Source organism: Podarcis filfolensis, assembly GCF_964270895.1.
Source record: "Podarcis filfolensis genome assembly, chromosome: 9".
NCBI classification, from domain to species: Eukaryota; Metazoa; Chordata; class Lepidosauria; order Squamata; family Lacertidae; genus Podarcis; species Podarcis filfolensis.
The window spans coordinates 40709386-40853564 of NC_139610.1; the positions used below are offsets into that span (position 1 = coordinate 40709386).

The following is a 144179-nucleotide window of genomic DNA, read 5'->3' on the forward strand; positions in this document are numbered from 1 at the left end:
TGTATGAGCTCTCATTCTATGTCAGAAAACATCACATGAAAATGATTGGTTTTAATTATATGGACAAAACTACAAATCAATTCTATTAAAAATATGGTATCGGGATGCTTACTACACAAGTCGTAATAGTTTGGGGAAAGATGGATTTGCTACAAGACTCCAAAAGTGGCTTCACAGCACACGTCTTTCTCTGAGACCGATAATATATTAATCACCCCCACGCTATGTTTTCAGATGCAGGAATGACTCTCAGGCGCACTCCTGTGTCATTAAATCGTAATGTGTAAAGCACTCCTGAGCTGGAAAGTTAGACTAGTATCACAAGTGTTGAAACTTCATACTTACTATGATCAAGATTCTTATTTTTATTTTGCTGCCAAAGACAGAAATGAAGATTGTGTCATGTGAAATGTGAAGATGTGGCACTGGTAGCTTTGTTCACATTGTGGCTTAGTCAGTGTGCAGCTTTGTATAACTATGAGTGTACCGCAAAGAGAATTTACTTGGTTTCACTACTCGTCAAGTGCACCTTACTGGTGTGTGTGCCTAATTTTGCCAGCAATTGCCAAAACAACTTTTATTCTTTATTTATCCTTCCCTTCCCCTATCCTCCTTCTCCACCCCACTTCATTCTCATCTCCAACGATCTTTCCACTTGTATTTCTGCTCCCCAATGTTTTATTTACATTGTATCACTGAGCACTCGAAGGGACCTTATGTTTCATGACTAGCCCCCTTTTCAAAGCTCCAGGCTCAAACAGAATAACTTAGTATTAGATGACCTTTTGCACTGATTTTTCAGTCAAAGCTTAGGCTAGAGACTGCCAAAAGCAGTCTGTGTATCAGAGCTCTTCTCATTATGTAGTACAGTTTCTGCAGTGCAGAAGGTGGTATTCAGAAACATAACCTCTGGTTTTCATTTAACAGTGATAAGGAGGAAATCGAAGGATTATTTAGTTGTAGTTATCTGAAAGATATGCACTGTCATTTGCAAAACATTGCAGCAAAGCTTGCTCAGATTGTGTGTGCATTTCTAGTGTACACAACCTAACAGACATAGGCAGAAATTCCTGATTGAACAGGTGCTGTATCGCATATCATACAGTTTTATAAAAAGCTGACAAAAGCCTAAGATTATATATCTGGGACTAAGCACCATTGATCAAATTTCTGAGGATACATGCAGAGGAATGCACTTCTAACCAGAGCAAATTGGTTCTTTATTGGCTTAATGATCCTATGCATGAGTACTCAGAAAAAGTCCTCATGTATTCCGTCTGGAGTCCTGTGCCCTGTTGACTTGGCTAAGTGCCACTAAGCACAGTAGGGGGTTACTTTTTAGTAAGCACACATTGAATTGGGTGCACATCATGCAACTATTTTTAAAAGGAAAGGCCCCATTATAACTGACAGAATCATGTGTACCTTTGAAACAACGTCTGTATTTGGTAACATAAATAGCAGCTGAAGGGATATTTCAGCTGTTTGGGGACAATGGGGAGGGTGGGTGAGAATGAAAAGTTTGACTCTTTCTCTCCCTGCCTCAATCCTGATTAAAAATGGTCTCACAGAAGCTCCTGTTTTCATTTCAAGGGAAGCTTCCATTGGTGCTGAATTGTAGAAGAGTTGGGGCAGACAAGAGGGAGTTACTTATTCACACAGCACGTGGGTAAACACAGAATTCATGGCTAGAAGGTATAACAATGTCCACCAACTTAGGCTACCAGTCATGAAAGCCGCATGCTGCCTCCAGCATAAGGGGCAACATGCCTCTGATTACTGGGGGACAACGGTGAGAGAGAGAGCCGTTGTTCTCTTGTCTTGTTTGGCATGTGGTTAGTCACTGTGGGTGGATCAGTGCTAGACTAGGCAGTGGGGGCTCTTTTATGTTTAGACTGGGTGGTATGAGCATATGGCAGTTCCATGGCCCCCAGTCCATTTCCGGTCCCAAGTCCAATACTGGTTTTGACATTTCCAAGACCTTCACAGCGTGGGACCCGAGTATCTGAAGTATCTTGTGCTTCCACATGCATCTACCTGGACCTTTTGGGTGCTGTCCCCACTGTCTGAGATGTGGTGGGTGGCTGTTGGGGAAAGGGTCTTCTCAGTGGTGACCTCCCCACAGTTGTGGAATACACTCCCCAGAGAAGCTCACCTTCTCAAGCTCCTTGATATTTCATCAGCAGGCTAAAGTCTTCCTTTTTTTCCTGTGCCTTTTAATGTGCTCCATCTCAAACTTAACCAGTTTTATCTTTGCTGCACAATTTTTATATACTTTATTGTTGACTTGCCCTGCTATGTTGTATGGATTTGCTTTATTCAATCTAATCAGGCAGTAGTTACCAGGGGGCAGATAACCAAACCTATCCCCATCTAGGTACAGTGAGGGGAAAAGTATTTGATCCCCTGCTTAATTAGCCCATTTGCCCCCTGACGAAGAAATGACCAGTCCATAATTTTAATGGTAGGTTTATTGTAGCTGTGAGAGACAGAATAGCAACAGGAAAACCCCCAGAAACCCAGAAGACAAAAGTCAGAGATTGATGTACATTATAATGAGTGAAATAAGTATTTGATCCCTTTGCAAAAGATGACTTAGTACTTGGCAATTACAGAGGTCGGACGTTTCTTGTAGGTGGCCACCAGGTTTGCATACATCTCAGGAGGTATTTTGTCCCACTCCTCTTTGCAGATAGATCCTCTCCAAGTCAGTAAGATTTCGAGGCTGATGTGTAGCTACTCAAACCTTCCGCTCCCTCCACAGATTTTCAATGGGATTAAGGTCTGGAGACTGGCTAGGCCACTCCAGGAGCTTAATGTGCTTCTTCCTGAGCCACTCCTTTGTTGCCTTGGCCGTGTGTTTTGGGTCATTGTCATGCTGGAATACCCATCCTCGATCCATTTTCAATGCCCTGGCTGAGGGAAGAAAGTGCTCACCCAAGATTTGATGATACATGGTCCCATCCATTGTTCCTTCAATGCGGTGAAGGTGTCCTGTCCCCTTAGCAGAAAAATACCCCCAAAGCATAATATGTCCCCCTCCATGTTTGACAGTGGGGATGGTGTTCTTGGGGTCGTAGGCAGCATTCCTCCTCCTTCAAACATAGCGAATTGAGTTGATGCCAAAGAGCTTGATTTTGGTCTCATCTGACCACAACACTTTCACCCACTTCTTCTCTGGGTCATTCAGATGTGCATTGGCAAACTGCAGACGGGCCTGTACATGTGCTGTCTTGAGCTTGGGGACCTTGCAGGCTCTGCAAGATCTCAGTCCTTCACGGCGTAGTGTGTTGCCAACTGTTTTCATGGTGACTATGGTCCCAGCTGCCCTGAGATCATTGACAAGTTACCCCCGTGTAGTTCTGGGCTGCTTCATCACCATTCTCATGATTATTGCAACTCCACGAGATGAGATCTTGAATGGAGTCCCAGACTGAGGGAGGTTGACAGTTATTTTGTGTTTCTTCCATTTGCGAATTATTGTACCAACTGTTGTCACCTTTTCACCAAGCTGCTTGCAGCCCAGTCCAGCGTTGTGCAGGTCTACAGTCTTGTCCCTGACATCCTTGGACAGCTGTTTGGTCTTGGTCATAGTGGCTACTTTGGAATCTGCTGGATTCATTGCTTCTGTCAACAGGTGTCTTTTGTACAGGTACTGTAATGAGCTGGGATTACAGGTAAGACCTCTCCCTTACAGCAGGTGCTTCTAATCTCAGCTCGTTACATACAGTGAAGATACCAGGTAGCCTGACATCTGGCTGGTTGATAGGGGATCAAATACTTATTTCACTCATTATAATGCACATCAATTTCTGACTTTTGTCTTCTGGGTTTCTGGGGTTTTTCCTGTTGTTATTCTGTCTCTCACAGCTACAATAAACCTACCATTTAAATTATGGACTGGTCATTTCTTCGTCGGGGGGCAAACGGGCAAATTTAGCAGGGGATCAAATACTTTCCCCCCTCACTGTAAGGCCTATAGCAGATGCATCAGCCTAAGCTGGTAAAAGGTTCTCTGTGCCATGGAGGAACCATGTGCCTCCAGTGATGGTGGATCAAAGAGCATGACCAGACTATATACCTGGTTCCTTGGGGCAAGGGTGGCTAACCTGTGGTCCTCCAGATGTTGTTGGACTCCAACTCCCATCAGCCACAATTACCATGGCCGGCAGTCAGACATAATGAGAATTATAGTCCAAGATTATCTGGAGGGCCACAGAACAGCCACTTTTGCTTTAGGAAGAATGTGACCCCACTGTAGAACTAGTTGAACATCACTCACCTGGGCAAAACAGCCACCTGTTAATAGCATCTTCATCTTGTCTGGATCGAGCTTCACTCTACTGACCTTCATCCAGTTCATTAATACACCCAACCACAGATTTATCACTGATAAATCACAGATTACATGCCCATTTTTTGTATATTTACAGGCTTACATCCCTCCCAACCATGGATTTCAACAGCCTGGTTTTCACATATGGCACACCAGGACCGTATGAATATGACGGCTCCTAGAGAAGAGCATGCAGCCTCTTTACTGCTCTCTGATCTTTTTCATTCCCACAAGACCTGGTTAGCAAGGAAAGAGCTTAACCACGACTGGATTTGGATGACACAGTAAGCCAAATCTGCTCCAGAACCTATTTGTGTCCCCTGTTCTTTGCTTGTGTGTTTGGAAATAAAACATATATTGCAAGAGTCCAGTTCTCTGCCATCCAAAGGAAACTAAACCCTGTGGCAATGTCCCTAAACTTCTCACCACTCAGGAAAGTGAGTCTGTAATGCTATACACTGATTACTTGTAGAGATTGGTGTGGAGGGGGGTGGAAACACTGATTCCCCTGTGAAGACAACAGAAAGGTACTATTAATTGTAATTGGGATGGCAGCTTTGTTCTCGGGGACATAAAACTAAACTGGTAAATCAAAGGAAAATATACTCTGACAATTTAAACAGAGAGCTCTGATGATCTCAGTGTAGCACTGCAACTTTCAGTTTCATGTTGAAGGCTTTGATACATGCCTACACTTGCTTTAAAAAAACAATAATTTCAGAACAGGTCTGTGAGTGATCAGCAACCAGTCATGGGAGAATCCACATAACAGGAAGTTTAGAAAAGTGTGGACTGGAAGGAGAATGAGAAGAGTCTCTTCTTTTTCAAGAAAATGGCATTCTTTGTGCTTCTGACAGCTTCACTAACACCGGGGGTGGGGGTGGGGAGTCTTCAAGACTTGTTTTCTATTGTTTGGGATGATGTATGGAGCCCAAAGAACACAGCTTCACATTTGTTAGACAGTGGTGAAATGATCAAAAACTTGTTTTGACTGGTAAACTGAGCACACATAGAAAGGAAGTTACAAAGCAAACACTTCAACACCAAGGTCTCACTTTTACAGTGTCTGCATGTGAGGAGATGGTTATGTGCTTTTTGCACAGGGTGGAAAATACTTTTTTTATTTCATACCTGTGAAGTAAAAGTATAGAATGTAAAGAACACTTTTGTAACTTCCTGGTACGGAATAGGAAATAAGCATGGCAATGCCGAAAAACACTGAGTTTGTGATAGATATAATATAGTGGGCCCAACTTGACAGTGTGTGTGTCCCTAAAAAGAATGCTTTGGGATTCTTGTGTGTGCAGGTTGACACATTTGGCCTTTTGGAAAGCAGGAAGTGTGTCACAAAATGGCCTCTGTGGTGGCATGGTCAATCACAAAATGGCAAGAAGGTAAAAGTTTGATCTAGTAAATAAAAAATGAATATTGTGAATGAGCATGATTTTCACATGCAATTTCCCCTGCCCCAAACCACAATCAAATTAAAGTTTCAACCAGTGCAGCGACCCCAGGCGCTGTTCTGTAGGGGGCGCCACAAGAATGCTGCGCAAGAGGCAGGGACGCCAAATTTTAGCATCACACAGGATGCCACTGGGACCTGAGAGCCCCACATCCACCACTGCTCCAACCTCCTTCCTTCGTCCACTCACTACTGATCTTGGGGACACTCCAGTTTCAGAACAGTGTGAGATTCTCCCACACATAGTAGGATATTCTATATCTTGCACCAATGAATCCACTGTTAAGTTATGTTGGGGTGGGAGCCTCCATTTGAGAAAGGCCACGGTTAGTTCAAACTATCCTGGAAACGGAAAAGAAAGTTAACTTGCAAGCATCTAATTTGAAGTTTTGGCACTTTGAAACTATGCTTCATGGCTGTACTTTGTAGTAGCATGACACAGGGAAATCACTTCTAAATGTGTTCACATAGCATAGGCAATGCCAAGATCTACCTCTATCTAATTTGTTATTTATGAAACATGGGGGCACAAGGAATCCAAGAGCAATAAATAAATGTAATGCTAATACAGGAGAATGCTTACAGGGCAGCTTTGAGTTAGGGCTGTACACTGGAGCCCAGTGAAAGGAGAACCAGGCTGCTGTGGGCCATCTAGGCATATAATAATGTAAAGCTGTCATCTGCTATGTTAATATAACCAAAGATGTGGTCGCAATCTTACGCGAAAAGAGGCGGTCACCAGCTGTTGTTCCTGAACAAACAGAGGAAAATAAAAACAGGGAACATTAGGACATGCGGTGACAAGATTGTATAAAATTAAAAGACTCTTTAACACACAAACACACACCCAGCCCCTGCCCCCCCCCCACAAAAAAGATCAGGGGCTGAAGGCAGGGAAGGCAGGAAATGTACTGTAGGCTGTAATAATTGCAGGCTGCCCAGGGAAAAGGCATCAAGGCCAGAGCAGCCACGGTTCCATGCAAGCACATCCTCTAATTATTGAAAAACCTGTGTAGAGTCTCAATGTTAATCAGTCTCTGAGAGACTTCAGCTTTATATGGTTAGTGCAGATTTATGGCATTTTTCTTTTCTGGTTATTAAAACTGATATTTCACAAGGAAGGATCTTTCTCCAGACAACTGTTAAAATGCAAAGTTTCAGTCATAAAAGAAAACTGCAGGATTATTCTGAGACTATTCCACAGAGAAACCAAACAAGGAGGATAAAACACATCAAAAGGCGAGCAGGGTAGGATAAGAAAAGAGACAAAAAATTAAGTGAAGACTCAACAGTTGGCCGATAGATTCCAGAGGTTAGAGCATAATTAATTTCAGTGCATGTTGCAATTACAGAAATAAACACAGCATCCATAAACACAGCATGATCTATGCATAATTATTAGCAGGCAGAAACAAATTGCGCTGCTTGTATGAACATGCAACCGAAGAGTGTCGCATTGTTGAGCAAGTCACACTAATAAAAGTGTGGATTTTGAAAGTGATGTCACACAGCCAAACTTTGCTAGACTTGCTACTGTTAATGCAGCTAATCCCATTAATTATGTAATTTGGGTGAAAAAACATAGAAGCTGTCTTATGCTGAATTAGACAACTGGTCCATCTAGCTTAGTATTGTCTACACTGACTGGTAGCTGCTGTCTTCAATTCCAGACAAGGGATATTTTCAGCCATACCTGTAAGTACTAGGAATTGAACATAGTACATTCTGCATGCAAAGCAGATGCTCTACCATTGAGCTAGAGCCCTATTGGGTGGGTGTGGATATTATAGCAGCCTCTTGTGGGTTATTCCTTTGTTACTCTGGTAGCCCAGAACAACTGGCATTTCTCCTCAATTGGGAGCTGATGACAAGAGATGACCTCCTGGGACTCTGCCATTTTGCCATCAAGCCTCCTGCCAACCTCACTTATCCCCACCTAAGGTCTGAAGGTAGGAACCTGCTGAACATACATTGGCTCCCCCTGTTGATTTAGAACCCTAAGTTTACAGGGTGCTAAATCATGCAGGGAGCCCATAGAGCGAGCAGGGACCCTGCTCCAGACCTTTAGTACCAATATATGGATGACCTGAGAGTCGATAAGCTGAAACCTGCTAAGGTAAGCACCGCAGTTCCTAGGTCCAGATTTTGCCTGTTGTAGATGGGGTAACACTCTCTCTGAAGGAAGGGGTATGCAGCTCAGTGATGCTCTTACAAATATCTTTGTCCATAGAGAGCAAAACGAAAAATGCATAGTAGAGAATGCATTGTTGTTGTTGTTGTTTAGACGTTTAGTCGTGTCCGAGTCTTCGTGACCCCATGGACCAGAGCACACCAGGCACTCCTGTCTTCCACTGCCTCCCGCAGTTTGGTCAAATTCATACTGGTAGCTTCGAGAACACTGTCCAACCATCTCATCCTCCGTTGTCCCCTTCTCCTTGTGCCCTCAATCTTTCCCAATATCAAGGTCTTTTCCAGGGAGTCTTCTCTTCTCATGAGGTGGCCAAAGTATTGGAGCCTCAGCTTCAGGATCTGTCCTTCCAGTGAGCACTCAGGGCTGATTTCCTTAAGAATGGGTAGGTTTGATCTTCTTGCAGTCCATGGGACTCTCAAGAGTCTCCTCCAGCACCATAATTCAAATGCATAGCAGAGAACTTTTCAGGTCCATTTCAGGTCCATTTATCCTATGCAACTACATACAAATAGATTTCTGGTCTCTTTGTAACACAGCATCCTGCAAAGACATCTGCACAATGAGACACGAAAGATGGTTGGCAACATGCCACTTTTATGTCCACTCTTGACCAGGTGGACTGATTCACAGGTGGTCCTGAGCAGCCAACCACAGGAACTTCACACAGCCCGGAAAATAGAAATAATACCTTTTGGGGGCTAGAGGATGAATTGATTCAGTTGTCAACAGCAGGGAGATAGGGGTTGTCAAAGTGTTAATTACCACTCCCTACAACTAGAAAAGGGACGCGGGTGGCACTGTGAGTTAAACCACAGAGCCTAGGAATTGCCGATCAGAAGGTCGGCGGTTCGAATCCCCATGACCGGGTAAGCTCCCGTTGCTCGGTCCCTGCTCCTGCCAACCTAGCAGTTCGAAAGCACGTCAAAGTGCAAGTAGATAAATAGGTACCGCTCTGGTGGGAAGGTAAACGGTGTTTCCGTGCGCTGCTCTGGTTGGCCAGAAGCGGCTTAGTCATGCTGGCCACATGACCCGGAAGCTGTACGCTGGCTCCCTCAGCAAATAAAGCGAGATGAGCGCCACAACCCCAGAGTCGGCCACGACTGGACCTAATGGTCAGGGGCCCCTTTACCTTACAACTAGAAAATCTGGTAATCATAAAGGGACAGGTTAGGGCAAAGCAGAACCGCGTCACATCCCTGACTGTCAGTCTTCAAAAAGGAACAGAATAAAACTAAACAAGGTAAGGTTGCTCTACTTCTCATTACAAAATGACAGTCAATGGATAAACTCTGTTCCTGTTCCTTGGCAATGGAACCTTGGTTTCAAATCCCAGCTGAGCCAGATAGAATTGATTCAAACCTTGGATTGGCCTGGGGTTTGGGGTTTTTTTGAACATACTGGAATTCTGCTCCCATCTGCATTCATACAAAAGTTATGCAGTGTGCAAGCTGGGAGGGTGGTCAGAATTGTTGTCCCTGAGAACAGATACTGAAGTTTTAAACTGGCCATATGAATGCTCAAACCAAGAAGTCTAGCAAGGGTAAAAAGCTGCCCAACATGAAAACCGATGTAGACTTTCGACAAGGCCCTGTATTGTCAGTAAAACAAGGATCACCATGTTCTATCCCACAGAATTATTACAGATGAATGATGTTGTAAATGCATTTGATGAACTATAAAGGGCCGTAGAGATATGTCATAAAGGCAATAATTTTATAAATCAGAATTAAGAAGTGATAATATAGCAATGAATAACTCCCCCCTCCACAACTCAGTTCTGAGATTTCAAAGCTTCTACAGTGTATTGCTTCCAAAGGAGTCAGCAGGATTATGGGATAAAGGATATATGCTCTGAAGCAAGTGCGCTGTCCCTTCCTTAGCCCAGTGGCAGAAGATAAAAGTCATAGCACTATTATCTCTCTCTCTCTCTCTCTCTCTCTCTGAATTGGCACAATGATCCTCTCCTGTATGCCAAAGCACAGCCACTATTTTGCCAGCTTCAGCAGTTCAACTGTTTTTATTTTGTTTCAGTTTTTTATTATGTGGTAATTTAGATGTAGCTATTGAAGTTTCTACAGTTTGTGTTAGAAAATTCTCAGTAATCCCCCAGAGTTTTGTATCTTGTTTTCAAGTCCTTCCCTTGTTTTTATCAGTTGTCATCTATTGTGCTTGAGTATTTTACTCTTGGGCATTTCAATTATATATGAATGTGAGTGCTTCACAGCAGCTAGTTTTCATTTGCCATCTAAGTATCTTTGTACATGAATGGAGCAACCTACATTTAACTTCAGAAGCACTCATGTAAGTCTTTTGTATTCAGGGCTGTGTGTGTGCGCGCATGCATGTGCCTTGCTGGCTCTGGTTTGCTTGCTTTTATTTGATGGTTTCTGGTTGATTCTTGCAGTGTTCTTCAAAAACAACATTTTAAACCCCCTTTTTAAAATGCACTCCCCTTTAAAACAAAAAAAAACCTCATCACCTCCATCCCGATGCCTACAGCAGTGGCCAGTCATAAATTTTTGAACAGTTCCATTTGCATGCGGGGGGGGGGGGGGGCTAGGCCCGGAGTTAACCCATTCATAAAAACACAGGTCCCATGTGGATCTCCACACTGAGGGGCCTGTCTGAAAAATCACCTCACAGTGGGAAAACAATGTATGAGCTTTTCAGCAAGTGGAACAGAAAAGAAAAAAGTGGGACTATGCGCATGCTGTTAAAAGCTTCGGTGCTCAATTTTCAATGCAATCCATGGATAGCACTTTGACCCCTTTACATTCAGCCTAGAAACTGTCGCATCTGAAGAAATAGGAAAGAAAAGATGGTTGCATAAATCAAAAAATATAGGGGGCAAAAAAATCCAAACAGCATCTTTTCTGAATTTAGGGACTCAGGGACCAGGCTGGGAGCTCTGATTTTTATATTTATGGGCCTTTCTGAGTGACAGCAGTTAGAGCGAATAGGCCCAAACCCGTTAACAGACTGATTTATTTCCTATTTCTTTGGAAGTCTATTGTCACATTCTCCTAGCAAAACCTTCAAGGTAAGTGTCTGTTGCTTCTGCCAGGCTCTATATAATCTTCCCATAGCAACTTTGTGGGCTTTCCTTCTGGTTGTCACTATTCTCTTCTCCCTCCACCTTCTTTGAGAGCTTCTAACATCTATAGGATTCTCCTGTCTGTTCTCTGAAAATTTCCTGCCTCTTTTGCCACATTTCCTCCCTGCAGACTGTTGGTGACCACTTTACTGGCATCATTGAGACACGGGATGCTGTGGTGAAGTAAACAGCACTTCTGTCTGTGCACATGGAGAGATGCAAAATTCCCAGTAGCGAAAGCAGTATACAGTGGTACCTCAGGTTAAGAACTTAATTCATTCCAGAGGTCCATTCTTAACCTGAAACTGTTCTTTACCTGAGGTACCACTTTAGCTAATGGGGCCTCCCGTTGCTGCCGCGGCCGCGCCATCACCGCATGATTTCTGTTCTCATCCTGAGGTAAAGTTCTTAACCCGAGGTACTATTTCTGAGTTAGCAGAGCCTGTAACCTGAAGCATCTGTAACCCGAGGTACCACTGTACTAACTCTGAACATAGGTCATGATGGTTATTCAGCCAAAATAGGGCTACTGAAAAATAAAAGGCAGATACCGGCACGTCTGGTAGAACAAAAAATGTTGTTGTTGTTGTTTTGGAGGACTGAGTATAATTAGTGTGTATGGAATATTAAGTATGTTGAGGTGAGGGGAAAATGGAAACTGGAGTAAGTAGAGAAATGGAATCATAGAGTTGGAAGGGACCTCAAGGGTGATCTAGTCCAACTCCCTGCAATGCAGGAATCTCAACACACAGTCCCCCATCCCATTTGAAACCATGCCAGACCCTGCTTAGCTTAAAAATGTGCTAACAGTTTTATTGCTGCACCTCTAGGTGTAGTAACCTGTAAGAAGGCATAACTGACTTGCACATTGAACTGGAACACTCCACACTCCCAACATTTTGTTGCTAGTCTTACTTTCTTAGTTTGAAATAATTAAGCAACTCAAGGAGTCTGAGCGGTCACAGTTAAAAATCACAATCAAATGTGCATTACCTTTAGTCCGTCTGAAGTCAAGTTAGAAATATATTCCTCATATCAAAGATCTGCGATTTATAGGTGAGAACTGAAAGAGTTTAAATTAATCAAGACAAATCTTTTATGGTTACATCCATCTAATATCACACCTGTGCTACATTACCTCTGAGTATATGAAAGGGCTTGTTAATCGTTTACCTATATCTTTTTTTAAATGAGGGAAGCTTTTTGAAGTCACGTGCTAATCCACGATCTGACTGACAGTGGTGATAATTGGGGAAATAACATGAATAACTGACTAAATAAATACAAGTCAAAAAGCATGAAAAAATACATGACTGACAAAAACAACAACAGGAAATCCATGGAGGGGGATGCTGTCCTCAATCCTGATAAAATACAAATTGAGCTTAAGATGTGTAATTATTGGTTAAACTATGTTTAATGAAAAGTAAAGACCTTTGTACTCCTGAATGGATAATTTATGTGCCACTTTATTGTCTCCCAAGGTTTAATTAAATGTTTGCCTCGTGGCTAATCAGCTACAATTAATAAGAGAGGCTTATATTCATGTCACTTATAGGGAATGTTGAAATGCTCTATTAGAATTTCACTAACTAATTTGTTGATGGCCCAGAAAAATAGAAACTATTTTCCCTCAGAGCCTTAGTCATAAGAGTAGGCAAAATAAAATGCCAGGACTAAGCAGGTACAGCAATCCTATACCTACATTGCCCTGAGACTGGAGATGCTCCTCAGTTACACCAGCGGAATGACTGCTGAATCCAATGCATGTTCCGCCCAGAAAGGGAGGAGAAAAATGCAATGGGAAAATACAATGGTGGGCTGGAAAATGGCAGACACACCCACAACATTCCCACCAGTTTCCCCTACCCCTGCATGAGGTGCACTGTCCTCACATTTTCATCTGCTGGGAGGAGTTTGGTGTTTTTGAACTAACATCAGTGCCCACCAATCAGGGACTGTGCTAGTGGCAATGCTTGCTTGTTCTGCTGCTGGCCAAGGGGGAGTCTTTCTCCCAGTTTGCATGAAATGGAGTGTGAAATAGATCTGGGACAGTGGCTGTAAAGAGCAAAGGGTGGCATAGATTGTGTAAGCACTAACATGTTTGTAGCACAAAAATGTAGTTTTTCCTCATCTTCAACATGCTGCTTTCAATCAAGGCATACTTTGCTCCCTCCATTGCATCCTCATTGTGCTGTTCGGAAGAGCTTTTCCAGGTAGTGCAGGGCCTTTTGTAGTCTGGATTGAAGGAGGTGGCAGAACCGATAGTAGCTCACTGTCACTTGTCTATGCAGCATTTTGAGGATAAATTGGTAGCATCCACTTGGACGTTGACTCCGCAGGTGTTGATTCAGTGGATGAATCTCAATGAGTGTCCAGAGCACTGTCTAGTCCTGTTGTGTTGGTTGAGTTTCGGTTGTTCAGACTTGAAGATGTGGACAAGGTGCTTGGATCAGTCCTGGTAACCACTTGTGTTCTGGACTCCTGTCCCTCTTGGCTTATAAAAACTAGCAGAGAGGTGATTAATGCCTCCTTGTGAGAGGGAGTGGTCCCTGCTTGCCTGAAGAAGGCAGTGGTCCCTGCTTGCTTGAAGGCAGTGGTAAAACCACTCCTTAAGAAGCCCTCCCTGGATTTGGAAAAGATGCTGGTGACACATAGCTCTACTTCTCCTTTACATCTGCAGGTGTGGCAGCGGATGTGCTGGACCCTTGTCTTGCCTTGGTAATGGGCTGGATGAGAGCCAACAAACTGAAGCTCAGTCTAGATAAGACTGAGGCACTGGTAGTGGTGGTTCCGCAGGGCCAGATAAAGAGACCTAGAGAGGGTCACATTTGGCTCCTGGGCCTGAAGTTCCCTACCCCTGTCCTAAGACTACCCCCTCAACCACACACTGCATTCTAGCCCCACATCTCTTCTTCCCCAAAAGGAGTCTCATAATTTCCTTCCCTGTCTCTTCACTTGCCCTTCTCCATATTTTTACTTTTATTTCATTATCTTTAACCAAGGTGAAACATAGATACAAGGAATCATTCCTTGAATCAATCCTTATGAAGCCTGATTGCTATTATTTTCCTTCAAAAAACCCAAAAAGAACCCCCTCAAGAACGACATAGAAAAAAATGTATCTCACCCTATGTTTTGATTATGTTTCACTCATTCATAAAGGAGACCTTCACGTTCATTTGCCTGAGGCTATGAAGAACTCAAGGTCTTTCATACTCAAGAAGGAAAAGGTAACAGCTACTGTTCTAGAGAAAACCCTTGATGCTTGGATTCCTCATTTTATTTATTTTACAAGATTTATATACCGCTTGATTATAATACAAGACCTCAAACAACTGCTGGTCTGTGACCATAATAATAAACTGATTGATTGACCTCAGTTTACAAAAAGGTGTTTATGCAGCATTCCCGTCATAATTCAATCCAGCCGTGTTGTGGCCAATATATGTGCAAACTACCAGTGTTTAAAAACAAATCTTTTGCTGATAACCTGTAGCTGAAAGGAACATAAGCAGTAAGTTTAGCATTTAGATTGCAATATTTTAATACTGCTACATGCAACTCCCAATCTCTGCCAAGCAGTAAGAAGATTCCAGGGGGTTCTGGGCACTGACCCAGAGTTGTGTTTCCTTCTGGAGAATTAGGCACAGCAGAGACTGCCGTGTTTTTATGAAATACGGTTTATTTACACATATTTACAACCTGCGCCTAGATGGAGAGAGTTTCCAGCATTCACATCACAAGAGAGTCCTTTGTCACCCTGCTAAGAGCAGCCAGCTCGAATCCATAAGCAGATGAATCAGCCATGCTGCCTGCACCCTGTGGTGATGGCTTCTTCTTCAGCCCCGTGTGGCTGTCTGCCCATTTCCTGCTTCTTCCTAGCACCAGTTGCAGAAACAACTCCTCCTCTTCCGCTTATAGCTTCACCCATTGTCACCCAGGCAACCTCCGTTTTCCAAGCCTATTGCAAAGCAACCACATTTTTTTCAAGGCCCACTGTAACCCTGGCAACCCTTGCTTTTCCCAGACTCAATAATCTTCCTTTGATGTGTTCAGGACTGGTCATCAGCACCTTTGTACTCCTTAACAGCTTCCCCCCAGGCGATGCCCTGGTCTGGAAAAGAAGCTTAGTCCACAGGGATCTATAGGGAGGCAGGGCACCTAGAAAACCAGGGGAATTCAGATACCCAGAAATCCATAACAATACTAATGTGAGTTCATATGTGTATGCAGATGTGGAGTCTAAGACAGTAACTAGCATGTGAAATGTATTCCTCCAATTTCCATATATCTTTTGACCACTTTATTCCCCAAAATCTATCTGCATAGGATGAATTCTATTCTGATAAACTGCTTCAAGCAAGTATTCTCTTCTTTACTAGCAGAACAATATACTCCCTCTGCTGAATATATTATCCCCTCCCGCACCTTAAAACCCTGCATTACAAAGGAATTGTCTTTCAAAATAAAAGATATTATTTATCTTATATTTAAAAAAATGTAACTGCTTCATCAGAAGATGAATATAATATTTAAAAACCTTAAAGACATATTAAGAACATAAAACTTAAGGAATGGAGGAGGCAGTTCTAACTAAATATCACACATCTTTTTTGGATCATTATAAATGTACAGAACTAGGCAAATTTCAAGTTGCTCAGTGAATTGTCTACACAAATCCAATCCTCGAGCCAAATAAAGAGCATTGGCAATGGAATTACTCCTGTGGCTTTTGCATATAATGTTATCGATTTATCCATCTAATAACACCTACCACTAGCATCCTAATCTGTAGATCAATTTCCCTTTCCATGGAGCCAACCATCTTTAAAACCACATTATTGTATGTTGTATGATGGTTAGGTAAAGATATGCATTATAGTAGATTTTAAAAATCTTTCTGGAATTAAGGATTCTTAGTACTGGAACTGTGAATTTAAAACTTAGTACCATTACTGTAAAATTATGTAGTTTCACAATTTTTAGTTCAACATGTAAGTTCATGGATCACTATTTTTGTAACGGTTATATTTACTCTCTATGTATCCACTATTAGCGAACCCTGGAATATTAATATTTCTTTTGCTCATTGTCTAAAGACACACTTTACATGAATTAAATCTGCAGGAAAAAAGAGTTTTCTTCAGTTTTGAATTCCAGACCTTCAAATGGCATGAAAAGAAGCTGCTTGAGAAAACAATTTAACATACCTAGTACTTCTATTCAGATTCTTTTTACTTTAAATTGATTTTTCCTCTAAGTAACCATAAACAAGCTCTGAGCACTTTCTCACTGCCAACAGCACAATCCTAACCATGACTACTCAGAACTATGTCCCAGTGAGGAACGCGGGTGGCACTGTAGTCTAAACCACTGAGCCTCTTGGGCTTGCCAGTCGGAAGGTCAGCAGTTTGAATCTGTGCAACGGTGGTGAGCTCCCGTTGCTCTGTCCCAGCTTCTGCCAACCTAGCAGTTTGAAAGCACACCAGTGCAAGTAGAAAAATAGGTACTGCTGTGGTAGGAAGGTAAATGGCATTTCCCTGCACTCTGGCTTCCGTCACTGCATTCCGTTATGCCAGAAGCTGTTTAGTCATGTTGGCCACATGACCCAGAAAGCTGTCTGTGGACAAACACTGGCTCCCTCAGCCTGAAAAGCGACATGAGCGCTGCACCCCATAGTCACCTTTGATAGGACTTAAGTGTCCAGGGGTCCTTTACCTTTTTTACCTTATGTCTCAGTGAATGAAATTGGGCTTACTCCCTGGTAGGGACCATTTGCCATTAAGTACTTGATTTATCTTTATACATGGCACAGCTAACACCAAGCCTTAAATACGTTTAGAGGAGCTTACGCTCTGGTAAATATGTTTTAGGACAACAGTGGATGGCCTTCCAGCTGTTGATGGACTCCAACTCCCATCACATCCAGCTGGCACTGTCAATGGTTAGGGATGGAGGAAGGTGTAGTCCAACATCTTCAGGAGGACCACAGGTTACCCCATCCTTCCTTTCTATAGAAAGACTAAATGAAATAAAAGTTTTGGCTTTTTAGCCACTAATGACAAGAAACATGATGCTAACCCATATTAATGAAAAGCAAGACTGGAGATTCCGTTAGTGATTTCTTTATAGAAAGCCTGTTTGATCTTCATTGGCACCCACTGTCTCCATCACGTTTTTTCAAACAGAGTTAAACAAAAGAAACACATGACACAGAGACAATTCTGACGATGGTTCTACAGAAACTATGTCTATCATGAGAAAGAAGAGACAGATTACTTTAGTAGGTAGGGTGTTGTTTATACAAATGTAAATGGGCTGTCTTGGTAATCAGTCAAAAGAAAACCAGCATGTTTAGTGTGGGGGGGAGGAGTGTTTGATTGAAATCTCTGTCTTCATAACTTTTAAGGCAATCATAGGAGATTAAACATTGTTATATAGGGGTTTGTAAAGTTAGTATGCTCCTAGGGCAGGCACCCCCAAACTCAGCCCTCCAGATGTTTTGGGACTACAACTCCCATCATCCCATCATCCCTAGCTAACAGGACCAGTGGTCAGGGATGATGGGAGTTGTAGTCCTAAAACATCTGGAGGGCTGAGTTTGGGGGTGCCTGTTCTAGGGATATGTAGCAGAGTGAGGTGAGACAGAAATGTCAGAGAGGGGAAACCTAGAACCTTGGCATACACACAACTGTACAAAAAGGAGAAGGCTGTGGTCAATGCTGTTTTCCTTAACTTGCCCATGTGGGCACTGAGCAACTGCTCTCCATATGTCAGTCAAAACACCAGCCTTTTGCAGCTACAAAACACATTCTGAAATTTGCGAGGGAGAAAGATTGCTTGGGAACTAGACTGATATGATAAACTGAAAGATACCCATGATTGTAATATCATATTAACATTATTTCTAGACAAGAAAGGAAGTTATATGTTAAAAGATTTCTAGAGTTCTTTTATGAAATAAAAACAGACAGCTCATACCACACAACCTATGATTAATTCACATGGGCAGCTGAATCTGAAGCATATTTACTCAAAAGAAAATCCTGTGGAGCTCAGTGAGACTTATTTTCTCATATGAGTGTCACCACCAACGCAAGGCCTGCCAGGGCGCTGCTGCCAACCTCACAGGCTGCTACGAGGCCTGCCACGCTACCAATGGCAGGAGTGCAGGCCAAAGTTGCCTGCTTACCAAGAAAATGTAACCGGCAGTCCCTTCCAGCACCTGGGTTGGGATGCTGAAAAAAGTAAAAAAGTAACCCAACAGGATTTTTCACTCACATGCCCATAACAGACTGGCAGCTATTTTGACTCTTGCAGCGACCGATAGAATAGCAAAGGGCAAACTGTGAAAAATAATAACAATAATAATAATTTTATTATTTATACCCTGCCTATCTGGCTGGGTATCCCCAGCCACTCTCCATGAAAAAGACTCCATGAATCGAAAGTGGAGACGAAAGATGCACTTTCCCCCGTTTATTTGTTTGTTTTGTAGCGCAAGGAAATCTTTCAATTAAAACCAGTTTTTCTAAATGAATGAATGAATGAACAGCGAAGGGAGCCACTGCAAGACGTCAGCCGGCCACTAGCAGGAGGCCGGATCCCTCCTCTTCCCCCAAGCCAGGCCGAGGGCGGGAGGGCGCGCCTGGGAGGCGGGGGCGGAACACTTTCCCTGGCGCCGCCCCGTTGCCATGGTGACGGCTAGGCGTCTTTCCCTGCCCGAGTCCGTAAGGCCTACAAGTAAGCGGTGCCCACTGGGGGGTAGACCCGGTCTTCACTTTCCCTTCCCCGGGGGCTGGGTTGAACGCCGTTATTCATGCTGGGAGGGCAGGCGCGGAGAGAGAGAGAGAGAGAGAGAGAGAGAGAGAGAGAGAGAGAGAGAGAGATTGAAAGAAAAAGAAAAGCAACAGGTTGCGCTGGTGGTGGAGAGAGCGCCGTCTCCCCCAGCCTTTGTATAGCATTGCTCTAGCTGCAGGTGCTGAGCCCTCCGTCTCGCATCCAGCGGAGCGCAGAGAGAGGGGCTGTCCTCTCTGCGTGTGCCCGGCTACTGGGGGCTTCTTTCACACGTGCATAGAATTGGGCTGAACGCGCCCGCGCAGAGAGGCGCCTCGCCCTTTCCCCACCTGTATGGGGCTTTTTCTTCGGGGGGGGAGGGAGTTGCGCGCTTTTGTGTCTGGATCCTATAGTGTAGAGTCAGCCCACGTTTCTCCTTTCTCCTTCAGTTCCGGGTTGAGGCGAGTGGGGCGAAGTTGGAGGTGATGGGCAAAGGGGAATAATGGAGAAGATGGCGAGGGGGGCGACGAAGATCCGAGATCAATGGGGTCTTCTCTCTCTCCCCACCCCACCCCATTGCGGGCTGTGTGTGCAGAGACTCTGCTGTGCCGTCCGGTGTTCAAATAAATCGCTCCTGATCCCCGATAACGATTAGTTGCATCCTTGGGATTTGGGAACCGAGAAGCGCAAAGCTGGAAAGCAAAAGGTGCTTTCAGGCGCTCCAGAGCTAAAACTGCTGGCGCGCGGAAGCGCAGCGGAGAATATATATATAAATGTAATCGGGCGTATTTTAGCTCTGGAAGAATCATTTTGCAGTTGTCAGTAATGCTTCACTTTAATAGGTGTTGACCCTCTAAAATGTACAACACAGCAGCGCAAGATCTCGGACGCCCTGCGAGAAACCTTTGGTGGGGGGGACGCAGTGGAAAAGCAGTTTCTCTCGCTAACTGAACAGCAAGACCCTCGTCAGATTCGTGTAGCTGTCCATTCTTTTTAAAAGCAAGCGAATGCAATATTTCAGAAGTCCTTCCAAGGCTGCATTTCTGTATTCATCATGCTGGTTAGAGGTGGAGTGGTTATTTTGCTGCCACAGTAGTCTGAAGCGATTTGAAATGTGGTTCATTAAAAAGGATTTGCCTTAAGTAAGTCAATAGGCAGGGAAACTCTAATTCAATATTTATTTAAGGGCCAAAATAAGCGTACAAGCCCACAGCCAACAGTTAGACTGACTTATGGCCACTGAAATCAATGCGCTTGAGCACGCCTAGCTCTGTGATGGATTTAGGCATAATTATAAGTTACTGCCATATTTTAAGTTAGGATATACAAATGTTACACAAAGAATGGGTGGGGATATATCTGTTACTTTTGCGGGAGGATATAGATAGTATTCAAGGTTTTACTGAATAGTAGCAAAGGGAAATTGTAAATGCCAATAAGAGATTTTAGGAACACAGTCTTGTCAACCCTTCACCAATCACGAAAAGGCTTGTCTTGAACCTTTCCAAGTGTAGGCAAGAGAAAGGATCCCAGGCAATCGAAATAATCACAGAAAGCAAGAACTGTCCCTTTGAAACTGCTTCTTTTGGGTGGCATGCCCTGCACTTTAGCACTAATCCTTTCAAGAGCAATAGTGTAATATCTCTAGCTGATTAAGAACACTGTGAAATTGCTTTTGATGTAGGAATTCTTCTCTAATTAGGCCAGTTTGGACAATTCACCCCCAAACCTCTCAAAGAAGGGTTTTTTAAAGTGGCTAGCCCTTTGTTAAAATGACATTCTGTTGCTTTTATGTAGTAACTTTACAGTTCTAGAAGGATTCTCCCTGCTTCGGAACGTTACATTATGGCAAGATATGTGTATGTAGATCCTCAGCTTTTTACACAATAACTTTAAGTAGATACAGTTTATTACTTGATGAGGTGTAGGTTTTCTGCATTTCATAGTGAACTCCTGGATTATTTTTCTTTCAAGATGATTGCATTAACATTTCCCTGCACGTATTTTTTGCTTGCTGTTGCACACTATCCCCGTCCCATCTATTATATAAGCCACTGCTTGTAGCTATTCTAGAACTGGATTGGGGTAGTACAATTATAGCTCAAGCATCAGTTTTTGTGAGTTTGCTGCAGGTGCATTTGAAAAGGCCTTCAGCAACAGACAGGGCCAAACTAGATGTTATGCTAACACATTTGCAATCCTAGCCCCACATTTGCCAAGATAGCAGGGCTGGGAAAGGGTTGGCAGAGGGGTGCGGTGTTTATATCTTCCTATACCCATTTATAATCCACTGCAAATACCCTCATAGACTTTTTTCTTCCCCTTATGGGGGGTGGCTAACTTTGTTGCAGTGTGGGGCAAAAAGCTGCCTGAAGGCATAGAAGAATGATTGGGTGATTAAATTAGGACTTTGGCTAATTAAACAATCCATGTATTTTTAAACTCTGTGTGTGTGTGTGTGTGTGTGTGTGTGTGTTTGTTGCTGTGCTCTGTATTTTTGTATTTTTATATTGTAAGCTGCCTTGGATGAAGGACAGCACTGAAATTTAATCAGTCAATCAATCAATAGCCATTCTGCCCTGCTAATCCCTGCAACTCTTCTGGAATTAAGATGGAAAATGTGCTTCTTTTGTAACAATTTGGGTGACAAAAGCAACACTCTGTGTATGTGGTAATGTGTATTGGCTACCCACAAGGAAGAAGTTTGCCAGCTTTTTTTTTTTTTTGGATAAGATATGTTTCATTGTCTTGTAGGAAGGGATTTATTCAGACTGTGAATAGATAAGATGGTTATTTTTCAGGAATATATAAATCAGGTGGTAATTTTTCAGAAATAATTTTAACATTCTGAACATTTGGTAGTTCCTTCCAGAATTTGCCACTCATATTAAAATTAGCATAGTGTATGGAAGTTGGGTGACTCGATCCAAATGCAGCAGAAATGGTGGTCCAGGTTTGCAGCATACACCGAGAAAGCTTTAACAAATTTATTGCATCACAAGCATTTAGGAAATGTGCACATGATTATGCTGCAAACGTTATTACACATCTATTCAGTAGTCAGTCCCATTGAAATCAGTGGGTTTACTCACATGTCACTGTGTACAGGATTAGAGTCTTACAGTATCTATCTACTTATCTGTCTAAACTAGTTCCCAAGTAAAGGTAAAGGTAAAGGTAAAGGGACCCCTGACCATTAGGTCCAGTCGTGGCCGACTCTGGGATGCGGCGCTCATCTCGCTTTATTGGCCGAGGGAGCTGGCGTACAGCTTCTGGGTCATGTGGCCAGCATGACTAAGCTGCTTCTGGCGAACCAGAGCAGCGTGCGGAAACACTGTTTACCTTCCCGCCAGAGTGATACCTATTTATCTACTTGCACTTTGACGTGCTTTGGAACTGCTAGGTTGGCAGGAGCAGGGACCGAGCAACAGGAGCTCATCCCGTCGTGGGGATTCGAACTGCCGACCTTCTGATCGGCAAGTCCTAGGCTCTGTAGTTTAGCCCACAGCGCTACCCATGTCACACTATTCATGTGACCAAGAAACAACCCAGATTCAATTTGATTCACCAATGCTAGGGGCAGAAGGAGTTTGAGTAGTTTAGCTCCTGGCCCTGTGGTGTACTCCTTTACTTTTCCTGACATATTGAATATTCAATTCCCATCCAATCCTGTGGGGTCAGATAAAGTGCTGCACTTGAGTGTGCTTCTAGTGAAGGCAAACCTGCTCTTAGCTCTCAATGACAGCGATTGTGGCAGGGAGTGTAGTGTATGCACAGAATATGCAAAGACACACTGCAGTCCCCTAGTAGCCTTGCAGTGTATAATCCCCACCCCTGTGGTGCCTGCCATGAGGGGCACTTTGCTAACATTTAACAATTTATCAATTTCTTTGTCTGATACGTGTTTAAAGTGCATTTCTTTCTTTCTTTAGGTATCCTAAAAGAAAAAGCACAGTACTGCCCATCATTAAGCTGTAAGAGTTTATCATCTTTGGTTTATTATTCATACAGTTTGAATAATCTCTGTTCTGATTTCTGAGATGTTTATGACACTCAAGTAGCAGCTCTTGGCATGGGTGTAGCCAGGGGGGCAAGGAGGGGCAGCTACCCCCCAATCAGTAAAAATCAATAAAAAATACATAGTTAACTGAGGTTCTCTCCTCCCCCGCAACAAAAATCCTGGCTACGCCCATGGCTCTTGGTTATGTGGCAAACTGCTCATATGCAGTCGCTTATTAGCTGGATGGGGAAGTGTTCACAAGTCACGGCAAACTTCTAATTTTGACATTTGCAGTGCCATGAGTAAAAAAACATGGTGAACTGATAGACGCAAATGTTTCAGTATATGTTGCCATATGGAGTGAATTAAAGTGAACACTGTGTGGTAACTACCCCATAGCCTTGCTTCTGATGTCATTGATGAAAATACTCTGCTTTCAGTTTTATTATGATTTCAAAAAAGGTATTCTAGCCACGAACCACTGATACATCTAAAGATGGCATTGTGTACTTGTTGGTCATAGTATTCACAGACTCACTAATGTGCAGAAATAAATTGCTGTTATTTTTATTTTGCAGTAAAATGGTTTCGAGTGGTATTCTGGGTAATACTTCCTCATATTACAACTTTGTGTGTTTTATATGTTTTATTTTTTTTCTTTAAGAAAATGTATACATCTTTTGATTATAATAAAATCTCTAAGTGGTTTACAAGAAATATTAAAATTATCAGTAAAAATTAACAGTAAAACAGATGAAAACCTGTCAACATCTATTATTCGGTTTGTTTTGTAAGCTGCCTTTGTAAGCCTGAATGGCAGCATATAAATCTCTTAAATAAGTAAATGAGATTTTATTTGGCTTCATTAAGCACTGTTCGACTTTTCAGTGACAATGTACTGTCACTCTTCTTCACCTGCTGCTGGCCTGTCAATCTGCATTTTAAGCTGAACCTGAATACATCCCCTAAGAAGTTTTTTATTTACTTTGTTTGCACATTCTCATGGCAATTATCCTGTCAAATGGAGTTTTCCCTAAGAAAAAGACCTGATTTATATACATTATTCTGTGTCTTGATTAGTAATGGGCAAGCTTTCTTTCACGTACTTTGGAATGGGCTCAATTCAGATCAGCCCCTTTAAGTTTTAGGTCTAATCACACACTTGGTGATATAACTAGGAACACAATGAGGATTGGAGGCCTCTATGTACCCAGTCTCATAATGATTGCCATTCCCTGCTGCCTCTTTCACTTTTTCCAAATCTTTCTGGGAGGTAGCATGCAATCAGAGGTGGTTTTAGGGCAGTGCAACTGGTTCCGCCACACTGAGTACCAAACCTAGAGAGCAACAGGGCACCACAACTATGATGTAGTGAATTGAGCAGAATGGAAGGCGAGAGGTGGGAAGCGAATTTTAGCTTCACACAGGTCACCACTGAAATTTGGAAGACCAAAGTCCGTTCCTGATGCAGTTGTTGCTTCTGCTGCCTTGATTAAATCCTGGAACACTCCAGCAATCACATCACGCTTGCCAGAATCACTGGGATTTTAGTGGAACCTGCAATTTTCCAGGAATCTTGAGATACACAATGCTGTTACATGGCCTAACAAAGTCCCTTTTAATCACTGACCCCAGATAGGTTTCAGCAAAACAAGGGAAGTGAGTGGCTTTGGTTGCGGGAAGGGCTGGTGCTGGAGCAAAATTGGGTTAATTATGAACTGAACCCAATCTCTAGATATGTTTGCCCTTCATTTGTAATTTATTCAGAAGGTCCAAATGGAAGAAGTTCGCATTCAAAAGACTCTGCAGTTCTGAATTGGGGATTATCATTAGTCTTGATCTCACAACAGCAGAGGTTCATTAGTGCTCTGTTACTTATTTTTACTTTTTAACTACTATCAGCTATTCCGTACTTGTAAAGCAAACTAAATTTCCTTGGAATAACATATCTCTAACAATTGGAGAACCTTCTCTCCATTTTTACAATGCTGTGTTTCTGGCTCCATTAAAAGTTTGTGCCTTGAGGCCTGCCAGCAGGGCTTACAATATCTACATTAAACCAAATTTAAGAGTAAGGGTGCTCCTGCTGCTAACATTCTCAGATCATAGACTTGCAAAATGAAGGAACTGGCAGCTGTAACTTTAATGGTGGGAAGTGTAAGCTGAGTACGTGGGGAAAAGAACACAGTGCTCTATGTGACAAAAAAGTCCTATTAGCATTTATGAACTTCAAAATGACAAGCTAGACTGCTCTGTCTAATGGCTTTTTGTTGTTGTTCTGCTTAAAAGAAATAAAGCTTGTGCACATATAAGACTAATTGTGGTATTAAGTTCCTATCATTATGTTGTCATTATAACATGTTAGTGTTCCATAAGCAATGTTCTTATAGCTACTGAAATGTAAGGCTGTTAAAATAAGTACTTGTTGGGTCATTATTTAAAATTGGGGTTTCATTCTAGTATACAGGAGTAGGAAATTTGTTGCAAATGTTCCGTTAAAAAGAAAAACAGTAAAACTGAATATTACAAAAATAGCTATGTTTATGTTTTCCCTGTTCAACATGAGGTCTAGTAGTATGATCACAATATTCTATGTATTAATTTCCCACCTGCTCCATTATAAAACATAGATTTGTCTCATGCCTACATGATGATAAGAGAGCAGTTTTATTGCAAGCACTGTTTTCGGGCCAGAGAATATAACCAAATCTAATATTTCAATCTACAAATACTTGGAATGTTCTTGAAATCTCTGTTTTTATAAAAACAAAAACACAAAAAAAACCAACTTCTCTGTGCTTTCATTGTTACTTTTATGCACTCCCAATATTCTTGGAAGTTTTGCATCCCTACTTAAAATATGGTTTTGGGATAACATCTCTTCATTGCTGCTCTTACTCCAAGTTGATTTCAAATTGGTGTGTGCTATGAGGGGTCTCTGTTTATTATGATGGGTATCTAATGAGTCAATTTCACAGTGACTAAAAGCTCTGCTGATATCTCAGATATCTCTGAAGGAAACCTCTGAACGACTAGTATAGTTTACACCGAACAACACACCTGTAATGAATGTCTAAGAAAAGTGAAAACTATGTGACATGAATTTCTGACAATATTCTGTATTCATTTATTTAGTTCAAGATGAATATATTCCTTCCTGTGCCAGTGCGAACCCCCAAAGCGCATCCAAGTAAGGAAGAGATGAGATGCCCATCACCAGAACTTGCAAGGTGTGTGTTTCTTGTATTTGTTTGTTTATTATTTCTCAGTTAAGTGTACCACTCTTTAAAGCTAAAGTACTAAAGGAGCACATTGAGGTACAGGCCAGCTATGAGAAAGAGTCAGACCTGTGCACTAATTGATTCTGAGAGGACTGTATGCAGTCAATTAATGTGTAATTAGAGTGTTTTAAAACTTTACGTCTCCCTCCCCTTTCTGCTGATGACCAAGTCACAATAAAAGTCATACTGTGCGCCTTGTGATAGAAGTACAAAATAGTGGAGCTGAAATTAAGATGGAGAGGCATTTTTAATATTTATGGATTCTCAATAGCAGCTGTTTTTGTAAGTAAATGGGCAGGTGCTCTAGGTATAAAAAATACAGAAGCCCAGGTCCTCTGGGGCCAGTTTGCATTTTCTGTATATCAAGGTGGTTATTGAGCAGGTGGGGATATACACTAAGTCGAAAGCCCTTTCTTTCTTTGGCTTTGGATTTGGGGCTGGTTGCTTACAAGTTTTGTCAGGGACACTGTTCAACCAAATAGTGTGAGATCAATGAAAGTTTCGAAACTTCATGCAAACCTACATGTCAATACAGTGGTACTTCAGTTTAAGAACAGCCCTGTTTACGAACTGTTCGGTTTACGAACTCCGCAACCAGAAGTAGTGTCGCGGTTTGCGAACTTTACCTCAGTCTAAGAACGGAATCCGAACGGTGGAAGGGCACCGGCGCCGGGAGGCCTCATTAGGGAAAGCGCACCTCAGTTTAAGAACGATTTTGGTTTAAGAATGGACTTCCGGAACAGATTAAGTTCATAAACCAAGGTACCACTGCATTATTTTTAATTACAATATTATTAAATTGTATTAATGTACTGCATTACATGTTCTGCATGTTTAATTACCGACAGCTTGTTGATCTGTACACTGTTGTAAAGCAAATGCAAATCATACACCTACAACCTGAGATTCCCCATTATTTATAGTAATAAAATTGTCCATCCTTTTGAACTGTGAAAATATTAGTAAAGCCTTTCTGCAAGTCACCCAGTGAGTGTCATGGCTGACTCAGGATTTGAACTTTACAAGTATATAACCACATTTTGTTATTTTATCATAAGATTTGTTATTGTTCTGCTAAGGTACTGTGTTACTTTATTTAGTTTTGTAAGTTTATTTAAACAGCTGTGTATTTAAGAGAATAGTATTTTATTTTAGCGAAAATAGCATGCATATTGCATAACAAGCAGGAGGAAATGCAAAATGGTTGCAGAGGCTTTCTTGTTTTTGTTTTAGCAAATATTGATGACATCTAATCTGGCATTCTCAAATTTAAAATGAGAAATGGTTTTGTAAATATGGATGCTTTTAGGCTGCAGTCCTATACATACCTGGGAGTAAGCTTCATTGAATACAGCGAAACCTGCTTCTGACTATTCATGCATAGGATTGCACTATGAGGGTGGTATCTATCCAAAAATTCCTCCCCAACTTTCTATGGACTATTTCTCCTCCTCCTTCTCCCTGCACCTTCCTAAGAGCCTGTTTGGGGGGGGATAGGTGAGGGCACAGGGGCCTGGAGGAGAGAGGAAATCACCCAAACCAGTCTTCCTCTGCTTTAGGTTGACAGGTGCCATCCATCAGCAGAGGGGACAGCACTGGATACCACCCACAGTCTCTAAAGTTTCTTACCAATTCACTATATTCCCCCCCGCTCAGGAAGCTACATTTGAATTTTTTTTCTGAATTGAAAGCATTATTTGACTTAGTTCCCTGAGTTTGAAGTAATGAATGCATTAGGTCTCAGTTGTGCTCAAATGTTACATCTTATCAAAATGTTACTAGGATTTTGTGAACTGCCATCAGTTGGCTTTATCTGAAGCAGTTCGTTACTGGGTTATGCCCTGACATTTTCACATGGGTTAGATAGAACTCTGTGCTAATATTTCAAAACATTTGTGATTAAACCTGATTTTCAAAAAATAACAGAGAAATCCTCCTCAAAAGGAAATTCCATTGAATTTAGTGAGGATTACTCCCTGGTAACCTCCTGCCAACCTAGCAGTTCGAAAGCATGTCAAAGTGCAAGTAGATAAATAGGTACCACTCTGGCGGGAAGGTAAATGGTGTTTCCGTGCGCTGCTCTGGTTCGCCAGAAGCGGCTTAGTCATGCTGGCCACATGAACCGGAAGCTGTATGCCGGCTCCCTTGGCCAATAAAGCGAGATGAGCGCCGCAACCCCAGAGTCGGCCACGACTGGACCTAATGGTCAGGGGTCCCTTTACCTTTACCTTACTCCCTGGTAAATAGGGATTAAGATTTCAGTCTAAATGTATCTTGCCCAACTCAAATAATGCTCATTGTGGTCATTGCACTTGAGAGAGAAGATGCACATTTACTTTCCAATCACTGCAAAACATGGAGTCCAATAAGGTTTATTATTTATGTACTAAAAGTGAAAGTCATGAATAAAAGGAGCCTTTCGCTAAAGCTAAGTGTACTTTTCTACAAAATAAAGGTCTGAATTAGCTGCAGACCAGAAAGGTAAAATGATACTTGTACATGTTGATAGTATGTGTTTGATAAAATACTTTGTCAATATTTTAATATTTATCTGTCTTTGCTTGGCAAAGGTTAATACATAATACATGTAGCAGATTTTGATGTTAAGTCACCTCACTGTTCTTTAAATTTTTTTTATTTAAATTTAGGATGCATTTGATCAAAGGCAAAGATGCCATAGATCGTTATTTGGCCAAGCATATCAAAGGATTGTCAAAACAAGAGGCTGCTGCGTAAGTAAGGTCTTTCTGAGGCATTTTTATACTGAAAGTTTATTGTTTTCTTTCTTTCTAGTCTTATTCATTGAAATCTAAAGTTCCTCAGGCAATTTTCTGAGGAACATGGCATTTAAAAATTAAAACTGATATTAAATAATTATGTTTCACTGCTACTTATCTTGCATATATCAAAGCATTCAGTTCAATGCTTGTGTTAATTCACCGATTTACCAAAGTAGATTTGCAGCATTTAATTGTTTGTCAGTAATTAAAACGTATTTTTCTTCCTTGATTTTTGTAAAGCCTCTCACTTAAGGCTGAAGTTTTACTTTCTGAAATATACTGTTGTGATTTGCAGTACTTAACTCTATAATGTTCCCTGGTTCTCTAAAACCCACTGTCCAAAATCAGCCTGGGGGGAAGTGCTGTTTCCCACACAGTTTACACAGCAGAATCACCGCTGCTTCTACATAGTGTTTAAAAATAGTTGTATGCATAGCAGCATTTTGATGTACGTCATTATCCCAACTTTTGCCCTTGTTTTGTCTGTGACCCTGAAATTAACGTCGTAATTCAGGAATTACTACCTTAGGGTTCAGTAGTGTAGTTGCAGGCAGAGTTTGCCTTTGACTTGCAAAAGAGCATTTTATTGAAGTCTAAATGTGATTCCTTTTCAAGGGTACATACCTGGAGGAGTTACTGTCTGATCATCTCCATTCTCCCCCTCTAGAACATTCTTTATTTCATGTAACAGTACCCTTCATTCTTATTGTGCAAGCTCATTCACCATAGGTATCCAATCAGCAGCTTTCTCATTAAAGCAAGACAGGTAAAAAAAGACTAACATTTGAAAGTGAGAGAACTATTTAAAAATACTTGCTCGGGGCAGCCCATCATATGACTTCATGCTGAAGGCCCATTCAATTTTTGATTCCTTGCTGCTGGGATCTGTTTAGGATTTCTGTGAAATCCAGTGTAAGAACCTGAATTCATGTGTCTGTGATTTTTGCAGACGTCAGCTTCCCTGAGTCCATCTGTAAGTGTGGCACTCTGGCCCCTTTTCTCTCTCCTGTCCCTTTTTCTAGTGATGAAACCTCTGAATCACTGCCACATTATTCACTTCGGTCATGCTTCAGATTGGAGGACACAGGACAGAGAATCTCCGTAATTTGGAAAAATAATTGCTTTATAACATGTGTTGATAAATCACTAAAGCTGCAATTGCACTGCAAATGGTACCAAAGTGCAAGAGTAAATTCTGGACTGCACAGTAACATTCTTCCTTTCCCTTTATATTATTATGTGCTATTGCAAGTTCAAAAATGAGATTGTTTCAAAACAATTAACAGCAGGCACTGTTAAAATATTACTTTTGGAGAAAAGAGTTGAAATATGACATTAGAGATTACTCGTTGGAAAACACACCCAAAGTCTCCTTGTGCACAGTTGTGCTGTTCATTTAAATCTAACCAAAATAAAGATCAAATGTAGAATATTAAAGTAGACTAAGAAGTGCTGATAAATTATCCTAAAAGCAACAGGCCAGAGCATTGTCCCTCTAGTTGCAATAAAGGAAAGAAATCATATTTCCTACCACATATACCATTGGTGCTCACTCTGTTTAGCTTTAGATGCCTATTAAAAACCCTTACTGACATTCTGAAAACTTTAAATATTTCACAATTAACAAAATGCAGTACAGGTATAGAAACATAAATTAAATTGGTACCTGAGTACAGCAGACAGAGATAGGATCCCTTAATGAAATAAAATGTAATTTCAGGGATACTAAATTTTGCTAACTGTGTCCATAAGGTTTGGTACAGTTGAGAAATACCTGCTGAATGTGCCTTTGTTTTAGTGTTCTATATATCTTCAGTAGAAGTAGAAGAGTGAAAGACTGCTTATACTCAAACAATTACAATTCCACATTTGGGTAGGAAAGTCAAGTCAGCTTTCTTATAAAAGGCACATAGTACAGTATGGTGAGTACATTAGAGCAGCTTCCTAATGTAGTGTTATGAAATCAAGCATTTTTTAAAAAATAGGGTTCTATCCAACTGAGCTGCTCACTGGTGTTAAAATTTCTGTCAGAAGAATGAGGAGAGAAACTATTTTCAATGATTTCCCCTTCCCACTCTTCATCCCCACATGCCCTCCCTAAATCTGCTGCAGAGGAGAAAAGTGCGTGAGATATGAGGTAGGTTGGTCGGTATGGATTGCCAAGGCACAGTTCACATATTACCTAGATACATGGGTTCTGCATTCTACCAGGCAAGGGAGAAATCCTCTCAGGGTTATGAATCTTCTGCCACTGCATGGAGAACCCTGATTCTGAACTGGGACTTAAGCATTAGATGCTTATTCAAGTTGGCTCAGCTGATATATATAACTCCCTGACTTGAAATAATCAATTTGCATCACTTCTGTTCGGCCTCTCCTACTGCACCTAGCCCACTCAACCCCTTGCTTACCCCATTACTTTTCTTCACCTTCCATTACCTGCACATCTCGCCAGTGTATCTGTACAGATATAACATGTTAGGGATGGCAGAAGGTAGATCTGTGGTTGGGGTGATCTTCCAGTAGTTCAGCAAGGGTTTCTGACTGTCAGCTGGCTAACAATAGCAGCAACTAACATTGTCCGCTCCCCCTAAAAAATAATTGTTGGCTGAAAAAGGAGACTAGGGGAAACCTGAAACAGATTTAACTTGTTTGCTTGGCTGAGTAAGTGCTCAAAAGGCCCCCTTTTTTAATATATCCAACTGAGTTCTAGTTCTTTTGCACCTGGTTACAGTTGCTAGACATCAGAGTTCTAGGAAAGAAAAATATATACCTAAACACCTCTGTCCCATACTTTTGGGGATGGGATATTGTCACTACAATCCTAAACACACAAGGAAATACTTGCAACTGAATACACTGAAACTTTCTATTGTGTAAACATTCACAGGATTGTACTGTGTCTCACCTTCTTTAATGTCTGTGCCAGACAACTTTTAAAGCATTTATAAAAAGATAATTTAAAAGCCCTGCAGATCCCAAAATGGAGCTATGCATAATCAGTTTCAACTCATCTTTGTCACCATCCTTATTTGTATATATGAAGCCTTAGAAATTAAGAACCTTTGTGTGTAAAGCAGTTGCTGGAAGATCTAATATAACTTTTTCTTGATATACTTTTAAATCTTGCTGCTTGAGAAAGACTAGCTTATTAGCATTTTATTTGAGTTGATAGAATATTTTTTCCTAATGGAAAAAATTAATATTTGAAGATCGCTTTCAAATCTCCTCTCATTCTCCTCTTTACCAGACTAAACATACCTAATTCCCACAACCATTCCTCATAAGACTTGGTCATCTTGGTGGCCCTCTTCTCTGCCCACATTACAGCTTGTCAATATCCTTCTTAAATTGTGGTGCCCAGAATTGGGCACAGTACTCTAGGTATGGTCTGACCAAGGCAAAATAGAGCAGTACTAGAACTTCAGGACACTAGACTTTGGTAGATGCAGCCTAGAAAACCCTAGCCTTTCTAGGCTGCATCACATTATTTTCTCATATTAAGCTTGTGGTCTACTAAAACCCCAAGATCCTTTTTACATGTACTAATGGCAAGCAAGGTGCTCCCATCTTATATTTGTGCAGATGGTTCTTCCTGCCTAAGTGTAGAACCTTATATTTGTCCCTGTTGAAATTCGTTTTGTTAGTTTGGGCCCAGTTCTCCAATCTTTTCAGGTCCTCTTGAATCCTGATTCTGTCTTCAGCGGCATTGGCTACCCCTCCCACTTTGGTGTCATCTGAAAACTTGATGAGCATCCCTTCAATAGCTTCATCCATGCCATTTATAAAGATGCTGAACAACAACAGAAGGGACAGAACCCTACACCACCCCACTTGCCACTTTCCCCCAGGATGACCAAGAACCATTAGTGAGCACTCTTTGGGTTTGGTCAGTCAGCTACAAACCCACCTAACAATTATCTCATCCTGTTCGCATTTTACCAGCTTCTCTACTAAAGTATCATAGGCGACTATGTCAAAAGCCTTACTGAAATCAAGATACAGTATGTCCACAGCATTCTCCTGAGCCACCAAGCTTGTAACTGAGCATGTTTGGTTCTCATTCAACTGTATTGGGATTTCTCTCTCTATATAAAAAAAGTACTTATGCAAACATACTTATCCTAAGCCTTCATTGCTTCCTTCTTGTGGAAGTTTGGTGGGGGTTCCATTTTGGCTACATAAGGCTCCACAGTTGGATAATGTATTCACTATCAGTATATAGTTAATTCAGAATTAAAATTTGTTTACCTTCTAAACTCCCCACTGATATGATGCTGTCCAAGAGAAAAAATAATATATGTTATAGACAGTATTATAAGACACAGATTTGATGTTTTTTAATAACACTGACATTTTTAATTTTGTTTCAATGTGTATTCCTCTTTTGTCTAAATAATTCCTAATAATCTTGCATGTTGTGACCAAAATTTTATGTTTTTATGAAGCAATACTCTCTTAGAATTATATTCTCTTCGAAAGAGAGGAGGGAAGTGAGTCTTTTATTCATATCAGTGGTCTCTCCACACTTTGATTTGATCTGATATATATGGTGTAACTAGAGAAAGACGAAATAATAGGAATGCAAGGGAAATGAATAGTTTACCGTTCATGAAAAAGCTGCCCTACACATTTGGAAGAGTTTTCTTGGAAAGGTTAAAAAGTTCTAATCAACTTCTGTACATTATGTAGAAGTTCCATTTTCTAAACTCTGCAAAAGAAAGTTTCATATTTAATGGGAAATCATGAATAATTCCATTTATTATCTACTTCCTCCTTTCAAAGACATGATCTGGATAAAAGGCGGGGTGAATAATTTCAAAAAATACAATACATTTTTAATGGGAAGGTGCAAACTACAGATTCTCATGACTATTAGCAAGTGTAGAGGAAACAGAATTTTACTTGCAAAAACTCATCAGATTCTTGCAAAGATAAAATACAAGACATTATTTAATAGAGAAGAACGCTGTGAACTGAAGTTAACTTTGTGTAACTTGTTTTTGCCGAGTTTAGTCCTATTGTTTTCTAAACCTTTCTTTTATCAATAGTTCAACAATATTTAATAGGAAATATAGGGCAAAAGTAAGCAACTGTGTTTTATTTGTGATGTGCACAGAGATACTATGAAAATATTCAGAATGTAAAATGATACAAAATGACAAGTGGGAATTTCATTGTCCTAGAATTTATAGTGAAGCTTCTTTCTGAACTCCGTCAGGCTCTGTCTCTCTGTCTCTGTCTCTCTGTCTCTGTCTCTCTCTCTCTCTCTCTCTCTCTCTCACACACACACACACACACACCGCAATTAACTACAGTGGTACCTCGGGTTAAGTACTTAATTTGTTCCAGAGGTACATACTTAACCTGAAACTGTTCTTAACCTGAAGCACCACTTTAGCTAATGGGGCCTCCTACTGCTGCTGCTGCTGCTGCGCCGCCGCTGCCGGAGCACGATTTCTGTTCTCATCCTGAAGCAAAGTTCTTAACCTGAAGCACTATTTCTGGGTTAGCGGAATCTGTAACCTAAAGCGTCTGTAACCCGAGGTACCACTGTAATTGTGTGTGTGTGTGTGTGTGTGTGTGTGTGTGTGTGTAAGTACACACACACACACACACACAGAGAACACACTGAAAACCAAACATGAATTGTCATTTTGATGTGCTGCATATGTATTGCCTAACTTTTTTCTTTCAATGTTCCCGTTATGAAGCAGAGAGAGTCTAGTAGTGTTTGAAAGACAGTGGTCTTGTTCAGAAGTAATGAAAAGCTATGCTTATGAAAATTAGCATGCATAAGCCTTGGGCTTTTATGCTCCCCCTCTCCTCCCTCCCTCTATGCATGAAAAGAGTTGTTAAGACAAATCAGTTTGTTGAGTTTGGACTTGATGGAGAACTATTTTGAGTGTTAAAAAGCGAAAGCTTTCAGTGCGTTTTTTCCTTGCATGCTAAGGGGTATGTAAGCCAATGCTGGCGCAGGCTTGTTCTGTGAACAACAATGCATGGTTTGTCATTTCATCTGAACTCAGCCAATGAAAGAAAGCCACAAGCAATTAAGGTACTATTCCTGATGTGGTGTTTTTTAACCTTTCAAGATGCCTTCACCCCGGTATGGTTCCCCTTTAGCATATACATAGCCCAACAAGACAACAATGAGAATCCACCAACAGCATACAAATCAGTCTGGCTAACCTGATCCAAAAATACACACACACACACACACACACACACACACACACACACACCTCACTACAGCCAACCAAAGACAACCAATCACATCCTAGGCCACCCCCAACCTCTCTCACCACCAAGGAAATACAACAAGTGAATAATAGTAAGAGAACCCACCCAAGTGACGCTGACACAAACCCCCACACATACACTGAGTAGATGAATTGAAGCATAACCACCCAACCCCACACCACTCCCCACTCCCAATCTTTTCTTCCTAACCTAACACTGCATGCAACACTGATGTCTCACAACAAATGAAACTGATCTGTAGACAACACAACTTGAAAAAAGAGACAATGCATGTATTTTTGTAAACTAAGAAATCTTTAATGAAATATATTTTTAAAAATAAATAATTGAAAGGTCAATTTGGCTCCCTACATCTGAATGTATTTGGAATATACTGCTTGTTAGGACACTTGCTTTTGTTCAAAGGGATGATCCAGTATGAAATGGCTTCCTTAAAATTTATAAGCAAATTCTATTCTTCACTACCTTAAGTGAAACTGTGGGTTTCTTTGACACTTCATGTGTTAAATTAACATAGCTTAACTACAAAGATGTTATTAGCAGTGACTGCTGTTCCGAATTGGTCACTGTTCTTGTATATCTTTGGCCTTTTTATAGAAATGTTACAGACTCAGTGTTACACCTTGTTTTATGTTTAACTCCTTCTGTAGGTACTTTGATTTCTCTCTGTTCGTCATCTAATGATAACACGTCATGCAACAGAAATAAACTCTCAAGCCCACAAAGATTATGCTACACAAAAATTCAGTCTTTTGGGTGCCTCAGGAATCTTTTTGTTTTTCTTTTGTTAAGTTACTTTGCATTAATAAAATATGATGCGTTCCTTTATTAAGTGAACATATTTAAACTTCAGAAACATGTATTTCTCACATCAGCAAACAGAAGTAAAAAAGAAGTTGATTTTTGTGGAGAATAGCATTTCCTCCCAGTGTTGATAAATAAATAATACTTTCCCCCAGTATTTCAAATTGAATTGGCGTAATGTTGGAATACTCTAATACAATCTGTTTCTTATGTTTTAATAGCACGATCCTATCCATGTCTGTTCACAAGTAAGACCCATTAAATTCAATTGAGTTTACTCCCAAGTAGGTGGGTATTGGTTTTCAGCCTACTTATCCCAATTCCAAAGGATTCTACTGTAGTTGGAATTAAGTTTTTTTTTGTTACTGCTGGGGCTTTCATTCGCATAATGAAAAACTGACAGATAAACAGGTTTCAAAACAGAAGTTTCAATTTACCTGTGTTAGCAAATGATACATTCATTAATTTGCAGTCATTTCATCTGTGACTTATTTAGGATGGTTACAGCTGATTGGTTCTTCTTTCCCTGCATTACTAAATTGAGATGCATATATTTACAGATTAAAGACATTTTACTGACATATACATCTTCAAACATATTCCTGACATCCAAATGGTTAATTTAGTACAAACATCATTGTCCTTCTCCTGTAAAGGGGAATTTATAAAAAAATAAACAAATTAAAAGAACAAGGGTAAAGCAATGTAAAAGGATCAGAATTTGTTTTATAGTAAAATATTCAGAATTACAACAGAAACAGTTGGAATTATGCCATTTATAATTACTTAATTTCTTTTTAATCCAATAATGTACAGCTCTTTTACAATAATATCCCTTGAAGTGTGGCTGAACTGCATGACTACTAAAAGTGGCATAGAATTTATGAGACTGAAACTGGATACTCATATTCAGAAAAATATCTCTCTGTTTAATTGTTCTATTATGAAAATATCCAACAGTGTTTGGAAGTTAAAACAACGTTATCAAAAGATTGTATATGCTCACTATAAAACCTTCTAAGTTTATTGAACAGTCTTTTGTAAAAGAAATTAAGCAATATAAAAAAGTATATTATAGTGCTATAAATAAAGCTTGCAATGGCTCATTGGTTATTTGGTTTTAATTAAATTTGTTTCAGAAATCACTAAGACCTTGAGGCCACTTAAAGCTTGCAGGTGCCCGTTACAGTTACCTGGGGGCTGCTTAAGGTAGAAGTGCAGGTTGCAGCAACAAGAGCTATATTTTTATGAGAGTTCTGGGGCTAAAAACATATCCAGGTTTCTCCAGTAAGCAACCACTGAAGGAAACAACAAGAAGTCATAAGTATTTTATTTCACTCTTACAAAGAAAGGATCCTCCCTTTTTAACAACTTGATCTCAGTTTCGTCTTCTGTCATTTAGTCACAGTTGTCAGGGTCTCGTAAGATAACTTATTCAGGACCCAAGATGGTTGATTCGAAAGAACCTACTCAGTAGCTTATTCAGGCAGATGCCTCACGGAGGGCAATTAAAAGCACCTGCTGGAAGAAAGAAAGGTCCACTTTATCAGAAATTAGAAACTTGCATGCTGGAGCACATCAGTTTTCAAGGGAGAGCCAAATGGCAGAGATCAATTCATCTTCTAGTAGCCTCATTTGTATCCTCTACTGCTAGCTTCCTCCTTCATTTTTTGGGGCCAGCCTTTTGAAGCCCCAGGCTCCATCTTCTAGTCCCAAAGTGGTCTGTTTGGTAGAGAATGTTCTCTGAAATGTGTAGAGCTCTTGCATGGGTATGGCTTTCTGCCCTTTAGAATAGGGAGGCTCATCAGCTGAAAATTACTCCTTGGCCATGGTTAGGTCTGAGCTCTTCTTTCCATCATCAATTTGGGTAGTTTTGAGGCTCACAATCAGGCAGCATTGCATAATCCTCTGGCCTTGTGGTAAGTAATAAAAAAAGGAAAAGAAAAATCTTTGGGTCCCCAGAAATCTTTCCCTGAACCCTTTACTCAAAAGCTAGTCTTTCTGCATAATAATAAATGTTATGCAGTTAACTTTAGCCAGCTAAATAGGGAAGAACAAATATGTAGATATGCTTCAAATGACAAGCTTCTAGTAGTAGTTTGAAATCGTCCCGGGGAGTCAAAACATCCCATTAGGCTATAAAAATTATATGAATGTGTATTACAAGATTTGTCTTAAAGTCTCACTGCAGTGTCCTAATTTAGAAATAGTTAAGGAGTTCTTATGTTATTATTTTGGGAGTATTGATCAATATAGTGTCGCATAGTTTCAGCAAACGGTCACGTCATAAGCTTGTGTTGACGTTGAGATCAGTGGGAAAACTCTCACTGATGCTCTGAATGTGAATTACACACAATGCACTTTGTATTTACTTTTGTTCACCAATGCTATATTGTGCTGGGTATTACAGTACTTGAATAACCAGATTTAACTGCAATATTGCTAAATTTCCAGCAGATGCCCCCAGAGGCCATTCTACCTATTGAAACAGTGTTTTTAAACACCAATACGTTTGAATTTCATTTCTTCATAGAACAATGCAGTGCTGATTAGAATTTTCTAATTGGAACAAATGGCATGGTTATAACAAAATCTTTGCCATTTCAAAATCAGCTCTGATAAGCAGCATAAGAAATAAAACAGATGTTCAAAACTATGTTTTAGAAGTAAGAATCTCACTTGTAAATACACCATGTCAATAGGTTTCTTTGCATTTGGTGGCTATCTGTACTTCCTCCCTGTAAAAGCCAGAATATTCCAAGTATGAATAGATTTTTGGGCTATATATGAGTAATTTCCCTTCTAGCTATATTTGATGGTATAGGTATAATACAGGATCATTGTCACTTGGTTAAATCGTATCAATAAAAACCATGGGGACAATTTATTTTATTAAATTGTCAAATTAGAGACAATACAAGTTTTTTTTTAAATCTCATGTTCTGAGCTACCCATTAATTGGCTGATCAATTGCTCCATCAGGAAGTTGGCTTATGCTTTATTGCGTACCCTATACAGCCCACCCAGAAAGAAGAGAGAGATCATCCAGAGACAGAAATGGCACTGAGTAATATTTGTCCCCAAAATTCCAAAAAAAGATAAAGATAAAGAGCAGCCTATAGTCCCTTTACTTTTATTCTAAGCTTTTTGAACACCTGATCCTTTTTCAGTGTCTGCCTTTCCTTTCTTCAGAATCCTCTTTTAATTCCTTCCAGCCTGGTTTCTCCTCACATCACCCTGTTGAAATTATTTTCACCTCAAGGAAGCTTCTGCCCAGCTGTTTATTATGGACTTGGTACTGATCATGCTTCCATGTTTTTCACACTGTCCACATGATGTCGTCATCCTCAAATTGCATTACAAATCAGCAACATGGCTGGGTAACATCATGGGCTATGCAGAAAGCCTTTGTGTACTAATCCATTGCTGAGAATAGATCGTATGTCTGGGAAGGGGGAAGGTAAACAAACAGGCTGTCTTTCTGCTGACAGATTCAATAGGGGTCTTTTGCTGGCATCTGTTTTCATCATGGAAATAGGCATGTTCTACGGAATCACCTCTGCCCCTGAAATATAAAAAGTTTCTGTTTTGCCAATTGTGACATATCCTGGTAATATTTGTTCTTATGCATTTTCTGAGACACACCTGTGTGCGTACCCACAACATAAAAAGATAGAGCAGGGCAGGAGTAATTAAGGGGAGAAACAAAAAACCCCACACCCAGAATATTTTTCATTAAGCTCTCCTCCTCTGGTGTGGATGGGAAGTGATGGAATAGAAATGAATATAATGAGTGAAAAAACAAGTGTGTTTGGACATTTGCATATCAAATGTGTTAGAACTGCCCCTTTCCACAATAACACCTCTGTGTCAAAGCACCCTAATTTCCAATAACCTTCTCTTAGCTAAATATTAGGTTATTCTGTCCTCCTTGTCTGATTTTTTTGAAAAGGTAAAGGTACCCCTGCCCGTACGGGCCAGTCTTGACAGACTCTAGGGTTGTGCGCTCATCTCACTCTAGAGGCCGGGAGCCAGCGCTGTCCGCAGACACTTCCGGGTCACGTGGCCAGCGTGACGAAGCTGCTCTGGCGAACCGGCACCAGAGCAGCACACGGAAACGCCATTTACCTTCCTGCTATAAAGCGGTACCTATTTATTTATTTGCACTTAAGGGTGCTTTCGAACTGCTAGGTGGGCAGGAGCTGGGACCGAATGACGGGAGCTCACCCCGCCGCGGGGATTCGAACCGCCTACCATGCGATCGGCAAGTCCTAGGCGCTGAGGTTTTACCCACAGCGCCACCCGCGTCCCTTTTTGATTTTTTTGATATTGTACTACTAATATTGTACTCTTTTCCTTGCTTTAGATTTTAAGCATCCTGTTTTTGCTAGATTTGTCTTCTTTTTCTTTTCTTATTGTTTCTGTTAATAGTACTTTTAAAATCCCTTTCTCTTTGGAGTTCCATGAGGCTCTTTCTTAGGTCTTTCTTAGGTGTTAATTTGACTTCCCTTGTTTGTTCTTTTAACACAGACATATATAGAGAGAGAGTTTTATTCTACTGAGCTACAACTATATATTAAATCTTCCTTCTTTTTTTGTTTAGCTAATAATCTGTGGCTGTTTTATTATTTTCCTCATTAATATTTTCTTGTTTTTTGAATTTATCCAAAAGTGGAGTCTTAGTTTTGCATCTGTAGGGATTTCTACTGGTCAAGAAGAGGAAGAACCTGAAGGAACCATTTTTCCTCAGTCTCCTGTTCCCAATAATATTTCTTGTCTATGTCCTCAGATACACCTCTCCAGAGGCTCCCTTATCTCTGGGGGCTCCATCTTCACTACTATACCAATCCTAGAGGCCACAAAGGACTTCTAGGGAGGTCTCTGGTCTAAGCTCTATTTAGATCAGTGCTCACTTAAAAGGGCCATGCTCTAACTTCTGCAGCATGAACCTTCAGCGGACCCTTTTAAGTGAACGTTGATCCAAGGAAGAGCCTAAGACATACACCTTCAATAATATTTCAGTCTTCAGTAAGCTGCAGACCAGTTCTGGAGCCAGCATTCTGGCCTTCTTAGTCTTGTTCTGCCTCCTATTCTCAGTGTAGTGCCTCCGGTCTTGACATATTTAAATTACAAAATCCACACTGTTGCCTTTCTACCATGCAAGCTCTGTAACCCATGAATGGCTGGGGCTACATGTATTGTACAACTTTACTTCCACCGTCTGGTAATTGGCCATGTCACCATTGCTAGGAGAGCACACCTGGTCAAGCCAGAATGTCATATGTTATCTCTTATTTGTCCCTTTTTAATTTACTTATTTCTTACCTGCCGACAGTGTTAGCTATGGGTTAGGTAGAGTGCGGTAGAGATAGAGTTAGGTAGAGTTAGGTAGATCAGTCAGCTGATGCTAAGGAGCAGGATGGTATTGGAAGATAGGCCTTTGCCAGCCATATGGCCTGCTCTGTGTCCCTAAGCTAGCTTGCTATCAAGTGTCACCAGTAAGTAAGATTCAGCTGCCGACCTAGCTTGCTTGTGTATGTGGAAGGGGAAGAAGCATCAAATGCCTTGGGCCAGCCCTGTGCCTTTTTGCATGATATTACATCACTTTCCCTTTAAACTGTTGTGATGTATTTTATTCTGCTAGGTCTTTTCTTTAGTTTTCTGAAGTTTCTTACTCTTTTCCTCTGTCTCTGTGTCCAGTAGACTATAAACTTTTGCAGACAGGGCTTGTCTTCAATTTTATTTGTTGTACAGTGTTTTTTTAAAGTACTTCGCTAATGTTTGTTGTTGTGTATAGGCTTCTGGTTTCAGTAGTAAAAATGCAGTTACCATTGTCCTTGAAGAACTTGTTTATAAAGCGATGCAAAGATCTTCTTGCTTTCTTTAACAACATTACTAGTTAGTAAATAGCAGTGCTCTGTTCTGAAATTTACTTTGTATATAAAACCACATACTAACCATTAGGGACTGTTATCAAGGTCTACTGCTTATATTAAAATATGATCAGAGCAATGCTTTTAAGCAAAATCTGTTTCCATGCATGTTTCAATAACAGGAACAAGTAAAACTGCATGTTTCTAATGTTCAAGTGTATTTTAACGATACAATATTGAAGGGCAGCACTTTCTGTAAAATTGGAATTAACTGAACTTTTAATCAAAAAATCAACAATTAATATTCTACAGTTGGTTTGATGTAACATGAAAATGGCCTTACTATAGCAGAGTAATATGCCTTGAAATATGTGCCATCTCTTGATAGTGTTTAATTATACATGTTTTAATATGAATATCTGTTCCATGTTTATTATTAGAATAACTTTGATATACATTCTTCATTGTATCTCTGTGGATATGTCATTTGGTTTTAAAATTAGGTGGAAATTATGAAACTTCTGTGTTACTAAATTAGTCCCAGCTGAAGACGGATATTGAACACAGGCAAATAATATGTAAGGAGTCTAGTTCTAACAAATACTATGTCAGACATTTTAAACCAAACCACCATAACCTCCAGCAAAACTATTTAACATATACATTGTTTTGACATGCAGTATATGCTTAGTTTCCCCCACTGCTCCCTGTTTTAAGTAAACTCTGAGCTTGTGTTCTAGTGAACAAATGCCGCAACGTTTGGGTAAGATCCCCCCCCCCCCCGTAGGTTAAGTCAGTTGACCTTCATGGCTGATTTCAATTGCAGAACACTGTTATATTTGTAATGCAGTTCTAGTAGAAATAGTATTAAACGCCTACTGCGGCTTCCCTCTGTTGAAGATGCATGGGCATTTACCAAGAAAAAAAAATGAGTTGATGAAAGGAACACTTGTCACATTTTAATCACTGGTGTATACTGATTGCGTGTGCGTGTAAGTAATATCTGTGTGTGTATCTTGATCTCTTTCAGTGGAAGTAGATAATTCACATTTAAAGAATTAAAACTGGCCTTTTTTAAATTCCCAGTTACCGGAATTCATACAAGAAGAACATCTGCATAGACATGCTGCGACAGGGTTATCACAAGTCTTTCGCCGAGCTCTTTACTCTGATAGAGCACTGGAATGCCTTGAGGGAGGCTGCAGGGCCTGGGTCAGCCATATGGCTGGAGAAGTCCCTAGCGGAGCAGCCTGATAAGCTGGATCAGCTTCATCACTTCCTGACCAGGGCTGAGGCAGCCCTACGATCAGGTAAATAGAGGAATTCTGGGTAATGGAGCAGCAATGTGTGCCTGAGGGGAGATTCCAAATTGTTTCATGTATGAATTTGAAACATTACTGGGCTTTAGCACATTTCAGCCTTAGTCAACTGTATTTATAGAATAAATTGTGGGTAACACTGAATTATCAGTCTTACAGTTAAATACTCAGGTGACAAAATGAGGAGTCATTTCTCTCTCTCTCTCTCTCTCTCTCTCTCTGTGTGTGTGTGTGTGTGTGTGTGTGTAAAGATGTCACCAGGATCCCACTGATAGAATTAACTAACATCTCAATTACAATCGCTCTAGTGTTTTCCCTACTGTTTAGTTTTATGTATTGATTTTTAAAATTAAGTACTTGCTATTGTATGTTTTTATCTAGCAATTAAAGTCAGTTTGGTCTAAAATGGAAGACCCAGACTGTTCTGTGCATGATATTTTCCTACAAATTCCAGGCCAAAGTTATTTTCTTTGTGTTTAGGAATGGGACCATGACTGTTAATATTCTTTGATAAAGAATGTATCCATGTATCAGTTGTTGAATTCCTCTGATTGAAATTGTTGTGTTGAATATGGTCCTTCTAGGCTGCAGTCTCGTATCCACTTAACACACCAATTTCATTGTGAAAGTAATTTCACTTTGTTAGTGGTGAAGCGTTGCAGCCATAAGACATAGATTTCTGAGGAAAGGCCTCAGGACATGCATCAAGGGCATTAGTAGGTAGGAGAGGAAAGGACTTTGCATCTGATGGGGTCAGGGTGCAACAGGATTGGCTGTTTTGGAATGCATGGAATGGTGATCTTATATCCAGACTGCAGGTGGAAATGAGGTTGAAGGAAGAGGCAGGACCTAAATATGGTATGGTGCCACAAAGAGTTTTCCATATTAGTTAATGGAGAATGCTGGGCACACTGTGTATAAGAATAGGGGCTGTGGTCCATTTAGATAATGTGGAAACAGGCAAAATTGCAGCAGCAAGAAAAGGCTGGTATGAATCAGAGTGAAGGGGAGCATTTAATACTACATTTCATAGGATATGCTATCAAGTTTTAGATATTGTAGTGCAAAATGCTTGCAAGCAACTTGTTTGACATGTACTCCTCTGATGTGCTTAGTAGACATACAAACAGGGCTAGTTCGTACAGAGTCATCCTCAGTAAATCTTCCTGAGTGCAGAGTTCAATATTATTTTACACAATATTGAAGTCCTAGTTTGATATCCCTATATGTGATTTTCTCCAAATGGTTAGGAAGATGCTGACTGTATTATTTTAATGGCTCAGTCTGTCATGTTGGGAGCTAGGACTGGTTTGCAGGCCAGCCTAGGCCTAATCCGTAATGTAATGACCACCTTTTCCTCCATCATGCACCCTTCCCACAAGTCTATGAGTTGCTGGTTATTCCCAGGTGCAACCTGGTTTACCCAATATGGCCTATGAAATATACTCAGAGTCGCAAAGTGATTTCATGCTCTTTATTCAGCTCATAGTGGTGAGGAGGAATGAATGAATGTCCCCTCAAAGTATCTGCTTTATATACATTATTTACACAATGGGCTGCACATGATTGGCTAATTCCGGAATTCTACTGTAAGCCAATCAGGTTGTGGATTCACTTCTATCTGGAGCATGATTGGGTGGTTCCTGCCAACCAATCATACTGCTGCATTGTTCTAGGACCAATCAGACTGCTGCATTCTTAATCATATTGTTCTAGGACCAATCAGACTGCTGCCTTTTGGATCCTATTGTTCTAGGACCAATCAGACTGCTGCAGTTTGGATCCTATTCAACTCAGTACATAACAGCCTAAACTATACAACTGCTGAACTGTGAACTCTTTAATCTGTCTACCTTCTCAGAAGCCTTCATTTTACTCACAAGGTTCATCACTTCTGTAATGTTTCAGTTTTAGGCTTTCTGTTGTTAGCTTGAGGTTTAATTCAGAAATGGACGGACAGAAACTAAAATGACAGCTTAGAAAATTTGCAGGAAAATGAACAATTTTAGATTGTGCTTATGTTCATCACATGTTGAAGACTGGCTATGTGGAAGACAAAACTTTTGTTTTCTAGAAAGTGGACTAACCCATGCTAATAGCATACTGTGATCGACAAAATTTTGTTTTGAACCCAAAGCATGCTGAAATATAATGTGGGCAATTATCTGGGAGAGCAGTACTGTCTCTTTTTTTATACCTGTCTGTGCAGCAGTCTAAACAATGTAAAGAGACAGGCTAAAATAAAAAAATTGCTCTGCTTTATTCATATGACTCCAGCACATTTGGCCAGTTTGTGTCCAAAACAATTATACTGAAACGGTTATCTTTGTGCACGACTTATTCTTATTCACTGAAAGGAGAGACACTTGAGGGTCACATTAAAGTTCATTCAATCAGGGCTGCAACAGTAACAATAGTCAGCCTCAGGTCACTTCCATCTCTTGAGAATTGTAGGGTACTTACCTCAAGTTATTTGCATAATTTTACAGAACTCTGCAGCTTTGATATTCAGTAACAAAGAGCAGTTAAAGCTATCCTGTCGTATGTATTACTTTATTCCAATTAGCAGTCACTCCATTTTTTTTCTTTGCTCTTTTTGATCTGTTTACATGGGATGTACTTTATGATACCATTTAATAGGTTTATTGCTATTTGCATTCGTATCTGCTGACACATATCACATTAAAATGCAGCTGGGTGACTCTGAGGACTGGAAATGCAATATTGAATGTAACACACGTGTGTTTGTGTGTGTCTGTGTGTGTGTGTGTGTGTGTCTGTGTTGCACTGCCTCCGAAGTGGACATGGCAGGCTTGTCTTTAGAGCTAGAAGAAGACAATAGCCTCCTTGCCCTTTTGCTCTTTTCTCCCTCATACAGTACTTCTTAAGGAGACAGCATGAGCATGTAATTTCATTTTCTCAAACTAGTTTCAGAGAATAAGCACTCTTCCAAGCAGTGACACTAAGGTAGATGGGAAACTCACATTACTTCAGGAGGGCCTCTAGGAAGGCAAGAAATAGCTGCTGCAGACCATTCCATTCACCCAGTAAAGGAAGACCACAATAAGCTTGACCAAGAGAGGCAAGGGAATCAGTCAAGTGAAGATTGAGTCCTGAATGCCAATGAAAAGGTGCATTTGAATGGGGGAGATTTGCTCCAATAAGTACTGTAAACAATAACATTCTGCCAGAGCAGTATGATTTTCTCATGATACCACCAGATATTCCTGCACAAAATATACTGAGCTACAATGTGATTATTTATATGCATACCTTAAAGCTGTGTGCAGGGTGGAGTATAATAATCATGGCAGAACTGGTTTTTATTAGTTGTGCTTCACAGGGAAACTGAGATATGAAAGCTAGGAGCTAAATGTCACCTTAAACCTAGGTTATGGTCGCTGCAACAGAACGTCTAGGCACTCTTTCGTATAACAAGAATACAAAGATGAAAATGAATGGATTGCAGCTAAAATCGTATATTCATTTTTCACATGGTCTAGTCCTCATCTGAAGACTACAAAAAAGAAGGCCGCACTTCCTGTGCCCGCCCCCCTAATATTCTTATGAGGGTCCCTTCTCCAGTCCTCAGAGAGTGGCAGAAAAAGGTCCTCCTGTCGTCCCAGCAGTGGCCGTTTTAATCTGAAATCTTAGGCACAGTACTGCTCCCAGAGCTCAGAAGCTGCTCACATTAATGAAATTCCCTGTCGCAAAATGTGCCTAGAACAATGGGAGTTTGGGACGCTGTGGGGCGGATGGGCTATACTATAGAAATTTACTTCATTGTGCCACATAAATTCATGCTGCTATCAGAGAATATTAGGTTCATGACGAGGAAGCAATCTAGCCAAAGTGTAGAAGAGATTGTGTTGAAATTGGTATTTCAGAACAAATTCAGTTCTTGTGTTTCTATTTCAAATGCACATCTATTTGATAACATTTGATTTCCTTTAAAAATATTATTATTATTATTATTATTATTATTATTATTATTATTATTACCTGCCTTTCACCAGCAGGTCCCAGAGCAGGTTGCAGCAATTTCAACTTCAGCATTAAAAACAGTTAAAACAAATTACAGGCAATGACCGTTTTGCGCAGGGATTACGTTCCTGACCCTCATGCAGGTTGGCAGGGTTCGCATAAGCCTGCTGTACCCTGTTATGCCCCATTACGCTTCCACCCCTGTCTAATTCCCTTTTCCAGCCCCTTCCGGGTTGCAGTGATGCGCACGCATGTTGTCGCACACAAATTGAATGTGTGCAAAACTGTTGTTGCTTGTACAGTAGCAGGAATGAGGTGGGTCCTGAAAACCCACATCTCAGATGTCAAAGGCCATGGGTAAAGAGGTGCCTTTCCAACATCTTCTGAAAGCCAAATGGTGAAGGTGTCAGACACACCTGTGTATAGAGGGCATTCCACAGCTTCTCTATATCCTCAGGCAGCAATATTTGAAATTGATCCAGTACAGATGGAACAGACAGTGTATTCTGAACATAAGAGAAACATTATGCTTCTCTGCAGGGTTGATCTTGATGGGAGGCTGAATGACCCTGGAAAGGAGATCTGGCTCCAGTTGCAATTGTGTTTGCCAGTGTGATACTTATATTTTTCCCTATAAGTGTAGATGGCTGCTGTTAAGGCATGTATTTAAGGGCAATGTTAGGCTTTGAACTTCACCAGCTTCCTGACCTTTGTGATCCCAATTTCTTGGGGAGAGAGGTTCTGGCCCATCTCCTTCTAGCTCAGGGGTATGTGTGAACTTTTAACAAGCATATGATCTACGTAAATACTGCCCAGAAGGGATAGAGTCCAATGAGATCCATAGAAAGAAATTCAAAGTCTTGAATCTTGCACATTTGTTTTTAAACTTAACATTAAGAAAGTAAGCATAGAGTATATTTTATAATATCTTAAGATTTAATTACTTTCTTTTCACTGAAGAATTCTATGATGAGGTGTATTGTAACCAGCTGAATTTGGCCTATTGCTTCAACAAACCAGAAGACAGATGGCTAAGGAATTACTTCTATGAACAATGCTACAAAACTGCTCAGCTGATTAAAATAGATGGCGGAAGAAGAGAAGCTGAAGCACATTCAAATATGGGCCTTGTGTATGAGGAGCAAGGTAAGGAAACAGAGAATATAATTGATTGCATTGAAAATTATTGGCAAGGTCCCTAAAAATCTGTATGTGAGCAATAAGGTTGTGAAGTGTAGGATGTGGCATCTGATGCAGAATCTAGCAGTTTGGGTATATTTGTTTTCACATGCTTTCTGAGGGAACATGAAAATTTGATGATCTTTGCTGAAGTGACAAAACCATCAAAATAGCATAAATTCTAGTGACCAATAGTTAGGACTGTGTGCAGATGATGACTCAATGAACTGTTTGGTAAACACCAATTTTGTTTCTAAATTTTGTTCTTAACAGCCGTGGAATCTACAGATGCAATTACTAAGTACCATTGCCCTTTATACAAATCCAGAGTTCACATTTTCTTGTGTTGATTAGTGTGTGGCAATATTGCACATATTTCTGCTGCGTTATGGCTAAAGAATTCTTTATAATGGCAAAAGCTGATGCAGACTTGATTTTTGTCGGTTTCATTTTTTAACTGTTTCACCTTTCAGAGATCAAAAATGAAGTTACTTTCAGAAAATGATATAAAAATTAATATCTTCAAAGACTCTTGCTAAGTGGGACTCTCTACCCTTATTAACCCACTGCCTAAACTCTGTTTAATGCATGGTATGAGAAAGATAATTTAATATTTAAATGTATTTACGGCAACATTGCATGATATGCTAAAAAATGATACACTCCAAAGGTCATAATGAAAACTTGTTCAGAAGAAGGCCACAGAGGTTTTCAGACACCTCCCATTTACTGAAAAATAGCAGTGGTGTTCAGTCTGTTCTGATTGGAAGAAGCACCAAACCTGTTTTTAATAACATTTTATTTTCACAGGAAAGTGAAGCATTGTGAAATAGAAGTAGGAAAATTCTGATTTGCTCTGAGGGAGTAATTTGTGGCTGGAGCATCTGTAGGATTCCTTCACTTAATAAAAGCTAAAGGAATTCAGCTACAAGACTTAACTGTAGGAAATGATTGAAGGAATGTGAATTATTGCATTCCATATAGATTACGCCTTTCAGTACACTTTTCTTTGCAATAGTCTACATAACAGTGGGATCTGTTTATTTCAGCATGGAATTCCTTTAGATGTTAGTGCCCTTTCACAGAATAAAAATGCCAAAAGAACAGACAGTATATTAGCAATATAAATAGTAGCAACACTTTAAAACAAATAATATTGCAGGCCAGATACTTCACACAGCAGTGAAAAGCCAGAAATGAGGGGTGAGGCAAGCATCTCTAGGGAGAGAATTTCACAGTCTAGGATGGCCACAGGAAAGGTTTCCTTTCTCATTCCTGTTAACCTCAACTAAAAAATGCAATAGTAGCCTATTAAGAAAAATTAATGATTGGGCAGATTTATACGGATACAAGCAGTCTTGTAATTATCTCTTACTAAGCCATTTAGGATGTCTTTAGATTGAGCCCAGAAACAAACCAGAAGTCAGTGGTAGCTATTTTAACAAGTGTGTGTGTGATTTTAATGAAAAGCCTTATTCTGCGCCAGCTATAGTTTCTGGACACATTTCAGAGGTAGCCTCATATTCACAGTACCTTGCATTAGTCTGGTCAGGATGTGTAACTAAGACATGGATCACCATGGCCAAATTTGACATCTCTAATGAGCATAGCTAGCCCTTCAACCTAGTCTCAACTGACACCTAAACATAAGGTTCGAGCCTGAGTCAAAATTACAAACCAGAGTCTTAAAGAGGACTGCAATTCCATCCAGACTTTGTATTCTCATATCAGTAACTCTGTCTTGCTTGGAATAGTCTTCAGTTAATTCACCTATTGACAGCAAAGTGTACCTATTGACAGCCAAGAAATTACTGTAATATTTTGTAGAGAAATATTGTGTGCCAATGTAATGCACTTCCAAATTTATATTCTGACAATGTTTTAAATGTTTTAATTCTGTATATGCTTGTGTGGTAGGAAGTCCCACTGAACTCAGTGGAACTTACAAATAGGCCTAGGATTTTGCTGTTAGGGTGGCAACCCTTCATTGAAGCCTATTTTAGAATTACATTTTCACTTTGGAAAGTTGTTACCAGTCTTCCACCAAAATGCAGTGACCCAATTCATGCGTAACACTGAGCTGAACCATGGCTCAGCATGAACATGTGAGCTCCCAGAGGGAAGACTGCAGCTGTTTTGCTCCTTCTGCTGCATTGCTGTGAGCAAAGAAATGGGTTGACCTGGTGCATCACCGAAACCTGGGCTCCTGATTTGTTTCACTGCAGGCAAAGCATGAATAGTTAGCAATAGAACAAACCTTGGCTACAGCTTGAGGTTTGTCTATTGTGAGTCAAACCACTAGCCCGGGTTCAGATAATACTCTAGGCCAGGCTTCCTCAACCTTGGCCCTCCAGATGTTTTTGACCTACAACTCCCATGATCCCTAGCTAGCAGGACCAGTGGTCAGGGATGATGGGAATTGTAGTCTCAAAACATCTGGAGGGCCGAAGTTGAGGAAGCCTGCTCTAGACCAAATCACAGTTTAGCTCACAGTGTCACAGCAGTAGCTGGACCAGAGGAACAGCAAAGCAGGCATGATTTCTTCTCTGGGAGTCCATGCGCTCGCACATCCGAGCTAAGCCACGGTTTAGCTTCATGTTATGTGCGAACCAGGTCAGCAATAGTTTCATAGTTCTAGTTGCATTAAAAATTAAAACCATTTTCATTAGCCTATGAAGTTTGACTTGAGAGGTCAATGTGAGAGTTTCTGCAGTATGTTAATGTGGAATGTCTTTGGAGACTGGTACAATTCCCTGCCATTCCATGACCAGAGGGAAGCACCCATAAATCCAGAATGACAAGTCTGAAGAGCAGACTGATGGAAATACTTATTGGATAATTCAGTTCATCTCTATGCAAGCACAGGGTTTTGCTTCCCGTACAAAGATTGTAATCTTATTACACTGAAATAATATATTGCTATAGGTATTGAACTGACAGTTATTAGCTTGAATTGATTCCACATTGATTATTTGTATCTTCAATTTAAATGAATAGGATGATGAAATCTACAAATAGGCCTGGTTTGTATGTATGATATGTATGCTGATGAACAAAAGTCATACACTATTGTTGTTAACTATGGTAAAAATGCATACATGCATGCAGCTGAACTATAGTGGAAATTGGAACAAATTGAAAGGATTTGTCATGCTGCATTTACTTATACTGTACTACTGTTTGGCTTTTTGTTACAACTATATATTTATGTTTTAATATTAGGGAGGGGGAAAACAAGAACAAATCTCCCTTTTTATAAGACTTGGTGTAAACATTTCTTAAACAAATAATTTAGATGCAAGCAAGTACAGCTGAATTAGCCCTGTATGAATGCCTTTTCAGCATTCTGGCTAACACACATTTTTAGTAGTATTTTGTAACTGTAGTATTTTGTAATTATTTTTGTTTTCATAATTTTTAACTTACTTTCAAAAATCCTAGAAATATAGGAAAACTGTAGCAGTTTTAATGATGAAGCTTTTTCATTATAGCTTCTATCGTTTTAAGTTTAATATCTTAGACATCTGACATGCAGTCAAAGGTTTAGCTAATCAGTTCAGTTCGATTTATTGTTTTTAACGAGTAGCCATTACACACACAAAAATAAGAAGAAGAATACTGCTGATAATAGTGGTTTACATTTCTAATTAGTTCTAATTGATACATGAACCCTATCATCCTCTGATCACCACTTTGGGCTCCCTAGCCCACAATCTCAAAAGTTTGCCTTGTGTTCACCAACTCCATTGATGCTGCTGTTCCAGAGCTTCTTCCGCACTTACCTCATACATGAGCATTTCCTTCAACCTCGTTTTCTCACTGGCCATCAACTTATACATGGTACAAGTTGTCCCACTTTTCTTCAAGGCTTATATTCCCCCCCCCCACTTCCTGCTTCTAAGGAAGTAAAATTCTGTGCTGTGTGTATGTGGAAATCTTTGCTTGGCGTGCCTCTGCTTTTTAGCAAGGAAGTGAAAAGTGGAAACCTATGATCAACAGGGACAGCCTAGACAGGGGAAGGCAGAGACTATTTATGTACTAAATGTATAGGCCACTCTTCAGCGCAAGACTCTCATGACGGTATACAATAAAAGGAATAAAATCATCCAATAAAACAGTATATGAAATCAATACAAATCACGAATTGGCCGAGGACAAGTAAATTTGGTTGACAGGGCTTTGCTTTGATGAGCCAACTAATTTTGGGAGGCATTCCCTTGTCGTTTCTCTTAACGAAACAGGGCAAGGTAAAATGAAAAAGGAAGCTGTTGGGATTTTTTACCACACCACTAGTATACACTTTCATATTCCTCAGTTCTTTGCATGGTGACAGCAGTTGCCCTGCCGTCAGTGGAAAGGAAGACAGAAGGGAAGGAATAGGGGCAGCTTGTGTGTATGTGTGTTGATGGGGAGCTGCTCCATTCATCTCTACGGCTTCTGGAATAAGCATAGCCACTTCTTGCCTTTCTGAAAGTTTGGAGTCCACGTTACAGGCATTCATGGCAACGAAGTGTTTTTCTTTTCGCTGGAAGCCCAGGTGGCCTCGGCCTCCTCCTCAAGAGCCATCTTCTTGAGCCTTTCCCCCCACACCTCTCTTAAGGGTCATTTCTTCCTTCCAGCCATCTGTTGTTGCTCCCACACACCCCAGCTTCTCTCTGAAGTGAGGCAAAATAAGCTGAAGTGAAATCAGTAACAGCACTGCAGATAGGAAAAGATAATAAAACTCTAAATGGGCCTGCTGTCTAGCTGTCCTGCACTGTAACACAGCCTCCTCCTTCCTGAATATTCCCTGTCATGGAGACTCCTCATTGTCATAGGTATAATACAATACAGTGGTACCTCGGGTTAAGAACTAAATTCATTCCGGAGGTCTGTTCTTAACCTGAAACAGTTCTTAACCTGAGGGTACCACTTTAGCTAATGGGGCCTCCCGCCGCCACCACCGCATGATTTCTGTTCTCATCCTGAAGCAAAGTTCTTAACCCGAGGTACTATTTCTGGGTTAGCGGAGTCTGTAACCTGAAGCGTCTGTAACCTGAAGCATCTGTAACCCAAGGTACCACTGTACCAATATCAAATGATCGTGATTGAGCTGATTATTAGGGTACCGTTATGTTAGCTTTCTTGTCTGCTATATACATATCAATGCATACATAATATTAGAAATGAAAATAAATCTTCTATCATTCACCATAAATGTATGTTTGGTCTTAAGCACTAAAGTTCAAGGTCTTGTGGTTGAAAAAATATAGACACAGCACGCTCTTTTCTCTTTACTTTTGCCAAGTTTCTTGGGCTGAAGTTTGCTCCGCAGAATGTCCGAAGCATGAAGTCCACTGAATTCAAGTCCACTGAATTCAAAAGGAAACCTGGAGGGGGGGGGATTTCATGTGGGCCCCATGGGCTGCTTCCCCATGAATTGCTCTTGTGCAATATATCCCCCCCCCCACTTTTTCTGAAGTCAAGGGAATTTTAAAAGCAGTCTGTGGGTCTGAAGGAGCAGCTTTTGAAAAGGAAACACTGTTTAAAAAATTTAGGTGCCCATTTGGATCATAATTAGGTCCCATCCCTAAAGTCTAATATATCTTTAAACAAGGCTGCAATTGAAATTTATTAAAACTTCAAATGAATTATTTCATTGCTTTTTTAAAATTCATTTTTCTACATTTCTCTTTTAAGTCTGTTACTGACACCGCTGCTTGTATTTTACCTGTCTGTTTCTGTGGTATTTTAATTATTTATTGTTTAATGAGTAGTACTGAGATGAAGCTTCATTCAAAGCTGCTTTCACCCCCAAAACTTTTTTTTTTATTTTTTTTTTGCTTCAAAGCTTCGCAAGGCATTGGAATGCTGCATTGGATCCTAATGTTCTTGTTAAACAGAACAAACTTTTGGAGAGACAAAGTTACTGTTAGTTCTTTGCAGAGGAGACCTTGGTTTTAGAGATGCCCTTTCCATTGTCGCTATGGAATTATTGTCTAGGGAATAAATGATTGTCTGTAGAAGAATTAATGCGGTGAATTAATGTGTAGCTAGGATCCTTGTTTTTTATATCTATTTATACATTATTCAATTGTAATCTTGGAAACAATCCAGCCAAATGTTTGCAGTCACACTGGTTTTAATAGAATTAAGCCTTAAAATTCCCCCTGGTTCATTAAAATGGATTTAATATTACTTATTGATGGCTGGAATGTATAGCTAAATTCTTACGTTTTACAATGGCTGGAACTGATAGCGTATCTGCAATGAAGTAGTCAAATGGTATCTCAAACAGATACTCTGGCAGTGAGACCCCAGATGTCTTACTCTCTTGAATGTATGGCAGATCACCAGAAGAGGGAGCTACTGCCTTGCTATCTGAAGTGTCTGAGTGTCACCAAGGCAGCTGAGTATTACTTGCTGACCTACAACTGTCAAGTGACATAAGGGGCCAATAGGATTTCACCTGACCCTATAAAGCATCAAATTCTCTAGCCAGTTCTCCAGTCTAAGTAGCATTGCAGTCAGAAAAGGCTGGGTTGGTATAGTACATATACGTACTTGCCCCTTGCTTGCTCTGCTTTACCTTGCTTGCCTGTGTAATTCATAATAATAATAATAATAATAATAATAATAATAATAATAATTTATACCCCGCCCTCCCCGGCCAAAACTGGGCTCAGAGCGGCTAACATCAAATGTATAACACATTAACATAAAATCAGGTAATCATTTAAAATACATCCTAAAATCAGATCAGGATCAGAATAAAATCCAGAATAAACTGGTCTTTTGTCCACACAACCAGCCCTGACATAAAATGCACTTGTTTATTTTAAGGAAATGTAACCCACAGTTCAATAAAATTTGCAGGACAACATACCAAAAATTAAAAACACAATAAAACAAATCAAAAACATATATTATCCTGTTTTGCATGTGACACTAAGCCAAACCATGACTTAGTGCAAATGGGCAGGATCCTGGAGAAGAGCAGGTGCTTTGCCCCTGCCCCATCTTTTTGCTGCTGTACCACATTGTCTTGGCATGTTGTCCGAATCCAGGTTCATTGTTAGTTTTCTCCACAATAATAATGAGCTGTAACTAAGTTTTGACCAATGATTTACAGCTTGTGGTTTGTTCAGCACAGCTAAACCTGCATGCTCATGTGTTTCCTCTAAGTTGTGGTCTGGCTTAGCATGATGTGCAAGCCAGGCCAATAAAATATAGTAAATGCAGTAAACTCAAATAAGTATAACAAAAAAACAAAACTGGCCAAGATAAAACAGATCAAATTGAATTAAAAGGCCTGGGAAAATAAATGGCTTTGCCTCGTCGTGTCTAAATGGCATTGGAGTAGATGTCAGGCAAGTATCTCTCCCTAATCTAGTGGCAAAATTCCTGATTATAATTTCTTGTCTGGCAACATATTAATTAATAGCCTCTCTTGCAAATCTTGCAGTATGCTTGTATTTCATGAGCTTAGGCAGTATACACTTGACTTTATTGAGTTTCTGATTATTTTTGCTTGTGATTTGGGCTGTTAGTTTGATATGAAGCTATTAATAGTGTTGGCAAAATGAAAGCCAATGCATTTGGTAATAGGAATTGCTTACTATTAACCATAGGAAGAACTGGGCGATATACTTTGTGCTTTCTAAAATCCCATCCACTTTTAAAAACAGGTACATAGGGCCGTTTGGTGCCACTGACTGTACTAAATTAATTCAAGAGGCCAAATAGAATGTAAATCTCTCAAGCATTTAAACTGAGTTCAAGCCCTTGCATTAGATTTGAATCAGAATAATATTGTTCACTGTTGGTTCCTACTTGTAAATAAGCTCACTTAAGTTACTAGCCTGCAGGCGATGGTATATGTTATGTACTGAAGTTCTCACCCTGGGCCAGCAGGGGGATACTGTAGATAGTTATCACTCAGGTCCACATATGCAAATAAGGAATTGAAAGTGACGCTCAGTGATTGGATAGTTACAGAAAGTTGTTACTGTTGCATTGTAGTGGAGCTCTATATAGGCAGGCTGGCTGAACCCTTCAGTTCAGTTCTGTTCTGGCCTGTGAATAAACAAGAGCTGTTTGAAGAATCGCTGTGTCGTCTGATATGTTCACCCACAACTTAACAGTATAGGAGAATCTGTATTTCCCCCAGCAAACCTACTGTATCTCTGTGCTTGGGCTGGAGGAGGAAGCTGAGCAGAGAGGAAGGATAGAATACCCAACCTGCTTTCTGTGGTGTCAAATCATGGAATATTATTGTGATTTTGAGGAGATTTCTATGGTAATATGGCAATGCTGCTTTCATGCCAGCAAAACCTGGGGGCCAGGGGGCTTTAAGGGGTTAATTCTGTTTCTTTTATAAAATGTTAAGTTTCTCATAGCTAAGTTATATGTTGAGATGGAACCTTGTGGGAATTTTAATCTCTATGATAGGTTTCTGCTGATCCCATGCTAGCACCTGGACCTGACACTATATGCTAGTCTTAGAAGTTATCTATGTTGGCGGTCTCCCAAACACCCTAACAGTACATAAGCCTCTAGACCACCTCTGCTAGGATTTTAAAGATTTATAATAATCAGCATATGCCATAGAAAGCAGAAAGTGTGGTGTACTGGCCGAGCTCCAGTTTCAGGAGTCATGTCCATAGCTGAAAGGGTTGCTGGCAACCTCAAGGATGTAAGCATAATTGTAATGCTTTGTAGCTTTCTTTTTAGCTATTTAATATAATATTTAGCCTTCATTTCTATGTTCATTGTGTTCCGAATTCATTAAAAAACCACTTTGCCCTTTGGCGGACGCCAGCATGCAATTCCTCCTTGCCTATGGCTGGCTACCAGGTGAGTGCTTAAACACAAGGCCGCTAGTAACTCTCACTGCTAACAGATTTTAGAATTGTGTATTATTATTATAATTATTATAATTTATTATCCGCTCTTCACACTAATGTCCCTGGGTGCTTTACAACAGATTAAAACACAATGTTAAAAACTGTTTAAAGTAACTTACAATCACAAGAAATAAGGTGGGTTCTAAAAATATACACCTCAGGTGTCAAAAGCCACCGTAAAGAGGTGTGTCATCAGTACTGTACTGTATAACAGCTTATTCCACCAGATACAGATTTTAGAGCTGCTACATACCATATAGTAGCTTATTCCCCCAAATATAGATTAAAATTGTCATAAAATGTTATTGGCTCTCTCTCAATTTTAGCTTCTTTTAAAGTTTCCAGCACAATGTGGACAATATAAAATTAAATGTGCTTTTTATCATAATGCTGCTGAACAAATGCGCCACATAGACATGTCAGATTATTTTTACACCATTGTTTTCAAGTGGGTTATTTTCATTGCAAAATGTAAAGTCTAGCAGAAAAGGAAATAATTAGTTTCTCTCGATATTGCTGAAACATGGAGCTAGAACAGGTCAGTCGATGCATCTTGCGGATTGCGACGTTTTGAATTACCTGAATAATACTTGAAGCAATCTGTGGACCTAATTAATGTCAGTTTGTTACATACAGACCTAAGAGAGATTTGCATTTATTTACTTATTAAATATCACATTCTTCCAATCATCCGTCTTTATTTTTCTGTATTGTAAACTTCAAATTTGTGTACTGTTTTCTTAAGTGGGGTAACTCTTCTTTTTCTTCCCCTGCCTTCAAGTAATCAATGTGCTGCTGAATGAGTTCATTTTAATGCATTCAATCATGCCTCTAATGTTTGTAGCTTACGGGCGCAGGCATCAGTAATGCAGGAATGTTATATGGCTTTAGTTTGGGCCATTTCATAAAATATTCATGGAATCAAAAATGTGCATCAAAATAGCGTCTGGGAGAATTACATTTATGTGCCTGCTTTTATGGCAGCTTCACATTTAAACCCATTTGTGTTAATATCTAGTCAATCTTTCTGCTCAAAAATAGTGCAGAATGATAAAGATCATATATATCCTTTTTCATTCATATTTGCCTAAGATAATTCTTTCCTAATAAAAATTTACACTTTTGCAGTTATATAGAAGAATAAGTGTAAAGAAGAATAGTATTCAGAAACTACAGAGAAGAATAGTATTCAGAAACCGTAGAGATCTATGTGAATATGCATAGATTTACATTTACATCATATAGTTCGGGGGGGGGAGCTATACCTGCCACCCTCCCAAAATCAGGAAGGATACATTGCAGTTTAAATGTAGCCCAGATACCAGATTATTATTCAAAATGTAAACTCTTTTTTAAAGCCACAAATCTTTTGCACTCACATTTCTAGTTTCTATGAAAAATGAATTATTTACTATATTTAATTCATTTTAATATATGAGTATTGTCTTTCCATTAGTATAATAGTTTAGAATGGGGACCCCCTATTGAAAGAAGCTTGCAGTTATACAGTGTCATTTCAGCTATTAAAAAACAAAGATTAACTGATTGATTTGATGCTGTATCCTGGGGGCCTCTTAAATTATAAGCATTTTTAGCAATTCTTTAATTTCTGTTAGTGATTCGTGTAATGGTATGTAAAATTGCTGATCAGAAATGCTGATCAGAAGGTCGGCGGTTCAAATCTGCGCAACGGGGTGAGCTCCCATTGCTCTGTCCCAGTTCCTGCCAACCTAGCAGTTCAAAAGCATACCAGTACAAGTAGATAAAGAGGTACCACTGTGGCGGGAAGGTAAACAGTGTTTCCATGAGCTCTGGTTTCCATCATGGTGTTCTGTTCTGCCAGAAGCGGTGTAGTCATGCTGGCCCAGAAAGCTGTCTGTGGACAAACGCCGGCTCCCTCGGCCTGAAAGCGAGATGAGCATTGCACTCCATAGTCACCTTTGACTGGACTTAACTGTCCAGGGGTCCTTTACCTTTACCTATGTTCATGCAATTTAGGGTGATATTGCTCAGGTAGCTCCTTTTAAATGGAATTGCATTTCTCTTCAAGGTGTTTGGAATACTTTCTACAGATTTTCTTTAAACAGGGGGAGGGGAGAGCAGTGAAATCAAAAGTTTTCAAGCATGCCTAACTCTTCACTGGTTTGTAGTGAGTATATTTGGGTCTGATCTTAATTCCTGCTGAATGAACATATCATAATGTTGGACAGACTAACCGGAAAAATCAGATATCTTCGAGACCAAAAGTTCATCAAAGACTGGGGGAAATTTGTTGAGTATCTGAAAGGAATATGTGATGTGCAAACAACACTGGCGGGATTTCAAGAAGCACTGTGAAAGTTGAGATATATTGTTAAAAAGAAACAGGAGTGGGAGGGAAGTTTAATGGCAATATAAACAGAGGAATGCGTAATTGAGAGGTAAATATGGATGATTGCCAGAGAAGCCGAAGGAAGTCCAAAAAGAACCAAATTTGTGGAAATTTTGATAAAATTGTATATTTGTGTTGGAAAATTAATAAAAATTATTTATAAAAAAAGAATGAACATATCATAATGTTTTCCTTTCTTTTTTCCCCCTTTTCCTTTTTTACTTCGCTCATATTTCCTTCACAAGTGACTGTGCAACTTTTAAAACACCAGCTTTCTTACAGAATAACAATGATATAAACCCCTACCATACCTATGGTTAATTCTGGGATTATCTGCAGCTGGTTTCCTAATAAAGTTTAATCAAAATTATAACTGATCAGTCACATATGACCATCACAGCATCTATACAATATGGGATCTGTTCCCCGATCCCTTGCTTACCTGTGTGAGGTGCACTGTCCTGGCACTCTCACTTGTTGGAGTGGATTTTGGCAGTGGCGTAGCGTGGGTTGTCAGCACCCGGGGCAAGGCAAGTAATTTGCGCCCCCTAACCCGTGGATTTGCGCCCCCTAACCCTAACCCCCAGATGTTGCAGCCGGGCCCCCCTGCACCCCCCCACGCTACGCCACTGGATTTTGGTGTTAGGTGTTCATGTCCAGAGGCCAAGACACATTACTTGTTAGGCCCCTAGTATTAACAGCATGCTCAGGTTCCCATGGGCCATGTGTGTTGTGAGAGCAAGCTGTTTTGTGAAAGTGCTCCCCTGGTGTGAAAAGTGCCTTTTCTCCATAGTTTCCTCTCAGTCCCACTTTATGAACTCTAAGCATTGGTTGATACTATGTGCCCAATCACCTGAGTTATGGTCTCCTTGTGAGGTTTATATGCAGGTGGTAGAAAATGTTGATTGCGTGCTGAGTTACATCACATCCTATGCTTGGTCTTGGTGAGGTGGGCAGAGTGAACATTGATACAGAGACAGCTATTTTTTTAATTCTCCCTCCCACCCCACTGAAGTCAATAGAAGGGAAATTTCCTGTGCCAGGTTCAGGGCAGGTGCAAAGTTGTGCCTTCAGGAGTATAGCTACAGTATAGCTTGAAGAGGTCCACACCTTTACCAATACATCTTCAGCAGTGGAATGGCTGGGTTGATGGACAGAATATCATGAGTATTGTGCCAGCATATGGCTTCCACCATATTTTATAGCCTCTCAGTTGGCATAACTGATGGTATTGGATTTTGTCCACAGCTGACTTTCTTATCCTAATCCTATATTTTGTAGTTCTGAATACATTGATGTTTTCATCTATATTTGATCCTGTTATAAACTAGTGTAGCAGAATTCTACTAGAAAGTCCCTATAGTTTAATTATTTGTGATTTGCTCTCTATTAGCTCATCACAATTCTGACTATAAGGATTAGGTTTCTAAATGTGTTCCTTTAACCATCTAAACTAAAAATCAGATTGAGAGAGAATAAAATTATTGATATACCTGGTTTCTCCAATTGCAGTCAAAAAGTCACTATATGTTGGAAAGCTTTCTGCAACTATATTTCTCACAGTAGGCCCTTAGCGGAAAAAGAGTAGACACAGATGCTTTATATATGTGACTCTTGTGTGGCATTTAGTAGCATTTCCCCCCTCATAGTCTGTTAATTTTTAATTCAATTTCCAGTCTTTCTTTCAAAACTCCAGTGGGTAGATTGACAAGCTAAATATGCATGAATCAGAATGCCAGAGTTTGCTTTGAGGAATTGTCTAGAAAGGCCCAGACCTTCCACCCATATATGGAAGAGACCTCAGTGATGGGGTCTCTTCCATATATAATCTCCATAAAAATGTATATTCAACACCTGAGAACTCACTTTTGCCTCTGCTTCTCTCCCAGGACTCAAATCAAGTTTCTTGACTGAAATAGTTCATTGATCTGAGCCACTGGATCACATTTTCATTTATTGATATGTGATAAATTCATATTGTTGCACTCAGCTGATTTTACTCCTCACATCTCCCAACCAATACTTGCCTTGGGGTGGGAAATTATATTTTCCAACTTCTTTTATTAGTGGCTGCTTGCTTGGGATCTCTATGATGTTGACATAGTTGTCCAAAGTAATCACTTGGAGATTTCTTCTGTTTTCCATTGAACTTCTGAGGGCATATTTTTGAAGAGCATGCCTAAAAGCATATTTCTGGGGACAATATCATTTGTGGAAATAATCTGTTTCTCTCCAAGATTTACAGCTGACTTTACAATGCATGGACATGGACAGTGTTAGTCTCAAAAAGACAACATTTTACAAGCAAGATCAAAGGCAGTGGAACAAACACCAAATATTATATGTTCAATAACAGACTATAAATACTTCTTTAAAGAAATATTTCCCTGTTGTTAGCTGCAATTTGATAATGAAACTACAGATAGCAGGTTGAGTCATATGTTTCAATCCAGCTCGTGAGTGCCTGTGCATGTTGGAATGAGTTTAGCCCTAGATACATGTGGCGCTGATGTGTATTTCATCAAGCTAAGTTCAGTTCAGGGGCAGATGTGTGGATAGCCTTAAAGATTCTGACAAGATGTCAGAGCCTTTCATCCTGGAGAATCGTGTGCACAAGAGCCCACTAAGCAGCTGGGTTGGAGCAATAGTACAGTCTTTTCAAGAACAATAGCTTTAAAAGTATTTAAATTCATTAGTAAGTACTGATGATTAATGATCTACTGTCGGCTTTTATTTCCAGTGAAGTCCAAATTAAGAGGAACACACAGTTCAAGGTGTACCTGTATAGACAATCTTCTGAAGGCTGTATTTGTCTGTAAATCACTTTTATTTGCTTTGCAAACTGAAACTAATAGCAAACAAAATAAACATGTAATTACTTTATATTGTATCCTGGTCCTAACTATTACTGCCAGGATATCTCTGTACAAAGAAATATGTAGTGCTCTATATTACAAGTAGCTGCATTCTGTGGAGGGCTACATTCTGAGGCACCACGAATGTCGGTGAAATTGAAACTCATTGAAAAAGCCTGCAAATGCCCCACCCCACTCTGCTCCCGTTCTTCCCTTTTAGTGATGCTTCAATGAACCTTTATGATGTTTCCGGTCACTTCCAGGTTTGGCGCAATGCACATATACATGGTCACACTGATTTTGGACATGTGTAAATGGAGAGCTGCATGTCTATTCTTCCAATATTGCTGTGGACACACCCCACATTTTTGTCTTTCAATTGGCATATCAAAATATTGTCCGTTTATCATAATGTTAGTATCAAATATTATGCCTTTTTAATCAGTAAGTAATATCCTATTGGGAGTAGCTAATGATGAGAGTTCTTCAGGAATATTTTGTAAACTACGTAGATGTCTTATCATTATGACTGGCTTACATTCTTCAGGTCAGTTCCTGAAAGCCGCAGAACATTATGAAGCATTCTATCAACTGACAGTGGGACGGATATGGAAAGATGATACAGGCAAGACTCTCACTTCACTAGCCTGTGAGCATCTCTGGAGAATTTACACATTACTAGCAGACAAAATGCTAGGAAATAAAGAACACCAACAGGCCATCAGAACTCTAATAAAAGCACTTGAAATGGCAAAAGAAGGTGGGTAGAAAATAACACTCCTGCATTTCTCTCTTTAATGTGCAGGCCTGTTCTTTCCCACGAGTAAAGTAAAAAACATCAAGTGTTTGGTGATTATTTTCTATGAAATTCAAGACAAATGCTATCAATATATTTCTAAATCTTGTTGTAAAACAGAAGTACCTACTTGCTGACAAGTAGGAATCCATTTATTTCTTGAAAGCTTTTAACACCAAAAATGCAGTCTCCTGAGAGTACTTTTGTAAAACAATGAGTCCATAATCGGAAGTAAGGTCACTGGCAGCACTGCTGGTTGCGGTTGTTCACTGATTATTCACTGTTACTTGGCTGGCATTGCTTATTGGACTGTCAGCTAATTATGAATACTACCTCATTTGTTTGTATCAGAGCTGATAAGCTTTTTCACCTTAGTGAAAAGTGACTTTCTTAGTGACTAAGATGAAAGCTTGATTATTGGGGAAAGGGTTTTGTGCTGCCTTTGGTAAGGGTTTCAGGAAACCTGGAAAGTTTAGAGCATGTTTGTTTGTTTGTTTGTTTGTTTGTTTTAGTACCAACTGTATTTATTTATTACATGCATTTATGGCTTGCCCTTCAGTAAGCAGTCCCAGCATAGGTTGCACGCAGCTGAATAAACAAATAAAGCCAGACAATGCTTATCAGTAAGCCAATAATTAAAACCAATTTAAATAGCAAACAAAGCCTGGGCAAAAGGGTGTATCTTGTCACACCAAGATTTGCCCATTAGAAGAATTGTGTTTCTATGTCTCACATACATGCATGCATACACTTTAACTGACTCACAGAATATCAAAATTATTAGAGTGTTTCCTCAAGCGATAAGTTGATTTAGGTAGATACTATGTAGTCTCCTTCAAGCACAAACTCAGCCGCATGGGGACTGCTTTGCTGTGGTGCTCACTGTTGGTTATGCTGAGGTAGAGCAAGGCCTCTCCTCCTTCCAGAGGGGAGGAGCTGCGAGCGGGAGCCGGTTCCCGTGTTGGCAGGGGGGCATATTTGGCCCCCTGCGTCATTACCCGGCTGCTGCGCTGCGCCCGTCAGCCAATAGGGCTGGCTTGGGGGCGGGGTTTAGCCATTTTCAAGCAGCCGTGGCAGCACCATCCCCTCATTCTGCCACCAGTTGGCACCAGCCTCTTGGTTTTTCGCTTACCTCGTAGCAAATCGTCACAACTTTTCAGGTATTGGCGGTTAGGCATTGGAATATGTGTTGTGTGTTGGAAGGCAGGTTGTGGCCATCACCTACCTCTCCCCTTTTTGGGTATTCCGTTAAAGGAATCCGGCTGTCGTGGATCCTGTCTGATGCCCTGCTGGTGGCTTGGGCCATGGCACGACCCTCTGTGACATCAGGGGAAGCTTCCAATTGTATTTGCATCAACAAGCTCCTCCCACTGGTTGTTAACCTTCGGATGACTCCCCGCTGAACAGGGTGGAGTCATATATAGATTGTTTGATCCAGTGCCTAAGCCAATACCACTCACATGCTGTAACCAACAAAGTTGTGGCCTTATTTAGTCCATTAACTAAAATACATGTCTCCTTGTGTCTTATTTATCCCTAAGCGGGTGGTTGCAAGTTTCAAAGGTGTGGCCATTTGCATAGGTCTTTCCCACTTGGTGAGGTCCCGTCTTTCGGTCCCAGCTCCTGCCCACCTAGCAGTTTGAAAGCACCCTTAAGTGCAAGTAGATAAATAGGTACCGCTTTATAGCGGGAAGGTAAACGGCGTTTCCGTGTGCTGTGCTGGTGCTGGCTCGCCAGAGCAGCTTCGTCACACTGGCCATGTGACTCGGAAGTGTCTCTGGACAGCACTGGCCCCCGGCCTCTTAAGTGAGATGGGCGCACAACCCTAGAGTCGGACACGACTGGCCCATATGGGCAGGGGTACCTTTACCTTTACCTTCCCACTTGGTTGGTCTGCCTTCCACTGAAGCAGGGTCTGCTCAGCCTGCTTCTAGTCTGCAGCCGAATATTGGAGATAGTATAAGTTGTGGAAACCCTTTGGTGATCAGCAGTTGTACCATTTCAGCTGAAAAGATTCTGAGAGAAGAAGAGTGGGCTCCATACTGCACACATTGCCCCCAGATTATGGATAAATACCTACTATCAAGAAGATCTTGACTAATCAGGGTACTGCTCTGACTTTCACATCTCACCAGTACTTGGTATTCAAATTTCAGTTTTCTCCTTGACATGGGAGGAACTTTGCACTCAGTCTGTTTATGATTGCAGATTATTTTAAAGAAAACAGTGCTTCCCTTTTTTTGTCAACCTTTGTCTAAAGATTGTTCTTCAGCATGCTTTTAACAAAAAGATTTGCTCTAGAGATCATTGGTCTGAATGCTGATATTTCTTCCTTCTACAGAAACATTCCTTAAGCCGCAAATCCTAATCCCCCCCTTCATAGTTGTATAGTTGTGTGTTATTTAAACATACTCATTTCAGAAGTGTGTAAATATTAGGGGCTATGCTACTAATTGTTGGTTTTGTGCAGGGGCTCAACAGTTAACTAGTAATTGTAAATTTCACAGGCATGTTTAAATGGTTACCTTTGTTGTAATATGCATGGAAGCAGCAGAGAGTATCCAGTGCTTGTTCTAGACCCATTAAAATTAATGACCATTATTAACTTAGGCCCATTAATTTCAGTGGATTTACTCTAAGAAGAACATAATTGGATACAACCCAAAAACTTTATCCTTAATTGAACTACCACTTCTGTGCCTGGAATCAGGGCAGGCTCTAAAAACCTGAGATGCCCTGACCCACTAGAATCCCTTCCATTAGTTCTCCTACTTGCATATGGAGGAACCCTCCCTGCTGGATACACAGAGATTGATAAAGCAGCTCGCTCCCAGCTTCTGCTGGAGCACAGCTTGTATTCTCCTGACACTACAGTTCTCACTTAACCTACCTGGTCACTGCTCGCCATTGACTAAAACAGGAGAAGGCTGCTTTGTTATGGTATTGCTTGCTGATAACTTACATCTACAGAAAATGTAGTGTGGTGGGACAGTAGCATTCATGTAACCTCCCAGCAGCTGAGTTGCTGCTACTGTTTCCCAGAAGAAGGAGGCAGTGGGGAGGTCCATGCAGCATGAACACACTGGCAGGAGCACCGTGCCATCCTCCCTTCTGCCTCTTCCTTCCCGCTCTCTTGGTAAGCAGCATCTTCTCAGGAGGTCAAGTGAGCACCACCATCCCACCACAACTGGTGTTCACAACTGATCTACAGGTTGAGGAGATAAGTAATAATAAAGTATTAATGTAAAAACATGATATTTAGAAATGCATATCAAGTACCAGGCATCGCATTAGTTTTTAAGCTTTCTGATTATAAATCTTAATGATAATTATTGCCTTGATACCTCTTATTTAGCGGGGAACAAAAAGATGGAAGGAGAAGCTGCGTACTGTTTGGGTCTAGCATATCATACAGTTGGAGAAGAAAAGACAGCAATAGAAGTAAGTTTTTTTAAGAGTTGGTTCATTACCTAATATACATTATTGAACTTACTATTTAAGCTATCATATCTGTGGTGGGTTTGGTTGTATATATTCTCTTAATGGATTGAATTCTGAGAACAGATAAAACTGTTAGCTGGGTAACTTAATTCTATGTCAATTCTTAGTTTTCAGACAGCTCGTTTTGTATACAGACAACCTAAGATAATTAAATACAAGCACTGGAACTGGTTTCTAAGAATGATTGAAGTAATTCTCAATTGTATTTTTTTCTCTGTTGTTTCAAAATAATAGTACTGCAAAAGACTCATTAAGTGAAACCCTGAATTTTCAGATATACCTTATAGCAGCTTATAAACTTTCCTTCCTGCTGTTTTAATACAGTTTTCCTGATGGCCATAAAGCTGAATTAGGATAAATAAATGAAAACAAGCATTCACAGAAACAGATAGAGCTAAAAATCTATTTGAACATTTTCCCCAGGTGTCAAGCATACTTTTTCAAAACAGAAGCAGGATTTCCCACATTGTTAGGGTCAAAATCAAACTTGAGAAGCTTTGGTGAACCCAAAAGAACATTGCTGTTGCTTAAAGGTTACCATAGTCTAGTTTTTCACTTCATGGGATTAGCAGTTTGACACTCCTTTTTCAGTAGAATACATTGAACATACAAACTTTGATTAAAATAGCTAGTATTTCTAGTTAGAATACTTTTTACTGTAAACAGTGTAATTACCAAGAATTATAATACAGAGGAAGTTAAAGTCAAAGTTAGTCCCTATTATTATTATTATTATTATTATTATTATTATTATTATTATTATTTGTCATGTCACACATGTTATATAATATATGTAATACTACACATGTTATATAATATATGTAATACTAAATGTGGTATGCCATTTAATTATAATATCCCCACAGAAGAAATTTACAGAATCGTAAAAATAAAGTGCAATTCTTACTAAGAAAAAGTGCACAGTGAGGAATGAAAAATGTTTTATAGAAGCCTTTAATCCTCAACAGTGATCAATATATATACAGTGGTAAAATATCTGCTGTTTTCAATTCCATTGAGCACATGTGAGCTTTACTATCCAATTAGAAATCATTGGCTTAAAATTTACCCTTCTGTTCTCAGTTTAATGGTCCCTTTATCCAAGGGGAGCTCAGATGCTTACAGAGATGAAATCATTGCATTCTGCTCCCAGAGGACTACTGGTTATCATTACTTGTAACATGCAGACAATACTGCTGGAAGCCAGTTTGCCACATGGTAATGTGTAGTTCATCACCAGCTTCTGTAGCATGCTAAAAGGGTCTTGCCACACAGCATGGGACTATTCAGGTATACACTCAGGGGTCTCAACAGTTATTTTCCTGCTTTGCATCAGAGTTTTCATCTTCTTTATCCCTTTGTTCTGTGGGCCACCTCAAGCAGACTCCTTCTGGGAGAATCTAAAAGGCACAGCCTTTTTCAGATGCCGTTGCCTCCAGTTGCTGCCTGTCGTCGGTTCCTTTTGCCATTTTGCTATTACTCTCCTTCCACAATGCAAACAGCACAGAAAACAAAGGTTTGAGGTAATCCACCTGAAACATGAGTTTTAAAAGGCGACACTATTATATTGCCTGATTTAAGTACAATTATGTGCCCACCTTGTCTAAAGAATGGAACTGGATTTTTCTCCCTTGAGGTGTTTAATGATTGAATGATATATATTCATTACAGCAAAACTGACTTTAAGTGGATACTTTAACAAATGCAATTTAAGCCATCTCTGTCACAGGAGGGGGGGTGCCTCTGAATAATAGTTGCCAGGGAACACAAGTAGGAAGAGCGCTGTTGCTCTTGTGTTGTGCTTGCAGGCTTCCCAGAGGCATCTGGCTTGTCACTGTGAAAACTGGATGCCAGACTATATAAGCTTTTGGTGCGATCCAACAGGTATCTTCCTCTGTTCTTCTCCTGTTTCCGCTGCTTGTCTGGAACCTCGAGAACAAGGAAGTGGTTAAACACTGGACAGGCCACAGCACATGGGTGATGGGCTGCAGTCACCTTCAGCAAAACATGTTGTCCATTAAGCACATGTATTAACACATACTTTACTCAAATATGAATAGAAATAGGCTTGTGTTTTTGGAGCAAGTTGAAATATAGGGCCTTAATGGCATTTAGGAATGACTGGAATTCGAAAAGATTATAGTCTGTTTCTTAGTCACAAGAGGGTACTGGATCCTGGTCTTCTGAGGTCTTCCTCTCCAGCTGGTTGGCACTAGGTGAACTTGTATTAGAAGTGGGTTTCAGAGACAGGGGTCTATAATGCACTAGGAAAATACGATCAGATATCAACCCTGCAGCCAGGATAGCCGCTTGGGTACACATCAGGAATAATGCACTCTAGCAGGAGGCCTTGGAAGATGACTCAAAAACTTCAACTAATGCAGAATGTGGCAGTTTATCTGGTAACAGTGTGGCTCAATTCTGATTGTTTTGGGGAGCACAGATACCCCATATGGCTCCCCCCTTAATACTTAAGATGTTCTGCTCTTAAATCTACAAACTCCTCTTCCTTACATGCACTTCTCACTTTATACTACATTTCCTTTTGACCACAGAAAGTCCAAAGGGAACAGATATTTGTCACCAGAGCTGGCCTTATTCTGTTGCTATTGCTGGGGTTGTCGCCTTAGCTGTTCCTCACCAAGGTGGCTGTTGTAAGTTGGCATTAAAACGGTAATCAGTAAAGTTCAAGCTTGTTCTCATTTGTGCCACTTTCTCTCCACCTTCCCCACGCTGACATGAGTTAATCACTAGCACATTAGAAATGATTCTCCTGAGAGAGGCATGCATTAAAAGAATGAAGAAGGCCACTCTTTGCAACTCTGACCTCCCTGATTATCTACTGTACTGTACAGTATATAAAACCACCAAAGTTGCATCTGACAGAAGCTAAAGTCATTTGCATGCTTTAAAATACTTTGGTTGTTCCTATGACACAATTATAATCTGAATTTTGTTAGAATGACCTGCAGTTGTCTGATGCCATGTGGATGGTTGCACCTGGTAACAAGGAGCTTTGTAAAACATGTAGTAGATGTACACTTAGATGAACAAAGTGTTTTTTGCATTACTAGCAAGTCATTCAGAAAACTGACTTGACTCTCTGACTTGACATTTCTTATGTGCGGCTTTGAAGGTAGAGTATTGTTGCTTTCAGATGCATCAGACAAATAAAGATAGCTGTGTATGTGAGCAGGTGATTTGAAAAGCTGTATCTGTTGAATTTCTGCCTTGTCATATTTATTTACCACTGCATTCCAAATGAGCTAGTTGTACAATTAAAATTCATGCACAGGCCGATTCAAGCAGTCCTCTTGTTCTCCCTGCCTCACTTGCCCATCTAGGTCCACTGTGTACATCCTGTGATTATAAAACAAGCTGTAGATGCTATGCAACTTCCTTTTTAAAAGATTCACAGCCCATGACTACCAAAAAGACCTTTATTAGGAGGAAAACATGGGCTTTTTGGATCCTTCACTGCTGATATTGGGTTTGTTATGGTATGACAATATTTTTAGTTTTTCAATTTTAGGTGTTTTAAGTAATGTGTGTAAATGGTCATATTTTTATACTGTTGTGTACTGCCCTCAGCCCCTTTGGGAGCAAGGACAGTTTATTATATTATTAACCCTCTCCTTGCTTTCCATTATAGATATGTTAGCTTTCTTTTGCTTTGCCCTTCTGTCCTGCCAAATTAATTGCCTTAAAAAGCCTTACTAGGGGAGGGAGGAATCAAGTGCTAGAGGGCTACCAGTAGCTTCAAATGATGCACAGGAATTCACCATCTGTTTCCACTGCCAATTTTCTCTTGATCTCTATCCGCAGCTCTCTGCCCTATGACATACATGTTTTTTCCACCCTGCATGGCTGTTCTTCACGTAGAGAAAATATAATACATGATGTAGAACCAACTTAAATATAGCAATTTGCCATCCCCCTGCCTACACAAAGTAGGGTTAACAGAGAGCCAGGATACCATGTTGGGAGTGGTAAAACACAACTAGCTTTACTTTCCTACTCGCAATCTCTAGCCTCCTTGCACAGCACCACCTACTGGCCTTGTGCTTATACAGCTAACATCACAATAGAGTGACCCAGCTGATTGAGGAGGGTCAGGTTACTCTGTCCTTCTTCTGCTGATACTTTCCATGCTAACCATGGAGGAAGGAAAGTCATTTCCTCCATGACTAGTGTGAAAATGCAGTCTGCTAGCCGCTTAACAGGATTGTAGAAAAAATGCAGGCTAGTAACTTTTGTGGGCTTGTTTACATGGCTGGTATATAATGTGTACCAATGTAAAATTAAATAGATTTGTTTCATATTCTCGCTTTACTTGCAAACACTTTGTCAGTGACTTTTAATAGCAGATAAATATAAATTGTTTAATAAAATTTTGCAAATAATTGAGCTCAAATTATGTTTATGTTCAAAAAGGTGGGAGTGTTTCCTCATTCTATTCTGCTGGAGTTCATCTGATCTCAACTTTTAAATATGTTTAAATTTTACTTATGACTTATAGTTGGGCATTCCTTTCACAATAAAACCGGAAGTATTAGTTAATCCTGCTCATTCTGTCACTTTACTTTAAACAGACATGTATTTCATAATTTCAGTTCTAATCAGAAATTTTGATAGCAAACAGTAAAATAAATAAACCGGCCATTCCATACTGTGAAAGTAGTAATATCAATATTTAAACTATTATTGTCTGAAATCTTTTTATGATTGCATGTAGCAATAATGCTACTGCTCTCCACTGTTTTATACACTATGATATCAGCTACTAAACATCATAAAAGTATTGTATTTTATCATTTAAATGTGCCCAAGATTTCAGTTTTTATTTGCATGTAAAGGTCTAATTTTTTATTGTCAATAGTACAGTGAATTTCTTGCAATTCTGTGGACTTAACCTTTGCAAATGCAAGCTTTTATTGATTGAGAACTTTTCCTTCAACGTCAGTAGTTTTGAAAAAAGAAAGTGATTATCCAAATCACGTTGTTTTTTTTTACTTAGAAATGCTTCTGCCTGTATTGTTTTATCCCCTTATCTTAGGGAAAAACTGGTATATTATTATATTATGGATATTCACTACTGGAAATGACAACATTAATTTCAGAGAATTGAAGTCAATCAGCAAATATCTGTGAAACCTTCAATTGCTGATTGGCTTCAGTAGTCCAAAGCTTATGTTTATATTCCCACCAATTAAAACACACACCATGGTATCAACAAAGCAACATCATCCTGACAGCAAGGTATATAAGTGTAGGCATATTAGTGTGATAAAAGCAATTCAGACATCAGGATCACAGTGCTGCTGTACAAGAGCATGCATTTTTACTTACCCGAATCTTCAGGCACCTTGCATCTAGCTCATTGTTTTCTTTGCTGTCTTTGAAGAATCTCCCCCTTTCAGAAATCCTCTCCATCTGCTGGTGTGTGTGTGTGTGTCTTGGTGGCCCTTATGCTGCCCATCGTATTGAAGAATCCTCAAGGTGAAGGATGGTAGCCTCATCCCTGCTTCCCTCTCTGCACTGTTTTCAGGCTTGTCACTGCTCAGTACTCAGCGCCACACTGGCTTGTTTTGTCAATAACCATTTATTTGTTGCTGGAGTAGTAGCAACCATTACATCTGACCTCCCTGTTTCATCAATTATGGATAGATTATTGGATGTGAACATCTGCAAAAGCTTGCTGCTGAATTCACCTCCTGGCTGGGATTAGATAAAGTATTAAACTGTTGTTTATTGTCAGGCCAAAACTCTACTGGGAAGCCAGGGAATTCCAAGACCAGCAGATTCCCCATCAGCAAGCACCAAAAACTGTTTACTGTTGCCACTGTTTCCCATAAGATCTTAGCATTTATTATTTACACTTATTACTAGTTGTTATAACATACTTGATAAAAGCTCTTGGCAGGCCTAGCATTTTGAGCCATTGTCACAGCTGTCAGGACAGAAAGCATACATAAATTGCTTTTGCCTCTTATATCACCTCTGCAGGATAACAGACAAAGCCTCTTCAGACTGTCACAGCATTTATGCTTAAATATTCACCACATTTGCTGGCTGGAAATATTAGGTTCCGGTTTCTAAGGGGGAAATTATGCTAAGCTTTAATTTTGTTTAAAGAAATGAAGCCCATGTTATTCGGGATTTGAATTTAAGTAGATTCTGAGCTATCCGTATTAATCTAATGTACAAACTTACTGGAATTTGTAAGTAATTACTACAAAGATAAATACTGTATATGTTGTTGAAATAGCTTAGATTTTATCAGTATTAATGTACATGCTGATACATAAAAATAATCAGAGAATCAGTGCAGTAAAGGCGATAAAAGAAACAAAAAAGATAGTTCAGAAGTGCCCGTAGTTCATTTTAGGTGCCATATTATGTAGCCTATTCATTTATGCTACTTATTGAAGAAAGTTATAGCCAGTTATGACAATAAGAACAGATGTAGACGTGATGACTGAAGAACATGAGAAACACAATATCCATGTTTACAGGAATGAGCCAAAGCAAACTTTCCACCTTCTCTCCTGTTCCTATATAGTTGGGATGAGGAGTTTGGAAGCTTTTGGTTCTATGTTTGGTTAGCCACAGCTTGATCTGATACTAAAATTATCTAGCAAGTGTTTTGAAGCACCCCTAAAGATATCCAGCTTTTGCCATGATAGCCAGCACCTCAAAAAGAAGTTTCAGTTTTGACCTGGAGAAGCTTCAAGGCAGACTCCATTACAGACAGCAAAGCTTGCTCCAAACAAGGTGAGCTGCAAGAGAGATGGTAAATTCATTGTCGCCTTACACAGTAACCTCTGCCATTCCTCCCTCATCATTTGTAAATTTGGAACCACAGCAAAAGAGCATCAGACTCATGGGAGCATTAAACCAAGATGTGGCCACCCAAATATTACTCCTTCCTCCCCACAACCCTCACATTTACTAATCAAGAAGTTTAAATAGCCTGAGGAGCTCTTGCCAGATGTTAATCTCTTTTTCCCATTTTACCTGGACAGCAGAATATTGAAACAATTTTGCAAACATGTATTTAGACAAACTCTTCCTGGCTGACATCATTTTGCTTTTTACACCCATTCACTGTCATCTTTGGTAATTTTCTAGCCTAACTCAAGCATAAGAGGTGGTGCCTTTCACCATAATATCGAGGAATCTTTCAGAAACCAAGGAAACCTCACCCCTCTGCCTAGAAACTTTCCTGTGGATTCCCCCCTCCATTCTTTTTGTTGCTGAAGGGGAGCTCTCACGTCTAACACACCAAATCCCAGCATCACAGAACAAGGACAGGTATTAACACCACTTCCTCTCCAGCAAGCCCATCGGCTGGCCAGACCCTCTCTCTCCCCTTCCACTACCTTGTGCTTTCAAGCCCCATCATTTCTCTTTTTTTCTTTGAGACATCTCCTGTCTTTATTCCCTTGCCATGCCCCAAACTCTTCCAATTGCTACATTAGAATTCTTGCCCTAAAACATTTGCGTGTCGAGGTCCCCAAGCCACCCCAAATTAACTCACACTTCACACAGAAATTTTTGTTTAAGGTTTTTGGCAGAATTTTGGCCACAACTTTATTTAAATACACAAACGTGAGTGGTTCCTTAGGCATTGGTTACGACTATCTGTCCATGCCCCAGGAACAGAACTGACTTCCGGATTCCAGCGGAAGCCAGTCAGGGAAAGCAATATTGGGGATCAATGAAGCTGGGCAACAGACCCTCACCTCTCCCCGCATGCTCCCAGGGGCTTATGCGGCCCAAACCCGATGCCAGGGATCTGGAGGAAGGCATGGCAAGCCCCCGGATTCCTTTAACGGAATTCCCTTGCAGCACCAGCACTGGAGGGGTAGGCACTTACCCCTCCACCAACCAATTTTTTAACCAATGCCTAACCGCAAACCTTACAAGTTGTGATGATTTGCTACGCAGTAGGCAAAAACCAAATGGCACCAGCCAATCAGCCAAATGGACAAAATTCCTACCAGGCCCCTGCCCCAAAAGCAGGCAACCCTATGACAGGCATAGCAAGGTCAGAGGACAATGAACGCCTCCCCCCCTTTTCAGGGAGGGTGGGCGGGTGATCCGGTGCACACAGCAAAAGAGAAAGTCCAAAGCTACGTGACCTGTATTTAAAACCTTTGTGTCCCACCCCCCAAATTGGCAACATGAAAATCTCCCCAGAAACTCAACTGCCCAGTGACTGCCTGTGGCCATCCAAACAGATCTGCCCAGCAACAGTAGGGTGGCCTGCTAGACCCCACCGCAACACGTGCTCTCTATTAGGGAGAACACGCTTTCCCAGACTCCCACAAAATCACTACCCAAACATTCCTTATTCCCAGACAACCTCCCCATCCCTTTCTATAAAGAAGCAATGCAACTCTGCACCCAATTTTTTGCCTTCTGGTACCACTTCACCCCCATCAGTGAAATCTACTTTCTCTCATTCATTTCATCCTCAATTTTCCTGGAAAAATTCTGGTTTTCCTACGGAATGCTTCTAAGTATAACTCTTGAACTGGCTTTTAGTTTCCTAATATCAAACTAATATTAGTGTACTTCGTAACATTAAAAGTTTATTCTTGTATTATTACATAATTCTGTGAAAATTGGAGGGAGAATGAATGTGAAGAACAAATCAAATATTCTAATATTTGAAAGCGGAAAGATACATTATTGTTTCATTGGTAGATATACAATTGTATGAAATGTCGGCACTGGGTATATCTAGGTATTCAACATAGTAGTATATTTTATATATCTACAGATACTTGACAGTGGCGGGAAATGTTGCCTGGAGTAATGTCTATAAAGTACCCAGTAACAAGAAGTTTGAAATGCAAGAGATGAGGGGGCTGCAATGTTATGTTGAGGAATGAAAGCAATTGAATGAGAAAGATGGAAATGATGTTTTAGGGTAACCAAAATAATTGCAGTAGTCATGAAGACTTCAGCAAGAGATACTTTGAAGCTGAAGACAAATAGTACATTAGAAAAAAAATATGTAGTCGAGCTTGGCAGATTTGTACACGGGCTCTTATAAAATACACTAGAATGGTCAAGGATGATGAAGACAGATTTATGGATAGTGGTAAGGAAGAGTGTTTCCCTTCTCTGCTGTAAGACAATGCCCACAGCTCAAATGTTGGGTTGAAGCTGACCTCCATCTTGAAGTCTGACCTTTGGAAATACATATTTAATGCTAAGACAACATAAATATAATTTAAGCCTACTGCTGGGTTTGAGTATTCCAAACATTTCTTCTAAAACAGATTATTTCAGACCTCATTTTATACCACTCCTGTCTGTACATCGGGAGTTGTTTTTTTTTTACTTTGTTTTATTTCATTCAGCTGGAATGCTCTGTTTCAACATTTGCTGTGACTTCTTGATACTGCTAACATATTTCCACTCCAGAATTGCTTTTGCTACAGGCAGTGGTTTATGCCTATGCATTGGAATGTGTATTTCTATCCAACATACCATTATTAAGCCTTGTGAAACATAGCTTCTCTATGCCAGGATAGGGGGGAATAGACAAATGTGGAATGTGCCCACATTTTCATCATTATATAATGTTTATTATATAATAATGTATATTAGTATATCTTATACATATATGATATGTGTAAATATTATACATACTATATATGTTTATTTTAAAGACATTGTACAAACCTTGAGAAATGCTTGTTACCCAGAGTTGAAATTAGTAGTATTTGTAATATGTATTGTTTGCTAAGATAATTAAGGTTAAAAGCTAAATTCTGAAATAAATTTAATTCATTTTTAATACATAAGATTAGATCCAGACATTGGTCATACTTGGAGATGATTCACTGAAATCAGTAGGACTTAGATTAGAGTCTTCTCTAAATATGACTGGCTCTTGATCCAAGCCACACTCCTTTACAGTGTTAAGGAAGAAACTTTTCAGAATGTTAGGATTGGCTTTATATGTATCTATATTTTAGCATTATCCATTTTCCTTCTGATGCCCTGCATTATCCATAGGTCCAATCCACACTAACTATAGGGCACAGGGAAGAAATCTGCTATATGTAAAGAACGAGAAAGATGCTGCTACCTATTTAGAAATGTTTTATTGAATATAATATAGATATTCCAAAAAGAGGAACAGGATTCTAACATGGCCACACTTAAGCTGTTTGGTGGATAGCAAGGAAGCAAGGTTGTGGCAGTTGAATACGAAAGTGACAGAAATTTCATTATGAACCACATTATGAACTGTGAAAGACTGCAAGAAAGCAGAGAATTTGTTCAATAAACTGCTTCTAGAGTTATGTGATGCTCTGGTCACAGAAGTTAGATCTTTACCTCTACTTTATCCAACACTTTATTAAATACTTTAGACATGACCACATCCCCTTACAAGCTTCCTAATGCAGTATTGCAGTCTTTTAAATAGTAGCAGCTGACACATTCCAGGCTGTCAGCACTGCAAAGGTGAAGTATTCTAGCTCACATGGATGAGATCCAGTTTAGCCAACCCTTAGAAAAGATTGCCCTATGATGTGTACTAGTTAAGGTTCATTTTGACTGGGCTGCATGTGCTCCACTTAAGGTACATCTGAACATCAGTGAAGCCTTATGGTTTGCATAGATTTGTCCAGCATGGTTTGCATAGATTTCCTGTTCACTTCCCATCCCCCCATTAAACCTCGTAAATGACATTCACTAATCCTTTCTTGAAAATGTGCAAAAAGGATTTCCATAGATAGTCTTTGGAGAGTTCTTGTGTCCTCATGTGTGTAATAGATTGGGTCAAGGTACTATGAGGGAGGGAGGAAAGAATGAGATTTCATTATATATACATGCTTTCCTGCGACTCATTGAAAAAATTGGAAAAGAAATTATGCAATACAGATTATGTGAGTGTTTAAATTAAATTAAGTTCATATGTTTCACTGTGGCAGCTGTAATCCTTTGTTTACAGAAGAGGTCACATTAATAGACTACATTCTAAATGAATATTAACAAATCACTTTTGTGCAAAGATTATTAGAAGCACATACAATAAATTTGTATACAACAGCTTGTTTTCAAGTTTACCCTTTTAAATTCTATACAATCTATTATAACGGATTCCTCTGGACTATTATAAACCAAACAAATACATAGTAACTATTAAAAGGAGATTGTGCATTTGAATGATTGATGCCAAATCTGGGTACAACTAATGGAATTTAAGGATGTTATCTCATAATTGCCAAGCATGTATGCACAACTGGTAAATTGTATAAATTGCTTTGTTAACTGAAATTCATGTATTTAGCTTCTTATTAGGCTAGAACAGTGATACGTTTTCATTAAATCAGACAGTTTGTGTGTATGCGTAATGTTTGCAGAGATGTGAAACAATTATACAAAAATCCCTTATGCAAATGCTTTCACATAAATGCTGTCCATTTTTGTGCCACAATGTGGACAAAAGGTTTCAAAGCATAAATTGCTAATAGTGTTTATATCTTCTTTTTTGTCTCACAGAAGCTAAATACTTATCTGGAAATATCCAAACTACTGGGAGATTTCGCTGGTTTAGGGAGAGCATATCAAGCTATAGCTCAGGTCCTGGTAAGGTTAGTGCCTCCTTTTCTTACTGTCACTGTAAATTCATTCAGCTGTGAAAAACTTAAATTGTTGGATGTCTGTTGCTTCCCATTACTGACTGCTTAAATTTTAAGCAATGGCCTGCTTTTCCACATATGGCTTTTCAATTCGGAGTTACTCAAATTAAGATACCTTATCAGGCATCAAAGCATTTCTTTGTGCATGATAATCTTACTTGAGGGTATTAAGCAGGATTGGAAGTTGCTTTGTTTATTTTTGCCTTTCAGAAAGGGTAAGGCACGGCTGAAAAACAAACATCCTGTCATATCTTACAGGCTAAAAAGCAGAAAGCACAGAAAATTATAACATGCTTCAATAGGCATGCCACAATGTAACCTTTCCAGAATTCTTCTTTAGAAGTTTTTATTTATTTATCTAGATCTGCCTCACTTTTTCCAGCTTTTAGAACATGAGTAAAATTCCTAGTAAATACAATTCAATTTCTATCATCCCAAATTATTATTATATGCCATGAAAGTGTGGATTATGGGGGGGAATTGAAACACCTGGAACTTAGTGGGAATCATTGATACAAACTGATGTTTTTGTCAGTAAATCCTGTGCAGTCATCCCAGCACAGAGTTGAACATATTCTCTAACGTGCTTACAGAGGTCATGTATGCACAGAAGTCCCCATTTGTTTCCGTAAAAGGACGCAAACTACAGATGCAAAGGAACGCATGGGGAGATCAGCTCTCTCCATTAAAATGCATGGAGATGCTTTTGGTTTTGAAGAACTAAGTGTATGTATTGGAGCTCCATGGTTTGTTAATAATTAGTGTTCAGAGCAGGCTATTTTATTAATCTTTTGTTTTTAAAATTATGTACTACTTTTCAGCATGTTTTCAGAGCAATGTACAAAATTACAATAATCACTATAGATATTGCAATTTTTCAACCTGAATGTCCTGAATCTCAGATGCAGAAAAGTTGAGGTTCTTCCAAAAACAGATTGTTTAATGTGTTGCTGGTCAAAATGCCCCTATTTTTCCTTTCTTGGAAGATATTGAGATGCATATCAACACACTTAATCAAGCAAACCTAAATAGATTTTTGAACATGCTTCCAAGATTTCCTTTATTGTCATTGGAGCTCTATCATCAAAAGCAATAATGACAGTGCTAGTGTACTTTGATCAATCCTTTCCCCACCACTAATTTCGCATTTAGGACTATTCTGAGCCGCAAGAAATATGTAATAAGACTTACATTATAATGGAATTCAGAGGCTGAAGAACAAGCTACATATTTGTATGCGTGTGGCTGTAACTACATGACCACTTACAAAGATTGCTGATTTCTTCCCTCACTATTTTCCAAAGACTAAGACTACTACTGATAGCCTGTCTGTCCTTTTGCTTCTAGAGGTTGTGAAAGCAGGTGATATGAGTATATGGCAGGCAGATAGAAAAGGATCCTTACTATAACAACACTTTTTATTGAAATTGTTAAGGGACCATCTGGCAGAGATCATAGCCTGAGATGAGTTGCCAAAGTCTGATCTTCGAACAGGGATTGAACTGCTCTCTGAAACTAGTGCTCTTGAAAACAGAAATAACGTTCTTTAATGACAAGTCGTTTTTTGAAATTTGAACAGAAAACTACAATCATCTAGTTTTCAGATTAATATACACTGGTGTTTCCATACCTTTAAATAGCTGAGGCACATTTGGCACCTGAACAGATTTACTTTTAAAGTGTGTAAGAAAAATTACTCACCTTCAGCAGAGTTTACACAACCTGTGTTTCATATTTCGGGAGTGCTTTCTGCAGAGTTGCAGTGGAAGCCTCCACGTATGAGTGGCAATTCACCTGGATCTCTACACTGCGAATAACTGAATTATTAATTTATATCCAGTGCAGAGATGCGGCAGTATTGCCAACTTTCCAAAAGAGACTTAGAAGAATGCAAGTCTAAAGCAATAAATCATACAGCAGACTCCTTTGGGAGTAAGCATGTATAGTTCCCAAGATCCTGTAATTATTAATTAAGGTTTAATTGCTAACTTAAAGTCCTTTCATGGCACAAAGTTTAGGAATTCCTATTATTTACTATTGATGTGTGCCCAACCTAGCAGCATAGTCTCAACAAAATGAGTCTTCAAAGTAGCCATTTAAACTACCAAAGGGCTAGGTGTTTTTGCTAAAAGATATTACTTTGAATAATCGCCTGCTTCCCCTCTAATTTAATTGTGTGTTTGCTAGCAACTGCTGATTCTGTACAGTCTTGATTCAGCTCAAAATTATTTATAGGAGATCCCTGCTCGAACCCCATTTAAATAAATGAAGAAGATACAGCACAGTACTAGGAGGATTATACCCACTACCAGTGCTTAGATCTGTGCACTTGGTTCCAGTGAAAAAATGGAAAAAACTGTGTGCAGACAGGAAATGGATGGCATTCATTGAGATCATACCAACTTGCCATAATTTGGCTTGTGACTTTTATTTCTCCTTGATGGCCACATTGTTTGTTAATAGCATATGCATAGCATACCTGGCAGTTTCCTAGTTCCAAGTTCTAATATGACCTCCTGATCCCATACAAAGGTAGCTGGCATCTTTGGCAAAGGTGACCCCATGCTATATTATATTGGGGGGGGAGCGGGTCTGAGGCATTTCAGCACTTGAGGCTAAATGCCCTCAGGAAGGGGTCCAAAAGGTCTGAGAAACACTGAACTATGCACAGGAATCTAGGGTTTTCTAGCCCAAACTGTTGAGCCAAGACATAGGATATTGTGCCTGAAACTCTCAGGTAAGTGATTTATAATGTTCTTTTGAACACCTTTAAGAAAGGAGATCACATCCACCCTTAAATAGTTTGTTCATTCACTGAAGAAGTATTGAAGAAGCATTTCACTTCCTGAAGTTTTCAACTGTTCATTAGAATCATCAGGTCTCAGATTATTTAATAACTGTTTCAGTAATTTGTGAATAATTAATTCTTCATCAAGATGCCTTATCCTCCTTCTAACATAAATCACAGGCCTCATGTAAATGTAAGTTCAATGATCTGTAGGAATCAACACATGAAACCTTCCTAGGGAACATCCATCCATTGCAGAGGTATGGACTGTATTTTCTAACAGAGCCTAAACACACTCTTCATTATTTTTAAAAAACTGTTTTTTTTTACCTCCAGTGTTTGTAGCTTCTATCACATAGTGTGATGTTTTCTGTTGCCAAGGAATAAATGTAATTTGTAAAGCATCAGATTGCACCAGTATCAGAAGGCATGTGTGAGAATGCAGAAGGCACTATTTACTAATTTGATGAAATTCAACAACTGAAATTTCTAGCTCTATCTGGAAAACAAGACGTATAGATAACAAATAGCCACGTCTGTCTGCTGAAGCTTCAAGATGCACATTCTGTATGAATAAGATATATAATGAAATTAAATAATTAAGAAAAGTTTAGTTCAACTCAACAGATGTTAATCTGATAGTAATGCTTGTTTAGGGTTTGCTCCCTGCATAATCATTTGGCAGACCTGTTTCAATCTTGTAGCAGAGTTTTATTCTCATGGCATAAATAAAGCTTTGTGTTGGCATATTGCCTTTTGATTATAGAACAAATTAATTCTTCTTTCTTTTTTCTTTCTTTAGGTAAATGGTATTTATTTTTTGTAAATGGAATCTAGGTTCATGTAATGCTATATCAAAAAAGATCAAAAATACATCAAAAACATTTCTATTAATTCATTACATTAAGAAAACCTTTTTACATTTTCTCCTGTCACTGATTCCATTTGACTTATTACTTTCAGCTTCTAACCCACAAACGTGGTGGCACAATCAACAAAACCCTCAGTGGCTGTTTCATCTCTGCTCTATTTGATTTCTTCACTCTGAGTAAATGATTAAGATTTCATGCATTGGTTCAACCAAAATCTATGTTCACTCAACCACATCCTTTATTGATTACTTCTACTGCAAACAGTAGGCCAAGTGTGATATACATAATTGGACAGTTGTCAGGGGATGTGGGTGTTAACAGTCCTGTTTTCCCAGTTGGAAACTGGAATCACCTTGATACACAAATATTCTGCACAGTTTCATTCTCATTCTTTGGACCAAGGAGTACTTTTCCTCAGAATATATGTTTTTAACTCTCTAAGGTCTGGTTGAATGAATTTAATGATTATACCATATAATATGCTGTTCAAGTTGCACCTGTGCACTGCATATAGAAAACTAGAAAAACTGGAATTAATATTTGTCTAACATTTTAACCTTGTCCTTTAACTTATATAAATCAGTTCAGTTCTTCTGGGTGGAAATGTTTGATTCTCTCCCCTTTGAAAGAAAAATAGCCATCAAAATGTGACTTTGATTTTAAACTTTAGAAACCTTTTGACATATGGCAAATGTTTGCAATACATTTTACATTCCAGGAATGTTTGCTTGCCACCTTCTCCTGATTGCAATAAAATAAACACTTTCTATGGATGAAAAAATGTTAAATGTTAGACCATTTTTAACCTCATGGAAATTTTGGACTGTAGTCCTAAGACTAAACTCAATTAGACTTATGTCTAAGTAGACACATGCAAGATTTCACTGTTAAGCACTTTATCAGTTTGTTACATGTTAGATCCACTTAATCATGTGGAGGCATCATGGCATTGTTACAATTTTGTAGATATTGTCTTCTATTTTTATGGCTCATATGTGAGGTTAGACAACACCACCATTCATATTTTGGTACATAGATATCATACTATGTTAGTATATTTTTATTTCTTAAAGCTCAGTCTTTTGCTGCATAAAATTAACTTGAAGCTTCTTCTTTAAAACAATAAGAGAACAATTCCCTTTGTCCTTACCTATAAACTTTAGTTTCTACACATTTCTATATTAGGACTGGAGGTTTTGGCTCACTGGTGGCGTGACATTTAGTTTTCTGCACTGCCACATTAGACACTCAGGTTCACAGCTAATATTAAGGTCACCAGCTATGACACAGACTCAGAAAGAGGAACTGTGTGATGTTTCACCCACAAACAAACTATAGAATCTGGCTGTGTGTTGTAATGGCAGTGTGGAGGTGCTTTGTTGTTAATATAGCTTGCTTTATTAAAAAATGTGCAAATGTCTTATCAATGTACATTTGCCAATATTCAGCTTAGATTTGGCAATGACCTCAGGTTGTGTATATTGAATTGGGAATTAGAGGTAACACCTGCAATCTACTGCAGATGTGGTAGGTAGTATGACTCCGGCAACCCTTGGCTTACCCAGATAAAGAGCAGCAATTACATCTTGAAGGAGGCCATGGTGTTTATGAGCTCCAGCCTTCAAACTGTGATGTAGCTGCTGCGGCCTACAATTCTTCCGCAAACAACACTAATAATTTCAAGCTACAAAATTTTGCCTTACAAACTTCAATGCACTGATTGCTGAGCAGAGCTTCAACTATAATCAGTCACGGTATGATGAATTTGCTCCTTTGATGAATTTGCTCATTAAATGTTTATTTGTTGCTTTGTTTCTTAGTTTGGGAGAAGTGGAGGAAGCTATTAAGTACATGGAAAAGTTTATGGTTATTACCAACAAAGTTAATCTTGGCCCAAGTCTAGTGGATGCATGTACATTCCTTGGAAATATTTACAACCAAAAAGTAAGTATTAGTTTCAGAAGTTCTATCATAGATTAAGGATAACATCGTCAGTGGATTCATATGATCTGATTCTTAAATATAAGTATATATGTGCAGTTGCGACATGGTTTGTTTGTTTGTTTGTTTTTATTGATGTTTGTTATGGATGCTTTTGATGACTTCAATATAACTTGGAATGCCTTATGTGCTTGTATGAAAGTGTGGGTCATAAATACTTCAATGCATGAATGAAGGAATGAAGCGTTGCTGAAAATAATGTTTCCTAGCTATTTTTTTTTAGTGCCATATCCCAACAGTAGCAAATCTTGGGAGCACTCGCTTTAGATAGCCCTAAAATGAATTGGGTGGGATCCAACTAATGAGTCCCGTCAGCAGAAGCCCTGCAAAAGGATTTCTACTTGCACAACAAATCTCAGGGTGGGGTTGGGGGGTCATTCCATCTGGTAAGCCAAAATGTTTGCCCTGATGAAATGATCGCCTTAGCAGGATGTTGAATTCTTCCCAGTGATTTTAGCATTTTTAACTTTCAGATGCTTACTTGATGCACAGTCTAACATAGCTGCAAATACACAGTATACATTTGGAAGAGCTGCGGTTGACTTAGGTAGTTAAGATCCAAAACTTTGCAGTCTAGCAATTTATTGAATAATACAGAGGTATTGGCCTGCATATCAACAAAAGATGGCATTATCCTGGTTGTATGGTAACAGTGCATATCTTTCAGAAACTGGTTGGACATCTGAACCGTAGCTAGCAAGTCAAACATTTAATCTTATTGTTCTATTCTGCTGCAGCTTCAGCTGTGACTGAAACTCCCCCAATGTGATTCCATTCTTCAGTGAGCAGGAAAGCTGATTTCTGCACTAGGCTATTACAGTAAACTGCAGCCTTAAAATGACAGGCATCTGTGCTGCTTACAGCTTCCCAGCTTTTGAAGAGGGTAAAATACGGAATCCTGCGTGGTGTCAGATGTGAATCTTAGATGCTCATCATTCACTTTGATTGGTGCCAAAGTCTACGCAATGTCAGGTTTTCTGTTCATTGGTTTGTTTAATCAAGCCCTTTTTCTGAATCAGGAGCTGAAATACCACTTTAAGTTATCTTTTAATACCTGTTCAAAAGAGTTTTTCAGAGAATAGCTCATGTTCTAATGCTTTTCATTCAAGTTTGATTTGACTCAACTCCTTCACTGAGATTTCAGATTCTTTAGGATATGAAGAACTGCCCCAACATCAGTGCTTTTTTTCTAGAAAAAGAGGGCGAGCCAAAGATGTAGAGCATTCTTAGGGGGGGAACCAGTTTTTTGGGGGGAACATTTCTCTGCCTGATCGTCCCAGTGCCAGCATTGCTGCAACCACATTACATCAACTCCAACATGCTACAGACATAAAGCCATGCGCGGCATGAAGCCTGAAGGCTCTGACACACAGCTCTGGGCGCCGTGCTGCTATAGAGCTGCCGGTACGCTACAAAGGTACTGGAACACACCAAAGAGGTGTTGGAACTCAGTTCCGGTGAGTTCTGGCTGAAAAAAAGCCCCGCCCAACTGCCCAATTGGACATGCACAAGTGGGGAAAATAAGAAATGCTGGAGTATTTGAAAACTGGAACGTACCTGTCTTTTCTTTTATTAGGGTAACTACCCCAAGGCCTGCGAGTATTTTGATCAGGCATTTGCTACAGCAAATTCTCTTTCGGACTGGGCTCTAGTGAACGAGACAAAGGTATATTGTGGCATTGGGAAAGCTCATAACATGATGCTGAAATATAACAGTCGCACAGAAGCTGCAGATTACGCCAACATCAAGTACCTGGTGGCCTGGAAGGAGAACCGAAGTGACATGTTCACTGACCCTTTTCCAGTTGGTAAGACAGTAGTTATGAAACGCATTAGTGCTGCATTGTCCTTATGGTTAAGTCATTTTTCTTGTATAGTTTTATTAAATTACTTGCTGAGTTTAATCCTATTGGACTAACTTTGTCCTGGGTGGAGGTAAGATTTGCGTTTGCATGAAAGTTTTCAAAAAATTATTAAATAGGTCTATATACAAACACAGACAATCAAGTCCAATGGATATCTTTGCTAGAAGCTCACTGACATTGCTTTTGATGTTATCACAATTTCAAGCTTAGAAAACATTGGTAAAATAATTTCTTTTCTTGATACATTAACCAGGCCACGTTCTCACAGGAATGTAACAGCGGTGTATTTTTTCTCATGCGAATCTCAGTTAAACTGTAGCAGTTGCAACCAGCAGTGCAACAGCAGAAGGCAAGCCTATGTGATGTCTCTCTTCCTTTCCCTCCTCTGCCTGCATCTCCCTCTGCCCCAAAAAGCCTTTCCAGAGGGTAGTAAGGGCCCACCAATCATTGCAGATTGTGCAGGTGGCGGGTGGGAGCATGAAATCGCCTGAAATCTGACACACAAATTCCTCTGCCTAGTTTGAAGCAATTCCCAACTCCCACTGCAGCTTGCAGAAGGTTGGATAGAACCCTTAGATATTTATCTCTTTGATATGGAAGCAGGGCTATGAAATGGCTTTTATGTAAGTGCTGGAAATATACAGTGGAAAATGTGCAGTGGTAAAGAACTCTAAAACTCTTTGTATGCATATGTGTGGGAGTGCATATAGTAGCCATCACCACAGTCGTTTCCATGGCATATTATAAGGATGAAAAAGGGGTCTGCCCTCTTATTTTACCTTGTCAGCAGGAATCTGCAAGGCCCTATCATTATAGATGACTCTGTAGCGGCCAGTGGGTCCTTTTAGGATAATGTATAGAAGTATTTAGGTATTCACATGCTGCATCTAAACAGTTCATTCAGAGGCAGATTTAGGGGAGCACAACTGAGGCAAAGGCCAGCATTGGGCGTAAAGCACAAGAGCTGTAGGAGCACTGAATTTGGGTGTCACACAGAGCAGTGCTGACATGTGAGGCCCCAAGGTTCATCACTGCTTCATTTTCCATGCAAAGGCATACACATAGCTGAAGCAGGAATCAGATTTGGAGGAATGGTGAACCACAGCTGGTTGCTTCAGAGACAGTTTGTCTAAGCTGTACTGGACTGATCAGGGGTGCTGCAGAGATCTGACTGTTTTAAATGGCTGTTAGAGAATGTGTCTACCAAAACAAACATTTCTCCCCTGCCCTATAAAGGAAACACCAGGGTAAGGGAAAGTAGGAGGGAGAGCCCTTTAGTGACTGACAAGTCTAGCTTCTAATTTGAAGGGAATTATTTTATGAAGGCTTTCCAATCCCATCTCTCCTAGGGATGTTGAAGTGATGTATTCCCTTGTTAATGTTTGTTCTGTGCTCTTTTCTAGTTCTGCTAGTGGTGCTTGCTCAGAAAATGCTGAATATTCAGCTCCTTCAGCCACATTGCCACCTGTTCCCACATCAACTCCTCTCAAATTAATTTTGCACTTAACTCACACCTAAAGTCACAGAAAGTGAGCAAAACACAAGCCTTTGCACCATTCTTCTGAAATTTTGCAGGTTACTTTCCCAGGGGCTCCTCTGAGATGCGTGTTGTTTTTATAACAAAACAATTGTCCACAGAACCACAGGGAAGAAAGCAGATCCTTTTTCATTCTCCCCCTAAATAAAAAAAGAAATCATATTTAAAGATGCTTAGCACACCAAAAACGTGAACTTATTTGCCTATAATTTAGCATGCTTCTTACCTAAGGGTACCTTTGCAATGTATGTTAAAGGTAAAGGTAAAGGGACCCCTGACCATTAGGTCCAGTCGTGACCGACTCTGGGGTTGCGGCGCTCATCTCGCTTTATTGGCCGAGGGAGCCGGCGTTTGTCCACGGACAGCTTCCGGGTCATGTGGCCAGCATGACTAAGCCACTTCTGGCGAACCAGAGCAGCGCACGGAAACGCCGTTTACCTTCCCGCCAGAGCGGTACCTATTTATCTACTTGCACTTTGACGTGCTTTCGAACTGCTAGGTTGGCAGGAGCAGGGACCAAACAACGGGAGCTCACCCCGTCGCAGGGATTCGAACCGCCGACCTTCTGATCGGCAAGTACTAGGCTCTGTGGTTTAACCCACAGCGCCACCTGTGTCCCTGCAATGTATGTTATTTTCATGCAAATAGTCCATAAAACAAATGGGAAGATCAGCTAAATCCATTTTAACTACCCAAAATTGTAAGGATGGCCATTGTGGGGAAATACTGCAACTAACTATCCAAAATTTGGGGGAAATCATCTCAGCAAATTTTTCCAAAAAATAATAAAGTTAGGCGGGTGCTTTTTTTGCAAAAATTAATTTTTTAAGTGCTCAGCACAAAAACCCTGGACCTATTTGTCTATAATAGAATATTTACGTTGAGGTAATGGCCCTCTAAATATGGGCCATTAAGATAACAAAGGAAGTGGCTCTGTGCCAGATAACAAATGAGTGGGCCCTCCTTCCTCAACTCCCCTTAGAAAGACAAAGAGGAGAGTTGAGTTATGTGAGCTAGAAGGTAGAAACAAGGCTGCAGGTTGGGAGAGAGAACCATGATTGATTTATGCTGGAATCCAAGGCTGCTGCTTTGGGAGAAGCAAGACCCTCCTGCCGTGAGTCGCTCCACCATAGGCCCAGGTTGTATATGTGTGTAAATAAACCATATATCATACTGTAAAGGCACCATAGTCTTTCTGTCTCTCATTCTGAGGAAACATGAACCTGGTTATGTGCCTGGAACCCCTGGAATTTTGCACCACATGGAAATTGGGGTAGCCTGTAACAATATCTATGTGTGCATGTAAAATTTTAATTCTATCAATGCTTAATTCTTTTTTAATGATTTCCTCCTATGTTTTAACTGCTCTTATTTTCTGACCAGGGTTTGGCTTCAGAAACCAAATTGGATAGCCTGTGAGTCACTTTTCTGAGTCAGTTATTTCCTGAAGCACCAAATCAGAGTCCAAATTGTATCTTGTGTTTGGTGTCTGTCCCTAACACATAGTATCACTTCACTTAGAAATCCCATTAATAATAATAATAATAATAATAATAATAATAATAATAATAATAATAATTGTTATTTATAGCCCACCCATCTGGCTGGATTTCCCCAGCCACTCTGGGCAGCTTCCAACAGGATATTAAAACACAGTAAAAGATAAAACATTAAAACTTCCCTGATCAGGGCTGCCTTCAGATATCTTCTAAAAGTCAGATAGTTGTTTATTTCTTTGACATCTGATGGGAGGGTGTTCCACAGGGTGGGTGCCACTACCAAGAAGGCCCTCTGCCTGGTTCCCTGTAAATTTGCTACTCACAGTGAGGGAACTGCCAGAAGGCCTTCAGCGCTGGACCTCAGTGTCTGGGCTGTACAAGGGGGGTAGAGACGCTCCTTCAGGTATACTGGGCTGAGGCTGTTTAGAGCTTTAAAGGTCAGCACCAACACTTTGAATTGTGTCTGGAAACATACTGGGAGCCAATGTAGGTCTTTCAGGACCGGTGTTATGTGGTCTTGGTGACCACTTCCAGTCACCAGTCTAGCTGCCGCATTCTGGATTAGTTTCCGGGTCACCTTCAAAGGTAGCCCCACGTAGAGAACGTTGCAGTAGTCCAAGCGGGAGATAACCAGAGCATGCACCACTCTGGCAAGACAGTCCATGGGCAGGTAGGATCTGAGCCTGCGTACCAGATGGAGCTGGTTGATGGAGCAGATGAGGTGTGATGCCTTCTAAAAGTGCATCTCGTCTGCAGGTAGTTTCATTGCTTGAAACTAAACTGAAAGCTGTTCTCAGTGAACCCTGAGGAACATTTCCATTTAAATGGGAATCCAAGAGAGTCCAAAGCTTCACATTGCAGAAACAACACTACAAGCTTTGTAGCTGCTTTAACAGAGACAGCTCACTCGGCGTCTGAGCCCATAGGAAGAGAAACTGAGGCTTCAGGTGCTAGCCATGTAGGCTTTAGAAACTGAGGCCAGCCAACTGGCCTCAGACAAGGAAGAAATAATCTGAAGTAGGTGGGCTGCTGAGGTGACATATTAACTATTCAATCCTACAAGACAAGAAGAGGGAGTGTTAGGAAAATACCAATAGATCAGTTTGGATGCCAATAGCGAGAAAATAAGTAAGAAATTTCTGCTTCAGACCAAAATGCATTGTACTTATTCAGAAAAGGAAGGGGATTTGCAGTTGTTGGTGTGGGGGAGAAATTCCTGGTATTCCAGCAGTGTTACGGGGATAAAGAATGATTTTAATTCAAACTCGTTTCTTGCACTCTGTTATTTCATCTTCTGTTTAATTAATAACCAGTTGTATAGTTAAGTGTTCCCAGCATATCTGGCATTTTTATTATTCCATTATACAAAAAAGTGCTAAGATTTACTCTCATTTTTGTCTTAATTGCAATTTATTGCTCCTTTGCTATTTTCCATATGAGCATTAAAACATCACCTATACTTACTTTATACTTTTCAATTAAATACTTTGTCTCTTTAGTTCAACATACATTTTTAAAGTTTCTTTCATCTTTTTTATACTTCATTTATAACTTTGTCTTTACATGGTAGATCATTAGTATATTTCTTGAACAGTTTGATGCCCTCTGAACTTATAGGCACAGCACATAAAAAGAGGAAATTAGAAGATCAGTATTTTTTTTTTTTTAACTTCTCTCTGATTACTGATTTGCTGCTAGTTGGTTTTTTTTGGGTTTTTTGAGGTGGGACGGACGGACTTGAAAGCTTTTATTTCATGCAAGTTCCAAAATACAGCACAACTGTTAGTTGAGCAAAGGCCACAGTAGTAAGATTCTTCACAGTTACAACTATCTACGATACCAAAATTCAACATCACATTAACAACCTTCTACTCAATCATACCAAGATGGCTAGTTGAAATGAAAAGGCTGTGTAAATGAAAGCAGATGCTTGAAGTAGGGTTGCCATACATCTGGGAAAACCCGGGCATGTCCTTGGGGGGGGGGGGACCAACATGTCTATCTGGGTGGATTTTTACATTTTAAAGGAAATGTCCAGGCTTGGGGGGGGGGGGTTGGTTCAGGCAACTTGGACTTGGGCTGATCTGCATGCCACAGCTGCTGCCAGCCCAAGTCAGGGAAAGAGGCACGGGGTGTTATTATTATTATTATTATTATTATTATTATTATGGTTTAGTTGAAGGGTCTCACCCATGTTGACTGACTGTGCTGCATAATGCTATGCAATTGCCAGAAGACTTGACAATTTCCCCTTTAATAAGTTTGAATTGCACAAGTTCAGACTAAGATATTAATATGTGGCAAAGACAATGCTACACATGTGTAAGTAAACACAGAGCACCCAGCTTCTTCTGCTAAGAAAGAAAAATGGGAGTGAGTGCCTGTTACAAATGTCTTTGAAGGACACCCTTGGCTCACATGTCCTATTGCTCCGAAGACTAACCTGTATTTTGGCAACCAATGTATCCATGACATCCTAAAAATAAAATTACAAAGCTTGAAATTTACCCCCAAAATTATGCCTTGTAGACATAATGATTGTGCTGAAAGTACTGAAGGCATCATTGTAAGATCTGACAACATTCATAAGAAAAATAGGCGAGTTTTGAAGCAGTTCTAGTTGTGCATGGAACACTAGTGGGATTCTGTCCACGGCAGTGAGACCCTTTGTTCATCTTTTGGATTCACTATATTTCCATATATTGAATGTAACACTTGCATAGAGTTGCCACATGTAGAGTTGAGTAAGGTCATTTCCTGAAAGTTAGGAGAATTAACAGCCACACTGATCAGGTCTATAGTCATTGGGTCTGTAGTCATTATTTCAAATGTTGTATACAACAATGAATATCTGATGGCACCAATACATGGTGCAGTGGTACCTTGGTTCTTGAACTTAATCCATTCCGGAAGTCTGTTCAACTCCCGAAACCATTCGAAAACCAAGGCACAGCTTCCAATTGGCTGCAGGAGCTTCCTGCAGTCACGCGGAAGCTGCGTTGGACGTTAGGCTTCCGAAAAACGTTCACAAACCAGAACACTTACTTCTGGGTTTGCAGTGTTCAGGAGCCAAAATGTACGAGTACGAAGGCGTTCGAGAACCAAGCTACAACTGTACAAATGCACTCATAAGCCCACTGTTTACTGGTCTTGTGTGTAGGCTCTATATTGGTCCAAAGTTTTTTACACCAGTGTTTTTAAGTCTTGGGTTCCCAGCTGTTGTTGGAGTGCAGCTCCCATCATCCCTGACCACTGGTGCTGCCGACTAGACATGATGGGAGTTGTAGTCCAACAACAGCTGGGGACCTAGGCTTGAGAAACACTGAGCTGATAATGTTGAATTGGTTGACCCATACAGGAAAGTGACTGACACCCACCATTTCCAGTTTCCTAGCTCTTTCATTTCTGTTGCTCTTTACTCTGGGAAAGTTCCAGGTTAGAAGGTAGCAGAACAAGAAACCATAGCCAACAACTAATGATGTCAGATCAGCCAGGGTCAAACTGAACTCTGAGTAAGGCAGCATTTTCAACTGTGCTTTCCCAGAAGCCGACTATCACCTTACAAGAATGAAATAATGAATATTCTACTACTGCCCACATCCAAACCTTGTACTGGTTTCATCCTGGTATTTCAGCCCCAGAGCATACTGGGTGATGTTTAATATTTAATGATAACTGTGTTGGAGTGAATGCACAATGTACACACACACACACACACACACACATATATTATTTATGCCTCTTTTACTATATATAAATTATATTGGATGAACCAAAACAACTGAGCTGGTTATCTAAAGTGGGATCTCCCAAAAGGCCTTGTTAAGCAAATGTAAATTGCTTGGATATTATTATTTTCAAAAGTAAAGTCACCTGGGCCAAAATATGTCTGGGATGTCTTAAAATCACCCCGTTCCCTAATTTATTGACAATTATAATAAAATACATACTTACAATGTGTAGCATTCATTTAAAATTGCAGGTACTATGATGCTAAGCAACAGGCTAGACACTTTTATTTACCTATAGTGTTATGTTAAACCACAGAGGAGATGTCAGGGAAGCTATTAATGTCATATTGTCAGCACATGGGAATCACCAAGCAACTAATCCCCATAGAGTTACTAATGCTAGTACTGAAATCAACAGGTTGTTCATGTTCATGTTCTACTGCAAAGGTTTTTTCCTGATGATAATTTAAAATTTTTCTATTTGCGATTCTTAACAACAGTCAGAAACAGAGGTTTGTGAAAGGGAAATTATGCATTTATTGCTTGCACAGTACACATTTGCTGTAAACGCATACCTAATTTGATGAAATGATAATCATGACAAATAAAAAGATACGTGTACAAAAGAAGGAAGAAAACACATATATGATACAAATTAAGCTTGATTTTGCTCTCTGTGACTGTGAAATTGAACAGGCATATTGATACACAGGAAATCCCATTTATAATTACATTCTAAATCGCATGTGCCTCAATCCCTACCCCCCCCCCAAAAAAAAACCAGAATGTAGAACGAAAAATATTTAGATAAATGGGACAGTGAATTATGGGGATATTATTGACGGTGAAATGTGTGCTTTGGGACATAAGCAAGACACCGGAAACCAATTCGGATGAAAGAGATTGGGATAAATCTCGTATGTCCACTGCATTATGTTTAACACTCTCAGAAGCTGGTATTGAGCCCTGTTATTGTGAGGTACCATGCAGTGTTAGAAAAACCTTTACATACTAATTTTATTATGGGGGACATTAAAGAAATTATCTCTTTGGCAGAAGGATACAAGTGGAAGTCTCACATGTCCATAGGAAAACATGGGGTTAAAGTGGACTGTATTTTAGGCTGTATTCAGTTGACTTGCTGTGTGGGGAGAGGCTGAGCAGTCCTGGCTAATGACTTGTAGGTACTGAATCCTCAGGTCTCTCAGGTGGTTTCACTCGACCAGTTTCAGCAGAATGATGAAAAGGCTGAGATAAAATAAACTGACAGTTGCTACTCATGGCAGGCAGCAAGCTGTACCCCAGCAGCTGAGACCCTGGGAGCCCTCTTTTTTTAAACAAAGGCTTTCACTGCAGTGAGCAATGAACTCCACACACACAAAAAGGGAGAGGGAGATTGGCAGCTGGTGACCGACAGGAGGAGGGGAAGGAGGAAAACTGGGAAACACAGCAATTGTTGGCTAATTAGAAGCCGTTCCCACCTACTTAATACCAACCCATTAAGCAGAAAACACTTTTTCATCTTACTCTTCACATGACATTACTGCTTCACATGACATTATACTCCAATCAATACCCTCCCACTGGCTGCCTCAGTGCCCACAAATGAATACATTTCAGTTCAAGAATGCAGTAATTGAGTTGGGGCAATGAAATTGGAGCTCTCACAGACAAGATCTTTCTCTGAAGATACTAATATTATATTTGTGAAGCTTGGATAAAGAAATCAGTTTGTCCTATTGACAGATGTCTGAAATGGGCAAATGAAAAAAGACAGTGATTAATATATTTTAACCTTTGCATTTAAAGACTGGGACAATTTCTATTTTCTGTTACTCGTTTCTCTTTTTGATAGAAATATATTGATATAAGTTTACATAAACAGCAAGCCTTCTGCAGTTTCAAGCATTATTTAATGGCAGATTGATCTTTTATTTGCAAGTGATTCAAAGTAGAAACAGAGGACCTATTAAAAAACCATTCATGAAGTGACAAACCCATCATGTGGGAACTTTCTTCCCAATGATGACTACCATGTAGTCAACTTGTGACAAAAGCTTCAAACAATCAGGCTGTTGTGATAATAACATGGAGTTGGATTCTTAGTTGTCCTTACAGCTCCTCCCATTTAAAAAAATCATAATTGGTAGCAATTGCTTGTATCACATTTCTCTGAATATGAGGGAAAGTAATCCTAAATTCATCTCCTCCTTGTTTGTTTAGTCGTTAAGTCATGTCCGACTCTTCGTGACCCCATGGACCAGAGCACGCCAGGCACTCCTGTCTTCCACTGCCTCCCACAGCTTGGTCAAACTCATGTTCATAGCTTCAAGAACACTGTCCAACCATCTCATCCTCTGTCATCCCCTTCTCCTTGTGCCCTCCATCTTTCCCAACATCAGGGTCTTTTCCAGGGAGTCTTCTCTTCTCATGAGGTGGCCAAAGTATTGGAGCCTCAGCTTCACAATCTGCCCTTCCAGTGAGCATTCAGGGCTGATTTTCTTAAGAATGGATAGATTTGATCTGCTTGCAGTCCATGGGACTCTCAAGAGTCTCCTCCTTACCTCCCCACAATAATGGAGGAGGCTCTGATCCAGTGGATATTAATACTGGGAGAAGCGGGAGAAGCTATTTTCACTGATTTTCCCCATGCCCTCCAACAGCTCCCAGTGCTATCTCCCATCAGGGCCATCTTTACCTGGGGGTGCAAGGGGTGTGGAGCACCCAGGTGCCGAATTCGGGGGGCACCTGCTGCTGAAGCCACCTAAGCTCTTAACTATCTACCTGTTGTGAAATAATAAATAATTTTGATCAAGCTAGAAAACAAAATACATATATACCTAGGTGTTACCGAAATGTATACCTACTGTTTCACTAAAGGACTTTCAACTTTGTGCGCTCATTTACCAAAGACGCGCCAGCGGCAGTGCTTGTCAGACTCAACGGCGCCATGCACGCAAAATTAACTCTTACATCAAAATATTACGTTACGTATTGCTTGGGGGCTAAACTAAATTTGGGGGCGCTGGGCGGATCTTTGCACCCCGGGGGCACACATGTTAAAGACAGCCCTGCGTCCCATGCTGCTACTGAAATCCTCAGGAGCTGTTTTTGAGAGGGCATAAGGGGGCTGCAGGGCAGGGGGGATTGCCTCCCTCTCCTTTCTCTCCAGCAGGAATGTTCCATAAGCCAAGTTCCATTCACAGGAAGTTAGGATCCAAGCCAATAGCCTCTTAATCTACCCTTCAGTGTAACTCCTACCAAATTAATAACACTTTTTCTTGAGTTGTTCTTTGTGTGGGGCTCTAATGGTTAATGATTTATTGTGTGTGTGAAATTGTTTTGTTGTTTTTGCCATGCTTTGTTGTGAACCACTTACAATATATGCAGATGAAGTGACTCTAAGTAAGCAAACTTACAAGAAAGTAAGTTCAAGTGATATTAGAGGGCTTGCATCCAACTAGGACTGCAACCCCATGTAATTAGATACAAAAGCTACCTTGAATTCAGTAGCAACAACTTCTGAGAAAACATGCTTAGGATCACACTGCACTTGGTTTTGGAAGCCAGAGCAATGGGAATAGTTCTTGCAGTTGACAGATTTAGAAAGTCTCTGTGCCAAAACACGTGTGGTAAATGTGAAGATACTGTGAAACCCTTTTGGCCCTAAGCTGTGATTTCCCCTGCCTTTGAATTCCAGAATTCCAGAATGCGTCGGTATAGAAGGAAGGAACTTTTTCAAAGGAAGTGTTATGCTTCGACTTCTTATGCATTTTCATTCTCTCACACAGCTCTTTATTTTTCCAAAGCCACAAATTGAAGGTTTATAAATAGAAAGCATCTCATAACCCTCCTGTATCTGTCTTCTTTCCCATGTTCTTCTATTATTCCTTTTCATCGAGCTTTATTGCATGCCACTTCTTGTCTTGGACTAGACTAGGGATAGGATAGAAATTTGATGCAGTTTGCATTTAAAGCTGATCCAACCAACACTTTCCAAAACAATACTAGAACTGAAACACAAACATATTTCGTAATGTGCACGCCTCTGAATTTTGTGGTGCAGTTCTCCAGTCAAACAGTGTTTACAAAAATGCATATATTAGGGCAAAGTGTGCATATAAATGAATATATTGGTGACAATAACATTAAAATGCATTATATTAAAGTGAAGTGGCTTGGGAAAATATGTGCATTAGTCGAAACTGCATACACATGGAAGTTTGGCCACTTGTGGAGCCAACATGGTTCCCAACCCCTGGTCTAAAATAATATGATGTGCTTTTAAATAAATTTACTGCTTTTCAGACAGCCCTTTTTTGTTTATCGAATGCTGAAGTGCTCTTTAGCATTATCTCACGAACCGCTGCTTTAAAAATGAAATGACGTACTTACCAATGTACCAACCTTTAGCACAAGCTTTTTAAAGCACTGGGGGTGCACAAATTCTTGCTGCGGTTTTTGTTCTATTAAGTAGACTGAGCCCTGACTCTTGATCCTACTGAAGCATGGTTAAATATTCTGTATATCCAAGATAAGCGCATTAAATCATAGAATTGTAGAGTTGGAAGGGACTGCAAGGGTCATCTACTCCAACCCCTGCAATGTAGGGATTTTTTGCTCAGCAACCCTGAGATTAAGAGTCTCGTGCTCTACTGACTGAGCCATCCTCTTTGTGGCGCTGTCATAAACACGCTCATTTTCTGTCAGTTTGTTAGACAATATACATGGCACTTCTGAGTCATAACCAGGTATGAAAATCCAGGGTGAGTATGTTTGGCTAAAATTGGAAAGAATCAAAGTCTGGGAGTTGTGGGTTTCATTAAAAGACACTATCCCTTTCTCCTATATTTCAAATGCCACTCTTGTCTCTCTGATGAACTCACTGGATGGCTTTAGACAAGCTGCCTTATTTCAAACTTGCCTCGTCAACACATTTGCAATAATCAGGGTAGTTGCAAGGTAGATCCTCAATCGGCTCTCTCTTGAGTTTGTAAAAGTGAGCTTGAAATGGCTTACACCCAAAGTCATGTCACAGGTTCACATTTCTGTTCTAAAACTAAATATAGGAATATGCTTGACAGGAAAGCTGTGGCTTGAACCAAGAAACCTTTCAGAACATGGATGAGGAACCTCTGGCTCTTCAGACATTGCTGGACTACAGTTCTCTCAGCCTGGAGTCTCAGCCATGCTGGCTGGAGCTGAAGAATGTTGGAGGCCTGCACAGTCTCCATTTCTGCTCCAGAATCTAACCTGGTGAGCTGCCTGCTGGGATTGTACTTGAAGTCTCAGAGCCAGGTGCAAAAGGAAAGAGTGCTGTGGAACATTGGCTCTTGCAGTTGGCAGGCAACCTTTGGATGAACAAGAACTGATATAAATGCTAGGATTCAGGCTTTCCTGCTTTGCCTAATGGGTCAGTTAAAACACCTGATTGAAATATCTCTAGCTGCTCCACACCCTCCAGGTCTAGATTGAGTTCTGTCAGTATGAGTTACTACATTGCTTGTTATGTCTACACACACAGTGCACACACAGTCCTGATCTGGTTTTCGGGTAGAGTTTGCTAATAATATAGCAGTAGATTTCACACAATTACAGTGGTACCTCAGTTTAAGAACAGCCCTATTTACGAACTAGTCGGTGTACGAATTCTGCAAAACCGGAAGTTAGTAGTGTTCCGGTTAGCAAACTTTACCTTGGTCTAAGAATGGAATCCAAACAGTGGAAGGGCACTGGCTGCGGGAGGCCTCATTAGAGAAAGCATGCCTCGGTTTCAGAACAGCTTTGGTTTAAGAACGGACTTCTGAAACGGATTAAGTTCATAAACCACTGTATTTGGTTGAGCATTGATCATCATGCATTGACCCGTTTTCAGTTGAATTTCTTCCTTTGAGACTTTATCTTGATTCCTCTTGGCCACATTCTGAGGCATGGGTAATCAGCTTAATGCAGCAACAAAATATTGCCATAAAAATACTCATTTTCTGCAATAAGCCATTTCAGAATCTTTGTATTCTACAAAGAGAATGAAGTTGTGGAGTGATTTGTTTTTCTTTTGGAAGCTGAAGAAAGCTATTGATTCAACCTAGTGTCTGTACTGTGGATTATAGTTATGTATTTTGTGCTCTGGTCCTGGAATGCACTTTGTCAGGTTGGATGGGGGGGCTGGGAATCAAGAAAAAAGCTATAGAGTGAGGCACTTTTCAGGTACATGCTTTTTATTTTTGGTTGTGTTCTCTGGGTTGAAAGTAAAAAGGTTATCTTCAAGAGTGTTGCTTATCGCTGTGGCTTCTTAGTAACAGCATCGTAACTCAGTGCGGGGGGGGGGGGGAGCCACTGGACATCTCATAGTGCAGATTAATTTGGAAGGTGATGAAAAGCTTGTATTATTCTCTCCAGTTGAAAACAGCAAAAGGTAACTGCCTTAGAAAACCAGTCTGAGGCCTTAGGTGTACATGCGTGGGGAAGCATTTTGTGACTTAAAACTAGGGGAGGTTAATGTGATAATTTTTGTTTATTGAATAAGAGCACCCAGGTTGATTGATACAGTAATTTCAGCTTTTGCTATGGCAAATATTTAGCTCATTATCAATTTTAATAGCATTTTGCAGAACAAGCCTTTTCTTGATATGCAGAAAATACTATTAAATTTCCCTGCATAGATACATTGTTATGACATGCAATAACTACTTGAATATAAAGGGGGATTAATAATTTAGGAGGTGTTAACAAATTAGGGCCATCATTAAAAATACTTTGAACCATTTTGTAGAAAAATCAGATTGAGGTAATGCTTTGCTCTTATGATAAAGAATTACAGCATTAATTCTGCAAAGTGAACTTATTGCTCCTATTCGTCTCCTAAACCCTAGAGCATTAAAAGACAGGAAGAATGAAATGATCATTGCATTTTTTTTCCTAGGCATAACAGCTCTAATATTTCCATCACAGTTTCATAGCTTAGTCTTCTTGGATGTGCTGGAGGAAAAGCCCACCAATGTTATCTTTTCCTTTGTTTTGCTATTGCTGTTTTATGAAATCTACTCACAGTTTGTAATAACATGTTGGGAATTTTGCTTGTACAGCATTCTACACTGAATACATACTGGATTTTTTTTTTTAGTAGTTTGTTGTTTCAAATTACAAAACCTTCTTAGTTTTGTTAGTGCACTTTGCCTTGATATATTCTTTCTTTTTTATTTAATGCAAATAAAATAGAAGAGAAAAGAACAATGTCAGCTCACATTAACAAAAAAATAACACATCAATCCTGACTTAAATGTATATATTAATATAAGTAGTCCAGATGTCCAAATAGATTTCTGCATGAGATTGACAAATATAAGATAGGTGTTTAATTGTAGAAAGGGCAGTAAGATCTTCAGACCACTGGTGTTTGGTGCATATCCTTCCAGCCTTGAAGTCTCTTTCAAACATAAGGGCTCACAGGATCCACTTTCATTGCCCATCTGTTCATCTCCATAATTTAAAAGTGTTAAATGCCATTTTACAACAGTAAAGTGACAACAATGCCATTCACATTAGCAGGCAAGTGATATCTAAGCTCCAATGTAAAGAAAAGAAAATAAAATCCATCCATTCTTATTAACCAATCCAGTTCAGTTACCATCTAGCTCAGTGTTGTGTAAGGGTTGGGAAATCCCCAGAAAAGATTTAGAAAGCATGGGGACAGAGAGAGAGAGAGGGGGGGGGGGAAGATCCACTGTGGTAGCAAATGGAGCAACCTAATTGGATGCAATCTGGTATTTTCAGATATATTTTTGTCCCTCTGTCATTTACAACAATATTGTGTGTGTGTGTGTTACTAAGAGGCCCTGCTCTAGTTTACCCACTACTACAATCATCACCTTTAGAGATTTTATTGGTAGAATAGGGCATAGGACCTTTCCTGTGGTGGCATCTGTATACCATCCCCAGATGGGTTTGCCTTGCACCTGAGCTTCTGTCTTTCAGGCATCAAGGAAATACTTTTCCATTCTCCCAGGCTTTTGCTGATTTTTATACAGTTGTGGTTATAATTGGTATGTTTGTACTGGATTAATTCTTACTATTGTTATAATGATTATATTGCATTATCTTAGTGGACGGTGGGTAGGGCTCAGTTGTTCTCCTGAATTCCATCATAGGAGGTGGGCAAACATTGTCCCCATCTTTAAAAAGCGGTTGTGTGTTGTGAAAGTACTTCAGTTATTTTTTATTTCTCCACCCCATTAGTGACTCAGTCACTTGAAGTCATCTCAGACTGGGTGAGGCAAGGCTTTACAGCAGTCGCCAAGGATACATATATGCTTGCAGAATGCAAGCTGAATTTAGTAGTGTACATATATCCTACCAAATAGAACCCTGCTTGCTCCTAGAATGATCAGATGATGTAAATCTTAAAATTATTGAAAACCAGAATTGACTGGGTTATAAGCATTTTCACCACCATTATTTGCAGAGTTTCACTAGTGTGTCAGTGAGAAAATTTAGGAGAACATGGTGCCATAGTAGAAGCAGCAAATCTCTTGAATTACGCCCCCCCCCTTTCCCCAAAAAAACACTGCAGTTTATTTTTATAGCACTCTTTACGTAAAATAAAATGCAAACTGGTCTTCAGGGAGTAGTCAGCTAAGTTCAGTGAGCTTTCCTTTTGGATGACAACTCTGTAAAGTGCCAGGTTTTTTGAGTGCAGAAAATTGCACCAAAAATCTATTTCTCTCATCTGTATTGTGCTGCTGCAGTAGAGGCTATCTTCTTGCTCAGATACCTGAAGATGCTGCTCCCAAATGTAGCCTCTGATAAACTGTCCGAGAGCCAGTGTGGTGTGGTGGTTAAGAGCGGTGGACTCGTAATCGGGTGAACTGGGTTCGCGTCTCCGCTCCTCCACATGCAGCTGCTGGGTGACCTTGGGCTAGTCACACTTCTCTGAAGTCTCTCAGCCTCACTCACCTCATAGAGTGTTTGTTGTGGGGGAGGAAGGGAAAGGAGAATGTTAGCCACTTTGAGACTCCTTAGGGTAGTGATAAAGCGGGATATCAAATCCAAACTCTTCTTCTCTTCTTCTACATGGGTAGTGTCAGGGAACTGCCATCGGCTCAGGAGCAAGAGGGGGAAAGCCGGATGGATTACAGAGAGCCCCCAAAGATCGTGGGAAGCAGCTCCTCCTCAGCGCAGGAGAGTAACCACACCTCCAGTGGAGAGAAGCTTCAGGGCTTGGTGGAGGCGAGGCTGTGCCAGGACACCTTGCCTGAGCAAAGCGGGGAGGAGAGAGGTCCTCCATTACCCACACCCTCCCTGCGCAGTAGGCTTCCGTGCAGAGAGGGGAGGCGCAGACTGGGCGTCAAGAAACTACTCTGCTGGGGAAGGTTTAAGGACCGCCCACTCACAGATTCTGCCAGTGAATGAGCGAGCCACGGAATAGTGGTGCTCTGCATGGTGAAGGTTTTTTGGCACAAATAACGAGGCTCTACAGCCGACCAGGGAGGCATTTGCCTGATTGCTCTCGAGTAACCCCCTGATATCCTTACAGGTAGACTTTTTCCAATATGTCCCATTGAGAACATTAGGAATAATGAAGTTTTTGTGCAGAAGCCTGTGAGCTTTTCTTGGTTTTATGTCCCTTTAAGGCAGGAATGGGCAACCTGTGGCCCTCCACATATTGTTGGACTCCAGCTTCCATCAGTTCCAGCAAATATGGCTGGTGCTGAGGAATTATGGAAGTTCTTGCCCAACAACAACTGGAGGGCCACAGCTTCCCCCTGCTGGCTTTCAGACTTTAAGATTTCCCTACCTGAAATCTTCCAGTCTCCAGTGTTGGGAACTTGACACACACACCCCCGCCAAAATAATCTTGAAAATATTGACTTTTTGTATGGGTTTCTGTAACCAATTCTGTTCAAGTTGGATTTCGATGATCAGCACAAAGTTAGTTCCATAAGATTTTGGTTTGAGTTTGAGGTTTGGTTGGTGAACAGCAGGGAATGGTTACATTGGCTACACCTTGGTTCAAATAATCAAGAATGGCAAAGTATTTTTCACTTGTATAACTCTAAAGAATTGTAAAACAGTTCTGAGATCTGTGCATGTGACTTATTGAAGTGTGCATGGAAGTTGCATGGTCGCCATAAAAATCTGTTGAAATAGCTGGAGCTCATTAATGAACTAATCCAGGAAGAGTAAATAACATTTCTGGCACAGCATCTACAGCCCATAGAGAAGGAGGGTGAATTTGGAACTGTGATAGGTGAGAGGTCAGATAGGGATCTATAGCAGTAATAAACAAAGAGCAGAGGGTGCCACATCAAAGAATATTGGAAGGTTTAGAAAATCAAACACCTGAGAGAGAACCACATTCTCAAGAGAGAGAGGAAATGAGAATCAGTAGAAATGGCAGAAGGGTATATGGAAGAGGTGCAGTACATAGCAGCACAATTCATTGCTTACCTTGTCTATGGAAAGCCATGCCACATCCTTTCTATTTGTTGTACTGATGAAGTGGCATATGCATACTTTACCCTATTCATTCATCTTCCACATTTTCTAGCCTTACCTTTACATTTACCTATTTCTCTCCACTACTGTATCCTTCCTTTCACACACTTGTTTTGATTAATGGGTTGTTGCAAACAGCACCAGGAATATACAGGATGCTATTGTTATTGTTGTTAATATACTTGGCATTGACTATAAATATATATCAGAATTTTATCCATCCCCAATACATCCCGTAATCAATGCATGAGCAATGTATTCTAATGCAGTGAAGTACTAGGAACCAATGTAAAACACAGAAATAGATTCTCTTAACTGTGGAGCAAAAGAATAAACCTGTTAATAGAGTAAACTCCCCTCTAGGATTGTGTATTTAACAGATGTCTACTGGATAACATATCTAGGGATTTGGTTCTTTGTTTAGTATAAGTAGCAATGGGAACACAGTTAAAGAAAAGGCTAGCCTACTTTGCTGTCTTCAGAGCAGATTGCCTTAAGAGACACTGAGACTAGAAGAGAAAAAGAGAAATTACATAGATCCAATAGGCTGAGAGGGTTCTATTATATTTCTACCTCAGAGATTGTACCACCATTAAATCCACACTTTAAGGCCATGGGAATCAGGCCAGCATGATAAAGAAGTTTGGCTAAAATGAATCTGCTATATTAGTTTTTGTGAAAATGATTAAGCTTTCTGGGTATGAGATCAGTACTATTTTTCAAATGGTCACTGTTTGGAAGCTAGGCAAATAATCCCTAATATGAGAAAGAGAATGAAAGGGAACCAGACAGAGATAAAATTGTGTACCAACATAAACAAACCACCTGAATATATTATTTGAAATAGAAAACAATGCAAGGTAATTTATTTGTACTAGCGTGAAAAAACCCTTTTCTACTGGCAGGCAAATATTTTTTAAAGTATTTAAAGTGCCCATCAAGTAAGCATATTTATAATCAAAATCCTTAGAACGTTCACAAAAAATCCTGAAGGCAGTCAGCTCTACTCAAATTAGTAACTCAGATAAATCACCATTAATTAGCTAATATAAGCCAGCAGGTGGTTTCAAGCCCAGAGACATTCTCTGGTTATTTAAATTATGTATACTACACTACACCAAAGTTAGAGCAAGTGAAAGGGGAGCAACAGACATGAACGTATTAAAAAAAAACCTGTTTAGGGGTAATACTCAACTAAAATCTCCTGCAGTCCAGTCCCCAGATCCAGCCCAAAGGAATACAAGGCAGCTTTGACCCACCCCATGCTCAAATAATATAATCTATGAGCACTCCATGCTGCTCTTATTTCAGCACTGATTATGCATGCAGTGAGCAAAGTCTGCTCTGGAAGATAACTTGCATATATTTGTACAATGGGAAAATAACTTCTGAAATAGTAACCAGTTTTAAAAATTACGTCACGGATATTTGAAAGATAAGGTCAGTGCAATATACCTGAGTAATCTTTTTCATTTGGATTTCCTCAGAGCATTATTCGGAACTTAACTTGGATGCAATATGTTAATGATGAAATATAAATCACATGTCCTGGTTAAAGCTGAAACAAATGTAGAATTAAAATTCAGATCTCTAATGCAGGTGTTACGTAAACAAATATTTTATACATCAAAACTTCAGCAGATTCCAAAAGTTGGGCAAAGGGTGGAAGGAGAAGTACTGAAGATAACAGACTGGCCCTTCTACAGCCATATCCAATATTATTATTTTTCTCTACCTCTCTCTGTTCTTCTTCCTATTTGTAATCCTCTCAGTTCTGGAGACCACACACTTGAAATTTGAAAAGCGACAGAAGTGTGAAACTCCAAGCAGTAGCCTCATATTGAAGAACAGGTCTCTAGATCTTGTGGTTGGATGACTCTTTTAAAAAAATTAAAAGTGTAAAGATGAGTCTCTTGTCAGTTCGCTTACTGAGAAGGAAAATGTATAGTCATGATTAGAAATGATGAGTGTCAGGAATAAATGGCGTGAGCATGCACAAAGCATACCTGTCTGACTAAATCTCTGTACAGTGTTTAATGAGATGATTCTACAACATCCATTCCTGCCCTAAAAGAAACACGTCTCAGGATGCCTTTGAGGAAGTTGTTGGGGAACATGAACAGGATAGTGCTACTGCACTCATGCCTTGCTTGTGGGCTTCTCATAAGAACTTAAGAAGTGCCTGCTGGATCAGGCCAGGGGCCCATCTAATCCTTTTCTCACAGTGGTTAACCAGCAAGGAGGAATATAGCACAAGAGCACTCTCCCCTCCTGTAAAAGGTAAAGGGACCCCTGACCATTAGGTCCAGGCGTGACTGACTTTGGGGTTGCGGCACTCATCTTGCTTTATTGGCCGAGGGAGCCGGGGTACAGCTTCCGCGTCATGTGGCCAGCATGACTAAGCCGCTTCTGGCGAACCAGAGCAACGCACGGAAACGCTGTTTACCTTCCCACCGGAGCGGTACCTATTTATCTACTTGCACTTTTGATATGCTTTCGAACTGCTAGGTTGGCAGGAGCAGGGACCAAGCAAAGGTAGCTCACCGCGTCGCGGGGATTCGAACCGCCGACCTTCTGATCGGCAAGCCCTAGGCTCTGTGGTTTAACCCACAGCTCCACCTGCTTCCCTCTCCCCTCCTGTAGTTTCCAGCAACTAGTAGAAGCATTGCTGCCTCCTACTGTTGCATCTCTGGTTGTCCTCTGGTAAAAAGACAAAGTCTTTGTCTGATCCAACAAGGCACTTCTTATTTTTCTACGTTTAGAAAGCAATGACACAAAAGGGCGTTTATAGTGCTTGCTCACTTACAGTACTCCCTCCCACTTCAGACTCTCCCAATTCCAAGCCTAAGCACCTCCCGGAAACACTGTGAAACCTACCTCTTTAGGATCACCTTTGGGGCTGAGAGTTAAGGTGGGAAAGGTTGGGGTAACAATCCATGTGACTACATTTCTATTTTGAAAGACTCCAGAGTGAAGGATGTGAGGACCAAGTTGCAGACTTCACATAAAGTCCTGAGTGTGCTGGTGTGTGTGTGTGTGTGTTAACTGGGGAAGAGAGTGTTAACTTGGCAAGAACTGATATCCAAGCTACTTTGGTCATGACTGCTGTTAGATGTGAATTTTATTTCAAGCGGCCCTCCCTTGAGCAGTAGGGACAAGTGATAACAATACTTTATAATTTTCTAGCTTTTATGAATGTTGCTTTATTTTTATGGCCTGCTTTATACTTGATAAGTGTAATTTTTATTACATGTATTATTAAAAGCCTATCTGTGGCATGTTAGCAAGGGTGACTGGTCTTTTGACATGCAGCACAGGCTGACATTAAATACTTCAACTTTCTCCGTAAATAAGAACTTGAAAGGTTGTTTTTAAAGCAATACAAGTATAACGTGTCTCTCCTGTAATAGTTTCTTCCTGGTTTATGTTGCGCTTGTATATACAGTCCTATTACATAAGTAAGGGATTAGTTTTGCACATCAGTGTTTTACATCTTGAATTCCTAGTAAATCTCCCTTTGCTAACCTGATGCTGCAGGGATCCATATTGATCTTTTTTTCTACATGTATTTGTGGTGTTTATTTTTTGAGATATTGGGGATTAATAACAAAATTAACAAGTGGTGAAGAATGTTTCTTTAGTACCTTGGATTACGTTCTTTTAGGAAATAAAGAGAGCGAAGGAGATGGTATAATAAAGGAATCGATTTATTCTATCACGGAGTATAAAAACATTAGCCCTGGGAAAGAACCTTCCTCCAAGAGCTTTAGCTGCCCAGTCCCACTTACGTGGCACAAAATGATTTGCATTTTTAGAGAAATTTCTGGTCTTCAGTGAGCTCTCGTGAAACATGAATAAATTGCTTTCCCCCCCCTCTTTTTACAGACTTTATGAAGCTGAATCCATTAGGAGCTGAGTCAAAGTGTAATGAAATAAAGGCAACAAGTGACATGCTGGAAACCCTGGATTAGGTTTCCTGCTAGTCGAAGCTTAGCTGTCATGGCCTACGTGTCAAGTTAGTGGTCTTTGGGGAGCCTCATGAGTACATGTGGATATTTTTTTAAAACTGCTGCACTACAGCAGGTCTCTAAAGTAGGCAGAAATTAAATAAAGAAGCAAAGATTAAGAATTAAACTGAACAGTAGCAAGCAGTTTGCTACACCAAACCAGATTTTGGTCATATGATCCTTTTCTAGTCTGCTGGCTTGCTATCATCCTGTAGCTGTTTTGCATGATGTATAGATAATATTCCTTTATGCCTGCCAAGCATAGCCTTTGTATAAGAAAATGTTGTAGACAATGCAGGGCTCATAAATCTGGTTGTGAGCTAGAACAGTTACCAGAACTTAGTGCAAAGGGACATCTGTGAGCAGTGAAGCACTCTGCATTTTAAGTGTGCAGGTGTTGTTTGCAAAATGACCTGTTTAGCTGGTGTCACTGGTAATTCAGTGCCTTGAATATAGGTCCAGGACTAAAATTATTTGTCAGCCTTTTAGGATATATGAGCTGCAAGCAGTCTGGTTTGGGAAACACCATTCAGAGCAGACCTCACACTTTTGACTGTGAGCTAGGGTGGACCCAAATGGTTCCTGACATGAATGTGTAAGAGACTGCACCTACAGTTTATATATACCTTGATTCTCGCACGCCTTGGTACTCGAACGTTTCGGCTCAACACCAAAAACCCAAAAGTAAGTGTTCTGGTTTTCAAACGTTTTTCAGAAGCTGAACATCCAATGCGGCTGTTGGCTATTGTTTCACTATTGGCTATTGGCCTGTGCGAATCGGAAGCTGCGCCTTGGTTTTCAAACATTTTGGAAGTCGAACAGACTTCCAGAATGGATTATGTTTGAGAACCAAGGTACCACTGTATACCACAGTGGATCATGTAGGACTCCTTGGCTGCAATCCTGTACACACTTCTTTGGAAGTAGATCCCACTGAACTTACTCAGGTCTACCTCTGATGTGTAAGATTGAACTGTTTATCTGTCTGGGTATTGCAAATTGAATAGACCAATAGGTTGGTGCCACAAACCTGGAGAATTAAAGCAGTCTTGTAAATAAATATAGAAATATATAACCCACCTGCATATGCCGGGAGTTGCAGAACATCTTGAAATGAGAGGAGGGCAAGCTGTTAATGCAGAATGCGTAACTACAGAAACGAGAAACTACAAAACCAAAGTCTACAGTCAGAAAAGAAAAAGAAAAACTCCAATTGCTGCAGGACATGACCCTGCTGTCCCCTTGTGCACTTAGTTTCTGAAATGGCACTATGGGGTAAGGATACGGTCATGAACCCAGTGACTAGCTCTGGGACACCACTTTATATATTGATATGCCCTCCATTTCCATACTAGCTGATTCCACAACTCTCAGACATTATTTTCCTTGCAGAATAGGCTTCCTTGAAGAAGAAGAAGAAGAAGAAGAAGAAGAAGAAGAAGAAGAAGAAGAAGAAGAAGAAGAAGAAGAAGAAGAAAAGGTTTTGCAGGGAATGCTTTTTCTTTCCTCTCCCTAAATGGATGCTTGCACATTCATTTATATTCCCTGTCCATATTAAGAGACAGAGCTAATTGCCACTACTAGGAAAATGATTTTACCCTGTGCAAAGATGCACAGATACCACTGGAACAACCGGATGGCTTCAAAGGGTGACTTTTTTCTCCCTGAAGAGTTTTCCTGCAGGAAAACCAGCTCTTCTGTAAGGTTCAGTGACAGGAACTCTACCTGTACTCTGAAAGCATCAGAATCTTCAACCTGCTTTTCCCACACTTCCTTACCCAGAAGGGAGGCACTCAAGGCTAATGCTCCTTAAAAGCTTTAAAGCAAAACTCTAGCCTTACAGAAAATCTCCCTGGCATCCCATTTTGTTGCAGATGCATTCCTGGATTTTCTCTGCTTTGCTGGCTTCAGTTTCAGTACCTTCATAAAATACCATTTGCTAAGATCTTGAAAAGCCAGTTTCAAGGAGGAAACTTGGTGTGATCTCTAAATAACTCAGATGGCACACGGTCTGTAAGCAACTAGGCAAAATATTGTCAGAGTTGCCAAAACAAAAGTTTCTAGCTTCAGACTGAAACTGTCCATTCTTACTAATATTTTGTTACTGTTGATTAGCAAACGAAGACACAGGCCTTCTGAGGTAGACAGGTGTGAGAAGAGGCCTCTGTACTGAATAAACCTTAAACATTTCTAGAAAAGACAAATCTATGTTGATCTGCACACGCACAAAAAGAACCACTACTGCTAATATGCCGATCAGGAATCTAGGAAGAGCCCTACTGGATCAGACCAAAGGCCCATCTTGTCCAGCTTCCTGTTCTCACAGTTGCTAACCAGATGCCTATGGGACATGAAAGATGGTGCCAGGCAGCAGAGGAACCAACCCCCACAACAGGTTGGCAGGAATGGACAAGACAAGGGAAAGTCATTACCATCGTCTTTTATTCAGTATTCACAGAGAGAGGCTTGGGAATGTGGCCTCTCGGAATAATGGCGTTGCTCTGAGTAATTCTCCCCTCCCCTTCTCTCCCTCTTCCTCATTCGTCATCCCTTCTACGGCTGGCACTGAGGGCCTTTTGCTTCTGAGCCCTTTGCTCTCCTATTTTTAAGGCTCGCCGGGTTCTGGGAGATGATGGGTCTGGAATGCTTTCTAGTGACAACGTGTCAGCCAGCTGCTACTCCGGTTCTGCCTCCTCCTCCTCTCCCATTATTTCCCAACTTTCCCCCTCTTCTTCCTCTGAGCTGTGATCTCCCTCAAACCCCTGTTGTAATTCTGAACTGTCGTCTTCTTCTCTGGAAGGGTCAGGCTGGGGAGGCAGTCTCCACCATTCCTCCTCTGCCCAGTCCCTGACAGATGGAGATGGTGCACAGCCAGCATGCCTAGTAGCCTTATTCTTCATAAATTTGTCGTGGATTTTTTAGTATAAAAACCTAAGTCACCACAGCCTGTTCCAGTTGGCCTGTACTTCTCCCACTGCTGAGTCAACTACAACCAACTAACCTGAGGAAGAAGTCTAATGACTTGCTATATGTTGATTTTGTTTCGTTTTAAAACGAGCATTGATGTTATTTGTAAGCTGCCTTGGAAGGATTCACATTCTAAAAGGCAGGATATATAAATCATTATAATAGGAACAGAGGAAACTGCCTCCCACCAAGCCAAACAGTTGGCCCGTCCAGATCCATACTGACATACTGGCAGCAGCTCTCCAGGGTTTCAGATGGGATATTCCCAGTCTTACTTAATGATGCTGGGGGTTGAATCTACACCTTCTGCATGGAAAAGGGATATCATTGAGCCATGGTTCTTCATCAGGTGCAAATACATTCCATATCTTTGCTTAAGAGCCAGTATGGTGTAGTGGTTAAGAGCGATAGATTCGTAATCTGGTGAACCAGGTTCGTGTCTCTGCTCCTCCACATGCAGCTGCTGGGTGACCTTGGGCTAGTCACACTTCTTTGAAGTCTCTCAGCCCCACTCACCTCACAGAGTGTTTGTTGTGGGGGAGGAAGGGAAAGGAGAATGTTAGCCGCTTTGAGACTCCTTCGGGTAGTGATAAAGCGGGATATCAAATCCAAACTCTTCAAATCCAAACTCTTCTTCTAACTCAGCAATTTAAGACTTTTTGTCTTGATTATCTGGGAGCTTTGCCTTTTAATTCCACCTAAACTAAATTTTGCAGTGACACCTTCCCTCCTTAGTTACAAATCCATGCACACATTTTACCACATTACGCAAATTAGAAAGAATACACTATTCTGGAGCCTTTGAGGCCTTTTTACTTTTCAGAGCCAAAAAGATGTTCAAACTTCAAGTTGAGTTGCCCCTGACAGCCACAATAGTTTCATGAAGAAGTTTGAATGAAACTGTTTTCAATAAATAGATAGTAATAGTGGCAGAAGAAGAGATTTCCATTATGTTTTCTATCTCAGCTCAAAAATTGTTCTTACCGGGATCCCAAAAGATTTGACTTCCCATTTCAAGGTGTATAAAATAAATCCTCCTTCTAATTCATAAACTGGGCCCCAACAATCAAGCCTTCTGCTCATATAAACCTACCTATTCAAAGTCAAACATTCCAAACGCTGTTCATTTAGGACTCCCACTTGTGCTCATAAAGACTCGTTCATGGCTCTGTATAATACATTGCTTCAAAGAGACCCAAATAAAACATCTTTACAATCTACATTAAACAACTTTGAATAATAAAAGCAGAAGATTCTCTGCCTTAAGTCTTCTGGAAGAAGCACTGAGTCTTCTATTTAGTACTTTATTTTATCTAGATTGGGCTGAAATATCTGAACAGTAAGTGAGCTAAGATAATGCAGTTGTTTTGTCTTCTCCTGTGCCAACTGATCAGCACCGACTTTAAGCGCAAAGGAAGTTCAGCACAAAAATTACAATTTGTAATATAAAATGTGATATAAAAGGGAATGGAAGATGAGAGATGTGTTTTGTATTCATTTGCAGATGACTCCTAACATACCTTCTAGTGACAGGAATCATTCTCTACGGTAGTTGGTTATTTTAGAATTTCTCTTTGGACATTAGGCCCTAGTGAAAAATGTTTATGCAGCAATAAATCTGAAAGGCTTGAGGAGGTTCATGAAAGGACGTTTTCCTGTCCCTCCTATACTCTGTATCCTCCTATGCTCCCAAAAAACCTCTCTGGAGGATCATGTGGTCCTTCTGAACCATATAGGGTAGGATGTGGGGGTGATTTCCCTCCCCCAGCAACACCCTGTGCTCTATCTTGTGGGAATGTTGAGGGTGGCAGGAGAGAATACATTGATTATTAATAGCCTTCCTAACTTGCACTAGCAAGTTTCTTTATATAGCAGATAGCATTCCCCCCTTGCGCAGCAGAAAACTGGTTGCAGACTTGTGTGAGCCTCTTAAGACAATAGACAATTCAATCTGGCTTGCCCAGATTGAGATATGTTCTATTATTCCTGGTAAGACCCCTTTGATCCCTCCTAAAAGAATAAAGACACCACAGTCTTATTCATAAGGAACAAAAAGTAGTTTTACTCACAATCAGACAGAGCACAGTGTGATCCCTGAAGGCAGGCTTTAAGCTTAAAGTTACAAACGTGTACAAACAGGTTTACCCCATATGGGAGATAACCTGGCGGTTGGGCTGATGGCTGGCAGCCAGCAGTACAGTCCAGGTGAATCAGGAAGTTTGCAGGACGAAAAAGAAGATTGAAAAGAGGGAGGTGGCTGTGAGACATGGCCTTTTACCAGGTCTGGAAAGGTCACGCCCACCTACTAGTCACATGCAAGGAAGGATGCTCCAGCCAGGTGTAACAGGAAGTTCAGCTGACTGGACCAACATCTCCTGCAAGACCATTCTAGCAAAACAGGTACAGTGGTACCTCTGGTTACGTACTTAATTCATTCCGGAGGTACGTTCTTAACCTGAAACCGTTTTTAACCTGAGGTACCACTTTAGCTAATGGGGCCTCCCGCTGCCACCGCGCCACCGCCGTGCGATTTCTGTTCTCATCCTGAGGTAAAGTTCTTAACCCAGGTACTATTTCCAGGTTAGCAGACTCTGTAACCTGAAGTGTTTGTAACCCGAGGTACCACTGTAATGTTGTACTTGACCGCTCCCAGTGGATTACATCCCATGTATCTCACATTGTTCAACTGTCCTGAGAGGTTTATGAGGTGGGAAGCAGCTGGCTACAGGGGGAGAGGAAATTTGACTTCCATGAACTTCCTTAAGTTAGATTCTCATAAGATCCAAGCCTTTATCTTCAAGGTGCCCACAAGACACCATGGGTTTTTTGCTGCAACAAATTTAGCATGGCTTCCTTCTGGTATTTATTATTTAATATTACTGTTCTGTTTCATTTGTTCTGTTTCCTTATTTGTTCCCTGTATCCACCAAACATAGGACTGCTTGTCTGTTAAACTCTAGAAGATCTAGCTTACTGATCCACATCAGAGCTGTGCCTAGGCATTTTTATGCAGGGGACAAGTTCTAGGCAGGTTCCCAGTTCTGTGTCTCCCCAGGGACCTGGCATCAGAGAAGGCTGGTCCATTAGGGCAAACCAGGCCATTTCCTTACTAAGGGGAATTGCAAGGGCACACCTGGTAGACCTATCTGAATCGTAAATATCTATTCTGAGGATGCTCAGAGCTGTTTCCTTGATGGCCACACCTCTCCATCAAGAGAAGCATCAGGAAGTGTTTCCTACTTGGAGAAGCTTGTTTTGCTTTGCTGTAGAAGTCCTATTGTAAGGAAAACAACAAAGTTAGAAATTGCAGCCCTGCCAAGTCAAAGTGCCACCAGCTTCCACTGCCTGGCATTAAACATGGTTTGACCTCCAAGGCAGAACCTTGGGAACAATGAAGAATGGAGCAGGGGGACAAAGGGTTGAGAGAAATGGTGAAAGGACAGGATGCTCAAAGGCTGAATCTACCTGCTTGTGTTAGGCAGCAGACACAAAGCCAATGAGAGCTGCAAAACTGAATCTGCTAAGCCTCCAAGGCAAGCTAAGGTCTGACTTAAAATTGTTCTATTCTGGAATGCTGACAGGGTGATTAAAAAATCCAGCAGTTCTGTAGACCCTCGACACTTAATGTGTGTTTTTGAACTGTTTAACCGATAGCTGAACTATGTATAGTAGTCTCATGCAGTGCTATTTTTCTAGAAAAAGAGGTGCCAGAACTCACCGTGAACAACTCCTTTGTTCTCTTATAATGGCAGTGGTGCCCACCTGAGAGGTGCCGGAACTCAGTTCTGGTGAGTTCTGGCTGAAAAAAAGCCCTGGTCTCATGTAATCCTTCTTTCATACTTTGCCTGGTACTTATCTTTGCTAGACTCTTCAGCCCAGTCATAAACCCGGTCGCTCTGTGTAGCTTGTCTCTAAATAAATACATTTAGGACTGCCACCTGAATAGGGTTATAATTATTTTTAAATAGAGTATTCTTGTGCTTTTCTGAAGCACTTCTCATAGTTTAACACACTGTCTGGCCTTTTCACATTACATGATCAACTTTTTGACAGGGCAGGAGTGGACAAGCACAGCTAATGGAATAATAGCCTGCAGGGTCTAGCTAAATGATATACGAATATAATCAACCTTTGTGATGACTATTCAAAAGTAATCCCTTTAGCTTTCAAGTGCAACATATATTTCAGCACAGCAAAGCTGCAAGAAAAAAATCTCTGCAGACTGCACTGATACAATATGGCTTTCATATCTCCACAGTGGTTTTGACGCTCATTGTGAGGCTTAAATTTAAGGTAATGGCTACTGTATATTCATGTAAGTTGAGAACAATACCTTTGATTTGTTGTGGAAATGTTATTCTAGCTACCAAGGGTCCTATTCTGTAAACTTTGACACAACCCTTATATGCAGTTTACTGCATACTCTCTCTCTCTTTTTAATGGAATGTGCTAGATAAAAATGGTTTGCCTAGCCAAATTTTACATATTCATTCATCTGGATCTTAATAAAGCTACCAGATAAAACCGTCACTGTTTCCAGACCTTTACTTCTGATAATAGTTAAAATCAGCAGCAATTAGTAACTGTGCTGTTAATACTGGTTAAAAACAGATATTAAGATTATTCCATGAGATTTTCCTGCACCATCTCCATGGAGATACATGGAAACTGTGCAAAAACCCTACTGTGCTAGGAGAACTTCAGAGAGGTTATACCCATGTCTAATTGTGGCAATTTCCCACAGTGATTTTTATTGTGTTTTGCTAAACCACAAAAGCATGACTGTTTGAAAATTCAAATAAACTTCAGAGCAGAATAAGGAAATGTTTCTTGTCACTTGAAATATGCCAAATCGAAGAGACTGCATATCCTGTCAGATCCTGGTCAGATTTTATCAAATGTATGTTACTATAGAAATAGCATGTATATGGTTTACACTTACACTTATTGAAGTGATAACTCACACGTCAACAAATAATATAGTGCAGACGGCAACAAATGGAATTACAGAAAATGAACATGAAAATCTTGCAAGTCTAAGCAATACTACCTGAGTTTTATTTTATGTGTGCTATACTCAAATATTTAAAATATAGCATAACAAGCAGAATAAAAATTGGCTCAGTTATTGGTTTAATTTCCTTTGAAACTGCTTCAGTGTGAGAAACTTGTGCATATAATTTTGTGAATATCCAGAGTACCATAAATACATAATGGGTTAAATTTTCCAAAGTTCTTGAATTTTCAGTTTTTATATTAGTCTAGTGGATTGAAATGTTGGACCTGGGAAAAAATAGTGGGCAAAGAAGCAGGGGAGGGAGAGAAGTGATAGTTCAGTGTTCAACTGCTGGTTATCTTAAAGCATGGGATAACCAACATGGTGCCCTCCTGATGTTGAACTACAACTCCCATCAGCCCCTGCTAGCAGGGCCCATGAAGGCATTGTAATTCAGCAACCTCTGGAGGGCACCATGTTGGCTACCCCTGTCTTAAAGCAACATAACGATCGACCATTAATTAGCAATAAACCTACAAAGTTAAAGAGATACTATTGTTAACTGGGGTAGCTCAGTTGGGAGAGCATAATGCTCTTAATCTCGGAGTTGTGGGTTCAAGGCCCATGTTGGGTCAAATATTTGCATTGCAGAGGGTTGGACTAGATGGGCCTTGTAGTCTGTTCCAATTCTTTGATTCTGTGAGTCTGTGACTGTATCATGGCACTTTATAGGGTAACAAGAGGGGAAGAGAGGAAACAGGAGTTGAAGGCCAAAACAGGGAAGAACGTGTGCCCATTACTCGTATGCTTTGTTTCAGTAGAAGATGAGGATGTGTCAAAGGCATCACATTTTTTTAGGAGGAGTTTTCAGGAAAAGAGAGAGGTGACAGTCCTAGGTTTCTGTGGGGGAGTTCCAAGCAAATGGGAGTAGCAAGAGTGAAAACACTGGCATTTAAGGGAACAGGAAACCTTTGGGTGGGAAAGCTGGAAAAGAGAAGGCTGCAGGCACAGATATCTCAGAATAAGAAGTTGGAGTAAAGCAAGAGTAAAGCAAGGGAGGGCAGGTAGGAATGAGGAAGTCATGCTGGATCCAGTTTTCAGGGTTACAGTGAATGGGTTTAACAGAGAACATACCACATGGCCTGAGTGACAAAAGGTGACAGAATTTTGAACAAAGCTAGTGAGAAGACCAAGGAGTGGCATCAGAAAGCCAGGGAAATGGGAGCTAACTGGAACTTGAACCAGTTTTCACTGAGGAGGCAGAGAGGAAGGGTCATATTTTTACAGCATTGTACAGGAAGGAGCAATTTGACTGAATACTGTTGCTTAAATTTATGTAAATAGTTCAGCTCTGTAACATTAACTCCCATCATTTGTTATTGCCTATTTATCTGCATACACCAGAAGTCACTCATAAAAATGAAGGGGTAATGGAAAACTAACAGGGAAAGGAATGCTGCTTTATAAATTACTTATTCCTTTCTTTTTAAATTACTGCTTCTCCACAGGCTTCAAAGGAACTCTGCCCATACTTTTTTGGAAGGTGTCACAATTAACTCTGAAGTTGTGCATAACTTTCCTTCCCATAAAAAAGGTTCAATGCTTCTCTAATACTGATATCGATTAGCCAAGGGTACATAAATTTCCAGGCTAATTGCTGGGCTGCTAATGAGGTCCTTGCTAAAACTAGATATTATGTAGATGGGGCCTCTAGCAGCCTTCTTCAACCTGGTGCCCTCCAGATGTTTCAGACTACAACTCCCATCATCCCTGACCACTAGCCATAACATCTGAGACTGATGGGAGTTGTCTGAAACATCTGGAGGACACCAGATTGGGGAACGCTAGTGTATGGTATGTGCATCTGGATTAATAACATATTATAATATTAAATACTGTGATTAGCATAACTTGAACACATGACATATTTCTATGTTGCATGGGCTTCAGATGTTTCAGCAAAATGGGCTGCTACAGAAAGTCGGCTCTGAGTTATTTTCAGTACACAGAAAGTTTCAGTTTATGGTGAGTGTACAATGAATATCCAACACTTTGATTAATCCTAAAATTAAGGTCCCATGGCAGTACCTATCAGACTTCTTCCTGTGGTGCATAGGTCAAAGTTTGTAACACTAATCAAACTCTGGCACTCTACAATGTGGTCAATTTGGAATTACATTTTTTTATATCTCAATTTCTCAGTTAAGAAGGCTGTCATCTCAAAAACTCTGGGTTCTTCTGAACCATGCAGCTGTGGTAAAAGACTCCTTGCCTGGAATATCTGTCTCTCTTATGTCTAAATAAAATGTCTTATATAGGTTGCTTGGGTTGGGAGACTGTAACTCTATGTCTAAGATGAAAGAAGACCAGTCAGTTCTACATCCCAAATGGAGCCCACAGCACTGAGATATAGCTCAGCAGAGAAAGGCAGTTCACTGTGTGTTTTTAAGAAGCTACTGTCATTACTGACATCTTACTTATAGGAAGAAACTACTGGGAAATTCCAAAGCATGTTTGTGAAACAGAGCTGCAAGCTTTGGTTGGTGGATTAATCAAGTAAAGCTTTGGTTGGTTAAATTGTAGGGACCAATTTTAATCAGTGAGCACAAAATTTAATTGGCAAAGCTGAATGCTTGCTTATTTTTTAAGACACTTTAATAAAGTTCTGGTGTGCTGTTATAGTAGGGAATTAAAAGGAAAATATCTAAGAGGACTTTCCTTCTTAAGGAGAAACTTATTGTTTGTTAAATGGAGTGTTATATTGTGTTTCCTTCAATATGTCTTAAAGTCACCTTTAGTGGGAGTCTGATTGTAGACAGATCTATTGGTATCTAAATGATAAATGAATCAATTAACTGACAAAAATGTAGATGTGTTAACTGCTTAAAGCTTTTTTTTTTTACAGCTAATGAACCACCCTAGGGTCAAAAAATGCACAAAATATTTGACCACAATGCCTGCAGTTCACATGAAATGTTATCCCTGGTTTAAAAACAATGCTGGGAGTGGTTTTGAAAGGACCATTACCCTGTGCAATGTTTCACATGCTTGGCATTGTGTATAAATGGTTGGTTCCAGAAGTGGTTGGTGCCAGAGCATGCAATGTTTTTTGTTGTTGTTGTTGTTGTTTTGCAAATTAAATTTTTATTGATTTTCAGTAAACATACATCCATTCATAAATTACACATATATAGGTTAAATATTTAACTTAGGCTCTATCATGCCTCTGATTTCCCTCCATTTCTTTGGTAAGTTTCAAATAAAATTCTAATGTCACATACTTTATATATCATATTATCAACTACACGCTGTAAGAGTTATTCCAACCCTACCAGTGTCTTCAAAGATTTACAGTTGTTTCTTATATATACATCAAATATTTACTCCAATTTTCTTGAAACTTCTGCTCGTCCTGATCTCTTGATTTTCCTGATAGGCCAGAGCATACAATGTTAGCACGGTAGGTATCACTGGGAGTAAGTGATGCTGGCATGCTGATTAAATGCAATCACTAATAAAATCTGCACATGGCAGCAGAAACACCTGATGAACCGGGGGGGGGGGAGTTTGCAGAATAATTGGTCCCCACTTCCCTTGGCTATACTCGTCACAATAGCGCTTTTACTGCTTTCTGTTTTCTCAAATGCATAGGCAAGCATGAGCAAGAGTGGAGATGTGCTGCCAAGCCCAATCCCCTTTAGTGCATCACCTTGGGTCTCTATTATACAGTCCTCCATGGATTTGAGAGTGAGGGTGTGGAGCAAGGAGCATCCTCTACTCTTGGAAGCTCCCCACACAGCTTAGAACACTGATGGTGCACATGTGTTTCAAAGTTGTGGGGAGCCTTCCCATCTAGGAGGCGGTTCTGTTTCAGACCCCCATCCTGTAAGGGGCCCAGGAATAACATGGGGCATGGCTGGCCATTGTGCCTCCACTGACCTTCCTGTGGCTGTTTATATGCAAGGAAACAATGCCTGAGTAGGGCTTTGTAGCATGTGTAGAAAGCAGTGATGACCTGGGACTAGGAGAGGTCTCAAGTAGAGCCACTCTGCACTCTGTTCCAGCAAGTGAAACTTCTACCTGTAATCTCTGTAGCAAGTGAAGCATCTCAAGTACTGATGTGTGTTTCAGGTGGCAAGACAGAAGAAAATGTTGAACGTGTACTTAGATCCACTGCTGCTTCAGACTTCGTCTGGTAATTTTTTTAACTATATGCCAGATATCCATTCTGTTCACATCTGTATATGCTGTCAATTCTACATCTTATATGGATGTCAGTAAAAATAGTTTTAACCCAATCGTGGATATGTTTTTATTACGCATTTTTTATTTATCCTATCCAGATACTTTATTCCTAATGGAATGAATAAAGCTATGTTAGAAATGCATTTACAATTCAACGTTAACCAGTTAACTTTTTTTAAAGAAACTTTATTAAATTTTAAAATAAAGGCAAAATACAGACAACATCAAGCATACTGATACAAAGGAGGCAGGAGGAAAACTAGAAAGGAGGAGAAGGAAAGGAAAGATTCATGCAATGCTTCTTTTATAATCACAGTCCAAGACATTGAGAAATCACTTTATCCTAATCTTCTAAAATATATCATTTCCACAAACATAATTGAACCTCTGGGGATCTGTGCTCCATCTCTATTATATTGACATATATCAGAAATTAGGCCAAATAGCATAAAAATGATCTGATTTGAAGTCTCCCCTGGTTACTTTTCTTTTATAGGTGAGACGCTCTGGGAGATCTATATCCCAGACTCTATCAAACCAATAATCAACCATGGGAGATGAATGAGATTTCCATTGACTTGCTATTTACATTCTGGCTGCTGCTCATGAAAAAAAAGACCAATGTCTTATAAGATTCTCTGGAATTTGCATTGCTTTCTGTGAAAGCAAGGCCAAGACTAGATCTGGTGTTGGTGATTTATCTGTTATTTGAGAGATAGTGGTAAAATCCTTAATCCAAAAACTATATAAAACTTCACATTCCCACCACATATGCATATAAGTTCCAATAGTATTACGGCCTTGTCAGCTTAGTGGAGAGATATTTTATTGATTTTGAAAAGGTGTTCTGGAGTCTAATACCACCTAAGTATTTTTTTAGAGTGGATTACTGAATCCTATATTATTTAGTTTTTAGTGAAGCATTTATACAAATTTGATCCCGTTCATGTTAATCAATCTGACATTCAAGGTCACCCTCACAGGATATCCTAAGGCCCTGGGAGGAACCATAACCTAGCTTATTAGTAATTTGTAAATATTGGATACTGAGCCTTTGGAATTCAGAGATTTCTGAGTTAACTGAATCCATGTATGTGGTATATTTCCATTTTTTTTCCTTTAAGGCTGACATGGGCATAGGATGACTATTAGGAAGAATATTGTCAGTTTTATAAATTTCTGCTGCCTTCCATTGTTTATATTGTACATATTTGTCTGTACAGCAGACGGATAGGTGGTCCAGTATAGGAATTAAAGGGGATGTAAATGGAGCTAAATGTGAACATCAGTTAACTTCGTTTCACTTTGTTTTCCATTCTGTAGATCTATCGGAGAGCTTCTGAAGCTGATAAATGAGTTTAAGAAGATACTTATTAGGAGAAGCACAATGAAAGTTTGCATTTCATTTTGGAACGTTAATAGGGGAGCACATGGCAAGTATAATCAGATACATGTTTTAATGTGTGTTATCTTTCATATCCACAATTGTCAACATACAGCAGCACATTAAAAGAATTCCAAAAGAAAATTACTTTTTATTCATTGCCTAACTGGCACCTTATTCTACAAGGTGACCCTCAATTAACTGCTTGGTGCCTCCATTTCCATCAAAATGAATGAATGCGATGGATTTGTCCAACTAGATACTGTAAAGAACACTAAATATATTCTCAGGTGTACATGTGTCAAGTAACTGGTTTGCATTTTGTCCGTTAGGATTATAGCTGGTGCTGCCTCGGAACTTACCAAGTGAACTTCACAAGTTCACAATGATCTCCTGGATTCTCTTTCAGCAGCACAGAAGAAAGCTTTGCTGCACACACCATCTTCTCTGTGTCTATGGCATGCTCATGGGTGGCTGCAGACTTTAGAAACCTTATGGAAATTGCCTCCATTGCAGGGTGTCCAGACTCAGTGCTCTGCCTTTTGTCCCCTCTTACACTGTGAGATGGGGACGCGGGTGGCGCTGTGGGTTAAACCACAGAGCCTAGGACTTGCTGATCAGAAGGTTGGCGGTTCAAATCCCCGCAACGGGGTGAGCTCCCGTTGCTCGGTCCCTGCTTCTGCCAACCTAGCAGTTCGAAAGCACGTCAAAGTGCAAGTAGATAAATAGGTACCACTCCGGCGGGAAGGTAAACGGTATTTCTGTGCACTGCTCTGGTTTGCCAGGAGCGGCTTAGTCATGCTGGCCACATGACCCAGAAGCTGTACGCCGGCTCCCTTGGCCAATAAAGCGAGATGAGCGCCGCAACCCCAGAGTCGTCCGCGACTGGACCTAATGGTCAGGGGTCCCTTTACCTTTACACTGTGAGGACAACTCAAAACACATCATTTGGCTGCTCTGTAGGACATTGGTGTAGAATGAACCCAGCCAATCAGGCCCATAAGAGGAGGAAGGAACAAGCACCTCTCCCAACACAGACAGGGGATTGCAAAGCACCACAATTTCTTGTCGCTGCTTTGTAGCACCTTTCTTGTGCTTTTGTTTTAAATTTAGACCTAGTGCGAAAAAAGACAATGAGTGAGCAGCGTGATCAGTCATTGGTAAGGAAGTAGAGAAGCCCCTCCCCTTTCCATGTAATCTCTCCCCTGATTTCTTCTTTCCTGTTCTTTCTCAGAGTGCCCCCATTTGGTCAGGCCCATTCCTCAGAGCTTCTGCACTGCAAGCCTTCCTGGCAGGAGCAGAGTTTGTTTGTTTTTCAGACTGAGGGCCACATTTCCTTCTGGACAATCTTCCAGGGGCCGTATGCCACTAGTGAGCAGGGCCAGAAGCAAAAGTGAATGGAGAAATATGTGTAAATTTTACCTTTCTATAGTAGACATACCCCTCTCTGTGTCCTCCAGCCAGGGAAACAAGGTCCATCACATACCAGCAAGGCAAATAGCACTCAAGAAGGATGTGAAGCAAGACTGGTGGGAGAGACAGGTGCCTGAAGAGGAGTGTGTCTCGGAGAGGATCTTACGAGACACATAGAGAGGCCTGGAACACCACATTTGGCTCCCAGGCCTGAGGTTCCCCACCTCCGCTTCATGGGCATAGTCAAAATTTTTGTTAGGGGGGCAGAACCAATGTGAGTGGCCAGTTAGTTAAGTATTTCTATTGTTTTACTTGATCGGGGGGGAGGGGTTGCCTACACCCATGCTCTGCTTTCTGGCAAAACTACTCCATTTCCAAAAAATATTTGTCCCAGTAAGGAAGGCAGTCAACATCGCTGTGCTGAATTTGCAGAGTATGTGCATATGCATGTGTTTCATTCCAGAAGGGAAGGGGGAAGTGTGTGTGTCTTTAAGTCAGACCTGGTACTAAAAAACAGTGGTCAATCCCTGAAGAAAAAACAATTCTCTAATTACTTGAGAGCTGGGAGTGGAGCTCAGCCACATCAGGCAACTCAAGTGGGTGGGTGGGCATGTCATGAACTGGCAGGAAGACGGGAAGGGAGAAGAATAGAGGTTCCCAAGGAGGTGTGTAGCCTGGACTGGGACACACCAGAGCAAGCAGGGGATGAGGACAGAAGTACTCACAGGGTGACAGGATGGCGAAGGGATGGGAATCTGTGCATAAGAACCAGAGGAGCAGGAGCCAGAGCGGCCCCTGTCTCCATAAACACGGCAAGCTCAAGGAGGCTGAGGCAGGCAAGGGCCCACAGCCCAGCTCCCTAGCTGGCCAGGTGGAGCTCACTAGCTCTGGGAGGGGAGATGTGATTCCTCAGCTGCTTGGAACAGGTGAGGGTCACATGCCTCGTCAAGTGCAGATGCTGCAATCAGCGTGCAAAGGGCAAAAGGGAAGCAGAGCTGAGGTGCTTTATTTGCTCAACTTCCCATGTTGGACCTTGGCTTGGATGCACCTGGACTTCTATGGAACTGTGCTTCGGGTTTGACTCTGGACTGTATCCTGACTGCTGGACTTCAGACATGGCTACTTGGATTGACCCTGGACTGTGTTTCCTGACCTTTGGACTTTGCTTTTGTGGATTGACCCTTGGACTTTGGACTTGGCATACTGACAGGTAGGCCAGGGGTTCAGGACAGGGGGCATCAAAAGCAGCCCTGTCCTCCTCCCATACATTTTGTCTTTCCTGCCTTCTTTCCCTGAGTCTCTGAGTTTGCTTTGTCCTAGTCCTAGGAGCTTCTGCATTGCATGCCCTTAAGGCAAAAAATGATCTTCCATTCTGAAAGATAATAAGTAAAGCCACTTGTACCTGTTTGCTGCTTTACAGGGCGAAGGGGGAATGAAAAAGAGAAAAGTGTGTGTGCATGTGTATGTATTCTTGTCTTCTATTGAGTGGGAGACGGGAGACAAGGAATATGAAGTAGCTTTAGGCAGAGCAATGTTTACTCTGATGTGCATGAGACCCATAAAGCAGACAAAATGGCCAATTCTTGGACCCTGAACTCTGCTCTTTGTGTGAAAGCTGGTCCTTCCAAATACATCCTCAAGCAGAACATGAGATAATTCATTTGTTGATGCTTCTCAATGAAAAATTACAGGATATAAATACATTACAAAGGGCATGAAACAGTCAGAGTAAAGCACTTCTGAGACCTGTTTGTGTAAATGGAAGAGTGAGTTATGCATATGCCATGTACACAAGGAAGACTCCTGAACACAGTGGCTTACTTCTGAGTAAAGAGGTGTTGGAATGTGTTGTCAGGACAGATGAACAGCCATAATTTAATATATGTTTGTGATTCCTCTTGATAGACTGAGAAGCCTGTGAATGTCTTGGGTTATTGGTTGAGATGATCTGGCTCTGTTGCATGCCCATCCAGTTTCAGTCAGTTGCCAAATCTGGTTACTCCTGCTTGCAGGAGAATTCCTTGCTGTGGTCCCAATGTTTCAAGACCTAAATCTGTCTCTGACTACTGTTAGCTGCCCTGGCAGCCTTGCCCTCCACCCCACTAGCCCCAGTGGACCCCAGCTGCCATGGCTCAAGAGCTTTGTGGAAATTACAGATTTTGATGAACTGGTCCTCTTGTTTTTACCTTGCTTCTCCCATGATCCATTGTGAGAAAAGAGCATTGCCAGTGTATTCAAAACCTGACAGTACATTTGGTGGTGATGGCTGAAGAAATGCCTGAGGTGCTAATATCTAAGCAGAAGAGAGCCAAGATTTATGACTTCAAAAATGACTCCTGTCAGGCTGCGGTTCTTGGAGAACTCTGAGCTAACACACACTAAATGCTCTGAGAGGGATGTAAATACAAAACACACTTGCTCATGCATATTTTTCAGTAATGTTAATATAAATGACAAACTCTTATCAAGGGAAAATTGGTACCTTTGTGGTTCCATATAAAGTTTAAGCATTTGTCTGTAAACTGTGCAGATTTCCATAATAACAGTAAATAGATCCCTAACTGTGACAAATACTTTCAAAACATTGCAGTGGTGGACTAATATGCCAACCTTGCTATGATGGGAGCTTGCTGGGATAGCTTAGAACGTCAGGCTGAGTGTTCCACAGCAAACATCTTTCTGAGAAGCTTGAGGGGTCTGGAAGGGGAGCAAAAAAGCAAGAGCTGTTTGGAAGCCAAAGTCTACATATTAATTTCAATTTGTGCACCCTGCATATGACTGAGCTGGATATTCCCCACTGTTTTTACATGAAAGACCAAATCAAAATGGAGTAGCAGTGTATCCTCAGTGAGATAAAGCGTTCTTATGGGTTTGTGGGGGGGGTGAGTCTGGATGATATTTGTGGGTCTCTTCCAAACTTGTGATGCTGTGTATCTGAGGGTAAAATCTATAATGGGAAACCAGCCATACCTGTTCCCTTGTTATGGCAATAGCCTTAGCTGGCCAGTTAAGTGCTGTTGTTTACATTACCTGTTGCAGTTGGTTGATTCTACAGCCTTTTCTTCCATCACATAAAAGATTCTTCTAATATGCTTGTCAGGCAGTATTCAAGGAAAAGAAGGGTAAATGGCAGATTCCTTCCCACCCACCACCCACCCAAGATCCAAGTTTCTTAATAGCAAGCCTAGGGAAGAATGTTTGTATCTTGCATCTCACCCACCCACCTGGAGACTTTTCACGCATCCCCTCTCTCAAGAAGCAGAAATGAGGACGGGGCAGAAGTAAGTCATTGTGTTCAGTGGGGCACCCATGACTCTTCACCAGCCTGACTCGTCTCTGCCTCTTGGCCTCCGTCACCTGCCTCTCCTGCTTCAGCGTCTGCCTCTGATTCTGGACTTCTTTCAGCCACAGGCTTACCCAGCTCACTAAGTCCTGTTACCTCTTCAGCTTCCAACACCACCTCCTCCCAGTCTCCCTCTTCTCCCTCTGACCACTCATCATTGTCCTACCACTACTCCCTGGGCTCTGAGCCTTCTTCCCTTCATGGTTCCCCAGTTGGTTCCTCCCACCATTCCTCAGTGTCCAACCAGCCCATGACATCTGTGTAAAAAAAAATCTCCCCCAACCTTCTAGTACACAGGCACCACTCAGAGCAATGTACAATTTAAAATCACATACAATTATCTAATACAACAGTTTTAAAAAGCATTATTGTGAGGATCAAATGACAGAATTGTGTGATAAGCTGCTGGGGCTCAGATCAGAGACAATGTAGTGTAGTGGTTAGAGTGTCAGGCTAGGACTGGAGGGACCCGACTTCAAATCACTACTCAGCCTTGAAGCTCCTTCAGTGACCTTGGGCCAGTCACAATCTCTTGGCTTTACCTGCCTCACAAGCTGGCTAGCTCACATGTGAGAGTGGGTGGATGCTCGTGGAAAGGAGAGGTTAAATTGGATAATTTTCCAACTGGATGTGTGGCCCAAAATGTTTTGGAACCTCTGTTTTTAAATTTAGGTGAAAAGATAAATAAGGCCAGATAAATAAAGTTTTATAATGTTAAAATTAATAAAAGCATGTAAAGGAATCTGGTATTTGAATTCTCCCCTCCATTAAAAACAAACAAACTATTCACACAGAAAGCCAGCAGATTACAGACAAGGCTAGGCTAGAACTTCGCTTCCCAATTTGTTAGCTTGCAAGTGGAGAGGAGTTCTTTTGATGTGGATTTGGTCATGCTGTTCCCTAGTATTCTAGAATGGTACCGTCCTAGGAGGACATGCTTTTTACTAAAAGAGAGAGAGAGAGAGAGAGAGAGAGAGAGAGAGAGCGCAACCTACACATGACCTTCATCTCCTGTAGCTTCCTTCTGACCTTCATGACAGACAACCACCATGATATCAAATGATGCTTAAATAAACACAACAAATAACTGGAAGTTGCCATAACCACTTTGCTTTAAGATAAATATGACACGTGAAAGCAAGTTTAGTTCAAGTGTTTATTAGCTTTTCTTCTTTAGCATTTAATGTGACTAACTTTTCACATATATGAGCCCTATTGACAATATGATGTAAATGAGCATAAAGCCTTATCAAGTCAAAGGATTTCTTTTTATTTATTTGTTTTGACAAGGTGGCTTCTTATGAATATGAAATAATCCTGGGAGCCATGGCAATTTTTATTACAAAAATGAGATATCAACTGCTCTGTGTAAAACCTGACTACCCGTGTTTAGTGTCTCTCTTCATCCAGCCGATTCCATTTCATCAAAAAGAGCATCAAATGGCTGTGAGTTGCATTTAAGAAGACAGAATTAGAACAGCTGTAGCAAAGACTGCTTTGAGTCAAAGATGTTTTACAGGAAAGCGGTATGAAAGAATCTCTAGAGAAACATATATCTTTGCCCCAGCACTCTCCATTGTTCAAATAGATCTATAATTGTTTTATGAACAAAAGATCAGTTAAATAAGCTACCTTTCCTCCTTTCATCCTTTCTTCAAAATAAAAGCCATCAGATCATAGTAACCTATGTATATTTCTTGTATATGATACAATACACTGCATAAGAAGTAAGAGACCCTGATGAGGTTTCAGTTTGACCAGCTTGGCCAGGCCTTTGATATTATGCCAGGGGTGGGAAGCCTCCATCCCAGAGAACAAGTGGGGTGCTCCAGAACACTCTTCCTAGCCCTCAGGACATTCCCTAGACCACACCCTCACTGGTCCTGCTCTGTAGCCTTCTCTAGTACTTTGGCCTGGCTGGAATTGTAATAATGCCTCCTGCTTGCCTCGATGGAAAGGTGTGGGTATAGAAACCTGGAATGTAGTCTTCTGTAGACATTCAAGTCTCATTCATTGCTCTGCCCAGTTTTTGCCTCTGGGCTCATCCACTTTTGTACCTGGCTCCATTCACAACTGGCCTGGTGACCCTGGAAGGTTGCCCATGAGGGAATGCAGTTCTCAGAATTAAAGAAAGGCTTCCCCATTCCTGGAATAAACAATACACTGGAAAGGATTCAGATTTGTGCCAAGTATTGTTAAGTAATCAAGTATTGTTAAGTAATGCTAATTCTCACCCCTTTGTGCTCCATTACTTTCAGCCAGGGGTGCACAACCCGTGGCCCGCCAGATGTTTATTGGACTACAGCTCCCAAAAGACCCAGCGATCATAGCCAGTGGTCAGGGATGATGGGAGGTGTAGTCCAACAGTATCTGGAGGGCTGCAGGTTGTGCACCCCTGCTTTTAGCAGTTCCATATATTTTAAATCAAAACACCTCAGTACTCAGCGTGCACAAGCCATGCCTCATCTAAGGCTGCTTGAGATCCTACTTTGGCTCACTTGCATCAATTCACCAAGGAAGTTTTACTTGTGTGAACAACATACAATATGAGAAGGCAGCCTGTGTGTCTCAGGTGAAGCAAAAGTCCACAATGAACCTTCAGTTACAAAGGTTGCTGTACCTAAGATCATAGATCTTCCAGATCATATAAATGCTCCAAATAAATGGTTTATATTGTCATAACAAGTAAAAAGCTTCAACGAGTGAAGAAAATAAGTTGAACTGCTTCATGTGTTTTTATGATATTGGGAGCTGCCCTTAGTGGGCTATGCACCCACATGCAACATAGAGATTTTTTTTAAATCATATTGATTATTTGGGCACCTGTGCACCACAGAAGAAAACCATGGCTCAAAACAAAGGTCAAAGCAAAGCACTGATTGTTGGCAAAATAAACTGAAACTATGTACATTGTATACCTGTGAATCTGCTTCTTCTCATTTGCTTTCATTCTAACAGCCCTAGCCCACCCTCCTTTTTGTGTTTCAGAGCAGGTTTAGCTGGTCATCTGCTAATAAAAATGAATTTAAAGCCTTGGCTACCACCCAGCCAAAGTTAAACACACTCAAGTCCCATTCATTTCAGTGAGCAAGCTAAGCACACAATTATTGTTTACCACAGTAAGTACTTAATTTTGACTGTACTTGACTCTCTTCTTTTCTCTGTGTGCATAACTTCAACTGACACTTGTTAAGATGTTGTGTAACAGACTACCAAAAATTCAGGTCCATGTCAGAAATAGCCTGTCTTGTATTTCTCCAGTCCAGTACCCTGGACAGCTCCATATACCCAGTGACAGGGTCCTGCAGAACAAGCGCACTAGGCTACAAATCACATCATCAAACTCTCAGAAGTGCAGGGAATTGAAAAATGAACTGAAATATGGACGCAGTTGGAACTGAGGGAAGTCAGTAGCTGAGGTTAAAGTATTTAACCCATCCTGAAGCCCAAGAAGTTTAACAGTCTGGCAGAAAGGCTTGTTAAACCAAAACCAATATTCCAATTCCTTCTTTAATAGGAAATAACTTTTTTTTTCAAGTTCTCACCTTGCAAACATTTTTTTTAATAATCACAACTTTATTTATTTGTTCTCAAAAATAGAAGCATGCCATTCAAACTTTCTTAAAAGTAATACCAGAGCTTTTACAATGAAATGTGCAAGATAAACATCAAAACAAAAACTCTTGTTCACTGTGTGTCTTGTTCATGCCATTATTTTTTTTACTACTATACTACTACTACTACTACTACTACTACTACTACTGTGATTTCATTTTACTCACAAAAGTGACCCAAAGTAACTTACACAACACAGCATAAACAGTGAAACCAATTACAACACACAAACCAATAAAAACAAAAGGAAAAAACCCACATCTATACAAATAAAAAACAGGTCTTACAGAACCTGCCCCACAACTCTCCTGGGGAGAGCATTCCACAAACAGGGAGCCACCGCTGTAGAGGCCTGCTCTCATCTTGACCTGTTTGCTGGTGCCAGAGTAAATGGAAAGAGAGGAGTGTGTGAAGTGGAAAAATATATCCTGTGAAGGGCAGTTTCTCAGCAGTATTCTTTTTGACTTGAACCTGAAAGTTTCATTCATATGCCGTGAAGTAACTTCTCTAGGCCAAGTCTGTTAGCTTTATCTATTTACTCTTAGCCTTGGCTTGGGTTCATATGATTCCTTTGTTGCCCATTAACCAAAGCAGGCAGGTGGTTATTCTTCTAATTTCAAAATTTATTACAAAAAAAAAAGGTTTTAAAACTTACACTGGTCTCTGATAGCTATGGCTATCCTAGCACCCTGTTGACTGACTTCCTCTCTGTGCATGTCTTGTTTTGAGCATAAGAAGCTGCCTTATACTCAGTCAGACCAGTAGCTCCATGTAGCTCACTACAGTGGCTCTCCAAGTTTCAGATGAGAACATTAATCCCAACCCTACCTAAAGATACTAGAGATTAAATCAGTGACCTTTTGCACGCAAAACACATACCCTGCCACTGAGCTATGGCTCCCAAAACATTTGCATAGACACTACAGAAGTCTTTGGCAGCATTACATACTTAAATATGTAATTTAAGGCTGTCAATATGCTCTGAATCAAATTAATGAAGTACATATATTAGCTACATTGTTTGAATAGGAAACAAATTGCCTGCTACTTGATACTCTTTGGGTCACCAAGTATATAATCAATTTCCACTAGCTCTGCACCCAGCTAAAAGTTACTCCACTGTCACCTCAGCTGCCCCTAGTGATTTACAGCATAAGCTGACTGTGTCCCAATGAATGGCTATGCTATGAAATCCACAACACCAACCAGCATGACAACAGGTGTGATCACAATTCTGTCATCTGCATGGAAGCAACAAACCCATCAATGAGCCACTGAAACAATCATGAATTAATTTAACACTTGTAGTGCTTCTTGGGTATCTGTGCAATGTCAACGCAAAACTGTCCACCTGGTGCCTGCTGTAGCATGATACAAAGTTCTCCATCTTGTTGACTATATGTTGTCATTACTCAGACACCCATCACCTGGCCTATACTTACGCCTTCTGAGCACTGAGTAGTGATTATTCTCCCCATTTCCACTGCAGTATGAAGAGATGCTCAGAATGGTTCACGGCACATTGACCCAGGTTATCAACGTTGAACACCCAGATAAAAGACCATGGTTGGTTGGTTGTGATGCTCATCATTTCTTCAGAAAAATAACCTGGGTATTCAGCAAAGAAATGAAAGAAAATAAATTAATGGGTACACCAGCAACTCAACACTCAAGACACACATTAAAAACTTACTTTAGAAATGCATGAAAATACAGTGGGGTTAGATGTATCATTTAAGGAAAAAAACAGAGATTTGAGGAGATACAAACTATTAGAATCTTTTCCATAGTGTTTTGGTTTCCATTTTATTTGTTAATAACTAAACTCAAAAGTTCTTACAAGTGTGGAACGAAGAATGCACACACAGAAGCCAAGTCATAAAACTTGCCACCTGAGATCAACTGGCCTCTGTGACATCCCCCCAACCACTGGCAGTGGCTGCCCTAGATCTCTGGCAGGGGTCTTTCTCTGCTACTTCAGGGCCTTTGAATTAGAGATGTGAGAAATTTTAACATTATTAGGAGTGGCGAGGTCAGTGGCTGAGAACACACTTTCAATGCAAAAGGCCCCAGGTTAAAACAGCCTGACTATTTTATGAACAAAGACTGCAATCCTGCAAATTTACCTGGGAATACATCCCATTGAAAACATATATGCCCACTGCCCATTAACTGAAACTTTACCCCAGTAGTGTGGCTTGTGGAAAGGCTGAGAGTACTGAAGTGAATATAAATGTTATTTTATAGTTAATAAGTCTTTCAATAACATATCCATTTTGGCAGATAATTCTGGGTGTACAGTGTCGGCCTTCTAGCAAATACAGACTTCAGATTTACATGAACTTCTTTGGGTTCTTTTTTTATTAGAACCCTCAATCCACTACTTGGAGTCGGGCAAAATTCTGCCTGTGGGGGCAGAGCCAGGTGCAAAATGGGAGCACAGGCAGATCTAGTTATGTACAGCCCCCATACACAGCGGTGACTCGCATACACATCTGTGCTACTACAGAAATTCTCAAATGGCCTAATTGGGGGTAAGGAAAAGCTTTTAAGTTGTTACAGACGGTTAAACAAGTGGGAGTCAGAAACAATTGCCAATCTACTCGATGCCAATGTCAAGATAGACTGATGCCTTGGGCAATGTTGTCCTTCCCTGTCACTTGCTGACCTCTTCCTTCTTGCCTTTCTTTTGCGTTTGCCACTCTGATGCAGTAGGATTGCCACATTTCAAAAAGTAAAATTCCTGACACCCACTGGGAACAAACCTAAATTGTTTTGGGAAAACTCCCACTGAAATAGTGGTTTTAAGCTTTTAGAGCTGTTTCCACTGCTCTTTCCATCACGTTGCCATACATCCGGGTTTTCCCTGACATTTTGCCGATTCCCCCCGACGCCATTTTTACCACCCGAAAACCAGGACATGTCGGGAATTTTCTTGATGTATGGCAAGCCTAGATGGGATGTGTGGCCCCTCTTCAGGGCCGTCCTCCACCTGACAATGTCTATCACTTTGGAAAAGTGCTCAATAGAACAAATGGTTGTTCTAGAAGAAGGCATTGTTGAGTGGCAAGCCCTGAAGCGTTTCTGTGCCACTGCTGCTTTGCAGCTGCAAATACTTTTTAAGGTTTAAGAGTACAGTGGTACCTCGGGTTACAGACGCTTCAGGTTATGTGTTTTCGAGTTGTGCACCGCGCTGAACCCAGAAGTACCGGAACGGGTTACTTCCAGGTTTTGGCGCATGCGCAGAAGCGCTAAATTGCACTTTGCGCATGCACAGAAACGGCAAATCGCAATCCGCGCATGTGCAGATGCAGCACTGCGGGTTGCAAATGCTGCAGGTTGCGAACGTACCTCCCACACGGATCATGTTCGCAACCCGAGGTTCCACTGTAGTGAATGGTTCCAACTTAGAAAGTTTTGTCACTGTTAAAACTTCAACAAATATTCAGTACAGCTAAACAACAGTAGCACAGGAGACAATGGAGATATTTGGCTACTGTGCTCAATGCTCTGTCTCTTCTACCACTCACACAGTGATGGAGAAAGCCACTCGGGCGCCTGGGGCAGGGCGAGCCACCCATAGGGGTGGGGCGCACTGTGGGGCCTCTGGTGTCTGCCTGCCTCCTCCCACTCAGCTGCCCTACAACTGGGAGGGAGGCAGCAGGTGAACTGTTTGGGCAGCGCAGAGCCCACACACGCCCAAGCCACCATGTCTCTCCCAAGTCCATAAATTACCATATAGCATATATTCAACACAAAAACAGCGACAATTTGTTGTTGACAAAGGACAGCTGGACATATAAAGGGCCCCATTACCTTCAGTAGCTTAGAGCCTCATCAAATCATACCTAAATCTGGCCCTGCTATGGGTGCATATGAGCCACAGGGACCCTTCCTGGTGCCTGCAAGGTCCCCTTTCCTCCCCCACCTTGGAATTAGGCTTGAAAGAAACATTACTTTGAAGTCAGTAAACTAGGCTGTGGTGTGTGCTTGGATGTGATGTCCGTGGCAATTTTTCTTGTTCATAAATGCACCCATGTGAATAAAAAGGTTAGTGAACCTGGGTCCATATGACACAAAGCACAAGCAAATTTTATGCAAAGCTATGTCATCTTTTGCAAGTGTATTTGAGGGTCAGATCCATATACAGCATACCAGGCCATGAAAATCCTATTGGCACGCCTGCCTGTGGCTTCTGAAGTTACCTTTAAACTGGGATTAGAGCGGCTGAGTTACTTGCAACAGTTGAAGTTGTTTTGTATTTGATTAATTGCTTTTAACCCAGTTTTGCTGGCCGTTGTACCATAATATGGTGATGCCCTTTCTCCTAGTTTTACCCACTCTTTATCTCTGAGTGCTGCTGCACCAAATCAAGTCTCTTCAGTTTTTCTAAGGAGTTCTTGCAGGTCAGAAGCAGGGCAAAGGGTACTAATGGATGCTCTGTGATTCAAACCTCCTCTCCGCACCCCTCTACTAAATACCAGGGCTTCGATTGTTTTCAGCACAAGTCAAAATGCTGCATGGATTCACTCAGCTCAGGCACAGCACCCTCCAGTTCAGTTGTGTGAAGCTGCCCTCACGCAACCAGTCTTTAAGAGCTGCCATTTGGGGCACAGGGATTGGGTCTTGGAAGATAGACCTATCAGTGATTAGTATTGGGGTGTAAGCCCATTCCTGATGGGTTGAGGCCTCAGTTCTGGGGGAAGGTGGGCTGGAGCAGTGGCAGCTGGTACTGCTGCAAAAAGGGTTGCGCTTCCAGGGCTGACCTGTGCATTAGACAGACTGAGGCAGCCACCTCAGGTGGAGGAAGCCAAGGGGCACCTCTGCAGGTGGCAAGAGGGGGACAGCATGCAGATGACACAGACGGCAGCACCTTCCCATTTCTCCTTGCTGCTCTGGGCGCGCCTTTGGCAAGCTCCGCCTCGGGAGCGCGCCTCGCCTGCCTGCTAACAATGGGCCGGCTGCCTCTCTCGCTTGCTCGCGCTCTCCCTCCTGGCTGGCCTGCCTGCCTGCCTCCCTCCCGGCCGGCTGCCCCCCTCCTCGGCGCCTCGGGCCACTGGCACCGTGTCATTGCCACCACGCGGGCTCCCGGCCTGCCTCGCCTTGACCCAGCCGCTCATCTGTCAGCGCGCTCTCATTCCTGTTATTTACATCTGTCTTTAGCATTCTAATTACTCGCTTTATTACTTTCGCCCGGAGGAATCCCGGAAAAGGCAGCCGCGAAGGAGGCGCCGACCAACAATAAAACGGCGCCCGCGGATTCCCGCTGCCTCCGAGGCCCCGCGCGCCTTGGTGACCTCGAGATGTCCTTAAATGGGGCTTATTCCTCCGGGGGCCTCCCTCTCCCCGGCGCCACACAGCAGAGTCCGGCCCCGGCACGGTAACATAAAAGTAGACCGGTGGGGCTCACCAGTGGGGGTGAGAGAGAGAGATTTTATCACACGGTCACCATACAGGATGGATCCAGCCAGGCCGTCTGGTGGAGAGGAGAGACAGAATACAGAAGGAGAAAAGTTCGCTTCTCTTCGTCGTCGGGTCTTTCTGCTCTCCAGCAGATTTGCCTTCGCTCTTCCTTCCAGGAGGAGACAGCTAACAGCCTGAGCTAATTGTGGTGATTTCATCTGTCAGGTGCATCAACGTGCCAAAGAGGTAGAGAGGGAACGGGGAGCGCGGATCGATTTCCTCGGACCGCTTTACGACGCCATCAGTCTCCCATTTTAAAATGGGGGGGGGGGGAGTAAATTTATTTGGATTGGGAGCTGTTGGATACAAAGCTGCCGCGGGTTCGCTCTAGGCTTCGGCTTCATGGAACACAGGGGGGCCGACAAATTTCGGGCAATAGGATCGGGACGCCGAGAGTGTTCACGTCGAAGGGATTGGAGAGGAGCCTTAACCGAGCCCAGGACTCCAGTTTAGCAAATCTGCTCGCTTTTTTGGTGAGATTTGGCCCCCACGTGCTTTGCTTTGTACACCACCTTGTGACATTTCGCTTGGCCTAACAAAGGTATTGCCCTGAGACTGAATTTTTAAATGTACCCTTTCTGAAGGAGGTGGATACATTTTCGATCAATCTGTCGAAAGCAAGACATCCTTTTTAAGAAGACCTGTAATCCTTTGATTTCCTCTTCAGATCCACAATGTCTCCCATCCCTCCTCTTCTAAGCAGATCTTGGACCTTCATCTCCTTCCTCCACCCCCTCGTTTTTCCTTGCCTCATCTCTATCCTTCCTACCCCCGAACTGAAGGAAGGGCAGGCGTGGTTAATGGCGAGCCACGGAGGGGGCCCCGGAGGCTGTATGCAGATTTCCCTTATTTATCTGAGCTAGTGAAATGCTTGTTGCACTCAGCGACAATTTAATGCCGGGGCTAATGGGCTTCCCTTTATTATCTTTCACTAACATAATATCCTGCAGGAAAAAAAAGATGACAGAACGTATGGATTTTTAGATAAATAACAGGGGTAATTTATTGCCCTTGATGCTCTTCTGATGGAATGGTTGATAGATAATGTAATAATATGTACATAATTAAGAGGGCTTACTGTACCTCCGTCAAATTAGGTTCAGCTGCGCTGGAGATGGGCTTTCCCCCACCCGCTACAAGCAGCCACAAGAAACTCCGGGTGAATTCATGGTGGTGAATCCTCCCTTCCTGCTCACTTGGGAAGACCCTAAGGCGGAGGAGGCAGATCCTTGGAGATTTCCAAAGGCGATAATTCGCTCTTTTACCGGCGGGGGCGGGGCGGTGGTCGCGCGACAAGGGTTCAGGAGTGCCTGCCCTATTGTACTGCTTCCTTGTCTTATCCCTGCTGCCTGCCTTCACTTTCTCCGTCGTTTCCCCTGCGCAGAATTTTAGATTTTCATTTTATTTTTAGACTCCTTGGGGCACTGTCACTTTGTGTCCACAAGGGCGGCGCTATATACATAACTAATCTTGTGACAATCATAGACCCGGATTTAAATCGCCACTTTCCACAACGAGACACCTACAGGAAAAATTCGTGCCTACTTTACTCCACGTTCTTTAAGTCTGGAATATGTACCCATTGTTGGCTACTGAAAATCAGCAACACCCGGGAAGGGGATTCACCCTTTAACCACGCTGAAAATGAATAAGGAAGGACAGTGTCCAAAAGATTAAAATTAAGGGGTAACTAACGAATGCAGACCCTTGTTATCTTGAGTGAGCGTTTTTCAGGTTTTAAAGACATTTTCACTAGAGGAATGGGTTGAGACATCTCTCTCTAACACACACCAACACACACACACACACACACGGAGCAAGGGAGAAGCTTCTACAAGGGGCACAGAAGGAGCGCAGGCTGTGCAGTCAATGAGGACTAGTATATTACGCAGCACCTTTTTTGCAGCGTCTCAGCTCCTCTTCGTTGGTCCGGTTAGTCCTGCCAACAGTGCAGGCCCAGGACTTCTCCTGCTGCGCAGCTTTCAGAGTCGGAGGCTCTGGAGTTTTCCTCCTCTCTCTATTTTCCTTCCCGCAATCCTCCCGCCTCCTTTGTAACCAAGTCAGCCTCGCTCTCCCCCCGCGCGCCCCCTTGTTCTTGTAGGTTGTCCATTCAAGGCATGGCGCACTTGCTCTTCCAAACTCATCTAAATTACATCAATAACAGAGCGCACTCTTTAATGAGCTCTCAACTTTAAAGACTTGAAGGATATTAACAAGCCGCTTGACAAATGGTGCTTAGAAGCACATTAAAGACGCAGCTAATGGAGCGCATAATGACGGCTAATTTTCGATCAGATATAAATTAGAGCCCCAACAGTTATTTGCCTTAAGGACTTTATGTAAATGATCCTGTTCTGTATAAACTGGAAAGCCAAGAGAGCCCTGCCTGTTGGCAATCCTTGTGGAGATGATTAATAGAGCCGCAACCGAACTGGGCAGACAACGCGTGGCATTTCCAGCTAAAAGTCACGCGGGGGGTGGAGCAGTAAATATTGTGCCGGGCGACGCGGAGACAATGAGGGCGGCCGGAGGCTGAGCCGAGCAGGCCGAGGCCGAGCAGCCGCGACAGATGGGAGGACAGGGAGCTGCTCCACGGGAGGGGAGGGAAACACCCCGGCAGCCACGGGGGCTCCAGCGCTGCCCCTTCTGGCCTCCAGCCCCACTCACAGCCTCCCATCGTGCACATCCCTACACCCATCGGGCTGGCTGGCTGGCTGTCCAGCTTCCCTTCAGATCCACTTCACTGCCTGGGAAAGTTGAGGCTTCAATCCAGACCTTCCGGTGGCCATGGTGGTGGACATGTCACCAGCTCTCTGACTTAAACATTGTAGCAGGTTTGTGGTGAGCAAAACACCCTTTGGTAGGCCGGGAAGTGCAGAAAACCCAAGCACGTGTATGCTGGAAAATGGTCTTCTCTTCTGCCGCTGATAAAGCTCTTATTCCCTTAGCACCAACAATGTAGTGGATGATCTGGTTTCTTTCCAATGGCTTCACATCAGGAAGAACTTTCTTACAGAAAGAGCTGTTGGACAGTGGAACAGACTCCCAGGAGAAGTGGTGCACTCTTCTTGCTTGGAGAAGCAGAGATTGGGGTGGTCACCTGTCATGGATGTTTAAGTTGAGATTCCGGCATTGCAGGGCATTGAACTAGATGACCCTTGGGGTCCCTCCCAACTCTGCAATATTAAGATTCTATGATTCTGGGTGGAGAGAGCTGGAAAGGACCCAAAGGAATTCAGAGACTGTTCCCTACCTCACTTTCTACTTTTTAAAGACACTTGGAAGTTGTCCCAATTTCTAGAGGGTGAGATGGCCCTGTTGCCTGTCCTGCATCAAGAGAGACAGAGAGTCTCGTAGCACCTTAAAGACTAACACATTCATTATGGGAACAACTTTCCTGGAACAGAATCCTAACAGCTTATGCCATGACACATTTGTTAGTATTTAAAGTGTTGCAAGGCTTTGTTATTGTAGAAGAAGAAGAGGAGTTTGGATTTGATATCCCGCTTTATCACTACCCTAAGGAGTCTCAAAGCGGCTCACAATCTCCTTTCCCTTCCTCCCCCACAACAGACACCCTGTGAGGTGGGTGGGGCTGAGAGACTTCAGAGAAGTGTGACTAGTCCAAGGTCACCCAGCAGCTGCATGTAGAGGAGCGGGGACGCGAACCCGGTTCACCAGATTACGAGTCTACCACTCCTAACCACTACACCACACTGGCTCTCTTGAATTCTTCTGAAAGCATGTTGCCTGTATTCTTGATGTTCCTCACACAGCCTCACAGCAAGTTCTCCACCACAACCAAAGGTTGTGAACACATCAAGGTTTAAAAGAGAAAAGTTACATATGCATGGGGATCTACCTGTCCATTTGGAGTCAGTACTCATGTGATATGCACACTCCTACCCTCCATTCTGCAAAGACATCCGATTCTTACCCATTGTGGTACCTCACCTACCAGAACAGCTGCCATCGTACCAGCAACACATCTAATCCCAGTACTCTGGGCCTTCTTTAACTAGCTCCATGCCATGCAAAGGTTGTATGGACTCACTGAAGAGGCACACAGAGTTGCTGGGCCTCCTCTCAGCTGACTGTGAATGGCTTATCTGGGAAAGAAAGCTGCCTGCTTGCTCTCTTGACTCCCTTCCTACCAGGTCCATAATTCAAAGGATGAGTCCTGGGGATGCTCACATCTCTGGAAATCTCTTTGTTCCCTATTGAAGTCAGGTGTGTTAGAGAACCCCTCCTCCAATTGTCTATCCTAACTTGTTTGTTCCCTTAGGCTGAATGAATTATTTCCTGAAACTTTTGTGTTTTCTAGACCAGGAGTTCTGTGGCCTTCCAAATGCTGTTGGACTCCTATCAGCCCCAGCCAGCATGATCAGTGGTCAGAGATTATGGAAGATGTAACCCCAGCATCATCCAGAGGGACACAGATTCTTCATCCCTGTTCTATATGATTGAATATTTATATCTTATTTTAAATAGGAAATGTGTTTTGTTGAAAAATAAAAGGAAACACGTTTTAAGAAAAGAGATTTGTAACACTCAAGTGTTTAATAACAGGTGCTTCTGAAGAAAGAGTTCATCCCTTGTCACAAAGTACTGACCCTCTCCCTACCAGTTTTCTTTATATAAAGTCCTTGTCATTTCCTGTCTGCCCCGGGGTTGTAACTCATCCAGTCTGTAGTTATTGGTAGGAAGCATGTGCTTGTATATTATTAAGGGGGTGGGGGGAGTCGTGACTTTAAAAAATAATATATGGACTTTCTTTCTTTAGCATTCCTAACTTACCTAGCCTATCCCCTAAAGGTTCCTAGGAAGAAGGTTGTCGGTCTAACTATTCTCATACTTCTGTCCTGTTTCTATATAGAGGGCAAACGGCTCAAATAGAGGTGGCACCTGATTCCTGAGCCTTTGTATCTGCTGGTAAGGTCGGGCGCCCCCTGTAGGCCAGTCTGTCTGTGCCGGCTTCTTGTTCCTTAGCCGCACGTGTCCAGGCAGCAAAAATACGTGGCAGGAAAGATGTACACAGTGAAGTACAGAAGGGGAAAGGTGTCCTGCGAAGTAGCTCTTGGGCTATAACAATGAGCTGGAATCCTGAGTTCGTGCAGGATCAGATTATTCTTCAGGGAGGTCACCTCTGATCCGCAGGAAATGCTCTGATGTGCAGCCTCGGCTTATTTCTCCTGTACTGATTCCAGTTAAGAAATTGAGCAAGCCGGCCACGTTCCAAACAGAGGTCGCAAGGAGTGATGCGCTTTTTTCTCCCCCACCCCCGCTGCAGCTGAAGTTCGCACGAGGCCTTTGAGGAAGAATCCACCCACGCACAGAGTTCCTGCCCCCTTTTGAACTTCTTTGTGCAAGATCCGCAGCTCTGCCAGCCTTGGAAGGCCCTGCTTGACGCCTTGGATTTCTTGGAACCTACCTGCTGCTGGAGTCCTTCCTTGGGAGCCTTGGGGGGGCATGTGTGGCTCTACAGCTCTCCATTCCCTACTCTTCCTACTTGAAAAGATTTAGAAAACTGGATGGACCAACTTCCGGGTGGCAGGCCACTGGTTTCCAGAGTGGTGGTGGGATGGTGGGGGAGGATGACGAGAAACACTGCGCCTGTGGCCTCCCTTCCCGTCACTGACCCTATGCGATGCAAGCCCCCAACGCAGAAGCCGGTAGATCTCTATGGGAGGATTTCTCTGGATCCCGCATGCAGTCAGAGGAGAAGCATGGGAGGTAACTTTTCTGGAATCTTGGGACACCGGAAGCCACGCCCTCAAGCTCTTCCAAGGACTTGCGTCTGCAGGAGGTTCTTGTCCACATTCCCAAGGGACGAATAAATCTCTAGAGTTATTGTCAGGAAAAAGTGTCTGGTGCGAAAGAGAGGTGATGGAATTGCAAACTGCTCTTTATACAGGCTTGGAGAGCAGGCGGCAGCTGTGACCTTAGAGTTTGGTTCACGCCACCGGTGACTTGCTTCCAGCTGGAAGCCTTTCCTTGGAACCTGATTTCTAATTCCAGAGGTTTAAGATTTGGCCTGTGGTTTCTCGGTGGGGAGACAAAGGCACTCTGCGCCTTTTCAGTACTATTCCCTTTTAAGTCGCATTCAGCAAATTCTAGAGCTGTTCGGTTCAGTTCGATTCTGGCGATCATTGCTTCACATTTATTTTCTTGGAATTGCATCGATCTGTTCTGTTCTAGAGACGACTGCAAGAATGGGGAACCTGTGGCCGCCAGATATTTCTGGACTACAACTCCCATCATCCCTTGCTATTGGCCATGACGACTGGGGCTGGTGGCCGTTGTAGTCCAGCAACACTTGAAGGGCAACACATTGGCTCTCGCTGGGCATGTGGAAAATTTCGTAAATCTGAGCCTTGCTATACCTAGGAGATGGAACTGACAAAAAACATTTATGGTAGGAAAGAACTAAAGGCCGGTTAGCTTTGGCTCCAATGTGTTCAATATGTTACTGAAGATTAATACATTTTTCCTGAAGATGGAAGAGGGGCTGGATTTTGCAAAGCTTTCATAGAGTTTGCCTCCGATCAATCAACTCTTTTAAACCCCCGATACAGAGAAGCAAGCATCTGCCACCTTCACAGAATACACTCTGCTTTTGGAACATTATAAAGCACAGTCAGAAGGCGGTAATTAAGATCCCTTGCTAATTATAATAATAAATCCCTAATCATCATCATTAATAATAATAATAAATACAACGCTGCTCTCTCTCTCTCAATTAGACAGTTCTCTCCTCCTGCCACTTCTTTTAAGTTAACAGGGATGCGCTAATGAGTCGGGAGATGCTGTCGCCAACTTACCCTCTTCCGGAGGGCATACACGCTTCCTCTCGCTGGATGAATGAAATGGGGCTCCGTTACCTCGCGACTCTCCTCCATGCGGTATTGCTCTCAAATATTAGCGATGCAGCGCCTGCAGGAACGAGGAGCACACCGGGAAGTCAGTGGAATTATGCACATCCAAAGACGCACGTCCTCCGCGCGGGGCGAGGTCTAAGCAATGGATTAATTAAGAGCTGCTTGAACACAAATGTTTGAGATTGCTGCAGAGAAAGACGCGCATCCGCTCTGGATAGTGCAACAAGTCTGAAGTGTATAGAGGAGAGTAGGACGACGATCTCCAAACTAGAGGAAGAGTGGTGCGGACTGGCTTTCTTTATTCCGCTGGAAAGAATGGGCAAAAAGTTCGCGAGGAGTCATTACCCTTTGGGGGAAGGGCTGTAGCTCAGTAGCTCAATCCTGGGCATCTCCCAGCAGGCCTGAGAGACCCCCCTTCCCTGAAACCGAGGAATAACTGCTGCCAGTCAGTGTAGGACTGAGCTAGATTGACGGGTGGTCGGACTCAGTTTAAGGCAGCTTCCCTCCCTAGGTCCCTTAGGATGAGTTCTAGCTAAAGTCAAAGAGTGCAAACTTACTTGCGCTGTGTCCCTCAGTGCGCCCTACTTCCAAGCCGGAATACTTTGGACTCCCTGCTATTTTCACCGAGAGTGTTAAGCCAGCTTCTATTTAAATCGAAGGGTTTTAATGGTGCTCAGCCGTGGCTTCTAGATCCTCCCTAATTCTATTTAAAACCAAAACTAGTCCTCCGCGTGATGCTCCTTCCTGACAAATTTCCATGTGTGTTCCTTTCCTTCTAACTATAATGCACAGAGTCTGCGTTTAGTTCCTTGTTGAAAAGGCCACCAAACACTCATTCCACATGAGCTCCCATTTACATTATAATAAGTGGAATACGTTCCCTCTAGCTTTGCAGGAGCTCAAGGGGCTGATGGTATATAGACGTTATCGAAGATGGAGCTGAAACAGAAATAAAGGTTAGCGGAAGGGAGAGGTAAATGTTTAGCCAGTGCAACTTGCCTCTTGTTCGTGCCTTCTCGCTCAGTGACGGATCCTTCACTGCAGGCTAGAATTTCTGTTTATTTAGAAACACCCCGACCAGTTGAGCAGGATCGCGGCTTTCAGATTTTTGTAAAGGATTAACCGCTTTATAAATGCTTTTTTTAAAAAAAAAATCTGGGCTCCTTCGGGAGGAAGGGTGGGAAATAAACTCATATCATCCTCCCCACACCTTTAGGCAGCCGTCCCATGGCCATTTACCCTATTGAACTGAATCCTGTTTACTACCGAGTAGACGCGTTAATAATTTGAAACAAAGCGCTTAATTTTTGCTGGATGGGTTCCTTCTGTTGGGACCTGCGCTTTTGCCTTTATTAGAGCCTCAGAGAAAAAAACAACGGACAGGGGTGTTTGCCTTGTTATCCTCTGTCTGAAACGAAACACGGAACAACTCCCCCACCCGGTGGTAATTCTAACTGATGATCGATTCCTCCTGGTCAAGGCAACCCCAGAGGAGGGGGCTCTGAAATGTGTGCTCCGAGTCCGCTCTGCTTATAGATCCGCCATTCTACCTGGCCTTGTCTGTTGAGGTTTTGTGAAGCCGGAATGGAACCAGAGGTGGGAAAATGCCCTCATTTCTAAGCACACTATTTAGCTTGTTGCACTAAGACAGGCGTGAGGAACCTGTAGCCATCCAGATGTTGCTGAACGGCGATTCCCTTCATCCCTGGCCTTGCATGCTAGAGCTGAGGAGAGTTGTAGTTCTAACATCCGGAGGGCCAAAGGTTCCCCTACCTGCACTCTTTCTGTGACAGTGTTCCGCCGCTGAATATCTCCTCTGGAGCATGAATCAGACCCGTGGGAACATGGAGTTGGGAGGAACCAGATACTCAACACAAGCCCAGCGTTCATTCAAATCCGTCATTCCCCACTAGCGCAGACGATGTGAACTTACCGCAGGTTCCGAGAAGTACAGTGAGGAGCAGCTTCAGGCCACCCATATGCTTCCAAAGAAGGTAGCTCCAGCAAGTCAGCCAAGCCACAAGCTGCAAGGGGAGGCAAAAGGAGATCAAAACCCAGAATAGCGCCCCCTTGCTTTGTGCACATCCTCAATATACCCTTCACTTTGTCCTCATTTCCCAGGGGTAGCGAAGGTCCAATAATATCTGTGCTAAAGAGGGAAGCAAGATCGGAGCTCAGAGAATTGATTTTTACAGCCTACCCTGGCTGCCTTAGAGGACCCCAGGTCACTAAGTTGAAAGGAACCCGAGACAGATATGCTTATGTGGAATCCCGAGCCCAGCAGGCCTCCCTTCACCGCCGGGCGAAGATCTTTAGGATTGCAATTTGCTGTTAAGGTCAAAAGAAATTCATCCTCCTCCGTCGTTTTGGTCAACATAATGACCTGTTTTTACAGAAGGTTGCTGTCTTAGTTAACCATCAAATAGTGCAATTCATGATATGACGCAGGCGTTGAAATGAACAACCACTATCCTTTTTAAAGGTGAATAAGGGACTCGGGTGCCAATTATTTGACCCTGCTTCCTGTAGGGGTGCGGTGCTCTGTTAAGGAGCTGCTTAAAGATCTCTGCGATGGGTAATTACTCCCAAGTAACTTATTGGTATGGCATATTTAAGTCTTACCAAAAAAAGTGCAAGGGGGGCAATCAAAGGGGGACG

At 41.1% G+C, this 144179-nt stretch overlaps 1 protein-coding gene across 2 annotated transcripts; it reads left to right on the forward strand.

Moving 5' to 3' along the window:
• Nucleotides 1-15229: 15229 nt before the first annotated feature.
• On the forward strand, nt 15230-120953 carry TTC29 (tetratricopeptide repeat domain 29). Of its 2 annotated transcripts, none has more exons than XM_083631256.1 (13): nt 15230-15297; nt 22795-22836; nt 25998-26092; nt 28792-28875; nt 42951-43174; nt 48128-48313; nt 63005-63217; nt 66609-66694; nt 78284-78375; nt 83904-84027; nt 85661-85892; nt 119312-119375; nt 120749-120953. In XM_083631256.1, coding segments are annotated over exons 3-13 (1395 nt in total). In that variant the 5' UTR covers nt 15230-15297; nt 22795-22836; nt 25998-26003; the 3' UTR covers nt 120750-120953. The 2 variants fall into 2 exon arrangements, with proteins under 2 accessions (XP_083487382.1, XP_083487381.1); XM_083631255.1 differs by lacking the exon at nt 15230-15297 and adding an exon at nt 18698-18829.
• Nucleotides 120954-144179: the final 23226 nt, after the last annotated feature.

Bases quoted from the DNA above. Each gene is read 5' to 3' on its own strand.
- TTC29 (XM_083631256.1), top strand. From the start codon at position 26,004: ATGAATATATTCCTTCCTGTGCCAGTGCGAACCCCCAAAGCGCATCCA. The intron at 63,218-66,608 runs GTGGGTAGAAAA...CCTCTTATTTAG, and splicing joins ACTTGAAATGGCAAAAGAAG to CGGGGAACAAAAAGATGGAA. The intron at 85,893-119,311 runs GTAAGACAGTAG...TGTGTGTTTCAG, and splicing joins CACTGACCCTTTTCCAGTTG to GTGGCAAGACAGAAGAAAAT.